The 144,179-nt window shown below is 38.9% G+C and overlaps 2 protein-coding genes and 1 long non-coding RNA gene across 6 annotated transcripts in view; all 3 read right to left on the minus strand.

The window, feature by feature from the left end:
• Positions 1 to 17,789: 17,789 nt before the first annotated feature.
• On the minus strand, positions 17,790 to 19,831 carry LOC129779160 (uncharacterized). Its single transcript, XR_008743580.1, has 4 exons — positions 19,468 to 19,831; positions 19,194 to 19,361; positions 18,763 to 18,999; positions 17,790 to 18,664 (listed from the first exon to the last, which is right to left on the minus strand). It is a non-coding gene; the product is annotated as an uncharacterized LOC129779160 (long non-coding RNA).
• A 49,285-nt stretch (positions 19,832 to 69,116) lies between these two features.
• On the minus strand, positions 69,117 to 114,801 carry LOC129775269 (odorant receptor coreceptor-like). Of its 3 annotated transcripts, none has more exons than XM_055779782.1 (4): positions 113,735 to 114,801; positions 69,761 to 69,860; positions 69,594 to 69,692; positions 69,117 to 69,526 (listed from the first exon to the last, which is right to left on the minus strand). In XM_055779782.1, the coding sequence occupies exons 2-4, from the start codon at positions 69,821 to 69,823 to the stop codon at positions 69,317 to 69,319; spliced, it is 372 nt and encodes a 123-aa protein (XP_055635757.1). In that variant the 5' UTR covers positions 69,824 to 69,860; positions 113,735 to 114,801; the 3' UTR covers positions 69,117 to 69,316. The 3 variants fall into 3 exon arrangements, with proteins under 3 accessions (XP_055635757.1, XP_055635756.1, XP_055635755.1); XM_055779781.1 differs by lacking the exon at positions 113,735 to 114,801 and adding an exon at positions 70,223 to 70,291; XM_055779780.1 differs by lacking the exon at positions 113,735 to 114,801 and adding an exon at positions 69,920 to 70,045.
• An 11,027-nt stretch (positions 114,802 to 125,828) lies between these two features.
• The window catches only part of LOC129778798 (neuroguidin), a 105,920-nt gene continuing 87,569 nt past the window's right edge, over positions 125,829 to 144,179 (minus strand). For both annotated transcript variants that reach the window (XM_055785907.1, XM_055785908.1), the window contains one exon: positions 125,829 to 127,356. In XM_055785907.1, coding sequence (XP_055641882.1) covers positions 127,217 to 127,356 — 140 coding nt within the window. In that variant the 3' untranslated portion in view covers positions 125,829 to 127,216. The remainder of the gene's footprint in view (positions 127,357 to 144,179) is intronic.

A 144,179-nucleotide genomic window follows, 5' to 3' on the forward strand; every position in this document is an offset into this window, starting at 1 on the left:
TTTCTAAATTCCTAGAGGAACTGGCAGATTATTTTCCGGATCTTTCTCGATCCAAACGGAAAGAATTCCGTGCGTGTATGTGTGTGTGTGTAGCGGCTGCTTCGAGATCTTCCCGGGGAACCATTTGTAGCATCACTCTCCTTCTGATGGATTCCCTTCTGGCCTAAGGTGCACAAACAGGCTCTTGGTGACACCGTTCATCCGCGCTTTCATGATAAATGAAGAGCTTCACCACAACAGCGACAACATGCTCCAATCGCTGTTCAATCATAACTGAGTGGATTTCCGAGCGGCGCTCGCTTATATACCGATTGGTGATTTCAATAGCCTATTTTGAAAGCAAATTTAAGACTATTGAAACAAGTTTTAGGATCAGAAAGTAACAAGTATAGAACGCGTAGACATTTTATCTTTGAATGAAGTGTTTATCATACCATTTCGTTCAGTTGTTTAGGAGCTATTAACACTCAAAATCTCGGTCTTCGGCGTAACGCTTTCGTTTTCGAAACTTTGATTTTACACCCCGGTATAGAAATGAAAGACGTAGTCCTACGTCAAAAAACTACAACCTGATGTTGTACAGAACTTTATGGACGGGGTAAAGAGGAAGGTGCGAGCATACGGGCTTGGGCTCGAAGTATGAATAAAAAGGAAATGCCAAAAGTTGTTTAATAGTTTTTATTATACTGTCTAAAATTTTCAAAAGGATCGGTCTACTGGGCGAATTTCTACAGCGTTTTTTCCGTGATGCAATTTGATGTGACACACCCTTTAGTACACCCATACCTCGCTTAACGGCCTAGATACGTTCCACAAAATTCGGTCGCAGAGCGAAAAGCCCTATACGGAATCAATTATTGTAATACAAATTTATACAAATTTAATCATAATCTATTAACAAAAATGAGACAACTTCATGTTACATGGTATATGTGTATGTATACTAGGGTGGCAATGGATGTATGGTAAAAATTTCATCATCGAATTTCAAAAACCGACCATGTACATTTTGTTTATTGGCCCAAAAAAATTACCTGTGCAAAATTTCAGCTCAATCGGACATGATTTAGGGGTGCCTCAAAGCGCTCAAAGTCGATTTTCGGACTAAAATTTTTTTTTTCGATATGACAACAGATCTTGTTTCATGCATTTTTAAGTCATTTGGCATCGAAAAAATATTTTCGATTTTCCAAATTTCCTTCCTTGGAAGATTTTCGAGGATCAAAAAATCAAAACTTTGAGAGCTTTGAGGCACCCCTAAATCATGTCCGATTGAGCTGAAATTTTGCACAGGTAATTTTTTTTTTTGGGCCAATTTACAAAATGGTCGGTTCTTTAAATTCGATTTTTTTTTTCATACCCTCATTGCCTCTCAGGCTAAGTCCCAAAAGGTCGATTTTCGGCCAAAAATTTTTTTTCGAGATGACAACAGATCTCGACGTTTGTATGTCATTTGGCATCGAAAAAAAATTATCGATTTTCAAATTTCCTCTTGGAAGATTTTCGAGGATCAAAAAATCAAAACTTTGACCGCTTTGAGGCACCCCCAAATCATGTCCGATTGAGCTGAAACTTTGCACAGGCCATTTTTTTGGGCCAATAAACAAAATGAACATGGTCGGTTTCTGAAATTTGACATGACCATTTTCGCTGCCACCCTAATGTTTACATACCCGATTTGTATGTTGCTTAAGTAATTGTCTTGCAAATATTTTTTCACTTCTGTACAAAAGTTATTTTTTGAACCCATCCTCAGTTTTTTTTTGCCGTTATAACGAAACATTTTAGGCCGTAAATCGAAAACGTGCCAGAATTAAAGAGGGCCGTTACAGAGAAATGCCGCATAAAAAGCGACCGTATAGCGAGGTATGGGTGTACTGAATCTCAAAATAAAAAAATTATTTAATTTAAAATAAAAATCAAAATTTATTTAAAAAAATTTTTAAGTACTTGGTTTTTTTATGAAAAAATTGATGATACATTTTAGTAAGATGTACTTTCAGTATTTTTTTCATATTTTTGTCTCAAAGCTATTGAGAATGGCATGAAATAAACGAAAAGGTGCATTTTTCACCATAGATCCTATGGTTACCATATAAAGACTCAAATATCTTGTACTACTGCCAAAATGTTTTATTTAGTACCCTATACAATATTTTCCATACGGGTGATTTGGTTTGGGGGACTTTTTACTCCCTTATCCAACCAGACTCTTCGGAAATATAAAAGAAATGTTTTGTATCGCGCAACACTTAAAAAAAAAATCTGAAAAAAATCACACATATCTAGAAAAGCCGTAGGAACACATTTAAATATGAATTAAAGTAGTACTGAATCTCTAAATCCAAAAACATTTTTTTTCAAAATTTCAAAATTTTTAGTACTTAATTTTTTGATGATTTTTTTTTGATAATTTTTCATGATACACTGTAGTAAAATAGACATTCAGTATTTTTTTCAAATTTTTCATTTAATATCCTATACAATATTTGCCATACAGCTAGTGATTTGGTTTGGGGGCACTTTTTACTCCCTTACCCAGGCCCTCTAGTATAATTACTTGTACCATTTTTTGTTGAGAGGCTGCTACAGGTTTGCTTCTAAATCTAAATTCAACTGATCCTTGAATCTTTTGACAACTCTCTATTCTTCCGAATTGTTCAAGAGAGCCTGAATAGGAAAACAATGGCAGATATTTGTGACCGTGGCAACAACCTGGCATTCCCTGTTGACTTGGTATCAATCCGGCCGCAGTCATCCCTATAATTTCCCAAACGAAATCGGTAGAAAATGACACCATTTTTAAAAGAACAGAAGTACAATAAAAATCTATCATGCTCGTTCTACATAATACTTTTTTTCAGTTAGATCCCACAATTCCAAATACAACCCTGACGGGCAAAGAAAAAGCATCCAATTCGCCCTTCTGCAAGATGCGATCGCGAAGATTAAGCAATGAAACTTGTTGGTGTCAAGCGTGTGGAAATGAAGCTGACAAAATTGCCACGTACATCACATGCTGCATATACATGCATGTATGCATGAATAACCCCACCGTTTGGATGAGCTTCAAGCGAACATCCCAGCAGACCCAGATGGAGCTGATGGAGGAGTTGCATCGCCTTAACACCGTATCCTTGGCAGAAGACCGTAATCCAGAAGCGCCGCCCAGCACAGCTGCCACTATGGCGGTGCCACTATTTAGATTTAGATTAAGATTACGCTCTCTTCATTAGAGTGTATCCTGTCTTTGGTGGTGGTGTGTTGGAGCGTGTTCGAACCATGATGCTTCGCTGATACTATTTTCTTTCTGTATATTTCATATATGCACCCATTGTCAATGTTTAATGCATGCATGGAAAGAGGAAAATTCTGCAAACTATCCCCCGACACTTGGGTTCGCCTCAAAATACGCAAAGCTTCTGCAATTATCCTCTTGATCACACAAGTAGCGAACAATTACACACACCCACCACACCTTCTTTTTTCCCCAGCCTCTCATCTGGAACTCAGCGAAGATCTGTTGAAGCTGTGCACTATGTATATGTAGCTATAGATCGCATGAAGATGAAGAAACGACTCCGTCGTCGGTTCCGTCGGTGTGCGGTATTAGACAAAAGTAATAATATTGATAAATGAAGCGATATTATCTGCTTAATGGGATACAATTCGAGGAAGGAAAATGTGAGCTTGGAGTCTTCTTATGCTCGCATCTTTGCTGGTTGCTAAAGTTGGCTTACCGCAGAGAGCCAGGAGCAAGGGACACGTAGAACGCTTTAAAACGTTGCTCATTGCAACTTTGCGGCAGAGCAGAGGAATAGTTTTTCATTCGGAAGATTACAATCCTTATGGCTTAGTGGGACATAAAATGCTTAACGACAGCTTCGTGATAGTTGATATCTGATATTCATCTGCGGTCGATTATTCTGTACGATTCTAGAGCGGGTAATTGTTTGTCTATGTGGCCATCTTCCTGCAGAAAGATCATTGGACCGACCATTTTGTTTATCAAGACGGGGTTAAAGTTTCAATCAAAAAGGCGAACTCATCAATAAACACTGTTTTCAAGCAGCATATAAAGTTCATTTTTTCATGACATTCATGCAACCAACCAATAACTACGAATTACCCAGTAATTCCCCATTTCACATTTAAAAAATAAAACGATCCAACTGATACGAACGAAACAAATTCCTTTCCACTATGGTGGAATATTAGCAATCTAAAATCAACAACTTGTTCTGGTAGACGAGCATATTAAAAAAAAAGCTGTTTGTGAGTCACAGAAAACTTTAACATTCTATTGTCATTCAGAACTTTTTGAGCGCTACACAATTAGGGGTGATCAACAGTAATTCTCTAAAATGTGCTCACCAAACATGATTGATGCCTTTTATTAATATTTTCCCATGATATCAGCTGGTTTAAATTTGATATAAGGGGTAAATAGATTGATAAAAAAATAAGATTTTCCGTGACGAATTATTTAACCATTTAAAATACAGTGAGTCTCCGTAAAAGTCGTCCACCAATATATTTTTCTTTTATAAGTTCTAGGCTATTAAATATGTACAGGACAATATTAGTAACATGGTATTATTCATTTGCCCATTTCTCAAGGCTCGTTTGTACATTGTTGCTTTTCCTCTTATAATTTCTTTAAATTGCAAAAGTAGCAAATCAATAACAAGCTCTGAAACACATTAGGGGCTATTCATATACCACGACAACAGAGCACGATTTTAGACTACGAGACATATGTCAAAAATGAAACTGGAACGCTGTCAGAGCCTCAGTTTCACACTAAATCAACTGGAAAGAGTGTACCGACTACGGATACGACTGTTCTGGGCAAAAGGTGCTAATTTGATAAGCCATTTGCACATGTGGCTTGCGATCTTCTATTTTTCTCACAAAAGAGACCATAAATTCTGAAGTTTATTTGGACGAATGCTTATAGAATTGATCACCATTACTTGCCTTGTCTTTTCTGGCCAGATTTGACAATGGCTCTGTCTCCGCCCAGAGAGGTATCTGAGCAGAGTTCCCGAGTGATGAGATGAGAGTAGATATCCTGTCTGCAGCGCCAAAAGTGTCTCCGCCCAGAGAGGTATCTGAACGGAGTTCCGAAGAGTTGATTATAGATGAGATCGAATATAGACAAAGCAGGTTTGATCTATACTGATCGATGGTTTTATTACGACTGACTCGGTTCTTAACATTTCGTGTCCTATTTATATGATTGGTCCCATAGTCATCTGAATAGCCTATAATTGCGATTCATTCTTTGGTCGGGTTCCTTCTCGAATGTTCGCTATAAACAATACGCTTTGTATAGCGGTTTCGTTTCCATGCGTTCCCTCTTGACAATTCTCTTGTTGTTATTTGTGATTGTTGTGATTGTTCAGATGTTGTTTTGTTGTGCTGTTGTGTTGTGTTTTGTAAGAGGTAAGTATTATGTGTGTTATGTTTTCGTTCTAATAAGTAAAGATGGGGGGTCTCCGTAGCCACATTGGTTGCGCGTTCGCTTAGTAAGCGATCGATCGTGAGTTCAAAACTCAGGGCCCTCATTGACCATCTTTGTGTTGTTACAGAATAACTACTTCCACGCAACAATCATCAGCGATAGAGATCGATCCACGGTCGAAATAAGATCGATACATCCATACAACTGCTCTGCTCTGCAAGAAACATCGGGCTGCTGTTCTATAAATAACTCAACAATGATCAATCAACTGTCTCCGCTGTCCGGTCTAACTGGATAATGGAAGAACAGAACGAAAACTCTTACGCCTATATGGCAACTGTGTAAATCTGTACCATATGCAATGGTATAGAAGGGAATACTCTAACGCCGAAAACATGGCAACTGTGTAATGTGCTAATTATAGATATGATAAACATGTGACATGTACACGATTGAAATTCGGCTCTGTTACAGCTAAAATGCAAATAAGCCTAAAATAAACAAAAGGGATAAAAAAAAGTAAAGTTAGTCCTTTCAGGTTTTTTCTAGGTATTCCATCGAAGAAGTTCGTCACATCGCTAATATCAGGCAACCCTTCGCGGTAATCGGGCTTCTCGTCGCTGATGTGGTCGTAGAACGCCTTTTCGTAATCTCTGAACATCCCATTTTTTTGTTGGCGCTTTGCAGAGTCAGAGTAACGTTTCAGCCGTTTAGTTAGGACGCTCAATTGCTGTACCAGTGTGTCGAGTTTTTCCGTCAGCTGGTGAGCTCCCAGCTGGCGAAGTTCAGTAGGCCGCACGATCACAGCAACTTGGCGACAGATTTTGGCCAATCTGCTGCCTCTTTTGTACGCCATCAGTCTTCCAATTGCGGCGCGCTTGTTTAGGATCCGTTGCTCCAATCTCCTTCGCCATGGAGGCTCACGCCTTTCACGGAGATGTTGGAGCAGTCCGCCTCTTGGCCTAATACGGTATCCTAAACTTTTGGAGGTCGCCACAGCAGCACAGTAAACTTTCAGTTGCAGCTCCTCCATGTTCTCAGCATCAACCAAGTGCAGCGGAGAACGTGCTCGTTCATGAGCTTCACTGCACTTGTCAGCCTGCGGGAATGCTGCAACTTCGGGATCCTGGGGCACGACAATGGGTCTGTGTCGCGGAACTGTGAGATCGTCTCGTCGTAGTGGAAGACCAGATCGCGTAGTAGTTGTTCATCTGGCTGTGGGTCTTCCGGCTCAGGGGGTTGTTGTACTGTGGCCTCCACTGGTGCTGATTCGCGTGCTCCACTCGCGAATGAATTGCTCAGCCGTACTGAACTTCGCCTCGACACATCGCTTGCTCTGTTGTTCCTGGAGCTTATTTCTCTCTGCATCTGCTGCTTGATCTCGTCGATTTGCGTTTGGGAGAGCATGATGTTTCGTACTATCGCTCTACGCCTCGCGTTTATCGCGTTCTGATCAAGCCTCCCGACGAACTCTGGATATGCTTCCTCGAACATTGTTAGTATTCGAGGGCGACCGCTAATGAGTCTCCAAAGCAGTACAGATGTAATAGGCGCGGATCACGAATTCGTTCATTTCGTGTGTCCACATGATCCGTCGCCTAGTGGTACCCACGAGTGTGGACGACTGTCGTCTGGCAGTCACAACACGCCTCGTAGGCGCAGCGTTTCTTGGGTGATGTCGATGGCTGCTGTTTCCGTGTGGCGGTAGCTCTTCGGGTTGAACCCGGCTGGTGGCCCGCTCTTGCACCTCGCCCTCCAGCCGCTGGCCGCTCGCTCTTACGCCCGTTCCAGGACCAGCTCCAGTTCGGGGACCCTCCTCGGGCGATCGCATTCTAAGTGTTTTTCGTGAACGTAGCTCCATTTTCTGGATGTATCTCCTTTGCCCGGGAGACAGCGGGTTTGGCAAGGTATATTAGAGTCCCACCTTGCCAGAGGAACCTTTTCGGGGCGCCGCCCCTAACATAGGGAACAGACGCACCCCTAAACCTCCAGTGACCCGAGAGGTCTTCCCCGGGAGAGAGATATAGCGCTCTGACTCGCTCGCACCCCCTCACTTAGCCACTTTCGACACCCGTTCTCGGAGCCAAGACCAGGTGTGTGTTTCCAGTTCACGCCCGATCTAAAAATGTGGTCATATGATCTTCGTGGAGGCGTGAGATAGGAACATTTGAGACCAACAGGTAGGCTCCTACCCTAGTGTTGACCCCCATTTGAGAACCAAAAAATTCTTTTTGACGTAGGGCTACGTCTTACATTAAGGGTGTCAAATCAGAAAACGTTTTCATGAAAAAAAGTTAACGTTAGTTAAGTTACTATTGTTCCTGCGAACGGATTTTAACGATTTGCGTACCAATCGAATCGGAAATTTTCTAAAATTTGTTTGATATGTCATACATTACAATGGTTTGTATTGGTGAAAATTGGAAGCATTCCCTTTTCCCCATACATTTGTTCTGTCCATTTGTGTGCTTTCCCGAACAGAGCTGTCAATAGCGGGCAACTTATGCAGCCGCCAGAATAGAAACAATGGAGCGGGATAACGAAAAGAGAATATTTGCGAGGAAAAATCCACCCTTGCATAGTAAGTAAACTGACACTAGTATAAGTATAGCATCTCATCTGAGGAAAATTCTCAGAATCTATTTGTGACCGAAACAACAAAGATCGCTTATTCTGCTGTTTTGTGTTCTATGTTTCCCCTCGAGCTGTGAAGGCTAGCGAATATTTCACATGAAGTGCATCTGGCATTGCAATTAACACGATCATCAGAGCCATGGCAAAGCAGGCGGAAAAAGAGAAGAGTGAGAATGATTATAGGTCGCTTCTAGCCATCAGGGTTTGGCTTTGTGTGAGTTGTTTGTTTTCGTTGCGCGATACTTAGAACTTGTTCATTTCCTGTGCCAGTGAATAGGACACCTTCGATACTTTTAGTTGCCATTCGTATTTGCTCTCGTGCGCAGCGGCTCTGTTCTGATGGAACAAGTTCCTAGGTTTGTTGAAGGTTTTGACCGAAAGTCGAGAAACGATTTTTTCATAAACGGTCATTCTCGTGATGTAAAATATCCTGTGTCTTCCTCCACAACGTATTTTTTGTATTCCTTATGCATCAAGAACAATGCAGATAAAAGTTATAAAAAAAACCTTACTTGGTATGAACATTATGAACATTAGAAGTACCTAAAATTGAATTGAATCACTTCAAAACCGCTAAATACACCACTGATTTCTCGTTTGTTTGAGAAACACCCTAAGTCCATCAACTTTAAAGCGTGATACTTTGAGCTTAACCTGTTATATTGAGGAAGTAGAGGCCCCAAACAATATATTTTGGGTATAATGAATCGAACCCACGAACCTACCAACAAAATGGAGGACCAGGTCAAAATTTTTAGAAAAACAGTTTTCTGTCGTTTTCACTCAAGTGCGATGTAATGACGATCAAGGCACCTAGAAGTATATTCTGAACAAAACACAATACGCGTGTGCAAAAGCCCGCTCGTGATCAGGGTGGGCTTTTGCATCGTTGCTTTGATGAAATCTTGCATGAAGTTTGAGTGATGCATGAAATCTTGTATCTGATTACTTTAACAGCTTGCTAATTTGTTAAGCGGCCCATACATCTACAATATTGCAAACATAGGTGGTTGTGAAATGAGGGGCTTAGAATGAAAGGGGTGTAAGTGATTTGATCGATTTCTCTACATCGAGTCTCTCTTTTGATCATAACTCAGCTGCAAACTCATTCCCAGCTGTATTTTACAATGTGAAAGGTAGGTCAGAACCTCTTCTATCGGATTCTATAGCAAACTCAAATTGGATCGCGTTTGCAGTTGAGTCATTAATTAAAGAAAAAGTTGACGAAGAAAATCGATCATATTGAAATGTTGTACAATATATTGTATGATATAAAAAATAGACATTTATTGTGTGACGTTGTGCAATATGGTGTCAGTTAATGTCAAAGCACATGTTTACATTTACATCGTCTCGGGTGTAAAGTGAGCGTTATCCTAAAAAATTTCACAGACTGTTTTTAGAGGACGCGTGTGTCGCGATGGCAATCAAAAACGCCGACAAGGGTTTTATTATCCAGTTTATTGAGACTAATCCAACGAACACTTACGATGAAATATTGATCGTCAGTATCCAGCCTTGCACAATATTCAGGACCGACTTCAATATTATCCACAAATGATTTAATTTCATTGCACAAATATGACTGTGACGCCATAATATTGTACGTCTGTGGACAACCTTCAATAATAATGTCAATAAATTCGTACAATAGTATTGTGCGTGTATGGGAGGCTTTAGATAGAGTGAATTATTGCACGCAATTTTGTGTCACATACAACATTCATGGGAACGAAGTTGGAAGAAAGAATGCATAATACATTATTTACCTTCGCATCCGCTCGCAAAACTCTTTTATTTGTTAAGTTGCTCACTTGTTTTATTATTTCCACTGTTGATGTCTCAGGCAAAAAAAAAGCTGGATAAATGCCGTCTAATGGTATATATTATAACATATATCGTATAAACGATTCTGCGTAATATGCATTTGAAAACTCCAAATAAACGTTACATTTTACGTAGAGTGACCCTCCTATATAGAAATCAAAGACGTAGTCCTACGTCAAAAATTTTTGAATTTTTTTCTGAGATTGTCTACATGCCCTATGAACAGTTTGAACAGACGCCACTGTCATCAACTTCTGGTTATTTTTGTCGAAGAAAAATGTATGAAATTGGTGCGCTAAATCGTACTGTATACCAATCAATCGCATCTCGCCAAAGCTCTTTGAGGCACCCCTAGTTGCACGTATCGTTCCCTACCATCATCCGACCGGATGGAGGCACTTGTTCGGTGTCGACCGGCAGGCAGGCAGGCAGGCTGGCATTCGCTCGAAACAGCAGCGAGAACAATCGGAAAAACTTTTCGACTGAGTGCCAACAGTGATCTGCAAATCTTCTGATTGCCGTTTGCGGGCCCTCACAATCGGGAAAAACATAACAAATATGCTCGTGAGAGTTTCGGGAAGATTTATCAAATGGACTCAATGCCACCACCGTGGGTGGCAGAATGATTTGTTGTTGGCGCGGGCGGAATGAATTTAAAGCTGTGTTTTCGTGCGGTTGGCCGAGAGGAAGTTGGTTTGGGGTGTTTTGATTGATGCAAATTGGTTTCTGGTGTGTTTTAAAAGGAGGTTACTGTATGGAAATTTATGATAAAGCATGGCGGGCGGGAAAAAAGCAAACCAACGTAGATTGAGTTATTGTTTTCTTTACAATTTTGTGACAAATAATGCTAACGACATTGTGTCGTTTAGCTTCGCACTGTGTTGTTTCGTATTTAGGCTAATCGATGAATAAATTGCGTATCTTCAAATACTGCTGTTTGCATTCTATGAAATACGCTTTACTTGAACAGAGGAACAAACTACATTCCGCAATAAATCCGTACATCAATGCGAAGGATTCGTCGAAAAGTAATTTAGTAAACTGCTGCTGCTGCTGTTCCAATCCACCGTACAAACTGAATAACCCCAACATTCATATCTTCCGATCAGAATGCGACGAAATTGAATTGCGGTTTTTTTCAGGTTAGAGGCTTTTTCAGCGAATCAGTTCGCCTTTCCATAACTCTCCAGCATACGACAGTGAGACGTACACGATAGAGGAAAAAAAATCTGCTCCCCTCGTCAACAGAAACGGAGCGAATTGGATGGCGACCACATCAAAAGATACATATATACATACATTAATGATCAAATGCGATCTCTCCGTCCAAACAAGTACGTGTATGCAAACATGCTAAAAATAAACCAGCACAGAATCCTTTTCATGAAAGCATTGAGATTACTTTGGTGTTATTACGTTCCATTACTAAATTAATATGAAACATTTGGTAAATCGTAGAAAAAGAATATCTTCTTAATTCTAGAATAGGATCCAATACTTAGAAACGCTCGCAAATATCTTCATTTGGAAGGAATTACCAGGAATATCCAGTCCGGCCTCTCTGTGTGATGGAACTAATTATGGGCTGGATAATTTCGTCTTTCTCGGATAATACATCCAAAATCCCGGATCTCACTCTGTTGTCAACATCGATTATGGTTTCATTGAGGAGAGCAGTGTCAACACAAATTTTGTCCAACTTATTGCGTCCACTAATCAGCCATCCACGACGGCAAAATTGTCTCGAAATGGAGCTCCTGGAGGGGATAGGACGATGGGATTACGCCTGGCAGAACCATCAAAAGAAATTATGTCGGTAATCATCTCCTGACGCAGTTTCGATACGGCTTAGCAAAACAGCTGAGAAAATATTTCTCCTTCTCAAAATCACTGAACCAAGACGGGACAACATCTTGCTAGTTATGATTTTGACTTACCGCATATGCAAAAGGGAGCGGACTCAGCACATTCTGGCCGCGGGAGATGTCACATTTCATTCGCTACCTAATTTCGCTTCTGCGTTTCAATTTTTTCAGACGCCTTCGCAAAACTTGTTACACTTTCGCTTCTCTCGAAATTATTTTTTTCGTTGCATTTATCCGCTTCCTCACACATAAGGAACAAAAGCCAATGTTGATGATGGAAAATCCAAAAGTTTTCCACAATAATCCTGGCCTTGCCGGGTATTTCTTGGTTCTGCTTTTCTCGTGACAGAATAATTCAATTCACCACACTGCTGCAATTAAGATAATTCGCGGGAACGGCTTGCGGAGAGCGCAGACACGGATAAAAAAAACCAATTGAAAAAAGTACTTTGACGACACATAGGATTATCTCACGGTCGGAAGTTTTTTCTCGATGATTGCCATTCAGCAGTAACGGTGGGTTTGCGTGGACCATGTCCGAGCTTTATCCTAATAAAAAATTGGTTTGACTTTAATAAATCACTAGCTGACCTGGCAAACTTCGTCTCGCCCAAAATTTATTTTTCGTTATCACATCCACGTTTTCTCACTAAGCGCACGTTCATGGGTCCAATCGCAGAATTGTTCATTGATTGATCTTCTAATCTACCCTTTAAAATTATTTTTTACTTTAAAATTCCAGTACTTCTACCAAAACTCGACATTATAATATCAAATTATTTTCAGACACAATTCTCGTGGAAGATTTTTCATCCACTTGCAAATAACATGTTTCTCCGTTACATGGAATAAATATTTGATACAGAAAATAGGATAGAATAAAGACAGTCCTAAATAGGGCAATTCCTTTCTTGAGTGTTGCTATTATCAACACATTCGGTGATCCATTTTTTTATACAGATAGAGGAAGATATAGTAGTGCGTTTAATCAAATTAAAATCCATTTCCACTTTCGAACGAAGATCTACAGGGTTTTCCATTTCGGGCTTCCGAAAGTATACACCCCTGCGCTGACAACCGTTTGACATAGCTGTCAACCAAAGCGTCATATCGTTAGTTGAATGTCTGCCACTTTACAATATGGATCGTTTTAGCATCGCACAACGTGTTAATTTTGTTAAATTATACTATAAACTCCACCCCTCTCTTTAAGGGGGGGCTGCCATACAAATGAAACACAAATTTCTGCATTACTCGAGAATTATACAAGCAAATGGAACCAAATTAGGCATATGGAGGTTTAAGGGTGCAATAAAAGTTTCTATGGTGGTTAGACTCTCCACCTCCCTCTCTAAGGGATGGCTGCCGTACAAATGAAACACAAATTCCTGCATTACTCGAGAATTAATCAATTAAATGAAACCAAATTTGGCATATTGAGGTTTTAGGGTGCCATAAATATTTCTATGATGGTGCGACTCTCCATCCACCTCTCTAAGGGGGGGGGGGTTGTTGCTGCCATACAAATGAAACACAAATTTCTGAATTACTCGAGAACTATTCAAGCAAATGGAACCAAATTTTGCATATGGAGGTTTCAGGGAGCAATAAATGTTTTTATGGTGGTTTGACACTCCTTTCCACTCTCTAAAGAGGGGGGGGGGGAGGTTTGGCCGTTTGCTGAACAACTCGAGAATCAATCGAACAAATAGAATCAAACTTAGAGTATAGAGGTTTTAGGGGTCGATAGACGTTTCTATGGTAGTTCGACACTCCACCTTCCTCTTTATGGAGGACTACCATACAAATGAAGCATAAATGTCTGCATAACTCGGGAACTAATCAAGCAAACAGAACTAAATTTGGCATGTGGAGGTTTTAGGAGACAAGAAACGTTTCTTAAGTGGTTTGACATTTCTCCCCTTCTTCATGGGTTGCGTTGAATAACTCGAGAACTGATCAAGCAAATGGAGCCAAATTTGGGATGTGAGGGTTTTTGGGTACGAGAAATGTTTCTATGATGGTATGATACCCCTCTCTTCTCTGGAATAAAGAGGGGGTTCCATAAAAATAATACACATATTCCAACGAAACATGACAATTGAAAATTTTCGGAAAACTCTGAAGGAAAATGGAAAAATTCGAAAAATTCAATTCGCATGTGTTCTACAATTACATATTGACGAGCGTTGTTAGTCCATTTCATGTTTGCGGTAATGAAATACAGGGTTTTCCAACTTTAAATTTCGAAAGTAAATTGAAATAAAACACACTTAGAATTCGAATTTCGATGAAACTTTTATTTCAAATTAAAGTTTGGTTTATGCCATTATGTGTGAAATACAACATCATTCAAGTGTCCACCTACGGCTTCTTCGCACACCTTGATCCGGAACAGGTAATTTTCGATGACTTTTCGGCACATATGGGGCGGTATCTCGGTCTTAACTTCACGAATGTGGTTCAAGAGTTTGCGGAGAGTTGGCATAGACACGGTCTTTCGCATAACCCTACAAAAAAAAAAGTCCAGCGGGTTCAAATCGCATGATCTGGACGGCCAATTGGCATCACCAAAACGCGAAATTATGCGTCCCTCAAATTTCGTTCGCAATATGGCCATGTTCGGTCGTGTTGTGTTTCACGTGGGGCCGTCCTGCTGAAACCACATGTCATCCGTATCCATATCTTCAATTTGTGGCCAAAAAAAAAATTGGTTAACATGCGGCCATAGCGCTCACCATTCACAGTTACCGTCTCGCCGTCCTCATTTTCAAAGAAATACGGCCCGATGACACCACCAGACCATAATGCGCACCAAACAGTGACTTTTGGCGGATGCAATGGCCTCTCAACAATCACGTGTGGATTTTCTGAGCCCCATATACGGAAATTTTGGGTGTTCACATAGCCACCGAGCTCGAAATGTGCCTCATCGCTGAAGAAAATTTGATGCGAGAATTCAGCATTTTGCTGCTGTTGTTCGTTCACCCAATCGACGTATGCCCGACGCATTCCATGGTCACCACGCTCTAATTTTTGTACCAGTTGGACTTTATATGGATGTAGGTGCAAGTCCAAATGCAAAATTCGCCACAATGATGTGTTTGACAAGCCCAATTGCTGAGCACGCCGTGGAATCGAAACATTCGGGTCATCCTCCACACTGGCAGCAACAGCAGCAATATTTTCGGCCGAACGCACATTACGATGATGCACAGGTTTCACAATATCCGCTACGGATCCAGTTTGTTCGAATTTACGCACTACATTAGCGATTGTGTGCTCTGTAGGCCGTCCATGACGACCAAAATCCGTCCGTAATGCTCGAAAAACATTTGCCGGTTTCATCATTTTTATAGTATAATTTAACAAAATTAACACGTTGTGCGATGCTAAAACGATCCATATTGTAAAATGGCAGACATTCAACTAACGATATGACGCTTTGGTTGACAGCTATGTCAAACGGTTGTCAGCGCAGGGGTGTATACTTTCGGAAGCCCGAAATGGAAAACCCTGTAGATCTTCGTTCGAAAGTGGAAATGGATTTTAATTTGATTAAACGCACTACTATATCTTCCTCTATCTGTATAAAAAAATGGATCACCGAATGTGTTGATAATAGCAACACTCAAGAAAGGAATTGCAGCCATCCCTTAGAAAGGGAGGTGGAGAGTCTAACCACCATAGAAACTTTTATTGCACCCTTAAACCTCCATATGCCTAATTTGGTTCCATTTGCTTGTATAATTCTCGAGTAATGCAGAAATTTGTGTTTCATTTGTATGGCAGCCCCCCCTTAAAGAGAGGGGTGGAGAGTCTAACCACCATAGAAACATTTATTGCTCCCTGAAACCTCAATATGCCTAATTTGGTTTCATTTGCTTGAATAATTCTCGAGTAATGCAGAAGTTTGTGTTTCATTTGTATGGTAGCCACCCCCCCCCCCTTAGAGAGGGGGGTGGAGAGTCTAACCACCATACAAACTTTTATTGCACCCTTAAACCTCAATATGCCTAATTTGGTTCCATTTGCTTGTATAATTCTCGAGTAATGCAGAAATTTGTGTTTCATTAGTATGGCAGCCCCCCTTAGAGAGGGGGGTTGAGTGTCTAACCACCATAGAATCAATTATTGTACCCTAAAACCTCCACATGCCGAATTTGGTTTCATTTGCTTGAATAATTCTCGAGTAATGCAAAAATTTGTGTTTCATTTCTATGGTATTTCTATTTATTTATGTAGATAGAAGACGATATGGTCGGTGTTAAGTCAGACCGGACCATGTGACATTTTTATGATTTCGAGAAAAACGAACATAAAGTTTAATGTTCTGCATTTTTTAAGGCATTTAATTTTTTCGTTCAATATTGTTCTCAGAAATGTTAGCTACTCTCTGGCAATACTTTGACATATGATAGTTGTAAAAAACATCAAGTATCATGCCAAAAAATGTAGTTATTTGGCTGCCTATACGTACATGGTCCATTCTGACTGAACCAAATGAAGCATTTTTTAAGAGTTGGTTCACTATGACTGAACAATTTCGAAATATTTCTCAATCAATTAACAGTTGTGAGTCAAAGTGTGCCATTCTGCTATGAAAATTAGAGCGAGAAGGATTGTGAGTTTTGAACTGCATAAACATTTGTTTGCGTTCAGCTTAATAGTCTCTGCCATCTACTGCTGGCATGAATATGATTGCACGGCAAACAGATTAAGCATAAACTTTCCATTCTCAATCATCAGTATTCGTCAATAGAATCGTCAAATTTGAATTCGTTGTCATCGCCACAGCCTAAGTCGCACTCTGAAATAGTACATTTTGCGATCATTCACACTGAAGACCAGCATTTTTCACTTAAGGCCGTTTTATATTATCAGGCACGTAGCGTAAACGGCACGTACCGACACCGGCAGACAAATACATGATGTATTCATATCATCAGGCACAGCAACTTCTCTGTACGGACCGGCAGCGCAGACGGAGCGAAGAAATGCTACTGGTGATTGAACCGATGTCGTACCGAAGAGCGACGAACGCACCCACACCACGAACTTCGACGTTGGGTTTGTATGTATGGTGCTACTCGCCCATGTAGTTCGTGCCCGGCACCGGCAAAATATTCTTTTCGAGAATTCCTTCATGCATTTGTCTGAAGCGTGCTCATACACATTTGAAACACACGCAATAATATTTGTCTTGCATGAAACGTGCCGTGCCGGTTACGCTACGTGCCTGATAATATAATATTACCTTTATCCGTTCAGTCAGGGGGACCAAGTTTATTTTTTAATATACTCAGAATGTGTACATTTTACACTAACGGGTTCAAGCACAAATGTTTTGTTGGTTTGAATTCGGCGCTTGGATATTGTTTAAATTCAATATATGTACAAATGATTGATACATGGTCCACTCTGTCTGCACATGATATAGAGCCATTTCGCCATGGTAAATGGTACATGGTCCGCTCTGACTGCATACTATGAGGGATTTTCGTTGATCAATCAAAACAATTTCGATCCGTTATTACTGCTGTATGAGTGATTTTCCAAATCTGATAAATGTGGTATGTAGCTTACATAATGCTTAACCAAATGTAATCAATAACTCGAAATTTTCAATTTTGCGACCTGACCAAATTTGGCTCTATTTGCTTGATTAGTTTTGGAGTTATGCAGAAATCCACATGCCTAATTTGGTTTATCGATCCCTAAAATCTCTATATGCTAAGTTTGATTCCATTTGTTTGATTAGTTCTCTTTATTTTCTTTATTAATTTTCTTTATCTCCATTCATCTCCAATATCCCGATTATCCACCTGTTTTGATCTTGCGTCAAACGGAATCAATTTAGCCGAAGTCAGCATTTCATAGCTCCTCTTCGAAGTCGATGAAGTCTGGGTGGGATTTGGATAAACACATAGAAGTGATATTCCAGACAAGCTTCTCCAGTCCACTTAAGCAACGCTTCGAAACAAAACAATGGCTGTAAAAGATGATTGGACTCTCATAATATTGAAAGAAAGTTGTGCTTCCGTGATGAACGAAAAACAGTATGTTCTTCGATGGAAACCTCTCGCGTACAGATGACAGCTTCGAATGGAGACGTGCGAAAATATTGGCAAGAAACCAAATGTGGGTTGGAATGTGTCATACGAAACCCATAACTCAATATGTTCGGTTATTTTTCTACTAGATGATACTCCAAATGAATGAGTATGTCGTTGTTCACTGAAAGCAATAAATTCTGCACTCTAATGGAATATAGTAGATTTTTTATTGTGTGTGGGAATCAACCGGTTTTGTGTTCCTGAATTGCATTTCTGCTAATAGTAAAATTTTCAATTCCATTCAATTGTCCATTCACCATTGAAAATTATTCCACCAGCGCCTTTCGGGCGGTTTCAATTTCGTTCATCCCTGCTAATCTCGCGAAAGACAAGAAAAACTCATTAATTCACCGCCGAGATCAGTATATTCAATTTGGTATTATTTAGAAATTTAGGAACCTGACACGGAGCGTTTAGGTCGTAAAGTCCAGCAATAAATTCTTCGCCACAGTCTCCGCCGGGAGCGGTGTTGCGTTAGCCACCAGTTTGGTCCTGCCATCGTAAATAATCATCATCTCTAGATTTAGTCGCGATGCTCACTGGTTTCGGGTGACCACAAGCTTACAATCACAAATTGCCCGGCGTTCCGTTTTTGGCGCTGCTCTCGCTCGAGCTCCTCTATAGCCGACACCCGACACAGTGGACGACCAGCAAGTAGGCTTTTGAGCTGATTATGATCTCCGGAGCTACTACGTACGTACCGCTCACATAATTTGCCGACGCTTGGAGCCGGCAGGCTCATTAATCACAATAATCTGGCGGGAATTAGAAATGGGAAGCAACTTTTTCACTTAATCGGTAGAAATTAAATCGAAGTCAGAGCGGAGTCACGCTATGGCAACACGGGATTTACCTTTAATTTCGAAGGTGGCGGCATTCTCGTTTCACCAGATTAACATACCAGATCCAAAGGGTTTGTGAAATCGGTTTGATAAGTGGACCGGTAAGCCACGAACTCGAGGGGATCTCCTCGGCGGATCATCCGAGCGTTGGGACAAAGTTCGCTCCAAACGTTGTCGTACATCGATTGGGTAGTCGTTCTCGGGATGAAGTGCTTCGTCGTGTAACCGAACGTACGATAGGTTGCCCTCTAGAATAGGTTTCGATAAATCACGTGTAAGCGTACACTACATTTTAGTAGTGAAAAAACTGAAAAGTAATACACTTCCCAAATAATCCCCAAAATCAAATAATTCATGAGAGAACTGACAGTGTGGACAAGTCCACTATATTCGTTTCCGCATTGCATTCACGCACATCCGCGTTAAATACTGATTCACTCACCCCAACCGAACAGCAGGGACAATCTTTTGGGAATTGTTGGACACGCTCATCCCAGCCGGAGATTTTCACTCGCACATCGGTGTACTTGGAGATTATCCTATGGTCCATCATGTTTTTCCGTCTGCGTTTTATGGAGTGCCAACAACGGAATTATCTTAATTTCCCTATCTGCAGTTGAATGTGAGAATATAAATAAATCAAAAAACGAAAGATTAATGTACGCCCCATCGTCCGCTCCACTGTATGCACCCACTCCCACCCCCAATTTACTTACTTATTGTTTTCGCTTTCGCGTTTTGGTGGAAAAATCGAAACCGCAAAAAACGGCAGCTCCGATTGTTTTTTCTTCTTTTTTTTTTTTTTGGCTGGTTTGGCTTAATTTACGCTCCTCCGGATCGGTCACAATGGTTTGACATCAGACCAGAGTGTCACGGAATTTACTCACGCAAATTTACAATCCAATAAAAAGGATATCCGCCGCGGAAAATAAAATATTGAATTACGACCAAATTGCAGCACTGAACCGATGGAATTGCACCAAACGGACCGATTGCGAGCAGCGTGGAAAATCCAATATATTGATATGTCAATATGACATTTAATGCAAAAGTTTTTTTCTCTCTTCCTGCTGCGCTTCCAGGGCGACGGCACCAAACAAAGAATGTATGTGCTGCCCAAATGACGCCAATTCAGACATACATTGCGTTCAATCATATCGGTAACTAGGATGAGTTGAGGTTGGGGATGGAAAAAATAAGTTCATACCGTCGTGTGGAGATATTTTTGACTCGCGTAGATATTTATGGCATTATAATTTTTCAATAGTTTCTAATAGGAATACTATTCGAATTCTTCTCATATTTTTTATATTTTCATTCTGCAAAATTATGTCGATTCTAACAAGTTTTTCTTAGGGCAAATTTTTGAACAACGAAATCATTTGCCTCATACAGGTGCCAGGTTCCAGGTCCGGACTATAAGGTTAATTCGTAAGAACCACCCAACCAAACTCCGGAAGCTTATGACGAGCTACTATCGATGTGCTCGACCTAGCATTGTCCTGACGAACAACTGTTTCTCTTTTATTGGTCGATGCTAGGCGCTAGGAACAGATCAAAGATTGATGATTTCCTACCAATCCTACCAAACCCAAACCCTCCTAACCATCTATCCTGGCATTGTCACCTGGCACCTGCTCACCACGTTTAGATGTTGCCGTAAGTGACCAGCTACTCATCACCAATCAATATATCAGCTTCAGAAAGGGTTCTAGTAAGATTGTTTGTCATAAAACAAAATTGAATGTATGTCATAAATGAAAATTATTGATTCACACGAAAAAGTATCCTATGCGAAATTTCAACTCAATCGGACTTCATTTGCTAGTGTTGCACAGCCGTCAAAGTTTGAGCTTTTTAAAAACTCAAAAATTACCCAAGGGGGTGGGGGCGGAGTAAATGAAATTGGGGTTTTCAATTATTTTTACGCTAAATGCAAATGACATATTGATTTTTTTTCAAAAATCGACACTCTGGGACTTAATTGTGTCGTTTTTTTCATTCGGAACTTGCTGTGTAATGATGATTTGGACGATAATATACCCTATGCAAAGTATTAGCTCACTCGGACTTCATTTACAATCAATGTCCTGGAAAAAAGGTAATGAAAATGGTGGAGTTTCGAGCGACATAGCATGCGCTTCCATAACTATTTCTCAAATAGTGACGTTGTGTTTATCTTTGATTGCCCACCGCATCCATGTGAAAATGCTATTTTCAGGAAGTAATTTATCAATTAAAAACGTACATTTTTCAAGAGTTCCCGCTGAATATTAGGCTAAAGTGATAGCGTGCAGTAAATAATTCTAAAATCACGTCGAAAAACATTGATAAAAGCTACTTCCATGCGCCACTTTCACTCCCCCACGTTCATAGAAACAAACGAAGTTTCATCGTTTTAACGTTATGAAGTTTATGTTTCGAAGGCTCTCAGTGTCGGTGTGTATGTTGTGAGAGAATAATCGCTAGTTCATCAAAATTTCACCGAAAATGTTACTGCTATCAAGAACTAAGTATACGACTGCTCTCTGGACCTTTCAACCACAAAAACAATCGAAATAAGCCACGATACAATTGTCATCTGAGTGAGTACCGTGAAAACTCTCAACATTATTTTGTTTCTTCCATATACATTCCATATTGAATGGAAATAATTACGACACGATATTTTGCTTGCCAATACAGATACACTTTGCCTACTGCTCCACCTCTATATGTACCTCATTGATATGTACCTCATTGATTTACAAGTGTCGCAAATGTCAAAATTGAAGTTTTTTGAAAACCGAAAAATCATACATGACATCGGGGTTTTAAAAAAAAGGTTACTTAAAACTGGATGGAACGTCGAGATTACCTGTTATATCAAATAAATTTTTGTTTGTCAGAAATCGACTTTTCAAACGGAAAAAAATCAGATGCCTAAAAGTCAATTTTTAACCAAAAATATTTTTTCGAGATAACAATAAATCTCGACGTTTAATGCATTTCTAACACCTTTGGCATCAAAAATTTGTTTTTGAAAATCCCTACTTCCTGTACTCCCCACTTGGGTGATTTTTCGGGTTTCAAAACACTTAAATTTTGGCATCTGCGACACTAGCAAATGAAGTCCGAATGAGCTAATATTTTGCATAAGGTATATTATCGTGCATATTGTGCCGAATGGAAAAACGACAATTATTTGCATTGGTACCCCAAACCATACGTTTTGCATCGTTTCTGAAGAAAGTTCCATTTTCGCGGAAAAAATTAGACCCTTTTTTTATTTCAGGCTTAGGGGATGGTCTGAAAAATCAGCACTTCTACGCCTATTTTTGAACATTTATAACTTTCGAACCGCTCGGACCGTATTACGATTGAATGCAAAAAAAAGTATTTTCATAAACTTCTCAGAGAAAAAAAAATTATAGGAGATTGTGTTCAAAACACGACCGTATTGTTGACGTAGAACAACGCTGTAGTTTAATTCAAGTGGCTTGTTTATAACTGCGGATATTATTTTATAATGCTACGAAAATTTTGAAACAGCCATTCTACCAGTTTGGTCACCCTTAAATGATTTTTTTTTATTGTAGAATCATTTGACGATAATTGTTTGATGATTCATTCTTGTGCTCGCAGAACAATACATGCTCGAGACATGCGCAGCTGTCATCCTTAGTGGAGGGAGTTTTGCTACTGTCAAGCGAAACCAAGTCACATACAGAATTCCAGAACGACATTTACTTTCTTGGTGACTAAATAAGCGAAATAAACTCTATTTGCACGCGAACCCAAATAAATTAATGACTTATTATAAGTTATTGAATAAATTGGTATTCCCGAAATAATTTTTTGGTGTACAACCCTAATACCTGCTTCACCATAGCGTCAGTTCAATGCATTGATGCAATGTTAAAGGCACCAACGAAGCCTTTATGACAGCAAACAAACAATGTTAAATGCTTGGAACAAGGCTGAATATTTGCCTCAGCAGAGATTCATTACTAAAAGCCTAGCGTAAATAATTCCCACCCGCTATCTCCCGTCCTTGTTTATATTTATCATTACAAATGGGGTTTCAGCGTAGCGAAGATGCGCTATTTTTACGTACGGGTTATGAAGTACGCACGTACGCACACAAATATCCATATATTGATGGCTTAAAGCAACTAAATATACATACACTCATCTCTGTTTTGCGCTCTTTTCAACAGAAGCCCTTTCTATTAATATTGCCAGTCTAGATTAGCTTAGCTGTCATCCTTTGTGGAGAAGGTTTCCTACCGTCATGCGAAACCAAATCATTGACAAAATTCCAGAACATTTATTTTCTTGGTGAGTTGACGATAGCCTAGCTTGATTATTCCTCACACAATTGTGTAGCTCAAAGCATTAATGCAATGGTATCAGTTTGATGCAATGATTGCAATGCCAGAGACATCAGCGAGTGAGTAATTTGGTCGCATCCACAGCTCAGTCGCGAAGATATGTGATGGCGCAATACAAGGAAGAACAAGCGATGTTCATTGTTTCGTATCTAGAACGATACTGAAAGTTTGTCTTTCCTTCCTTTCCTTGTTGAATTAAAGAGGCTTTAAACTTCTTCGGGTCATTCGTCTGTAGCCTTCAAAAAGGCCCTTGGCAAACTCTACTCTTTCTTCATGTTACTCCTCCACCCCCATTGCCTTGAGAAAACCAATCGATCCCTCGCTGTCCAGCTCGTCCAGCAACGATGTTGTTCAGTCGGTGTCCTCACGAAAAATGAAGTTTGCCCCAGCAAGATCCACTGTTTATACTCTAGGCAAATATTCCCCTTCGTTCTTCTTCTTTTCCTTTGTTCACGGAGATTTTACAACTTACGATTTTTTCGTTGCTCGTCGATAAGTTGCTCGTTATAGACAGATCTGTTCGGGAAAGCACACAAATGGACAGCACAAATGTATGAGGCTATGGGACTATGGGATTGTAATGTATAGCATATCAAATAAATTTAGGGAATTTCCGATTCGTTTGGTATGTAAATCGTCAGAATCCGTTCACGGCAAAAATAGTTAATAACGTTAGCTTTATTTCATAAAAACGTGACCTGCTTTCTGATTTGGCACCCTTAATGAAAGACATAGTTCTACGTCAAAATTGTACACCTTCAAGATACATTTAGGCGATAGCTCTAAACATGTTTGTTTTTCGGTGTTTTGTAGGAGTCCTGCCCAAAAAGTCCCTAGATTTTCACGTTTTTTTGAAAGCACATGAAATATCAAAATTTCAGGACACAGAAATATATACCGTAAACCGGGGTGACTTTGATCACTTTTCTGAATATTTCTTGAATATTTTAAGTATGTTCTGGAGACTAAAACTTCTGATAATTTTAAAATGAGTACTGGCATGCATTGAGCAGGATCCAATCAATACCTCAAGTATTTAGTAACAATTTTGCTGTTAATTTTTAAATATTCCAAATTTTTTACATCAATTTTAGATCCGGGGTGACTTTGATCACTTTATTGTTTTGATGAATTTAGGGTGAAACTTTATCGTTTTGACCAATTTAAACAGCCTAAAGCGCCTTTAATGAGATTATAAGTATGATAAGCAACATAGGGGCCATACACATTCCACGTGGACAGTTTAGGGACCATCCAAAAACTACAATGACTCCACGTTCCATACAAATTTTTGGATTTTTTTATATGGACAAAAGTTTACTAGGGAGTCTGAAATAGTCAAAATTGAGTCTTCGTAGTTTATGGATAGCCCATTAGGGGCCATCCACATTCCACGTGTACAGGTTTTTGACTATTTTTGACCGCCAGCGATCATACCTCAATCGTCGCGCGATCATAACTGAGTGAATTTCCGAGTGACACTCGCTTATATACTGATTGGTGTGATTTCAATAGCCTGTTTTTAAAACTAATTTTAAGGCTATTGAAACAAGTTTTTGGATCAAAAAGTAACATGCATATAACGCGTTGACATTTTATCTTTCAAATGAAGTGTTTATCATACCATTTTGTTCAGTTGTTTATAAGGTATTAACGCTCAAAATCTCGATGCTCCGGCTGTCCCCTTCTAACTACAACCTTTTTCGATGCTGGGTCGTCGGTAAAGTTGGTCTCATCGTAGTTGACGGTATTTTCCGCCGGCACATCGCGGAGCGTCTCCTCCAGGTTGTCAAAATAAGATGTGAAGATTTCATGGCTCACTTTCGCTCTGGAACGCTTGATATTTTGGGACCAGCCATGATTCGTTCCGCTTGAGAAACAAAGACAACCAGTCTTCCCCCGGAATGTTGTCAACGAATCTGGTCGTGATTTTGTTGCGATCAAGGTAGCCCTTGACCAGCTTCTGGATTGATGCTGGAGTTAAGGGATAACCCCATTCTCCGGCAATCATGATGGTTTCACACAACTCTGCTTCCTGGGAACTGGTCAAGACAGTTGGTCCTCCTGGTGGGTTCGAGTGCAAGCTGTGGAGTTTGCTGTACAACGTTCCGTACGGGATGTTGAAGAGCTGGGATGCATCGCGGAGCGAAAACTTGTGTTCTCTCACTGCAGCGACAGCTTCCGCCACAGTTTCGGATGTGTACTGCGAATACGTCCTTCCGCCTACCTTTTTATGGTAATTTCGAGGCATCTTGACTACAAAACGAACGATAAAAGTTATTTTTTAATCCACTCACGAAAATCTTCCCAAAACGTAAACAATGAAAATGGCTCGCTGACAGTTGGGAAGATAGTTCATTGGCTTGCTCAACAGTCCAAAGTTGCATAGTAGGTTACGTCGTAGGTTGTCTTGAAAATGAAACCAAATAATTCGTTGGTAAGCTTATTCGGACTAAAAATTTCTATTGAGGAAAAAATGTTGAAAATAGTAATGAAAATCATTTGAGTGATATTTATTCATTATCAGAACTAATATGAGAACCATTTTCAAAAACTTTACATACCACAGCTTGTTTTTTTGTATCTGTTCGAGTCGATTGTTTGGACGCAATAAAAATCGCTGAAAATCTACTTTATTTTAAATTAATCTTTTAGCATGAAAAACACTCAGTATTTAACGGGAAATGCATCTATGGTAGTAAAGCTGCCATATTAGAACACGTCCAGTACAAATTATGACAAATTCCAAGTACTACGAGTGCTCTTTCTTACGTATTCAAAAAAGGGATGAAGTGATCAAAGTCACCCCGGTGATCAAAGTCACCCGGGTTTACGGTAGGTATTTGTTGAGATGTTAAATGTTGTTGCTTAAAAAAACCATGCGTCTCCATAATAGCAGTCAATGTTTTCATTCTGTTGATGGCAATATGAGAAGACGCTTGTAATGACCATACAGACTTACCATGCTTGGCTTTACGACGCGTTAATTTTAATACCTTTCTCAACAATGACTACTGGCAGGGTTACCATCTGTCTTGACTGCGCAGGACATGTCCTGATTTTGAGATGCATTCGGGGCGTCCTGATTTATTTTTCATATTTTAGCATTTGTTCTGATTTTCATGAGAAATTCAATTTGAATGAAGTTGATGAATTATAATGAGGGCCTTACAATTTCGGTTCAATTGAAACATCCTCAATAATGAGCCTACCGCCTTTCAATTTGTTGCAATCTCACGCAGGCTAAAAATAAAAATGAAAACGAAAGTGTCTTACATCTGAATGAAAATTTCGTTTGAGTTCGAACCGTATTCACTAAAAGTAACGCAAGACCTATTGATGATGAGACCAAGTACTGCACATGTGATTTATAAGTGTTGGTGGTCAATAACGGTATGTTTATTTTGTCATTTTGTTGAACCAGAAAATTTGAATCCACAATGAACCATAACAGGTAAGTCTGATTTGGTAAAGCATCCAAACACCAAATCGCTCAGAAGAGCTGGGCTGTAGAAGGAACTTTTGCGTTCCATACATCATAAAAGCTTCAAATCCATGGATTGTCTCGGGCACCATTGCGCATGATTTTTGATGACTTGGGAACCGCCCAAAAATCGCCTGTCCTTGCACAGAACAGAAGTAATCGCCTCCGGATTATTTTCACCGCATGGATCGTCCGGGAAATACGATAAATAAATAGATTCTAGAGTGAAGGCGATCTGGCGTAGTGTTAGCATCCATACCTCTCACGCTAAAAGTCACGAGTTCAATTATCACGTTCAACATTCTTCCAAAAAAGGAAGTAAAGTAACTAACCAGCCAAAAGAGTCACTATAATAAGGAGTGTATCGAAAAGTAGTCATAAACATATTACACGTTATTACACACAAATGGGTGAACCTTTTTTTGTTGTGTAATCAGAGCACGTTTTGTTCACATGTCGAAAACCGAAATACAAGTCATTTAGTCGCGGTCATAAAGTTGTTTTCGAAATCTCGTGGATTGATTTAGAAACTAAAAAGAAAATTCTGCACAACTGGTGCACCGAAAAGGGCGTTACATACCACTAAATAGCAAAAAAATTCAAAGTTTGTCCAGAATGTGTTAAACGAATCGTCACAAAGTTCGGTAATGAGTGTTCTTTCGAGGATCTCAGCAGAAGTGGATGAAACCCCGGACTAAGTATTTCCGAATTGAACCGAAAAGTTGTAAATAATATTCAGAAGAACAGGTCTGCATCTATTCGTGAAGTTGAAAACCAGTGTTGGGATGATTCAGCGGATTGAACAGAGACATGGTCTAAAGACCTAAAAAAAAGAAAAAAGTGGCCAAACGAACACCGGAGTGACTATACATGCTCAAAATGTAGAAGAATGCTTGAGGAAGAGATTGCTTCCACTTTCTAGAATTCACGAGGTTCCTCCCCTATTCTGGCCGGGTTTGGCAGCGGCATATTATGTCAAATCCAGTCAACAATGGTTTTCGGAAAACAACATAATATTCGTCGAAAAATACCTCAACCCACCTAACTGTCCCCAGCTGCGGCCAATTGAACGTTACTTGCCAATTGTCAGGGCCAAGTTCAGGAAGAATGGTACAGTGTTTAAAAATATGTCAGAGTTCAAGAAGAATTGGTCTGCAGCGTTCAGAAAGTGCACAAAAACTACTGTGCAGCATTTGATGAGTCTTTAAATCTAGGGTTCGATCAATTTTTTAGAAATCAACAATAAGCTTAATTTTTTTTTTCCTTTCATTGCTATGTAAACTTAATATTCTTTAATAAACTTTAACCTTTGTAAACACTTTCTGAACGTTTTCAGTTTTATTTTAATGTTTTGCCTCTCACGCTAAAGGTCACGAGTTCAATTCTCACTCCCGACATTCTTCCAAAAATGGAAGTAAAAGTGACGAACCAGCCAAATGAGTTGAAAATCACTATAATACAGATAAAGAAAAAAAAAATATTTTGATGTTTAAAAGTTCAAGACTGCTTTTCGATACACTCCTTAAAACTGTTTTTTTATCGGCAAATAACACCATACTTTTGGGTAATTTTCTCGATGGCATTGTCAATATGAGTGTTCAACTTCATTCCTCGTCGATTATTTGCAAGAGACGGACACACATTGTCCGTCCTCCGCTACAATATCGAAGCTGGAAAGTTTTTTTTCCCCTCCGTCAAAGTGATTTTTGGTTGTTGTTTTTTTTCTTTCGCCCATTGGTGACAAGTTAAGTGCCAACGCATCCGGAACAGCGAGGAAGCAGCACCTCTCCAGCGACGCTGGACCGGTGTTCTGTGAATTGGTTCCATTGAGCGTCAAATTTGTATCTTCACCAAACATCAAACAGAGAAGTACAATAGAATAGTTTTTGCCGTCTCGCTATTGTGCTTATACCGTAGCGTGCAGCGTTGTATAGCTCCCTGAATAGGGTTGTTCAAGTTGTTCGAACTCATCAGACTAAATTTTTTTATTGAGTTTTTATTTATTAAATTTTTTTTTTTACGAAATTATTGTTTTTTTTTCAAGAAGATTTTTGATTTGAGCTAGTTTTTAGTTTAAGTTAGTTTTTAGTCTAAGTTAGTTTTAAGTTGAGTTTTTGCGCGAGTGTGTGCGTGTGAGTTGTGTGTGTGCGTGCGAGTTTTTCTTTCGTTTTCATAGGCGGTTGCGCACCGTCTGCGCAACCGTTATGACATCTGCTGATGCCAATGTTGCGCGGACGCGTTATTATCAACAGTCCTCGAAGGCACCATGGGTTGTTTTCTTTCGGCCCAAGGAAAAAGCTTTGAGAACTCTTGATATTTCAAGAGATTTGCTGCGTAATTATAAGGGCGTCTCGATACATAAAGAGAGACCGGACAAACTGCGTGTAGAAGCACCGACTTTTGATGTGGCCAACAAGATTGTTGACCACGAAGTTTTTAACAGGGAGTATCACATCTACATCCCTTCTCGAGAAGTGGAGATAGAAGGCGTAGTAACCGACGCGAGTCTGAGTGTCGATGAACTAAAACAAGCGTCGGGTTCCTTCAAAAACTCGATGATTGGAGATCTTGTAAAGATGGATGTTAGAAATCTGCATTCAGCATCTTTGGAAGAAAATAAAAAAGTTTATAAGCCCTCGCACTCTTTTCGAGTTACTTTCGCAGGTTCTGTTCTCCCAAATTATGTGAAAGTAGAAAATGTTTTTTTTTCCCAGTGCGCCTGTTTGTACCGCGGGTTTATAATTGTACCAAATGTAAAAAGTTGGGACACTCGGTTAGCCACTGCGGCAACAAATTTCGTTGCGGCAAATGTGGCGATAAACATAGTGAGGATTCTTGCACTCAAACAGTGGAAAAATGTATTCACTGTGGCGAGAATCCTCACCCTCTACAAGAGTGCCCAAGGTACAAACAGCACTCCGATAAAGTGAAGCGTTCTATCGCTGGACGCTCCAAGCGGACTTATGCCGAAATGCTAAAGACCGCATCAGCCGCTCAAAATGAAAACCAATTTTCGGTTTTGTCATCTCAAGAATCGGATTCTGATTCTGATGAGGGTCATACTTCGGCTGCACCAGAATCTTCAATAAAGGATGAATCATCAAAAAGAAAGCTCTCTTCACCAATGGTGCACCGTAAGAAAGCTAAAATGACCCTCGGAAGATTGTCTAATTCCAAGGGTAATAGTAGCAAAAAAACGAATCCGAAGGCTCCTTCTCAGCCAGTTCCTGGTTGCAGCAAGGATTTTACGTCATTACCCAGAGAAGAGAGAAATAAAAACGCTGCTCCTCGATCTTCTCGTAGAAAATTCGCGTCTAATCGAGGATTGATAGCTTTTTCGGACGTTGTGGACTTCATACTAAACACGTTCAAAATTCAAGACAACCTCAGAAGCCTTATTTCTGCCTTGCTTCCATCTTTAAAGTCTTACCTTAAGCAATTGACTGCTTCATGGCCCCTCCTTGCATCAATCATATCTTTCGATGGATAATTCATCTAACGTAGTAGAAGATATGATCAATGTGCTACAATGGAACTGCCGTAGTCTAGTGCCTAAACTAGACTCGTTCAAATTTTTACTTCAAAATTATGATTGTGATATATTCGCTCTTTCCGAAACATGGCTTTCTTCTGACACAGAACTCAACTTCCACGATTTTAATATTATTCGCCTGGATAGAGATGATTCCTATGGAGGAGTATTTTTAGGGATCAAAAAGTGCTACTCTTTCTATAAAATTCCTCTCCCAGCTCTATCAGACGTCGAAATCGTCGCTTGTCAAATAACTGCAAAGAATAAAGAACTCTGCATAGCTTCAGTATACGTTCCCCCGAATACTTCCATTAGCCGTAGTCAACTTTGGAATCTAATTTCGATTCTCTCAACCCCAGTTCTAATTTTGGGTGACATGAACTCCCATGGTACTGGGTGGGGCGATCTTTATGATGACGCTAGGGCGGCTATTTTTTACGATTTGTGTGACGATTTCAACTTGACTATCTTGAACACTGGTGAAGTGACACGAATTGCAAAACCTCCGGCTCGAGAAAGCCGACTCGATCTATCTTTGTGCTCAAACTCGCTATCATTAGATTGTCAGTGGAAGGTCATCAATGATCCCCATGGTAGCGATCACTTGCCAATCAACATATCAATCAAGTGTAGCCCGCAATCCACTGAACCATCTCGAGTTTCATTTGATCTAACAAGGAACATCGACTGGCAAAAATTTGCAACGGCGGTAACAATCGGTGTCGAATCAATAGATATACTTCCACCATTGGAAGAATATCGATTCTTCGTCGATTTATTGTATAAAAGCTCACTGGAAGCACAAAAAAGAAAAGTGCTTCATTTAAAAGAAAACCAGCCACTCCTGGCTGGGACGATGAATGCACAAAATTGTATTTGAAAAAATCTGATGCCTTCAAAGCTTTTCGCAGACATGGAACATCCACACACTTCGAGGAATATTCAAAGCTTGAAATACAGCTGAAACAATTAGTTAAAGCAAAAAAACGCGGTTACTGGCGCAATTTCATCGAAGGTCTTTCTCGTGAAACATCAATACGCACCTTGTGGAGGGTAGCTCGCAACATGCGTAACCGCTCATCTACCAACGAGAGTGAAGAATACTCCAACCGATGGATATTCGATTTCGCTAAAAAGGTCTGTCCAGACTCAGTTCCAGCCCAACATATTCTTCGAGAAACGTCTCCAAGCGGTGGACCTCTGGACAGACCATTCTCAATGCTGGAATTTTCTATGGCTCTTCTTTCATCGAACAACTCTTCACCCGGAAGCGATATGATTAAATTCGTTCTTCTAAAAAATCTTCCCCATATCGCGAAAAGACGCTTGCTAGACTTATTCAATACTCTACTAGAAAACAATATTGTGCCACCCGAATGGAGACAGGTCAAAGTGATAGCAATTCAAAAGCCTGGCAAACCAGCGTCTGACCATAACTCATACCGTCCGATTGCTATGCTCTCGTGCATTAGAAAATTGCTGGAGAAAATGATCCTTCGAAGACTCGATCAATGGATCGAGACAAATAATTTGCTATCAAGTACACAATTTGAGTTTCGCAAGAGCAAAGGAACAAACGATTGTCTAGCGTTGCTTTCTACAGATATTCAACTGGCCTTTGCGCACAAGGAGCAACTGGCTTCAGTATTTTTGGATATTAAGGGAGCTTTTGATTCAGTTTCCATAGAAATTCTGTCAGACAATCTGAACAGATGTGGACTTCCTGGAATTTTGAATAACTTCTTGTACAATTTGTTGTCAGAAAAGCAAATGAACTTCACCCTTGGACAGCTGACAACTTCCAGAAATAGTTATATGGGTCTACCCCAAGGCTCATGTCTCAGCCCCCTTCTTTATAATTTTTATGTGAAAGATATTGACAGTTGTTTGGCAGAACAATGCACGCTAAGGCAACTTGCAGATGATGGTGTGGTTTCCGTCAGAGGTCCCCATGCCGAAAACTTGCAAAGACCATTGCAAAATTCCCTAGATAACTTGTCTTCTTGGACAAGGAACTTAGGGATAGAATTCTCGCCGCAGAAAACAGAACTGGTAGTGTTTACTCGAAAGCGGTCCCCAGCCCAATTGCAACTTAAGCCTTTGGGGAGAAACATTACCCAATCATTGACCTTCAAGTACCTTGGTGTCTGGTTTGATTCAAAATGCACTTGGAATACCCACATTACGTATTTGAAGCAAAAATGTCAAAAGAGGGTCAACTTTCTCCGCTCGATTTGCGGCACGTGGTGGGGAGCTCATCCGGGAGATCTCATAACGCTTTATAAAACAACTATTCTATCTATTCTGGAGTATGGCTCTTTCTGCTTTCTCTCAGCAGCTAAAAGTCACCTTCTAAAATTGGAACGAATGCAATATCATTGTCTGCGTATAGCTCTCGGCTGTATGCACTCAACGCATAACATGAGTCTCGAGGTTCTGGCAGGAGTAACTCCTCTACAGAACCGATTCTGGGAACTTTCTCTCAGAATACTGGTGAAATGCGGTATCACGAACACACTTGTGATTGAAAACTTTGATAAAATGCTTCATCTAAATATACAATCTCGGTTTATGAGAATTTATCATCACTATATTTCATCAGATATTTGTCTTCCATCGTTTACTCCAGACCGTGCTCACTTCACCATCAGCAGTTCCTCAATTGAATACGATCTGTCGATGAAACAAGCAATACTTGGGATTTCAGATCAGCTTCGACCAACTTTCATTCCCCGTATTTTTAACCGAAAGTACCAAAAAGTCAATTGCATGAAAAGATACTTCACTGATGGGTCTCGCCTCAATGGATCCACTGGCTTCGGTGTTTTCAATGAAAATTCAAGCGCCTTCCGTAAACTGCAGGAACCTTGTTCCGTTTATGTTGCTGAGCTGGCAGCAATCGACTTCGCATTGGGGATGATCTCCAACAAGCCTGCAGACCATTACTTCATTTTCTCGGATAGTCTCAGTTCGCTTGAGGCTCTCCAGTCGATGCAAACTAGTAGGCACCCATCTTATTTCCTCACAAAAGTGAGACAGCAGATGAGTGCACTGATCGAAAGATCTTATAAGTTAACCTTTGTTTGGGTCCCCTCTCATTGCTCAATTCCTGGCAATGAGAAGGCGGACACTCTCGCAAAGGTGGGTGCCCAGGAAGGCGAATTGTTTGATAGACAGATTTCATACGATGATTTTTTCCAATTACTGCGTCAGAGTTCCCTCTTGAGTTGGCAAACCGATTGGGACACTGGAAGTCTTGGGCGGTGGTTATATTCAATTATTCCAAAGGTTTCTTCGAGAGTGTGGTTCCAAGGTTTGGACTTAAGTCGTGACTTCATTCGTGTAATGAGTAGACTTATGTCCAACCACTACTCGCTAGATGTGCATCTCCACAAAATAAATCTTGTTCAAAGCAACGTCTGTCGGTGTGGAAACGGTTACGATGACATCGATCACGCAGTTTGGCAATGTACGGATAATTACGCAGCCAGAGAGTACCTTTTGAATGCCCCTCAACAAGGAAGACAACCCTATGTTCCTGTTAGAGACGTGTTGGGAACTCGCGACATCTGCTATATGCAGTTGATCTATATGTTTGTGAAACGGTCTAGTATAAGTATTTAATGCTTTTGTGTTTTTCTTTTTCGTTATTAGTTCGTTTGTCTTGTCCCCCCATCTCACCGTCGCCCACCCTCGACAGCTAGTCGAACACCAGATGCTATCCCTGGTCATTATGCACTATGCTACAGTGCGTGCGGCAACCCTCGGTTGAGACAACGATACCTCATATCCATATCCCCAACCTGACCCGTCCCACAAAAATGTTGCCCTTTTAACCTCGAGTAAACCGCGAGTATTCGGTCGAATCCTACTAAACATAGAAATTAGTTGAAACTTTGTATAAACAAACCTTGAATTAGCGGCTCCGCAAAGCTTATGCGATTGAGCCTTACAAATAAATGAACTGGATAAAAAAAAAAAATGAGTGTTCAACTTGAGTTTGTTATCAATAATCACATCAAGATATTTGATCTCCCGAACGCGATCAATGATCTCATTATGTTCATTTTCAATCGCTTTTACTTCAACCATCTACTTAAAGAATGTGAATGTTTTATTTATCATTAATATTTATATTATCGCCATCATAATAGGCACCTTCTGGAGCAATTCGCTTTTTCCTAGAAACAACCCAGTCATCGAAACCCTTTTTGATAACAGTATTCAGGAACCGCCTTCGGTTCACGCAGTTGTCAAAACTCGTCCCACGTAACGGTAATTCGTGTTTTGGAAATAGGAAAAACCCATGTCTCCTCGCCAGTAATTATGCGTTGGTTGAACTTGGGATCAGATCCTTCAAGCAAGTCTCCAGCAATTTGATTTTTGCCACTTTTAGCGCTAATCGTGCTGCGACTTTTCTCATGCCCAAAACATCTACAAAAAAATGACGAATGGTCTCGTGAGAGATACTTAATCAACGGGCTAGCTCTCTCAAACTAAAATGAAGACTTCCGTACATCATTCCTTTAATATGTCGATGTTTCCATCAGTTGAAGCGATGGAAGGTCGCCTTTGGTGTGGCAAATTGTTGATCTCTTTTCGGCCATCCTTGAATGTATGGTATAACACATTCAATAACCGTGTTTACGCCATAGTTGAGTCATCAAATGTATTCTGCAATATTCTCAACGTTTCGGCCCACGAAATTTTGTTTGCATCACAAAATTCCTCAATATTTCTACGCAATATATTGGCGAATTTTCCATATCAAAAGCAAAAAAGCAAAAAGCAAAAAAGGAAAAAAAAAGTTAAGATGTTCTTTATGACGTTGTAAACAAACTAAATGACAGATTGCGCTCAAAATTGACATTGAGACCACTGATAATAGTACCGACTAAAAAAATGAAAAAATTTCAGCGGGAAGATTCAAATTACAAATTCCCGGTATATATTTGACAGAATGTAGTGAATTTCGGAAAACATGGTCATGATCCCGTCTCTTTCCACATACAGACGTGTGAGAAAAATGAGTTATTTTTAAAATAATCAATTTTTAAATAAAACTGATTTAATCCACACATATAAACACCACAATTTTCATTCAGAGTGTATAGAATAATCACAACATGAACGAAAAAAAAACTCAATGGAATCAGCTCATTTTTTTTTTCAATGTCGCACACACACTCGATAAAAATTCTAATATCTTCCAATAGTTCCCTATGGTGTTAGCATTGAAAAAATTTAAAAATATTGTCAAAAGTATCCCCTTTCGACGGTATGTTCGTGTACTATCCGTCTTTTATATCATAGCTTAAGTTGTTTTATTGCATATGAGCTGTTTTCCAGCTGAAATGTTTGGCACTTTAAATAGTTCCTTATGCAACAAAGGTACAATTTAAAGTATATTTTCAACATCCGAAAACGCGAGACACCTTCGCTTCCAGCCATATCGGAAAGGTAAACATGTGCGTAACAGCGATAATTTATTTATTTATCCGGTTTAAATTGAAAGCAGCCGCAGTGCATACCCATTGGCCATGGTGGGCAGAACCAAAAAAAAAGCATCGCTGCAATAATAATTGGCTGTCGGTAATTGAAAAGGGGATAATTTGATGGATTCAATTCGGGCAGCCGTGATAACGAGTGAGAGAGAGAGAAAACCATCGAATTCTTATCAGTTACGGGACAGGGCGGTTCAGTGCGTGAAACTCACGTTCCACTAAAGTAATATGTCGCGTCGCGTCGCTCCGAGGCCCAATTTATGCCAACATGAGAAATGGCACAGTCATCGTCAATTTGTTATTTTTGCACGTTTCAATCCGACCCGACATCTCGATGACTACTCACATTTTACCGTTCCCTCTATGGGAACTAACAGCTCCAGCTCCTTCTACTTCCCCGACGGAGGTGGAAAGGGAAAGCCGAATAAAATAGGATGACATTTTCATTTCATAAGCGCCAAGCCAATTTTATGATGTTGGCGTTTCATAAATTGGTACGTTTTGTTGTCGTTGTTTTCGTCGGTGTTCCAAAATTGATTATTGGCTGAGATGACGTATCGGAAACGACTTTGGACTTGTTTGGCAAAGAAAATGTTTATGAAGATGAAAGAGATAAAATATATTTGTTTGCGCACTATATTTTTCAAAAGCTAAACAAAACAAACACCTGATTACAGAATAAAAAAAAATCATTTCCATATTGTGGTGGAAGCTTGGGATTTAATTTCCGTTAGAAAAATTTTAGAAAAATAGTTTTTACTTGTGTTTATTTTCTAGAATTATCTGTAGTTTACTCTAAGAAATTAACAGACAAGAAACAACGTGTATGATTTACTTATTTTAGAGTACTTACATGTTATTCAAAATAGAGACAATTGAAAGCGAATGAAACATTTCTTCACTATCCAGCAACGGATAAATCTAGAATACTTAGAAGAAAATCTCATCTCACAGAAAGAAATAATACAAATTCATCTACATATATGCACAAAATAAAATAAGAATTTTCAAAAAGAATTTTCCTCGACAATGTACATTTTTTTTATTTTTGTAATGAACTTGTCTCTCTTTTTACTTGCCAAATAACACACCACAATTAAATTGTGAGTGGCAAATTGGTGGATACTCTAGGCTAGAACGATTCCAGCTAATCAATCGGACACGGGAGCCACAATTTGATTCCTTCTGTCATCTGAATAACGAAAGCCATTTATAACGACAACAAGTTTTCCTTAAAAAGGCCCTATTTCCTGCCAAAGATTTAACGTAATGTAGCGCCAACGAAAATAAATTTATCACATCTCGATACTGTCGGCAATACTGCAGCATTCCCAACCATAGTTCTAATAATGTTTAAGCTGAAATATCGATCAGTCATCGAAATTGATATATGAAGATGCCTTCACCATTCCCATTCATAAAAAAAACAAATCTCCCGTACTTCTTTCCGGGATGGTGCCAAAGAAAGTCCCACGTCACCCATCGCCCCACCCCCTCTTTTGCGAAAACCGATTATTTTTCAATATTCATCTCGCGTTATCTTTTTATGCGCCCATGTTGTCATTTTGCCAGATTTTTCTTCGATCACCGCCCCATATATGTACGTACACATCTGCAGTGTCCCGTGTCCGAGAATTCGATTGATGATGTGTTTGGTTGAAGCAAAAGCCAGAAAAAAAAGGAACCTTTCCCAAAAGTGAGCGAAGCAATGCTGCCACTGTCTCGAGAGTATCGGCGACCCCCGTTCGGGATTTCGGCACCGGCGATGACTACGCAGGAAGACGTGGGCGGAAGGAAAATATAAAGCACACAAGTGTCAGCGTTTTTTTAACCTATTTACTCTCTGTCGGGGGTCGGGGTGATGCTTTTCCCCGTCCCCTCTTCGCCCAGTCAACCGGACAACGCTCGTCTAGTGATACGTCGATGACTAGGGCCAACCCCCGAAGGGGGGGGGGAGGGCGAAGGTGAAACAACAATTTTCCCTTCTTACGACTCGGCAGAATGTTGATTCCATACATCATCCGGCAGCAATTTAAGTTCTATGCGAGAAATTGCTTTTTCCCTTCCTGGTCCTAGACTGTCTTCTTTCTGCCACGAATGAATGAAAGCAGTACCATACAGAACGTCTCGAAGATCAGAGAGATGTTTTTCCGCTCATCAAGCGTGATGCGTTCCAAATGAGCTGGTTGCGGTCAAATTTCGAGCTCATTTATCACCAGTCACTTTTTTTTCTTTGCGCACGCGAGAGAAGCACATGTGAACTTGCAAGTGACTTTTTGTGATAATTTCCATTTATCCCAGCTTTTCCATGATGTTGACCGCAAGCTTATAATGGGATATCTTTTAAAGCTAGTGGATGCCTGGAATCAGAATGTGGCAGCGCGTTTTATCGATGTAAGACGAGCGCTAAATCCCCAGGATTTTCCAAAATATCTTTAGCAGTAAACATGAATGGTATGGAGCAATTCCAAATTGAATCGAACTAAAAATGCCGATTTTAAAAATTTGTATTTTTGAGTCGAACGAAAGTTTATATTCCGTTGGGTTGGAGGAAATTTGAGTTGTCCACAGCATTCGAGAACATTTTGACTCAAGTGTAACTTTTGAAAAGAACGTATCGATTTTAGTAAGAGAAATCTTTGATAATTTATATCTCAAAAACTATGAGTCGTACCGAAATAGTGTCTTATAAAGAGTTATAGAATATTGATGTCCAAACGTGAAAAAATATACACTGGGAAAAAAATTAGTGATTTTTTTAATTTACAAAAAAAAACTTCAATTTGCAATATCTATCTATAGATATATATATATATATATATATATATATATATATATATATATATATATATATATATATATATATATATATATATATATAAATATATATAAATGGATTTCTGTCTGTCTGTCTGTCTGTCTGTCTGATTCTTATGGACTCGAGAATTATACAAGCAAATGGAACCAAATTAGGCATATGGAGGTTTAAGGGTGCAATAAAAGTTTCTATGGTGGTTAGACTCTCCACCCCCCTCTCTAAGGGATGGCTGCCATACAAATGAAACACAAATTCCTGCATTACTCGAGAATTAATCAAGTAAATGAAACCAAATTGAACATGTGGAGATTTTAGGGTGCAGTAAATGTTTTTACGGTGGTTAGATACTCCTCCCTTCTCTGTAAGGGGGAGGGGGGGGCTGCCATACAAATGAAACACAAATTTCTGCATTACTCGAGAATTAATCAATTAAATGAAACCAAATTAGGCATATTGAGGTTTTAGGGTGCCATAAATATTTCTATGATGGTGCGACCTTCCATCCACCTCTCTAAGGGGGGGGGGCTGCCATACAAATGAAACACAAATTTCTGAATTACTCGAGAACTAATCAAGCAAATAAAACCAAATTTGTCATGTGGAGGTTTTAGGATGGAATAAATACTTCTATCGTGGTTAGACACTCCTTCCGCTCTCTAAGGGTGGGCTGTCATACAAATGAAACAAAAATTTGTGCATAACTCGAAAACTAATCAAGCAAATGGAGCCAAATTTGGCATGCGAAGGGGGGCTGCCAGACAAACGAAACACAAACTTCTGCATAACTCGAGGTTTTGGGTATGATAAATGTTTCTATAATGGTATGACAGCCCTCCCTCCTCTGGAATGAAGAGGGGGTCCCATAAAAATATTACACAAATTTCAACCAAAAATAATCCAACCAAACATGACAATTTTCGGAAAACTTTGAAGGAAAAAGGGAAAATTCGGAAAATTAAATTCCCATATGTTCTACAATTACATAGTGACAAGTGCTGTTAGTCCATTTGATGTTTGCGCTAGCGAAATTGATCTTTGTTCGAAACTGGAAATGGAATTTAATGTGATGAAACGCACTCCTATACCTTCTTCTATCTATACCAAAAAAAGGATCGCCGGATGTATTGATAAGAGCAGATCTCGAGGAAGGAATTGTCCGATTTAGGGACATTTATTTCATGTAACGGAGTAATTTGCAAGTGGTTGAAAAATCTTGAACGAAAATTATGTCTGAAAATATTCTGATATTATAAAGATGAGTTTTGTTAGAAATAATAGTAATTTTATGGTAAAAGGTAAATTCAACGGGGTCGATTAGAAGATCAATCAATGAATAGTTCTGCGATTGGACCTATGAACTTGCTCATAATAAGAAAACGTGAATGTTTGAAGGTATTGATAACAAAAAACATATTTTGGGCGGGACGAAGTTTGCCGGGTCAGCTAGTCTAATATATATATTTTAAATTTTTTCATATAAAATATAAGTCTTGCAAAAAATTAAAAAAAAATGGTACAAGATGCTAGAACTATTTTTGACGAACTTTGTAGAACATCGATTTTTTATAAATTTTAGAAACATCGAATTTTTGTTTATTAACAATCATTTTTAACCACAATTTATGAATCCTGATACGATTCAAAATAAAAAAGCTATTGATCAATCTCCTTCTAAAAGCAGCCATTCTCGAGATATTTGAAAAAACATTTCTAATTTATTGCCTTTTTCAATTTGAATTTTGTTTTAAATTTATATATGTTTCTTTTTTCTTTTTTTCAATTTTTTCGCATAAAATAGAAATTATGTAGACAATTTGAAAAATGAGTACAAGTTGGTAAAACTATTTTTGACAAACTTTGTAGAACATCGAATTTTTATGAATTTTAGAAACTTCGAATTTTCGTGTGTTCACAATCATTTTAAGCCACCAATTATGAATTCTGATGTGTTATGATTTTTGTTATCAATACCGTCGAACGTGCCGTTTCCTATCACAGCAAGCTTCTCATTTGTTTCATTGTCACCCAAATGAACTCCGAAAAGTATCTTCAATTAATGGAGGACGTTTTAATTGGCCATACTGAGAATAACACTACCGAGGATCTCGTTTTTTCAGCAGGATTATACATAGATACACGTTTCCGAGCAATCGAAGGCATGGTTCGCCGAGAAGGACATTCCGCTTCTTGAATGACCTGCTTGCAGTCGATTACAATCCCATAGAGAACCTATGGAGAATCTTGGCCGAGATGGTCTATGCAAACGGATGACAATTTGACAACATTTCCAGTCTCAAGGCAGTAATTCAGGAGTGTTGGGCTATAATCAGTATGACAACCCTTTAAAAGCTGTCTCACTCAATGCCAAATCGAGTTTTCAAAGTGATCCGAAATTTTTTTACTCTCTGACACTTGGTTCACTCAAAGTTCACAACAAAATATAGTAACAGATTCGATTAACTGTTCAATAACTATTAATTGTCTGAAAAGCATATATTGAAGGGAGAACCAACGATAATAAGAATGTTAGAACCACCACGTTGTGGATCACGTTAGTGATCTATTGTTGTCTCACTCAGACACAAAGCTTTAGGCAGTCCGTTTCGATCCAGGCATTCGGAATAGATCGAGTCAGTTTTATGTTAGCCGGTCAGCTGTATTGTTTGTCTGTATAGTGTGTCTGAATAACTGTTTGTCGAGACAGATTGATTGGAGCTATCCACATACCGGAATTGGTTGTAATTAACGTTAATAAATTGAGTTTGTAAAAAGTGTCCGAAGAAATCAGTTTTTTGTTGGTTGTGCATAAACAGCATATACATTGTGTTTCAACACGGGTTACTTTTCTATGTTCATTGAAGGAAAAAGGGATGAATCTTCTGATGCCGAATAACGTGGCTTCTCTTTAGTTGCTATTTTCGTATGCACTTGATCCACTCTGACTGCATACTATTATCACTTTTTGCTGATCAGTCAAAAATTTATGCTAAAGGATGTGTCACATCAAATTGCATCACGGAAAAAACGCTGTAGAAATTCACCCAGTAGACCGATCCTTTTGAAAATTTTAGACAGTAAAATAAAAACTATTAAACAACTTTTGACATTTTCTTTTTATTCATACTTCGAGCCCAAGCCCGTATGCTCGCACCTTCCTCTTTACCCCGTCCATAAGGTTCTGTACAACGTTAGGTTGTAGTTTTTTTTTGAACATAAATCCATTTTCTCTTGAAGTCCGCCTCCGATTTGACAACTTTTGGGTTCTTTCGGAGGGCCTGGTTCATAATCGCCCAATATTTCTCTATTGGGCGAAGCTCCGGCGCGTTGGGCGGGTTCATTTCCTTTGGCACGAAGGTGACCCCGTTGGCTTCGTACCACTCCAACACGTCCTTTGAATAGTGGCACGAAGCGAGATCCGGCCAGAAGATGGTCGGGCCCTCGTGCTGCTTCAATAGTGGTAGTAAGGGCTTCTGTAGGCACTCCTTAAGGTAATCCTGCCCGTTTACCGTGCCGGTCATCACGAAGGGGGCGCTCCGCTTTCCGCAAGAGCAGATCGCTTGCCACACCATGTACTTTTTGGCAAACTTGGATAGTTTCTGCTTGCGAATCTCCTCCGGAACGCTCAATTTGTCCTCTGCGGAGAAGAACAACAGGCCCTGCAGCTGACGAAAGTCCGCTTTGACGTAGGTTCGGTGTCCATTACCAGGCAATGCGGCTTCGTCAGCATTTCGGTGTACAGCTTCCGGGCTCGCGTCTTCCCCACCATGTTTTGCCTTTCGTCGCGGTTAGGAGCCTTCTGAACCTTGTATGTACGCAGGCCCTCCCGTTGCTTGGTCCGCTGGACGAATGAACTCGACAAATTCAGCTTATTGGCGACATCCCGGACCGAACTTCTCGGATCACGTCTAAACTGCTTAACTACGCGCTTGTGATCTTTTTCACTGACGGAGCATCCATTTTTGCCGTTCTTCACCTTCCGGTCGATGGTTAGGTTCTCGAAGTATCGTTTTAGTACTCTGCTGACCGTGGATTGGACGATTCCCAGCATCTTACCGATGTCCCGATGTGACAACTCCGGATTCTCGAAATGAGTGCACAGGATTAATTCACGACGCTCTTTTTCGTTCGACGACATTTTTCCAAATTTACGAAAAATTGACAGTGAAGCATGGCCAACGTAATCTATACACTCTTATCTGATTATAAGCGAAAGCTGAAGATATAATTCCTAAAAATTAAATTTCTACAGCGTTTTTTTCCGTGATGCAATTTGATGTGACACACCCTTTATAAACCTGACTGTTTGCAACATAAGTGAGATATGATAAATATAGACAGTAGGCTAAGAAATTTTGGATTGTTTACTACTGTTAACACATTTTTGAAATAGGACTATGTCTTTGATTCCTATATAGGGGGGTCACTCTACGAAAAATGTAACGATTTGTTAAGAGTTTTCAAACGCATATTACTCAAAATGGTTATTGCGACATATGTTGTGTTATATATCATTAGACAGAAAACAGGAAATTTATCCAGATTTTTTTGACGTAGAACTACGTCTCTCAGGAAGGGTGCCAAATCAGAAAACAGGTTACGTTTTTATGAAATAAAGTTTACGTTAATAATTATTTTCACTGTGAACGAATTCTCATGATTTGCATACCAATCGAATCGGTAATTCTCTAAGATTTATTTGATATGCTATACATTACAATTCGCTAATCTCTAAACGGTTTAAATTCATAATAACTGGAAGAATTTCCCTTTTCCCATACATTTGTTCTGCCGATTTGTGTGCTAATTCTACCCGTATTCCGAATGCTTATAAATCGAACATTTCTAAATAGATCGGAAAGATGTTTGCATCAATTGATAGGAAATATTTATACGCGTCTATCACAATTATTAAAATGGTATTTTTCATTTCATTCAATAACTGTAAAATGTCAAGTGTTATCTTAACGCCCTAACTGCCAAGTTTGGATTGGCCCGATTTACGGTTTCCCCAACACAGACTTCAAAATCGATGTACCTGTGGAAATCCATGTGGAATATACATGCAAGTTGGGGGTATTTCAGTTTCCAGCGAGCTGTGTTTCCCTAACACGGACTTCAAAATTAATGTGCCTGGGGGGATCCGCTTTGCAAATACATGCAAGTTGGAGGTATTTTTTGATATTGAGTACTTTTGTACTCGCTTGTCGTTGTGCAGACCGGAATATGTTCCCCTAAAACGTACTTTTAAACTGAGAAGCCTCGTCATTTCAGGTGAATGAACTTCCGCGGTTCGAGAACTACGTAAACATAACATGTGCAATATTTTCAGAGGGAAATGTAAAATACAATGATCGTTTGACAATTCTTCCGTTCACATATTTTGGTAGTCCTAGGCATCATATCAAACGTAAAGGACGATCATCAAATTTATTTGTAAATGCAGTTTGCATTTATTTGCAAAGCCGATTTCCCCAGAAAAATTGATTTTGAAGTCTGTATTAGGCAAACACATTTCAGTTGGAACGGAAAATGGCCCCAACTTGCATGAAATTCTAATGCCGATCTCCCCCAGACTCCTCGGTCCAGAAGTCTGTGTTAGAGAAACACATTTCAGTCGGAACAAAAATACTACCCTTACATTCGTTTGTTTGCAATACCGATTTCACCAACGCTGCTTGGTTTTGAAGTCTGTGTTAGGGAACACATTTTGGTGAGAACAAAAATCCCCCTTCTTTCATGTATTTGCAATGCCGATTTCTCCAAAGCTGCTTGGTTTTGATGGCTGTGTTGGAGAAACAATAAATCGGGCCAATCGAAAGGAGATAGTTAGGGCGTTTAGATAACGCTTAACATTTTCTTCTTGAATGGCGTTAACGTTCCCTGTGGAACTTTTGCCGTCTCAACGTATGCATTTTTTTTGTCCCTTTTGTTTATTTTAGGCTCATTAGCATTTTAGCTGTAACAGAGCCGAATTTTAATCGTGTACATGTCACATATTTATCATATCTATAATTAGCACATTACACAGTTGCCATTTTTCGGCGTTAGAGTATTCCCTTCTATACCATTGCAAATGGTACATATTTACACAGTAGCCATTTAGGCGAAAGAGTTTTCTATCTGTTCTTCCATTATCCACAGTTAAGACTGGACAGCGGAGACAGTCGTTGATCCATTGTTGAGTTATTTATAGAACAGCAGCCCGATATTTCTGCAGAGCAGAGCAGTTGTATGGATGAATCGATCTTATTTCGACCGTGGATCGATCTCCATCGCTGATGATTGTTGCGTGGACGTAGTTATTCTGTAAAAACACAAAGATGGTCAATGGGGGCCCTGAGTTTTGAACTCACGATCGATCGCTTACTAAGCGAACGCGCAACCAATGTGGGTACGGAGACCCCCAACGTATGCATTAACTAGAATCATTTATTAATACTTAAGGCTGATTTAGACGATGCCAGTCAGCGCTCTAGTTGAAGTATCCAGTGAACAGAGAACAGACACTCTGTTCAAGTTACTTGTACCAGTATCGAACAAGTAATTGGCCTCTAACTTGAACAGAGTGTCTGTTCTCTATTCACTGGATACTTCAACTAGCGCGCTGACTGGCATCGTCTAAATCAGCCTTTAGTTGAGATTTTCTAAGCCAAATAACACGCCTTGAATGTATTCCGAGGGGCAAGCTCTAGAATACGCGTGATCACAGTGCAAGTCGAAGGAAATTTCTTTGACGCAAAAATCCCCCGGCCAGAACGGGAATCGAACCCGAACACCTGGCATGATAATGTGAGACGCTAACCACTCGGCCACGGGCCACGCTTAACATTTTACAGTTATTCAATTGTTTATCTAATGAAAAATAACATTTTATTATTGCGATAGATGCGTAGAAATATGCCCTATCAATTGATGTAAACATCTTTCCGATCCAGTAATAAATGTTCGAGTTATAAGCATTCGAAATCTTTCATTTTTTCCTGCATATTCAGTGTTTAGGTTTTCATTTTACCCCTCATATATTCCGGTTAGACGTAGTCCCACGTCAAAAGTTAACAATTTGACGATTTAATTGGGTATGTTTTATTTCGATTGTACTATCCAATCGCTTCCTCCCCGACGCAACGAGCAATCTTTTTGCCTAAATTCGGGCGTTAGCTCATAATGTGAGTTGATGCGTAAAATGAATTATTCTCCATTTACCGACAATAGGCATTAATTTTATATTATATTGTATGTTGTCCAATCAATTTGTGCTCAATTCATGTTTTTATCGTGTAGGTCTCACTACTAACAATTTGTGTAATTGTGGTCCAGGATGTCATAATATCGAGTATGTTGTTTGGTTATGTGAAAATGCAATAAATGAATTTAAATGACTGCTGATTTAGAAGATCGAAAGGGTATACCCACGTAAATCAGATTATGATAGCTTGAGTAGTCGCGATCTTACAGGGCTATAAAGTTAATACAAAAAATGTTCCGGACAACGTGGTAACGAAGGAGATAATGCTATTTTTTGTCTATAATATATATTTGTAGTCATAGATTGATTTGACTCAGGGTTATATTTATGTAGATCTTAACTATTTAGACTTGTGTTTAAAAGTGATACATGATGACTCTTCGTCTTCTTCTGCATGATTGAATAAACAGATTAAAAGAGTAGTAATGGCGTGTACATTTTTGAACAGAATGCGGTACCGTATTCTACCACGTTATATCATCTAACCCGTTTAAAGGATACAAGTACATACAGGAAACGGTTTTCCCAGGGCATCCATTTGATGTATCAAAAGAGAAAAAAAATACAGATTTTGAACAATGAAAAACTCAATTCAAATGCAATTACTACACACAATCACAGTCCTTGGTTGCGCGTTCGCTTAGTAAGCGATCGATCGTGAGTTCAAAACTCAGGACCCTCATTAACCATCTTTGTGTTGTTACAGAATAGCTACGTCCACGCAACAATCATCAGCGATGGAGATCGATCCACGGTCGAAATAAGATCGATTCATCCATACAACTGCTCTGCTCTGCAAGACACATCGGGCTGCTGTTCTATAAATAACTCAACAATGATCAATCAACTGTCTCCGCTGTCCGGTGGTCCAACTGGAAGAACAGAAAGAATACTCTTACGCCTAAATGGCTATTGTGTGAATGTACCATATGTAATGGTATAGAAGGAATACTGGCGAACGGCAACTGTGTAATGTGCTAATTATAGATATGATAACCATGTGACATGTACACGATTAAAATTCGGCTTTGTTACAGCTAAAATGCTAATGAGCCTTAAATAAATAAATGGGATACAAAAAAAAATCACAGTCCTATGTCAATATTTCGTCCGTGCCCCTAGGCTCAGACCCATAAACTTTTTCTTGTTTTGTTACATTGTCCGGTCTGACTGAACACCAAACATTAAGTCATATAAAATTAAAATAATAATTTTTATGTACAAAGTTTACAAAATCGCGAAGGATAAATTTTTTCGACTTATTTGGAGAGGAATTGCTATATCAGATAGTTATGGTCGCTTCTTAGATGTAGATGTCTGATGACTTTCCAAGTTCAATCGATACAAATTTTTATTCGACGGACCCGCTTACAACGTAAACATCGATGTGTTCCAATTGAGAAACAATTGTGAACTGCTCTTTTGGTAGGAGAAATTCCAAAATTCCAATTCCAAACTAGAATAATGATAACAACGACCAGCTGCCGTTGAGCATTACAACCGACCAATTATACCCGTGCGTGAATATTCACTCCTAAGATAAGTTTGAAAAGATTCCACCGAAAGCGGAAACAGCTTAATCAGGAGCATTTGTTCAATGGGCCTGGAGGGCAAAATCGTTACCATGCTCCAGCCGAATTAATCGATGCTAGGCACCGAAATAAATCCGGTTATCCAAACAGATATCGAACGGTAGCTAAGCACCACCAGCATGCCCGATTTTTCACGCTGCCACACCACACACGGTGCGTTCGATTAGCAATGATTTTGATTCAGCTCCCACGGGGTCAGATAAATTGCGCTCAATAAAAATAAAAGAGCGCTCCCCGGAGGGTCATGATTTAGTTTTCGCTTTTTCGCATTCGATTTCCATTTCGATACCACTTCCCAGAGCACCTCCCCTCCTCCACAATAGACCGTAAAAAGAGATACAATAAAAGTGTACTAAAGCTGTTTCGGCATGCGTTTCGACTGTTGGCAGGAAAATAAATGGAAGAGTTTTCGAATGGGTCGAAGATTGCAGCAAGTTGATATCAGTTTGGAAATTCCAATATCTTTTTCCGACCGACCGGACGCAATCCATCAGCGCAATAAATCCGATCCGAAATGTACATACACTCGTATATCGCCGAGTTGGACCCCTTTTTGCTGGCGTCTAATTTTACGATCCCAATCAAGGGTCTGCTCCTTGGACCGAGTAAATCATCAGCTGCGCGCGTGAAACTGCCCGCCAGCTAAATGAATGTGAATGGGCACAATTATGGACGCAAAGATAGTTTGGGTAACCCGTGAGTCGCCCATGAGGTAACCCATGAGTCGCATTTTCCGAGCCAAAATCGATAACGGATATTAAAACTTGGCCTATTGTTGATAACAAAGCATTGAACCCTTAGGATCATAAAAGCCAGCGCTGAGCGCTATTCTCAACAGAAATACAGGATGATTTCAATGTTCCCATTGAGATAGACTGTGCTCACATTTAGATACGGAAAATCTGCGAATTGTGTTTTGTTATGCTTATCTCGAACTAGGAGCAAGGCAACATAATGGTTTCGCCCTACTCGGTGTCCCTCGAGGAATGTTTTATTTTAATGTTTTGACTTCTGTCCGCAGTCATCACACAGGAGCCGCATTTTATTGGTTTTCATCTCATTTATCTAATCCAACTACACCCAGGTTTTTTTATGCGGTTTTTTTTGCGCGGTTTTTTACGAGGTTTCTTTTACGCGGATTTTCCAATTAACGCGGTTTTTTTATGCGGATTTTCCAATTAACGCGGTTTTTTTCACGCGGATTTTCCAATTAACGCGGTTTGTTCTACGAGGTACGTATCCCCCGCGTAAAAAAACCTGGGTGTATACTCAACCAGCGGCCCTCCAGGCTCTACTAAGGACTGAGGCAGAAAAAAAAGCATTACTTTGAACAGCTGTAGCTCCCAAACCAATTGCGCTGTTATAAAAGGCTAAACAAAATTGAAAATGATATTTATTTTTTTATTTAACTAATAGTAATACAATTAACACATTTTATTTTTTGTAGAATTCTTCTATTATCAAAAGTATGCCTTCCATTAGGGACTTTACTGTGGTTTCGGATACCTTCCTGACTGCGACGCCGATGTCCCACTTACTACGAAATTTTGCAAGATTTTCGATTTATCTCTTCATTGACTTCAAGTTTCTTTTAATTAAAGCCCAAATAATATTTCAATTGAAAGAATCTCAGGAGAGTTAGGCGGTTTGGCACATGGTTGTCTTCATACCATTCCTAAGCTGCTTTGGCATACTGACATGAAACCAAATCTGGCCAAAAGAACGTGGACACATTCCCCCTTATTCTACGCGGCGAATGACTGCATTCCCGCTAAAGTGACTGCATTCCCGTAGGCGAATGGCGTGACTATAGTTCGTCACCAGGTGAGATTTGAAGTCGTGTCCTCATTTGTTATCGACTCGAGCGTCAAATAGGAACTAAAAAGTAAAATGACTTCGAGAATAAAGTAGTAAACTTTGCAATCTCACGTCACTCACCGCGGAGAATAAAGGGGATTGTGTTTCATTATGAATGGCAATAGACGCTTTTGCAGGCACTCTTCAATATAAATTTCAGAATCACAAATCTCCTGCCGAACCAGAAAATTCTTTGGGAATTTTGAATAATTTTTCGGTTCCAATTTTTCGTTGACATCCCCCCTTTTAATCACTGAATGAAATTCCTGGTCAGAGAGCTGAGAGAAGTCACACAATACATCCATAATATAGCTTTTTTTGACGTAGAACTACGTCTTTCAGGAAGAGTACCAAATCAGAAAACACGTTACGTTTTTATGAAATAAAGTTACCGTTAATAACTATTTTCACTGTGAACGAATTCTCATGATTTGCATACCAATCGAATCGGAAATTCTCTAAGATTTATTTTATATGCTATACATTACAATTCGCTAATCTCTAAAACGTTTAAATTCATGAAAACTGGAAGAACTTCATTTTCACCATACATATGTTCTGCCGATTTGTGCGCTAACCCTACCCGTAGTTCGAATGCTTATAACTCGAACATTTCTCAACAGATTGGAAAGATGCTTGCATCAAGTGATAGGAAATATTTCTGCGTGTCTATCAAAATTAATAAAATGTTATTTTTCATGAGATGAACAATTGAATAACTGTAAAATGTCAAGCGCTATCTAAATGTCCTAACTGCCAAGTTTTGATTGGCCCAATCTACGGTTTCCACAACACAGACTTTTAAATCGATGTACCTGTGGAAATTCGCTTTGCAAATATACATGCAAGTTGGGGGTATTTTTGTTCCCACCGAGCTGTGTTTTCCTAACACGGACTGCAAAATCGATGTGCCTGGGGAAATCCGCTTCGTCAAAACATGCAAGTCGGGGGTATTTTTTTTCCCACTGAACTATGTTTCTCTAACACGGACTTCAAAATTAATGTGCCTGTGGGAATCCACTTTGCAAATACATGCAAGTAGTGATGTCCAAATTTTTCATTTATTCGATTATCGATTAAGCTTTGGGGCATTTTACAATATACGATTCATTTGAATAATTGTCTTTCAATATTCGATTAATCGAAGGAATATTTATTTCTTGAAATAATCACGTATCACGTTGTCATTCTGGTCGCGTGGTCTATCGGGTTGTCGATGTTAGATGGTTGGATAAAAAAAATATATATAGCCTAATTCTTAGCCTAAAAATGCATTAACCTTAAGAAAGATTCCTTGTTTAATTAATCGCTATTACAGAGACAATTATTCGATGTATTCATATTTTGATTTCAAATTAGTCGATACAAAATTAATAGATTATAATTTCAGGTATTCGATCATTTGAATTAATCAAACGACGAACAAGCGTCTTTACATGCAAGTCGGGGGTAATTTTTGGTGTACTTTTGTACTCGCTTTGTACTGAGAAGCCTGAGAAAATCGTCATTTAAGATACTAGAGGTGAATGAACATTCTCGGTTCAAGAACTACGTAAACATGAGATAATGCAATAATTTTAGAGGGAAATGTAAAATACAATGATCGTTTGACAATTTTTCCGTTCAAATATTTTGGCAGTCCTAGGCATCATATCAAACGTAAAAAGACGTTCATGAAACTTATTTGTAACGAAGAACATAATCTATTACAAAGTTTTCGATGCATTCTAAAATAATAATCGAAGTGGTAAACAAGTGGATTCGTAGTTCTACGTCGAAAATATGCGGTCGTGTCCTTGATATAACCCCTTACAATTTTTTATCAAAAAACTAGAAGTGGGTTATATCTTTGATATAACCGCAAGGTGGACGTAGAACTAACGTTGACTTAGCAATCAAAAAGTAACAAGCATATAAATCTTAGACGTTTCATCTTTCGAATAAAGTGATTATCATACCACTTCGTTTAGCTGGAAAAGAATTATTAACGTTCAAAGGGGGAATCGATTCCTCCTCGGAAATACCCAGCGCTAATAGTACCCACTCTCCAAACCCCGACAACTGGAATCATCGTTGATCCGGAGCAGGATTATCAACGCTTGAGAAGGAATGGATTCCTCCTCGGAATTACACAGCGAAAATAAGACCCCCTTCCAACAATTCAAACTTCCCAATAACTACGATCGATTGCAGCATTCGTAAACAAATAATTTTATAATGCTGCTTTGTGATTTCTTCGTAATGTAATATGATATCCACTTCGATCATATCCACTACACCGTATTATACGATATCAAATCCATAGTCAATCCGAGTTCAATAGTACTCGCTGCTTGCATCTAATTTGCTATGCCAATTTCCCCTGGCTCCATGATTTTGAAGTATGTGTTAGGGAAGCATTCCGATTTCCAGGAACGCAAGCGAGTACAAAAGTACCCACTGCTTACATCTATTTTGCAATGCCGATTTCCCCTGGTTCCATGGTTTTGAAGTCTGTGTTAGGGAAACATCCATCCAATCCAGCGATCGTACCTCAATCGTTGCGCAATTATAACTGAGTGGATTTCCAAGCGGCACTCGCTTATACACCGATTGGTGTGATTTCAGTAGCCTGTTTTGAAAGCATTTTTAGAGCTATTGAAACTAATTTTTGGATCAAAAAGTAACAAACATATAACGCGTAGAAAATTTATCTTCGAATGAAGTGTTTATCATACTATTTCGTTCAGTTGTTTAGGAGCTATTAACGCTCAAAATCTCGTTTTCCGGTGTAACGCTTTCGTTTTCAAAAGTTTGAACTTACCCCCCAGTATAGAAATGAAAGACGTAGTGCTACGTCAAAAATCTGACTTTAACTTTCTTGTCCGTTGTTTAGCTTCTATGTTTTGTTTTGCGTTTCGATCAGGAACTGTCTGAACAGTTTCGAACAGAATTTTTTTGGCTGATAAGTATTTACACACTGGTCCTGGAAGAGAATAACAGTGAGAATTGTCTATCGTCTATCTTAGCTGTTTGTAGTAATCATAGTGTATTTTTTCCTAATGTGTAGCCGCGGATCAGACTCAATCGATGCAGGATCAGATGGTAGGCGCTGCAATAGCCATGTCACAAGTTAATATGCAATTTAATGTTGTTAATATCGCATTTTTTATAGTTCAATAAATTACTAAAACTGCATACAATAGTTCAATATTTACTAAATAAATCTTTGAATGTCTTCAGGCCTGCATTGGCTTTCTTTTGCCGAACTATTCTCTCACTACAATTCTGTTTTACCGCTATTTTACGATAAGAGATTTCTCAGGATTTCACTGTAAACAAGTTTCTACTTTTTTCACAGTTTCTGGATATTTAAATCCTTTCCCGAACCAGCTATCCTGTTAACATTTTAGTTGTGTTTGAATGTTTTAATCACTCTTCACACGGTACTTGAATTCATTTTAGCTCTATTAGCGGTTGCTTGTTGGGATCACCGCGGATTTTGTTGAAATAATCAAATTGGAAATTCACGTTATTTCACTTCTAATAATATTTAACTAATAATTGCTCACATATTTTTGAAAGTTATATGAGAGATAATCAGAATTTCTCTAACGAACGAATCTCTTCAATCCACTCTCAATTTGCTCTCATTTCTCATTGCCCGTCTGGCCCGTTTCCATTTTGTACGTGTACGAATACTTATGAAATCATCTAGGAAACATGAGATGAGAATAATGGAGCTTGACACATTACACCTATTGACGTTAGTGAATAAAAATGAAAATATAGATATAAAAAATTGATGTGATATCATCACTTTTTTTTTTTGACTACGTCATTCATGAAATGACTTTTCTCAAGGCCGTGTGTTTATCATAGTTTTCCAATTTGATTATTTGCAAGATTAGAAGCGAATGAACGGATGTATTTTAAAGCTTCTATAATAAAAAAAAACCATCATCATCATCATTTAAGTCGTCTCGCTCCAGCTATTGAACAGCAGTCTTTCTCAATGCTGATGTCACATACAGCGATTTTGCTCGATTCGAAGGAAGAATGAAACAGATATCGCACAGTATGGTGCCCGGTGGGAGCTTCGCGTTCTCGTCGATTCGCATCCCGTCTGGTGAAGAATGCCACTGTATTTTTGCATCACATTATATTTAAATCTGTACTGGGGTGATAGTTTGAAAATTCTAGAACGAGAGCGTTACGTTTGGGGTGCAAAGTTTTGAGCGTTAATGCCTTCATTTGGAAGTTAAAATATAAAAGGCATGTGACTAATGCTGGTTATTTATTGGCCCAAAAACTTGTTTCAATAGCACAAAACTGTTTCGAAAGAAAACTATTGAAATCACAAAAAAGGAACTATAAATATGAGTACTTCGTCAAGATTCGTCGATGTATATCGTTGCTGTCAGTGAAAGTTCCCTAAAAGTTGTGCTCCCCCTGGCCAACCTCAGTTTCTATTTTGCTACTGTGTAGGACAACTTTTACGCCACAGAATGCATCTTCAGAATATGCAAAAAGCAAGCATAGTGTAGAGCAGCAAAAGAAAAATGAGGCGCTCAGAAGGAACAAAGGGGTAAGTGACATGGTCGATTTCCTATTCATCAACTCTCTCTTTTGGTCATAACTTAGCTGAAAACACATTCCTAGCTGTATTCGACAGTTTGGGAGATAGGTCAGAACCCCATCTATCGGTTTCTATAGTAAACTCAAATCGGAACGTTTTTGCAGCGGAGTTATCAACGAAAGAAACAGTTGATGAAGAATTGAATCGTCACTTAAACCCCTTTCCTTCTGAGCCCCTCAAATATTAAATAGGACGTACGTCATCGGTTTTCATGCCGTGAATCAGGGCTCGGCATAGTCATAGTCAACTGAGGATAGTCAGCTGACTATGGGGAAATTCCCCTCCGTGTTCAGTTGGAAATGACTTTTAGCTTCTTCACGCAGTTTCTCCGCCAAAACGACCAAACAGTCAGTCAGGCGTTTAGTAGCTTTCCCCCTGTTCGACTCGACTATCTCATTTCATTCTTCCCCGTCAAAATGTTTTCATTGAATTTTGAAGTGACTTCCCCCAAAACTAATACGTTCCTCTCTCATGTACCACACGTATGCATGTATCGATGTTTGAGTTCAACGTGGTTTGACGTATACTACAGGTGAGCTAGATTGTTTTGTATCGTAGACGAAAATTACTCACACGTATCAAATAGCGTGCAATGTTGTGCCCAAACGCTACTTACTAATACTCACGCGAGGACCTTTATAGTATACCTAATAACTGTCTAAGTTCATTGGTTTGAGTTCACGATGGATAGACAATAAACCGTCCATTATGTAACTACTTGTTTGCATCAGATATCAAGTTTTCGTTTCACTTCATATGGATGTAAAAATAGGATTGTATACACGGGTATGAAATTAGTGTCAGGGGGAAATGAAAGTGTGGATTGAAGTCAGTTGAATGAAGAGGCAGATTTGTATTCATTAGTCGCGTCAGTTGGCCTTGTTGGAGGAGGTGATGTATCTCCCACCATAGTTGCTGGTAGTTTTGATTGTTTAATTGGAATTCTTCCACATACTACATGGACTGCAAAGTCCCGGGATTATTTTTGGACAAAGCTATATTTATTCCTCTACACAGTTACCTTCGAGAGCAACACTTGGTATAGCGAGTTTTCAACATTTCGATTCCCTTTCTGTAGTACGAAACATCTAAGTCTTCGAAATATGCCACTCAGTGCCACTCTGAAGGCTACCTATTGAACTCACGAGTGTGGTAATGGGTCACGTTTCATTCATTGTTACAAAAAGTCGAAAAAAGTCCACTCGACTACACTTCAACAACGCCAAACCGGCTGTTAAATCATCAACGCGCCGCTGTTTCTGGTCGATGGTCAGCAAACGCGGCACCCATCGTGCGGATAGCTTTTTCATGTCCAAAATGTCATTTCATTTTTCAATGTCGAAAAATATATCCCACTCGTTCTTTTGAAATGCCTATGACCTCAGCTTACTCGCGTAATTTCACTTCACGAGTGTTCAATACGTGTAAATGCGCTTGTTTTACAATTTCTGGATTCCTAGCCTCGTTTGGCCTTCCAGAGCTACTACGGTGCTTGTACGGCCCATTTTAAATTTGCTCTCGTTGCTCTCGAAGGAGCAGAAGTGGAATAACATTTCGTCAACAACTGCATTGAATGTTCCGAAGTTTTTCCCATTAAATGCTCGATCAAAATACGATATTTCTCTTTTTTCATTTACTATGCGAAGTGTCATGAAACTTCACTCATAAGCTAGTGACAGATGAACCTCTTGAAATGAATCTTGTTCTTTTTTAGTGGCGCCATCTGCTCAAAAATCCCGGGACTTTCCAGCCCATGTAGTAAAAATGAAGAAATATTTTCTACTAGTGTGTTACAGAATATTTCTAAAAGTCTAATGGAATCAGATGAAATACGGGAGAAAAAATATCGCAAAACTGTGGAATTTTTTTTCGATACTGCGTTGGGATTCCCTGCAAAAATGGAAGACTAGTCTAAAAGAAGCACAACAATACAAATGGATTGTATTAAAGTTAATTCCTGAATGATTCAGAGAATCAGAGATTCAATATAGCAGATTAGTATTAAACTTTCTGTTCAGACAGTTGAGAATAGTTTTTTATGATTGTACAATGGTTAAAATAATTAGAATTGATGAGATTAAAAGATGGTACAAAGAAGCCGAGTCAGTTGCAAAATATTGGGAGTAAATATTTTCAGAAATTGCGAACGAATTTCTAGAGTATAATGAATTCATGGGGTTTTCTGATCATATTTTGTGTCTGCCTGGCAGTACCACACCGATTGGAAGGATTTTTTCTTCGAAGAATAATATGTGGACGTGAAAGTCGGAAGATAATTGCCAAACAGAACTTTGATTTGGTATATTACTATGAAATTTATGATAAAATTGCTAATAATCATAATTTCCTTCGCCAAGTTTGATTGTTTGGTTTTCGGTTTTATTCACTCAATATGTTTTGCCAAAGTACACTCGACAAAAAAATTCGAGGAACAGAGTGCGAATTCGGAAATTTTAAGTGATTTTTGACATGCTGTAACTTCGTAAAAAATCAACGCATATCGATGGGATGTACATCATTTTGAAGCTATAACTGTCAGAATATTTTACGTACACATTTTTATCTTGTTGTGTGTAAAATCGATTTTTCTCTATTTTTCCAAAGATTTTCTGGACTAACACAGTTTTTTGCTAACCAACTCAACTGCAAATCCAATTAACCTTACCAACCAGATTTTATTCGTTTCCTGGAATGTTTCTATAGGACCTTCTCATACAGAGATATTTCAGTTTGAATGAAAAATTACCCCTTCGTCTTTGATGATGAATTATTCAATAAACAACCATTGCGCCGCAAAAAGAGTTAATTTAGAAATTTCGATGCAGTATAAGAATCTATTTTTCTTTATATCTATAAAGGTTTAATGCAACCCTCAGATGTTTAAATAGCTTCCCCCAATACGGAAAAAAGTTCATTCGTGCTAAAATACCTTATTGGGATCATGCCTACAGACAGCAAGTGGAAATCACTCCAACTAATAGCGATACGACACCCTGATAAGGCTTACAACAAACAGGGGCCCGCCACAAAAGATCAAATAACTGGTCGTATTGGAAAATGTACCCAACGGGGGAAAAAAAGAATCCATTTTATTTTCATTTTGTGTTTGTTTGTTTGGATTTATTGGTGTACTGATGTAGTTTGGAATTATAGAGCCTTTAAGCTTTCTCAGTTCATTCGCCTCCAACTTTGAAACAGACAAATTTGAGCTGGAGTTTGAGTTTGGGTAGACTGTACAATTCGTAGTTGCTCTCCGTGATTGACCTGAACCAACGAAATTGCACAAAGAACACATCGAATAACGCTTATCAATAACGCGTAGCAAATCATTCTCAGTGTACAAGTTTTAGTTATTCGAAATTTAAATAATCAATAACGACGCCGGCCACGTTCTTACAGTCACCAGGAGAAGGGAAGGAATGTTAGTATGATATTCGTAGCCCGAAGGCCAGAAGGGTCGCCTTTATAGCGTGGTTCCTTAGCGATTATCATGGAAAGGATAGTTGTTAATGAAGAGAGGTAAGAATCAGTATTCATTGAGGTAAGTGATGTGATTATATAAACACGAACTATCGATCACTCGACGGAAAGGTATTCCGAAACTCCTATGAGTCACAACACTCATCGTAGATGATCCTGAGAAGGGAAACCTTTATTCTGTTATCTATCGCGCGTATCTTCTATTGAGCTCCAATCCCGGAGATCTTTCTTTAGGAAACCTGATAAGATAACCAAAAGAACTTTTCTATAAGCATTCGGACCTGCAAAATATTCCGCTATTTAACGCGCGTCTTCTTTATCGAATTCAAATGGAGACAAAGGAGTGTTTTTTTTAGGAAACCTAAGAAGGCAACCGAGAGGACTTCTCTAAAAGCAATCGGACGCCGGTATTGTAAGGTATCCAACGGACGTACTCTTTATTAAACTTCTATTGTGACGATCATGAGTTATCTTTAGGAAACCTGACAAGACCACTGGGAGAGCTTTCTATAAACGTACCGTCGATATATTCTGTTATTTATCGCATGTATCTTTTAACGAACTCCAATTGCGGCGGCGGGGGGTTCACTTTAGGAAATCCGAGAAGGCAGCTGAAATAACTCCTGAAAAAGTATTCAGACCGGTGATATAGTTGTTTATTCACAGTTATCTTTGGAAAATCGATAACGATAATTACTCACACAAAACTCCTCTAACCTTGAAACAGACAAATTTGAAAAATTAAACTAAACAACTCGGTCTTGAGAAATACCATTTGGAAAGCCTTACTGCCGTTCGGTCGCTAGCCAGATGACTGACAAATCGTGAATGACTTATTTGTAGGTTTATCGATAAATCATTCAATTTTCGTAATTTCAATTATTGTTTCCGGGTTAAAAGTGACTAAAGGTGTTTTTCAGCGTTGAGAGTTGTGTCCTTCAGCGGACACCCAAAAATAATTCTTCACCGTCGCGTTACCTTTAGTTTGCTTCATTTGTTTCGACTCCGCTGTCACCACACCCTAGATTCGGCTCGAATTTTCTGTTGCCGTTCTGCGTCTTCTGAGATGTTTCTTTCTGTGTTGGAGAAGTAATTTTGCTAAAAGATACTAGAAAGCTACTTATATATTAGATCAGTATTTCAGTATCAGTGCTCTAGCTAGCGAGCAATCAGTACATGCTAATGTTTAGAATTAATTTGACAATCTCCTCAAACTGCTTCGCGAATCGCTTCGCTATCAAATATTTGTATCAAGGAGTTTATAGTTAAATTTCTTCAATGTTTGTTCTCGCCAGCAATAATTTCCCAGTTCTATTTGAACAATATGGTCGTGTCTTGGACATCACCCTTCTTTATTTTTTTCGGTCCGTGACACCATGGATTAATACGAGTTTGTTTTTTTTTTAACAGTATTATAGTGATTTTCAACTCATTTGGTTGGTTCGTCACTTTTACTTTCATTTTTGGAAGAATGTCGGGAGTGAGAATTGAACTCGTGACCTTTAGCGTGAGAGGCATGGATGTTACCACTACGCCAGATCGCCTCCCCCACACGAGTTTGTGACCCCTATGAAAAAATTGAGTACCGCTGATCTAATCTCTATCAGGATAATTGTTGTATTTATTGAACTACGGCATAATGTAGATTACTACATTGTTTTCAAAGAATGTTTCTCAGCTTGTCTATAAATCCGGAACCTCAAACATGCACGACAAACGATATCTTATGAAACACAATGAGGCAAGAGCGAAGCACCACCGGAGATCACAACACAGTATGCATCCCATTAGATGATGCGTATCAATCAACAAGATCCAGTGTCCCACGGTCACCACCGGTGATGACCAGGGATGTGCTGAAATGTTCCGAGCGCCAAGCTGTTGATAACGTGGTACAGTGTTCGCCCGTCAAACCACGCAACGACAGTAAAAACAGCAATTCCGTGCCTACCCCCCCCCCCCCCCCCCACTGGGTAGCACGTACCTTTAGCAGAGCGCCTTTCTCGAAGCCCAAAGATTTTCTTGCTACTGCAATATGAACGATCTCTCCATTTGCCGGTGCCATTGTATTCGATAAACCCCTTGAGAGCAGCCTCGCCGCTGCGACCAACCCAAAACTTAAAGATAAATGGTTTCGGTGGCAATCGAGTTCGCAGCCACGTTGTGTCACTTCTTCAAGCGACGTTTATCCACACGGTCCACTAGCGGTAGCGATATCCTTTCCGCATTACAGTACTGATCCGATTTTCGTGGTTTAAAATTGTTTGAAGAAAAATTAAAGCGGAACATAACAAGAATGAATGAGGGAATTAAACTTGGAATGTTTTTTGGTAGTATTACGACTTCCCTGTGAACCGAAAAGGCGGGTCTCACTGTACAAACAACCAAAGCCAAGAGACATAGTGAAGCAGAGACATGTTTTTTTTGTCTTGACGATAGCCGTCTGTGCAACGTGTGCCTCTCGGGGATATGCATGTGCGCGCATACCGAAAGATCCCCAATGTTCCAATGGGGAAAGCCGACTCGTTTGTTTTGCTTCTCGTTGCGTTGTTTTTAGACCAACGGTTTACCAACTGATGACGACGGTCGTGTGTGTATTCCTGCCATGTATATGCATGCAAACCCCATTTTCTAGTCCACGACGTGTCCTCAGTTTTTCCCACTCCCAAACCGCTTCTTCTAATAACACACTCATCATCTCCACCAGACTAACGGTCGCCCCGCCAATGGATGGGTTTCCAGTGTGACCCGTGTGCACATTTAAGTCTTTTCCCACAACCATGCTGCAGCGCCGAAGATCTGCATGTTTGTTATGAAGATTTCCCTTCGCAAATAAATTTCATTAAATTTAAAATATGTATACCGAGAGCACCGAACAAGGAACGGCTTTATTTCCGTCCTCTCACAAACGCTGGATCGTCGGGTGGGACAATGCTGTCACGGTTGGCCCGGGGATGGACGATTCTCTACAGTAATCATGGGGTAGTTTTGATGATGGGCAACAGCTGAACTCTAACGTCTCGAGAGGCAGAAGCTCCCTGCGAAAGATGCTCGGCATTAACAAACAACATAAATTTTACATGATGAAATTTATGCTTCCAAAAAGATATGTGGAACACAAGCAAACATGTGTGTGCATGGATGAAGTATGATTAATGTGATGCTGCGTGTATGATAGGCTTCGCAAAACAGACAGTGAATTATGACGAACGATTCAAATCGATGTTGATACAATGCAGGCGGCAAATCCTCGTTCACAGTAACGCAGAAATATACGCAGAAATAACTTCATTCGATTGAGCTATCGAGAATAAATGGAAATTATCATTATTTATTTGGAACGGGTGACCAGGTTGAATGTGCTTGACGATGGGTGACACCAATCAAGTGCTGTTCCTTTTTGACCATGCAAAAAATTGTCACACTCATTAACCACACCAATTGGTAGAAAACACTGTGAGAGAGTCATTCAATTCAATCGTAAAATGAAACAAAATTGATTGAATAGCACCAATGATTCTAGCAGGAAACTCTCCCACTCTTACAATATCATCGTTTATGATATTTTGGAACTCGCATGCTTTATACGTGAGAATGTTCAAAAATGTGTTTATAGCGAACCAAATCATTGTCACGTCATACTGAAATGAGTGTATTATAGCAAACCATACAGTTGTAATACGCATTTCACTAATAAAACACCCACCAACAATTGAACCGGGTGCACGCGTAAAACAAAACCCTCCGAAGAGAGACTCACTGAAAACCATTTCCATGATTTATAAAACACGTCACATCCTTTTTTACACCGTAATAAACAAATATAAATCAAAACTTTAATAAGCCATAAAACTCCATTCATTCCCGGCTTTGTTCTTGGGAGGCTTCTTTGTACGTATTACATCATTCAAAAGAGGCACACCCTCGCAACAATTTGCACCTTGCTGTTTCGGAGCCTTCGCGTGCCAACTGGCGCGTCGCACGTAAATCGATTATTATCTGCAAGTAACCATCATCATCATCATCATCACCGCCATCGTCATCAACAGCGCTTCTGACTTCTCAGCCACGGCGGTATTCATCAAGTTTCACCCCCGAAAAGAAAGACCTACGCAAGATGAATAACACGAGGCGCCATAAAACGGCAGTATCTTACTGCGGTTTTATTACTTCGTTATTATGATGTTTTCATTTGCATTTGTTGCCATCACGAGAAGGGAGAGAGGAGATTTTTTAGCTCCAATGGTTTACGCCTTTGTCGCAGTGCTTCATTACCCTTTGTTGATTGTGGAGGAGAAGCTGGTCCACTGCACGAGCAGTTTTAACGTCCCAACATTCGGTGCATGATTGGAAATGAGGATGATTAGATGGGGATGAGAAAAGTCGCAGCAAAGCTAGTGCCAGAAGAGCTCAATCCTCTTCAAAAATTCCATCGCAATCAAGTGACTGAAGACATGATTGAACGATCAAATTTTGATCTCACGTTCATAGTAACTGGCGACAAGACATGGGTGTGACTTTTTCCTACTTAAAGGGTGTCCCACATCAAATTGTATCACGGAAAAAACGTTGAAGAAAAGAAGCCATTGAGAATTTTCTCTTGAAAATTTGGGTAGAAGTTGTTCCGAGAGTATTGTATTTTTATCGCTGTAAATTTTTTGATAATTGGAAAAAACTAGAAGAGGGTTATATCTGTTATATAATCGCAAGGTGGACGTAGGACTATCGTTATCTTAGCATTCAATAAGTAACAAACATATAACTCTAAGACATTTTATCTTCCGAAGAAAGTGATTATCATACCACTTCATTGAGCCGTACAATAATTATTAACGCTCAAAAGATGAATCGATTCCTCTTCGGAAATTCCAAGCGCTAATAACATTGCAACACGGCAACGCTCGTCAACACCCTTCGCGTGCAAATGAAGAGGCCCTGAAAAGTCTGAAATTTGAATCAATTCCACCAATATTCTTTCGCCCTTGCGCATTGCGATTTTCTTTTTCCTCTACTCAAGAGAGACCTTAAGGGTAATCATTACAGCTCGGACAATGAGGTGAAGGTGGCTATCGCGTCCTAGATTCGAGAAAAGTCGGAAGATTTTATCAGTGACGGTTTAAAAAAAGATTGTAACACGTTGGGAGAAATGTGTGATGCTTAACTGTGAATAGTAACCGCTCTTGGTTGCGATTGCATCACGCGACACCCAATCGATTTTGCAAATGCGAAAACGAATCTATTTGATCCGACGCATTTCCATGACCTGTGTATGACCTGTACACGCAGTGGCAACATAGGAACTGATGCTCTTGGTTGCGATTGCATCACGGGACACTCAATCGATTTTTCAAATGTATGCGAAAACGAATCCATTCGCTCCGATGGATTTCCATGACCTCTCCACGCAGTGGCAAAATAAAAACTGATGCTCTTGGTCTCAATTGCATCACGGGAACTGAATGCGCAAATTTTCCTTTGCTCGAGCACTTCTGACCCATTCCATGAGGTTATGCACCAGAGAACCAAATTTCAATTCTAGTTTTAGAATAAAATTTAAAACGTTATTTGAATAAGCACTAGTTATATCATGAATTTTTTGTGACAAATTTAATTTTTATGCAAAAACCTTTGAGAGAGGCCAGTACAAAAAACTACATAATTATATTTGAAATATTTTAGGTTTTCTCTATTTATATGTTTCTTGAGATATATCTGCACATGTTTAACCAAACTTCAATGTCTAAAGGGTGTGTCACATCAAATTGCATCACGGAAAAAACGCTGTAGAAATTCGCCCAGTAGACCGATCCTTTTGAAAATTTTAGACAGTAAAATAAAAACTATTGAACAACTTTTGGCATTTTCTTTTTATTCACCTTCCCCTTTACCCCGTCCATAAGGTTCTGTACAACGTCAGGTTGTAGTTTTTTTTTTGAACAGAAATCCATTTTCTCTTGAAGTCCGCCTCCGATTTGACAACTTCTCCTCCGATTTGGCCCAATATTTCTCCATTGGGCGAAGCTCCGGCGCGTTGGGCGGGTTCATTTCCTTTGGCACGAAGGTGACCCCGTTGGCTTTGTACCACTCCAACACGTCCTTTGAATAGTGGCACGAAGCGAGATCCGGCCAGAAGATGGTCGGGCCCTCGTGTTGCGTCAATAGTGGTAGTAAGCGCTTCTGTAGGCACTCCTTAAGGTAAACCTGCCCGTTTACCGTGCCGGTCATCACGAAGGGGGCGCTCCGCTTTCCGCAAGAGCAGATCGCTTGCCACACCATGTACTTTTTGGCAAACTTGGATAGTTTCTGCTTGCGAATATCCTCCTGAACGCTGAATTTGTCCTCTGCGGAGAAGAACAACAGGCCCGGCAGCTGACGAAAGTCCGCTTTGACGTAGGTTTCGTCGTCCATTACCAGGCAATGCGGCTTCGTCAGCATTTCGGTGTACAGCTTCCGGGCTCGCGTCTTCCCCACCATGTTTTGCCTTTCGTCGCGGTTAGGAGCCTTCTGAACCTTGTATGTACGCAGGCCCTCCCGCTGCTTGGTCCGCTGGACGAATGAACTTGACAAATTCAGCTTATTGGCGACATCCCGGACCGAACTTCTCGGATCACGTCTAAACTGCTTAAATACGCGCTTGTGATCTTTTTCACTGACGGAGCATCCATTTTTGCCGTTCTTCACCTTCCGGTCGATGGTTAGGTTCTCGAAGTATCGTTTTAGTACTCTGCTGACCGTGGATTGGACGATTCCCAGCATCTTACCGATGTCCCGATGTGACAACTCCGGATTCTCGAAATGAGTGCGCAGGATTAATTCACGACGCTCTTTTTCGTTCGACGACATTTTTCCAAATTTACGAAAAATTGACAGTGAAGCATGGCCAACGTGATCTATACACTCTTATCTGATTATAAGCGAAAGCTAAAGATATAATTCATAAAAATTAAATTTCTACAGCGTTTTTTCCGTGATGCAATTTGATGTGACACACCCTTTATATACCATTGAATGGGTGATTAAATGGTTGTTTGAAGAGCCGTAGGTAGACCTACGTTTCATTTTGTAATTTATGAGAAACAAGCATTTGAAAACCGGTATTTTGAAGCGTTGTCAGCGTTTGGTTGAGATCGGTTCACAAATAGAGGAGTATCAACTGTCTCCAGAAGTTGTTGTCACGTCACGAAAAGTATACGATCCATTCCAGTGTGACGTAATAACATTTTGACTTACTACAAACACTTTTTTTTTTGCGTTTTCATGAATGAAGCACACAAAATTAAACGATGTTATAGTTTAATTAAGAAAATTTCCCACAAGAATCATCAGTTGGAGAATATTTTATAGTTAGATTGGCTTGTTGTCAGTCGAATACTTTTGTGACGTGGCAACACCTGACTTTTTGCTGTTTCGGACTGTTGAACATTAAATATTAATTTAATTTAATTAGTTACAGTTCCGTTTAAAAAAATACAAATGATCTTCTCCTATGTTTTATCAACAATATATGAACGTAGATTCCATAATATAAGATATGAACTTATTTCAACTTCCGGTTTGCTGATGGTAGTATTAAATGCTAAAAAGACGGGTGGGTAATGTCGGGGACATAACCGGAGTGACGTAGGACTATACAAAGGGGACAGCTTTTGTTAAATATATTTTGAATATATTGTTTTATTTTCTTCTCCTACGTGAATACCTACCTATCTACCTGAAAAATGGATTAGTTTACTGTATACTCTTTATGAACATGTTGATGGTTCTGAAAAGAACCTTTGGTGTTGTGTTTTTGTTATCACTCGATATCCCCATCTTGTTCGGTTGAACCTTCCTGTTTAGCTATTGCGTTTGCCACTCGCCACAGCTTTCACAGTTGGAAAATTTCTTCCCATCCAGTTTGTGACATGTTGTTCAGTAAATTACATTTAATGCGACGTGCCGAAGAAACACTCAGTGTCGCATTGGAGGCGATTTTAACCTGTAATTGAACATTTGCGATGACAGTGGTACAGTGTCGACTTTCAATGTGGGTTCATAATTTGGATCTCTATGTTTACAAAAATGTCCAACTAAATATGTCGCATTACATGTCCGTCCAATTAGCTAAATGTCGAAGTAATTGTAAATTACTGTACTTTCAATCTGGAAACAATTTGAGAATTGGTGAAAGTTGAATAATCAGGAAAATCCCCAACTATCAATAAGCTCAGAACAACTGCCAAATTCACATACTCATCACATCCTGGCAAACAAATTATGAAAAAATAAATTTGTGTTTTATTATTATTTTGGATATTATTTTAGAATACATTGAACTGTATTTCGTAAACTCTTTTTTAAAGGTTTAATGGCCCTGATAAGCGCCATGTTTTATGGAATGGTATTGGTATTGGTCTGGCAACAAGCGAATTCAGCTGCAAAATTTTCTACAACTGAAGATTCTTGTAGGAAATTTTTTCAATTTCACTTTAAAATCGTTTACCATTTGGAAATCGTGTAATTTATACATGAAAACGAGAAAAAAACCTGTTTTTAGTGAGTCAAACTGTTGTCACGTGACGCTGGAATGGGTCATTTGCAAGCGAGTAAAGCCTGCATGTATTTGCGATGACGATTTCTCCAGTTACTCTGATTTTGCGTCCGTGTTCGGGAACATGTTCCGATCTCCACAAAAGCAATCATCATCAATGAGCTAGATTATTATTATTTCAATACCTTGCTTTCAAAGCAAGTTTTAAGCTATTGAAACGATTTTTCGGAACAATAAGTGACAATCATATAACTCGTTGACATTTTATCTTTCGGATGAAGTGATTATTATACCACTCCATTCAGCCTGTAAAAAGGTATTAACGTCCAGAACCTTGCAGTCCAGCGTCACGCTCTCGTTTTCGAAACTTTGAACTTACACCCGGTACAGAAATGAGAGACGTAGTCCTACGTCAAAATGACATCACTCGAAATGCAACGTCGCGAATTGATTTTGCGCAAGCACCTGAAAATATGAATACATGTTGGATTAATTATGATATGCTATTATTCAAGATTATTTAATCATTTGCAAAACAAAAAATCTTCATTATATGGAATACATATTTGATACAGAAAAATGAATCACCATTCATTTTTTTTCTTTATTTCACTTGAGAATCCATCGCCATTCACGCTTCACACAAACGTAACACGAAGATCAATTCCGTCGACACACAAATTTTGAGTGAACTAACAACACTATGACGTTACTGCAGAACAAATGAGAATGAAATTTGTCCATTTTCCTTCAAAATTTTCAGAATTTTTTTCGATTTTTCTCTCCGTAACATTGATCTACAGGCAGGGACGAATACAATAAAATAAAGCCGGCCTAAATCGGACGATTCCTCCCTTGGGTTTTGCGCTTACCAACTCATCTGACTCATTTAACCTGACGATTTGATGATTTTTATTTATTTAGATATCAAAAATTACAAAAGTGTTTAGAATATGGTAACGTTTTTAATAAATTATAAAAATATCTTTTCGGTGTACCTTTTTTTTAAATTCATTTTGATTTCTTTGCATGAATGAGATATTTCAAATATTATAAATGATTAAATTTTTGTTATCAGTCTACATTTTGTTTAGATCTTGAGTGTTCAAAATTCCAAAAATGTCTTCAAATCCGCAAAGTTTCACTGCAATCGTCACTGCAATGCTGTTGCCATTCAGGTATGAGCAAAATCGCATCGAAATACGTTTAACAACACTCATTCACAGATAAAACTCACCCTTCTATTCTCCGTTTATGCCTCACTTCAATTGAGACAGTAAACATTCACCTATAATCTTCGCAAGTTTCATTCTCGAGTTGATCATAAAAATACTGTCTCGATTCCGCTCATATATTCGCAGAGAATTTTGCATTCTCTCATTTGCCTCTCGGAATGACGATAGATGGTAAGAGAATCAAATTGGAAACATTTGCTTGAGCCAGCGAGTGTCTCTGTAAAATCATTCGTTTTCCACTCAAATAGCAATCATTGAAGCCTCGAACGCGGCAAAAAAATACAGGTAGATAGTTGAAATCGAGTTGTTTACTGTGCACTATTGCAATTACATTTTTGACGTAGGACTACGTCTTTCATTTCTATACCGGGGTGTAAAATCAAAGTTTCGAAAACGAAAGCGTTACGCCGGAGACCGAGATTTTGAGCGTTAATAGCTCCTAAACAACTGAACGAAATGGTATGATAAACACTTCATTCGAAAGATAAAATGTCTACGCGTTATATACTTGTTACTTTCTGATCCAAAAACTTGTTTCAATAGTCTTAAAATTGCTTGAAAGGCTATTGAAATCACCAATCGGTATATAAGCGAGCGCCGCTCGAAAATCCACTCAGTTCAAATTGAACAGCGATTGGATCATGTTGTCGCTGTTGTGGTGAAGCCAACTTCGTTTATCATACAAGCGCGGATGAACGGTGTCACCAAGAGCCTGTTTGTGCACCTCAGGCCAGAAGGGAATCCATCAGGAGGAGAGTGATGCCACAAACGGTTCCCCGGGAAGATCTCGAAGCAGCCGCTGCACACACACACACACACATACACGCGCGGAATTCTTTCCGTTTGGATGCCATTCAGCATCGAGAAAGATCCGGAAAATAATCTGCCAGTTCCTCTAGGAATCTAAAAATACATTCATGTGAAAGAGTTTATTTTGATGTTTTCTATCCATGTAACACTGTGACCAAATATGTTTCAATCAAGTGCTATTAACAGATGGTTATCGAGTTAGCATTAACCACTGGTGGGCTTCCTGTATCGAGGAAAATGTGGAAATATCTAATCGTTACTGAAAATAATCTGCCAGTTCCTCTGGGAATTTAAAATTACATTCATGTGAAAGAGTTTATTTTAATGTTTTCTATCCATGTAACACTGTGACCAAATACATTTGGTTTTATGATTTTTCAATCAATCGCAATTAACAGGATAGCTTCTGAAGATTATTCTTCCCCATCAGTAGAATATTTCCGTATCCAATATTGGATGCATAAAACCTTGTGCCTTCAACGTAACGCTCTTGCTTTCGAAGTTCTCCAAATATTAATTCATTCAGAATGATTTCAGATTCAACTTCAAACAAATGATCTCTAAATCAACGATAGTCCTACGTCACCCTTGCGGTTATACCATAGATATAACCCACTTCCTGTTTTTATTTTCGTTCCAATAAGAATCTTTTGATGGATTAATTGAAGAATGATATTTCAATGAACTTGAATAGAACTTATGTTTGATAAAATTTAAATTTGGAACTTCTATGTTGGTTGCTTCGTGAAATTTCATATCAATGTCCAATTGAAATTCGCATTGAGGCATGTAGCATCGTGTTCCGTTGGGCTCAAAGCGAAAATGGAAATGGGTTGAGTAAACACTCAGAAAGTAAACATTATAAATGAAATTACCTTTTCCATTTCAAATATATTTTCTTTATAATAAAGGGCCTGATTCTCGAATACACTTCACGATGGAAACGAAATGAAATGTATCCGCGATGACAATAGTACGGTGTCGACATCTGGATACGATACTATTTTCCCACTAAAACTTATCATTATAAGAACAAATTATTTTCAGAAATGTTTGTTTGTTTGTTTGAGATTATTTTACCACATGAAGAAAACAAAGTTTTCCATTCACATTGAACACTAATTTGAAACTGAGAAGTTAATTTTCATTGATAATTTTTATTTGAAAAATGCTCATTCTGCCTGAAAACCATAATAATGGCTATGATGATTCACTAACTCGTGGAAAGTAGTTCAATGGCGTGGCAACGTGACACACGAACGTAACACAAATCACTAGATTGTTTGATATTTGTAAACTATTGTATTTTCCACTTTTCACTACTAGAATGGAAATAAATCCCACACTAAATTGAAAGGTGCAATGAAAACTATTTTAAAATAAGTGCTTCTTTACTCATAACAATATCATTCAGCAACATCTGTGTTTGCTCAAACGGTCAGAAGTCGATATTCATATATTAAATAAACCATCCCAAGCGAATAGCTCACAACCGTTCCTTCAACACCAAGTACATCGAATAGGACGTTTGTGCCACCCTGGCGAACTGCTCGCGATCCACGTAGAAGAACTTTGCACCGGTAATACCGTCCTTCTTTTGTGACCTGTGCAGCAATAATGAAAGTGACTTCTGGACGTCCACTGGCAAATTATACCACTGACATTGGTTGTACATTGCCGTTGATACGGCGAAACTCTATTGAGAATGATGAAAATAATTACGGAAGAACAAATAATTTAAAAATAAAACACTACAAACAAACCTCATCCTTAAGTTGGGTTCCGAAATCGCAAAATATGAATGTATCAATAGTGATGACTGTAATCATAATAATCCTATTCCACGCCATCATATCGAATCCCTACAAAACACATTACTCACATTTCAATGATAACGAAAATAAGTTAATTGTAATAAAGGATGTCTTACATCATCTAAGCATATCACCAATGACACCCAGGCAAGTGCCCAGGTCATCATTTGTACCATCATTGCCAGATTTGCGCAATTCTCCAAAAGTTCGATGCACCTGAAAGAGAACATTGATATTTAGCGCTTCCTCGACAATCTCGCTGTTGACGTTTAAACCTTAAACCATTCACGTGTATGTCAATGATTTCAGTTAGTTCTTTTGTCAAATCTTGACCAGAGAATTCAGCCAAGTTTTTCAATCTCGTAGACACCAATCTAAAAATCAACATTGTAGACATGATCGGAGAAATGAGGACTAGGCAGTTGACACCGAACATCAAACCCCCAATGTAGTATGCAATGCCAGCAATTATTGCGTAAATAGTGTAATGACCAAAATTTCCAGTAATATTCAAACCATAAAATCTATTAAATACAATTCATGACTACTAATTTTATTGAATTGATACGATGTCTTACCCTTGTTGCATAAATGGTACATAGTCCGTCTTCTCGGTGCGATTACCCATGTTCAGAAAAAAGTTGACACTGCTATGTGTTACCGGAATTAGAATGAAAAAGTTTAGCATTACCAGTATATATATAAAATACGCTTTAGATCGCTTGTCGATTTGATGATTCGTTTCCTCGATCATTCTTTCCAAGGGTGAATTACGATCCGTTGTCCGCACTTCAAAGTAACAGAACTGTAAGAATGTCATGACAATACTTAAATAAAAAGGTACATACTTCTTGCGTAAATCCCACGAACGATTTCCACCAACTGCTCAATCTTTTCAATATTTCGAGCGAAAATCATCATTTTAATTATGATATTACAATGGAACATAAGTTCCGCCATGTTGCAAATCACGAAATCGACCTGCGTGAATTCGTGATACAATTTGGGAACCGCGACCGCCAAACAGGCCCACGTCCAGGCTAGATAAAATACGCATCGAGGCACACGACCTCCGCGCAATCCCATCGTTTCCAGCAGTTTCAATGTGAAACGCATTACTGCCACAGTGGATATTGGGTGATTCACTTACAATGCTCAGCGGTTCGATGAACATACAGTTGGTACTGTTCACAGTGGAAAAAGGATTCGAATTGCCAGTATTTCTCGAGTGCTCGCTTTTTTGTGGCACTTCCAATGTGTCAATTGCTGGTGAGCCACGGAGGACTAGGCTAGCCTCTAATTGGACCAAATTAGCACCCCTAACCATTGGAAGTTGTCCATAAATATATAATATGTGTAATTTGGAAAATCGCTGATATTGTAACACATTGAAAATTCAATGGTGTTGTGACGATATTGTTTACAAGTTCGAATGATACGCTATTCAATTTGTACAAAACGAGTATATGAATAATGAAGTTTTGTGACGTCTTTCATTCAAAACATACAACAACAGATTGAAAACAATGACATTTTACCACATTACCCAAAAACTTACAAGCTTGAACGTTGCATCGCTGTCAATTCGTCTTTGGAAATATGTAGTAATGAAAAGAATGCAATAAAACGAGGAAATTTAACCTGTTTTGTCAACCTAACATTTTATTCCTAACTTTTGGGTGACTAGCTAACACCAGAAATGTTTCAGAGATGTGTTTACGAACTCAATACTACACCCACAATTAATTTTTAGAACATTTTTTGACATACTAAAATCATTTTAAATGGGCACAAAAGTTTCATAAAAAGTAATATCCACCCATACTTACACAGCATTTACTCAAGTGAGAGGCTAGTTTGTGTATAATATCACAGTAATATAAGAACAATATAGGAGAGCCAAAAATTGTAAGGGGTTGTATCTAGGACACGACCGCATATTTTCGACGTAGAACTACGCAATTATATGATGCAATCCACTTGTTTACCACTTCGAATATTATTTGAGAATGAATTATGTTGGTAATAGATTATGTTCTTCGTTACAAATAAATTTGATAAACGTCCTTTTACGTTTGATATGATGCCTAGGACTAGCAAAATACAATACATTTGGCATCAAAAACAAAATTTCGAAAACCCCGATTTCCTGTACTCCCCCCTTGGGTGATTTTTCGATTTTCAAAAAACTCATACTTTGACCGCTTTGCGCCACTCTTCCTTAAGTCCGATTGAGCTGATATTTTGCATAGGCTGTTTTTTCGAGGTGCTGAACATTTTTTATGGAGTAACTTTTTGAAATTCGAGATGACCATTTTCATTGGCACCCTAATATACACTGAAGTCGCTTTTTAAGCGGTTTTTCTACGTGGCTCGTTTTACGTGGTTTTAGGAATTTATACGGTTTATCTATACACTGATTACGGAATTTACGTGGTTTTGTTACGCGAATTTCGGAATTTACACGGTTTTTTTACGCGTCAAGTATCGACTGTGTAAAAAGTGTCTTCAGTGTCAAAAAATTCAATTCAAACTTTTCATGAAATAAGTTTGTATTGTTTCACTGATTAGTAGCTGAGAAAAAAAGAGAAACAGATATCATGGTTGTAGCATGCAAAAAAAATCATTTTATTAATTGTTAGAATATGGGTTGCATTTCAAAATAACAATTCACTGTTTGTTTCAAAATAACAATTCACTGTTTGTTAGATTTTTACACGGATTTTGAAATTTACGCGGATTTTGGAATTTACGCGTTTTTTTACGCGGTATTGGAATTTACGCGATTTTCCTTTACGCGGCACGTATCCCCCGCGTAAAAAGCGACTTCAGCGTTCCCTGGAATTTGTCATTTTAAATCTTCCCGCTGAACATTTTTCAAATTTAATTTTTTGTATTGTGTGATATTTTCGTAAATTTTTGATGTATAAAATTTTATTAATTAGTGTCCACAAAGAGTCTTAGTGCTTTATGTTCGTTACCATCATACAGGAAGTATGGTAACGGAGATTTCATCCCAAAAATATTTCTGCTTATTTTAAATCTTCAGTTTGAAATTCAAAACTTTACTTAAGATGTTTCGGATTGTACGATTTGGGTCAAATATATATATCGTTTTTTTTTTTGTATGATTTACAATCCATTAAACCTTCCCAACTAAGCTCCGGGAGTTTCTGCCGAGTCACTGCAGACTTATGTGGCCTTGCGTTGTCTTGATGGAACACAGCGCCTCTTCTGTTGGCCAATTCTGGCCATTTCTGGTCAATCGCTAGCTTGAAACGGTCCAGTTGTAGAGACAGTAGAGATCTGAATCTAGTGTTTGGCCATACAAAAACAACTCATAACAAATAATTCATTTCAAGTTTCACCAAATACACAGAACCACAGAACACAGAACGTAGAACTTTCGAGACCGGTTTTAGCCACCGTTTGAGCTCCTTCACCACGCCTCAACCATGATCATTTTCGCACAATATTGTCGTATGTGACCAATTTTTCATCCTCAGTCTCCTTCGTTACATCCGTTTAAAAGATGGGTCGATTTTATCCTGTTCGGCTTAGCCTTCGCAGATGGAAATTCGATCCATCATGCTTTTTTGAGTTAATTGGTTTGTCACCAAAACACTGAGCTTCTGGTTGAATCCAGCGCAAATGGTTTAAAACTGTTTTATGGACGATCTTTAGCTCCTGGGCAATGTTAGACTACTTACATGCCGTTCAACTTCAATTATCTCTGTGATTTTATCCGCATTCAAAATAATGAATTTCTTTTTCCCCCAACGTAATATCTCTCGAATTATGGATCTGTTAATTGTTCGTTATGTTTTTCCTCTGTTTCTTTGGTGTATTTGCCTGTTAGTTGTTGTTGTTCTTTTGTTTTTCGAGAATTTTGAGAGTTATTTGTAGAAATATCGGTCTGTTGTGATTTGAAAGTTGTGGTCTGTTTCCATAGTTTCCATACTGCCTCGAATGGATTGATCTACATTCATTGGTGAAGGTTGTCGGAAGAAATTTGTGGGAGTTGATTGTGGTTTTTGGAAGCAATTTTGCGGAAATTGTTCGTTAAATCGTTGATTATTAAAGGGTGTGTCACATCAAATTGCATCACGGAAAAAACGCTGTAGAAATTTAATGTTTAGGAATTATATCTTCAGCTTTCGCTTATAATCAGATAAGAGTGTATAGATCACGTTGGCCATGCTTCACTGTCAATTTTTCGTAAATTTGGAAAAATGTCGACGAACGAAAAAGAGCGTTGTGAATTAATCCTGTGCACTCATTTCGAGAATCCGGAGTTGTCACATCGGGACATCGCTAAGATGCTGGGAATCGTCCAATCCACGGTCAGCAGAGTACTAAAACGATACTTCGAGAACCTAACCATCGACCGGAAGGTGAAGAACGGTAAAAATGGATGCTCCGTCAGTGAAAAAGATCACAAGCGCGTAGTTAAGCAGTTTAGACGTGATCCGAGAAGTTCGGTCCGGGATGTCGCCAATAAGCTGAATTTGTCAAGTTCATTCGTCCAGCGGACCAAGCAGCGGGAGGGCCTGCGTACATACAAGGTTCAGAAGGCTCCTAACCGCGACGAAAGGCAAAACATGGTGGGGAAGACGCGAGCCCGGAAGCTGTACACCGAAATGCTGACGAAGCCGCATTGCCTGGTAATGGACGACGAAACCTACGTCAAAGCGGACTTTCGTCTGCTGCCGGGCCTGTTGTTCTTCTCCGCAGAGGACAAATTCAGCGTTCCGGAGGAGATTCGCAAGCAGAAACTATCCAAGTTTGCCAAAAAGTACATGGTGTGGCAAGCGATCTGCTCTTGCGGAAAGCGGAGCGCCCCCTTCGTGATGACCGGCACGGTAAACGGGCAGGTTTACCTTAAGGAGTGCCTACAGAAGCGCTTACTACCACTATTGAAGCAGCACGGGGGCCCGACCATCTTCTAGCCGGATCTCGCTTCGTGCCACTATTCAAAGGACGTGTTGGAGTGGTACGAAGCCTACGGGGTCACCTTTGTGCCAAAGGAAATGAACCCGCCCAACGCGCCGGAGCTTCGCCCAATAGAGAAATATTGGGCGATTATGAAGCAGGCCCTCCGGAAGAACCCAAAAGTTGTCAAATCGGAGGCGGACTTCAAGAGAAAATGGATTTCTGTTCAAAAAAAACTACAACCTGACGTTGTACAGAACCTTATGGACGGGGTAAAGAGGAAGGTGCGAGCATACGGGCTTGGGCTCGAAGTATGAATTTTCAAAAGGATCGGTCTACTGGGCGAATTTCTACAGCGTTTTTTCCGTGATGCAATTTGATGTGACACACCCTTTAGAAAGAAAACGTGAATGTTTGAAGGTATTGATAACAAAAAAACAAATTTTTGGCGGGACGAAGTTTGCCGGGTCAGCAAGTGTAGAATAAATCTAAGCAAAAAGTGTATGTGATATAAACTTTAATAGAACCATCAACACTCATTGGTTTGAAATGTTTATTTCTCATTTTTTGTGCTTTTTTTCTTATAAAGTAAATACATTAAAGACCGTTGAAAAAGAACCAAGACCAAAAAACACTTCTCCATCATCACGTCCCATGCGCACATCTTCTATGGCACTGAAAACAGTGTCCGCAACGTCAGTTTAGTAGGTAAATATTTTCTAAAAATTTTGATTCCAATTTAGTCAGTCGCCAATCGCATAAGCCAATTTGATTGATTTTTGTTCGGGCCCTAGAAGATGTCGTTTCCTAGCACTTCTAATATTACTTTGTATGTTTGTTTTTTTTTTTCTTGTAATCACTTTCTCCTTCGCACACCGGAAATTTCACCTAAAATTGACCGAATTGATTCGTGATCTCGTGCTCAGTACGAGAGCTAGTTTTTTTTTTTTTTTTTTTGTTCAAATGTGGCTGCCAAAAACATTTCCACATATGGGATGGGGGTGTATTTTCCAGTAAACCGCTAATAATGCTACATAGATGTTTTGTTATGTGATTTTTTTAATTGTAATTTTTACCTTTAGCCAAACATTTTCGAGTAAATCTATCTTCATTTTAGTTATATCAATCGCCGAAAGAGGGGGTGGGGAAAACGGGATGTTATTTATACTTTTTTTTATACAATTTCGATTTTTGGGATGGGAGATTTCTTCGTGGTTAGTTAATATTTTCATTTACATTTTTTTGTCTCAGCAAGCTCGAAGGTTTTTAAGAAGGTTCTCTATACACATTTTCGTTCTGCAACCGCTCTTCTCTGGTCACTTTCTGGGCTGGCTTTCTGGGTTGTCTGGTTCAATTGTAAATAAAATCGACCAGTCTATTGTTTTCGATGGAATTAAGTATTGTATTTGTTAACTCCCCCTTACTGGCGGAGCTCTTAGTTCATCTGTTTCTCGTTGCTGTTTATGTACGAATAAAAATATCTGTTCTCTGTTCTTTGTGTATAAAAGTTAAACAATTCTTCTGGTTGTGTTTGCGTTGCCGCCAAACTGTGAGTATAAAACTTAAAACGTTCAACTATTTGCTTCAGTTTCAGCGTGTGCACCAGTAAATACCACCATTTTTTTGTGTTTATAGTCGTAAAAATTCAATAGTTAAGTATATATATTATATTGATTTATGTTTTGTCTGTGGTTTTCTTCTTGATGCAATAATAATTAATTTAATTACTTCTTTAATAATATTGTATAATCGAAGGCAATATTTAGGTAATACTCATCTCTTATTTAGTATCATCAATTTGTTCTTTTATGTTATCATTCTGTTTTTGCTCTTAAGTGAACGAAGGAATTGTATTGATTAAACATGAAGCCACGACTTATCGTGTGGTGTCATATAGTTAAACGAATGCGAGTTCAAACGAGAAACCATACATTGCTGGGATATGGTTTGCACTTAAGAGATTATGTTGACCCTCAAACAGTTTTTTTCTGTCCAACTTATGGCAATAATTTAAGCTCTGTTCCGTTCAATGTACAATTTGTCAAGGATAAATAGTTTACCATCCGCTGCTTAGCTTCTAATTTCATTTCATCGAATTACGTCAAAGTACATTGATAGAAAATTCACGAATTTCATTATTTACACGCGGCAATTTTGAATTTGGAAAACACTACTACAGCAACAATGTTTATGCCAAACGAAAACGCCAAACCCGGTAAGTAAATGGTGTGTGTTTATTTACTAAACGCTACAATTTTTGTTTGATTTCGATTATTTTTTTACTTTGGTTACATCTAAACACTAGATCCAGAATTTTTACAAGAATGTTGTGCCAAACATTTTCACTTTTTGTTGCTTGAAATTAGTCCAAAGGTTTTTCCGCTGATTTATTTTAGTTTTTTATGTGTTTTATCTTCAAACCTTTTTCTTACCAAAAATATAACTTTAATGTGACATTTCCAAATATTAATTTCATCATGTTTTACAATGCGCTAGATTATTGATAACGATTAAACCAATGCTTCGGGGAACATTATCGCAAACACTCTTCCTTCTCATTCATACTCAACGAAAACTGCAGACATACGGTTTGGAATTCCAACTTGGACTTCGTCGTCAACTTCCGCCATTCGTCAAAAAAGGGACAAAAAGGACACAAACACAAAGCATGGCATCAATCCCTGCGTAACCGCTTTTAATTAAATTTTAAATAATCGAGTGAGCTGCTGCCATGAATGCCAACAATACTGATTCGCCTAAATTTTGATACAGACACCACCAAACTCCCAGCTACCGATGCAATCCGTGGTCCGTGTTAATGTTCACTTCTCGCGGTCGAATGGCGCGCATTCGTGGTTACGCCAAGCATATCATCTGACCACGAGGACAAATCAACCCAAACTAATGATAATGGAGCACACTGTGAGCTGCGAGCTGCGGTAACCTAATTTTCGCCGTCAACCGATCCGAAAGTCCCGTCTGTCGAATTTAATTAGTTAGAAATGCGCCGATGAGCCGCATAAACAAGTTTAGATCACCGCATTGGCACTTGAGCTGGGGTCACGTACAAACACACACAAATATTTTCGCATTTTCTCACACGCTCTCATCGTCCTCATCACTGTCATCAGCTGATTTAATTTTAATCATTAAATATACTCTACATAAATGTATTTCATATTTTATCATTTTAATTAGATAATAATGTATACCGCGAGCCTAGGCAAGGGCGTGGCCACGAGGAGCGGAAGGAGGAGAGCGAGAAAAAAAAGGACTCGCGTATGAGCCTATTTTTGAACACGAATCCGGGGGTCCGGCTTTTGGTCTGCCTCTGACAGTTCCACGCGGCTGGCAATAATGATAATGATAAAACTTGCAGGCCAGGTAATTATAATTATGTTAATAATAAATTTCCGATAGAGCGTTATACCATTGGTACTGTGCTTTTTTTCCTGCTCTCTTTCCGCTGGCCTCACCTTCCGATATATTTTTGCATTGGTTGCGCTGGAGAATCGAGAGTGAGCTTTCGAACCGGGCGAATACGTTTGCAGCATTTGAATGCTGTAATAATGGTGCACCGATGGAGAGTTATAGTTGCCCCACAGATAGCTAAATATAAACACAAGAAGCAAATTATTGGCTTTCCCGCAAATGATTTCATTCTAGTAATTCTAGTTATTCTAGTAATACTCCGGATGAGTAATAATGAACCTTGGAAAGGCATCAGTAAATCCAATAATCACAATAGAACGAACTATGTGAAATGGAATCTAGACTTTTACTTGGCATGGTATAGTTCCCAGTGTTACGGACCCAGCTTAGACAGCGAAAATTGACGCGATTAGGGAATTACAGAGTAACAAGCGCATTTCGTTTAAATCAGGGGTTCTCAAAGTGGGGTCGATATTGGTTTCTTAGGGGTTGACATGAACGAAAATTGATTTTGGGGGTCGACGAGGTCTAAAAACTAACCCCATTAATTAACACAAATTCTTGTTTGAAACTTTCAAGATAAAGTATAAGTTGTGTTACGTGATCCAACTTGATTTCTAGTAGAAAGTATTATTGTTGTACTTTTCAAAAACTCAACAAACAGATGAGTGCGCATAAGTTGAAAATTTTGGCAAGTACATTTGACAATTGTATTCTAAAATTTGTTGGAACTTGAATACAGTCCTATAAGGGTGCCAATGAAAATGGTCATCTCTAATTTCAAAAAGTTACCTCATAAAAAATGTTCACCACCTCGAAAAAACACCCTATGCCAAATTTCAGCTCAAACGGACTTAAGTGAGAGTGGCGCAAAACGGTCAAAGTTTGAGTTTTTTGAAAATCGAAAAATCATCCAAGGGGGGAGTAAAGGAAATCTGGGTTTTCGAAATTTTTTTTGATGCTAAATGTCTTAAAATTGCATGAAACGTCAAGATCTAGTGTCACCTCGAAAAAAAAATTTTTTTGTGAAAAATCGACACTCTGGGACTCTCTGGGTTTTTTTTCCCGGAATACGAAACGAAAAGTATGGTTTTGGGTGCCAATAAAAATAGATATCTCAATTTTTCATTCGGAACTTGCTACGAAATGTTGATTTGCACGATAATATACCCTATGCAAAATATTAGCTCGTTCGGACTTCATTTACTGGTATCACAAACGTTAAAATTTGAGTTTTTTTGAAAAACGAAAAATCACCGAAAATCGAGGTTTGAAAAAATTGTTTTTGATACCAATTGTCTTAAAATTGCATTATTCGTCGAGATTTACAGTTATCTCGATTTTTTTTTATCAAAAAAATTGTTTTTTTTGGCACTTGGTCGATTTTCCGTCTGAAAAATCGATTTTTGAAAAATATAGGAGGTTGTGTCCTAGATACGACCGCATTGTTGACGTAGAACTACACTGTTATTTTATATAAGTCGCTTGTTTATACGTTCGGGTATTATTCTATGATGCCGTGAAGTTTTAGAATAATCTCTGGAATAGTTTTTTCATTGTAGAATCAGTTGACGATAATTGATTGAAGATTCATCCTTCCCTCTCATAACAATACACTAGCTGATCATATGTCGCAATTTTATTCCATGTCAATGCATTGAAAATTTACCGCGAACGCTATTCCGGTGGCCTTTTTCGCAATAGACATAGACTCGGCTACAGTCGATTATATACATGTTGCACCAGCACCATTATTCCACGTCTCATAACTACATCAATATATCTTTGGCACCGCATGGAAACAACAACAATGACAACACTTGCAAGTATCAAAGATCATGCTACATGTTATATAGAATTGCCTCTGTGGAATCGCACCTCTGGGCATCGTTCGTACAACGTAAACCAAGCGCCAAACAAGCGTTCGCCAGAGCATGCATTCAAAGCCATTACATTGGCTTGAAACTACTAGGAATATAAACACTTCTCAACATTTTGCGCTATTCTCAAAAGAAACGCTTCTGTTTATATTACTGACCTCGAGAAAAGATGCTTGGTTTTCCCCAGGAGCTTGATTTTGGTTGCTGCCTCGCGTTGACGAAATTGAGCCAAGCGTAGCTACTGGTGATTGAACCGATGTCGTACCGAAAAGCGACGAAGCACCCATGCCACGAACTTCGACGTTTGATTTGTATGTATGGTGCTACTCGCCCGTATAGTTCGTGCCCGGCACCGGAAAAATATTCTTTTCGAGAATTCCTTCATGCATTTGTCCGAAACGTGCTGTGTATGCCCGGAGTCGTTCCGCTATATATACGTATACACATTTGAAACACACGCAATAATATTTGTCTTGCATGAAAAGTGCCGTGCCGGTTACGCTACGTGCATCATAATATAATATTACCTTAACGCGAAAAACGAACAAAAAAACTAAACGACGATATCCAAGTTGGATTACCACTGGTGGGGTCCAATCTTAAATCGAAGCGCAGCGAAAGCAAAGTGAACTAGATTGCTCAACAGTGCGATGCCGAATGAAAGTTTGCCTCAGCGAGATCCACTGTTTATACTCTAGGCAAGTATGCCCCTTCATTCTTCTACTTTTCCTTTGTTCACGGAGACTGTAAACCCTATGATTTCCCCTTCGTTGGTCGTCGATAAGTTGCTCGTTATTGACAGCTGTGTTCGGGAAAGCACACAAATTGACAGAACAAATGTATGAGAAAATGGAAACGCTTAAAGTTTTCATGAATTTTAACCATTTACAAACCAGGGGATTGTAATGAATAGCATATTAAACAAATCTTAGGGAATTTCCGATTCGTTTAGTTTATAAATCGCCAAAATCCGTTCGCGGCAAAAATAATTATTAACGTTAACTTTATTTCATAAAAACGTGACCTGTTTTCTGATTTGGCACCATTAATGAAAGACGTAGTCCTACGTCAAAAAAAAATTTGAGATAACTGTAAATCTCAACGTGTCATGCAATTTTAAGACATTTGGCATCTACATTTTTTTTATAAACCCCGATTTCCGGTGATTTTGCGGTTTTAAAAAAAACTCAAGTTTTAACGTCTGCGACACCAGTAAATGAAGTCCGAATGAGCTAAACTTTGCACAGGGTCGTGCAAATCCACATTTCGTAGCAAGTTCCGAATGAAAAATCGAGATAACTATTTTTATTGGCACCCAAAACCATACTTTTCGTTTCGTATTCCGAAAGTCCCAGAGTGTCGATTTTTGACAAAATTTTTTTTTTTTCGAGATGACACTAGATCTCGACGTTTCATGCAATTTCAAGACATTTAGCATCAAAATTTTTTTTCGAAACCCCCGATTTCCTTTTTCGATTTTCAAAAAACTCAAACTTTGACCGCTTTGCGCCACTCTCCCTTAAGTCCGTTTGAGCTGAAATTTGGCATAGGATGTTTTTTCGAGGTGGTGAACATTTTGTATAGGGTAACTTTTTGAAATTTTAGGATCGATTTTTTCTCATACATTCATTGGCACCCTAAGTCCTATACTAATTTAATTCAAGAGATTAGGGGAAAAGGAGGGAATTTGGACCACCTATCGTCGTTGGTCGAGCATTTTCAAACACTTTTGATGCTTGGTAAAAGAAAATCCGTTCTCTATGGCCTGCGTTGCTCTTTCAAGCTCCTCCTTCTTCCAACGTTGTCTGCCCATCCTCTATTTGTAATTCAGTGGCATCTGAAATCAATTAGACCAAAGAAAAGTCTCAGACCTGTAGGACCAATTCACCCCACAGAAACGTGTCCATGTCACCCCACACAACATGCAAAAAGTAAAATGCAATTAATTTCATTTATTGTTATCAAACTTACAGTTTCGCTACATCAAATTGTCTCTCTTCTGTAGGCGAACAGAACTTTACTGCACAATACACGAAAAGTTTGATTAATTAGCGGGAAAAACCTTAAAACCACTATCGGAAAACTCACATTTTTTGACGATCAAAGTGCTCGCTGTGTTTATGCTACAGTTTCCCTCTACTTGTGAAGTTTTACCAAGGTTTTCTTACTTTAGATACATACGGTTCAACAATAGAAGGAAATGACATTATAAAAAATCCAAGTTGAGCTGTAATTTTTTAGATAAAGGGGTGAATCAAATCAACCCATATGACCAAATCACCCCGTGTTACCCTACATTAGTAGAAAGAGAAAGAAAGTCTCCAGGTTCATCTCAGAGCACTGTTTTTTTTATCATTAACGCGCGATTTATTTTTTAAAAAGTAATTGCTTACTCCAGTATTTGTGAGTAATTTGTATTAACACATTTACAATGAAATTAATATTTATGTAATTTTACATTTATTCATTTTGTTGAATTTTGATGAGAAAATTATGTCATGTTTACCCGCTTAACCCATGGTTGTCAGACTTACAGATTTGTCTGGAATCTTCCAGACTTTGGTGAAGCATACATATGTCCAGACTTTCCGCATTTTAGCCCAGAATTTTTTCATATTTAAAAAAAAAATCTGCAATCACATTTGATTTTTTTAAGTTGGTTGGAAAGCCAATTTGTGCTAGTTTTATTGTAACAGTTATTAAACATGGTATACAGGATGACGTATGACGAGATGGTTTCGTTGTTCAAGAGAGACAAAATTGATTTGATTTGCTATAGGGCTGATGGAGCAAGGACCATGACTTCGCCAGGCAACTGACTTGGCGCTTGGATAAAAAGGGATTGTCCATCGCTTTTCATTATGAAGTGTATTTGCTGTTGTTCTGCATTATGCGTGTAAGCATATTCCAAATGGAATTAAGCATACCAATACTGCCGTTCAGTTTGCACCCATGGCCGAATGGTTAGCGTCTCACATTATCATTCCGGGTGTTCGGGTTCGATTCCCGTTCTGGCCGGGGGATTTTTCGTCAAAGATATTTCCTTCGACTTGCACTGTGGTCACGCTTAGTCAAGAGCTTGCCCCTCGGAATACATCCAAGGCGTGCTATTGGCTTAACACGTTAAGCCCCGCGTCGGTCCCTGGGGACTGACACTGAATTTTACGTCTTTGTTGCTCCAATCTCACAGGACCGACAGTAGAATTTTCGTTCGAAAAGTGTCGGCATTGGAAACGACAACAACAAGCTACAAATAGATATTTAGAAAAGTTCGCTATCGATTCGTTGGGACCGACGTGGGCCAGACGAAAAGCTCACTGTCCACTGTCGGGCCCCTATTTTGGCCGGGGCTCAACGTGTTAAGAAATCTCAACTAAGTATTAATAAATGACGCTAGTTAATGCATACGTTGTAACGGCAAAAGTACCACAGAAAACGTTAACGCCATTCAAGAAGAAGATACCGCCGTTCTACGCACAGTTGTCCCATGTTACTTTTTGACGATTTTCACTTTTCTTCATAAAACTATATGTTTTTTTTGTGTTTTTCAGTAAGATTATGGAAAAACACAAAAGAAAAATATAGTTTATTCCCAACTTTTAAAAAAACAACATCAAGTTCAATTGTCCCATGTTGATATTCTATTCATAACTGTCCCACCATGTATTTTTTGTAGATCCATATCGAATAAGTCGGTTCAAGTACAATAATTTCATGTCACACTTTCATCAGGCCTAATGCACTCTTTTCTGGTTTGGAAGAACGAACCAATTCTCAAACAAATAAGAAAAAGTTTAACAGAACACGTGTACACCTTGTTAGCGAATGCCTAATAACAATGAGATTTATATTCTGCGAAGGTGTTGCAGATCACTCATTTCTTCATAAATCGATGTTTCTATGCATAATCTTTCGAAAAAACACAAAAAAAATTGTTTGTTCTCAGTATATCAAAAAACAACATCAAGTTCAATTGTCCCATGTTGATATTCTAGGCATAACAATCCCAATATGGATTATTAAACCCGTAATCAAGCTTAACTGATTCAGCGTGGGGATCTCATCACATTTCATTAAACAATAGTATAGTGCTTATAAAAAAATCCGGTGTATTGCTAAATTGAAATGCTTAAAGCTTTTGGTAGACAAATATGCGAGAAAACTTTGATTGCGTTTTTCTCAGTTGCTGATTTTGGAACATGGAACAAGTATGCGTAGAACGGCAGAACAGCTGTTTTAGCTGTAGTCCCTTGCGGACTAGTAAGTGTGATGAGATTCAGGAAATTCTTGAACTGAAACCCTTGAAATTGCTGCATCCATGCGCGACAAGATGACTTTCACTGGTAGCAGTGGTGCAAAAAGTGCTTGACAGATATGAACCACTCCGGATCGACTTTAAATCTGTGAAACATATTAATCATGTTGAGAACGCCAACATTTTTTTGATATTTCTGTCATACATACTCAAAGTGATTAACAACATGAACAAGCTATTCCAAAGTGAGAGTTCTACCGATTCTTCATTCGGGCATTTCACGACTTTTCCTCACGGTATTGGATATTTTTTTACAAATGATTTCTTGCAAACGCTAAAAGATCTGAGTAGACTGTTATGCGTTTTGGACACATCTTTTCTATATTTAGGTTTGTCCCTTATGAAGCGTATGGAAGGAGCGCGATGTGCAGAGCCATATTAGGGCCGCGAACTTGTGGGAAAATTTTCCACGCGGCGAAATAGGAAGGCGGATAACCACGTGGTTTGATTATCTGTCCAAGAAGGAGAGTTATTTTTCTCTCTCTAAGTTCTCTCACAGTAAGTCAGTTCAATTCGTTCAGTGAACAAGTAAATTCACTTAGTGCACAGAAGTTGCGTTTTATAAACAAAATTACGAGAGCTTGGGAAATGTCTAGGTTAGGACAACAACTGAACATCTCATTAGGAAGTACGTAAACGATGGCAATTTTGCTGTTAGTTGGCTCAATGATTTTTTTTTTTACTTCAACTTCAACGACTCGGTTATGATAAATCTGACCATGTTGAACCGTTCAATTTCTACAGAAGAAAACATAAAACCATTCTACCGCTTATTGCAGATTTTCCTAATCTGGTACCCAAAGAAATTATTCAACCAATTGATGAGGAATTCAGAGAGCTGCGCAATGTTTATTTTTCAGACAATTCTCCGGATTAACGAACCAAGGTAATCATGTTTTTGGGCAAACTTCGAGCCACAACTAACCGTGGTGGTGAAATGGCATTTTCGTAATAAAAAATATTCATTCCAAAAATTTACTGAACACCGAAGAAAGTGGTTTGGTGCACATGTCAGCAACAATCAAGTTTAAGCATAATGCGTAGATATGTGATAAGAAGAACTATCTGTTAAACCATGTTTTACACCTCAGACGTAAAAATGTTGATTGATTGACTGTGTTGAGCTATAGAGAGTTGAAACATTGCAGTTCTAGTCCGGAGAAGGGCCCTTGTGAACAAGCTCAATCTAAACTCCTTCTTCACCTGCCTTGAGAAAGACACTTCATTGTCATTTATCGTCGGAAAAAGTCCAGACAAATCCAGACTTTTGCTTTTCCAACATCCTGATTTTTGTTCAATACATCTGGCAACCCTAGCTTAACCATTTATAAGGCTGTGGAAACTAGGCAATAGAACGACTCAAACTCATAACTCAAGGAACATAATCCTTACATGAGGAAGAACACATTATCTTTGACAAAAAATAAACTTTTGAAACATGTAAAAAATGGTGACAATGTAGTTGCCATTGCCCATTAACCCCAAGAACACTGCTTGCCGCTGCCTTGTTAGCTCATTTGATTGTGCCTTTGGTTATACAAAAATCAAAACAATATCTCTAGTGCAGTGAAAAAAAAATTGAATTTTTCATCAAATACACAATTTTTTATGGAAGAAACTGCATGGACTTACACAGTAGATCCTAAATAGAACGCTTACAGATAAAAACTTATCATGTTGTTGCATGTTCAACGGATCTAAACAGTTTTTTTCTGAAGGCGCTCTGACGCGGGTTTTTTTAACGTGAAAATGAATCCCAAATTCATATTTTTTCAGCAGCTTTACAAAATTGAAGTATTTCCAGAGACTTTTAAAAATCTTTGGTTAAATAAAATATTGAAATAATATCCCAAGTGTGACAAAAAAAATATTTTCTGTAGGTGACAATACAGTTGTTACGGCCTTATAACAGGTTAACCAACCGCAAAACTTTTAAATTAGTATGAATTTTGAAAAAGAAATAGATTTTTGTTTAAAAAAATTGGCTATAGGGGTCTGAGGTATCACTTAATTCTGGAAAAGGGGTCTATTGCCCAAAAAAGTTTGAGAACCCCTGGTTTGAATCAAGATTATTATACTATAAAAACTACCACATGTTTTTTCCTTCGCCGAGATATGCTCGCTAGAATCCAGGAAGGGAAACAAACAAGACCCAAACGAGAAATGAGCCACTAGATAGGACCATAAACGCATGTGTTAAGTGATAAGAGCGCGCATGATTTATGGCGCCAGAACTATGTGCAAAGAGACCCATAGCAATTATCAATAAACAACCCCAAGCGAGCTGTTTTTGACTCAGCTTGGACGAACGGTAAATACGCTCGAAAGGTCTAGGTCCTCTTTCTACGGTAAATACAGATGCCAATAAAAAAGATGGAAACAAAAATTAAATGTTTGCGCTTGTTTGTTTAGGTTTCCGTGCGGGAGGCTAATGAATAGATTAGAATTTCATTGCTGGCAATTAGACGCTTCCCACTTGAACCTTGAACCTTGAACCTTGAAAACAAATTGTTTGTGTGATTTATCGGACATGATTTAGAAATACCGTGATGATTTGCTCATTTTTATTCATTATTATTACATTTGAAGACATTTATTCGTGCCATGCAGAGATATTTGAAAAAATCATCTGGCATCCCTCACATACAAGCTATTTCTCTCGTGAGAATGTTATCCGGCCGAAAGCGAGCAAATTGCCCCGATCGAGGGTATACCATACTGCCCGATGTTGAGCTGATGCGGAAAATATCAAATTGAGAAGGAAATGAATCCTTTCTTACCATTTTGTTCTTCATCTGAGATATTCACTGGGAACTCGACTCAATAAATATGACCCACAGTTATCGCCTCTGAATCGGTTTCAAGCAACAACAACCTTATAGAAATGATGTAGAAAATTACATCGAAAATCGCTTCCAAAGAAAATTATTTTTCTTATTTTTTTAAAACCTGTTAAAAATGTAAAACTTGCATGGTAGGATTCTATCATCAATTAGCACGATTGCCTATATCCATTGCATTTCTATTCTTGCTGGTTTACGAGGAAATCAGGAGGGTCAAATTGCCCGGCAGGCGCGTTTTAGACACATCTTCTCTATATTTAGGTTTGTCCCTTATGAAGCGCATGGAAGGAGCGCGAAGTGCAGAGCCAGATTAGGGCCGCGAACATGTGGGAAAATTTTCCACGTGGCGAAATAGGAAGGCGGATAACCACGTGGATTGATTATCTGTCCAAGAAGGAGAGATATTTTTCTCTCTCTAAGTTCTCTCACAGTAAGTCAGTTCAATTCGTTCAGTGAACAAGTAAGTTCACTTAGTTCAATCCGTTCAAGAATACAATACAGTTCAACAAAACTGTTCAAAGATTGAATATAAAGTTCAATTTTGAAGTACAAGTTAGTTATTCTGAAATTCTTAATCTGAAATTTACAAGCGTTGGCAATCAGGCGCCACGCAATCAAAGGTAAACAACACAAAAATCCCAAAACCAGAAGTTAATTGTAAGCTTCACCCGGACGGAACAATCTGGAGCCGTCTGATTCTAAAGCGTTTTTACTATTACGGGATTTTTGTGACAGGGCTTAGCCCATAAGAGAGTCATTGAGGCAAGACACTTCTAAAAACCCAAACATAATCTCGGGGACAATTTCCCTGGTTTACAACCAGCAAACTTTAAATATAATAACTTGGCATACTCTAAGTCGTATATGAAGTAGGATCGAATCATAATCGTATATAATGTCGATCGAAGTATACATCGTGCATATCTACAATCGCATAAAAAAAAAGATCTGTGCAAAGTTTCAGCCCGATCGGACATGATTTAGGGGTGCCTCAAAGCGCTCAAAGTTTTGATTTTTTGATCCACGAAAATCTTCTAAGGGGGGAGTAAAGGAAATTTGGGAAATCGAATTTTTTTTTCGATGCCAAATGACTTAAAAATGCATGAAACGTCGAGATCTGGTTTTTGAAATTCGATGATGATTTATTCTCCATACATCCATTGCCACCCTAATGTATATCATGCAGATACATTCATGAGTCGCACAAGCGTATATTTCAAATCAATGTCTCAAACTGCGAAAAACCATCTAACATGCCGTAGAAAATAACTTAACAGTAAATCATATTAGATCATAATGGAGGACATATCACATCATATTGTGAATTCGACACATCGAGATTCTTCTCATTCTTCTTATTTTTGATGGCACTGACATTTCCAGGGGAGCTGCGCCGTTTCAATGCCTTTGTGTATTCTGAGTTGGCAGAAAACATATCCTCTTCGGCAGAAAAAAATGCTTTTTCGTGTGCTGAAGGATAAAATGAGTGAATAATAGCACATTTTTCAAAAGCTTCAAAATGTTTGAATGTATGGGAGCAGATATTTCTTTCTCTCAGACAGACTCTCTGATCTCAGCTTGGGATTGTACCCAAAAAAAAAGTCCAAACGATGTCAAACGGGTATCGAACCAGAGCCGGCTGGAATGTAAGGTTGTTTTACACGACCACGTTAGGGGCTGTCCACATACCACATAGACAACTTTAGGGGGGGTAGGGGGTGATAAAATGTCCACGCTTGTCCACGGAGAGGGGGGAGGGGGTATACACTGAGTCCACGTGGACAGGAAGATTATTTTGTTTAAACACAATCATCTATACATTCAAAATTAAATTAAATAGTACATGTTCAAGAATTTCAAAAATCGCCATATTTATCAGTTAATGAATTGAGCTGCCCAGTCAAAAGTTCATGTATTTTATCTCACGTAAACTGTGAATGACCAAGCTATTTCCTATGATCGAACTTTTTTATAGTAACGGAGTATGCTACAAAAATAAACGATTTCATAATTGTTGATGTTTTATGAAATGCGTAAATGGTTTTTTTATCTAATATAATTTCCTATACATTTTATTATAAGAACAGTTAGTCATAGGATACTAATGTCTGTATAGTTTTTCATACAGAATAGCGCGTAAAATCATTCTTCCAAAGTGTTTTAATTTCGTCAATTTCTAGGAAAAAATATTTACATTCACGTGAGATTGCCCATGCACCACTAGTCGCCAAACTTAAAACAATTGAGCCAGTATTCTGATTAGAATATACATGGAATTAGGTAGCTGATTCGGAATATTTCAGGAGGTGATAGAGGATCATATTTGATGAAAAAGATTCTTCTACGGATATGGTCAATTCTCAAGTAGGAGACCGTTGTAGAACTTTTCTAGAGCCTAATTTCATGTCTTGAACTAACTCTAATTTAGAAAACATTCAATTTAATGTAATTAAGAAATCTTAACAAGTAAAGAAGAACTTTAAAATGTAGTGTCTTTTATGGGTTTTTATTAATTTTCCAAAAATGCATGATAAACTGGATTGTTTTTATCAACCAAATCGAAGCTCTCCAACCACTCTGCAATTCTTTCCTTGATGGCACACTGTTTTCCTTCTTGTTATATTCCCCTAATTTAAATGTTTCGCAACAGAATTTTATGCAAAATTTCCTCAAATGGAAGCAATTGAATCGTGCTAAGCAGCGTACTTTTTGAATCAAAATCGGTTTAAGGCAAAAAAATAAATGTTCAATAATTCTTCCGTTGTTGAGATTTGACCATAAGTGTAGTTTTGTGACTAAACGAAGGCAATAGCAACTCAATTATAGTTTAATTGTACATTTATTGTATAACGGTAATACATGGATGTTTCCTCGTTACGATCTGATACTTGAATGGCTGGAAGCCTTTTTTCACCTTTATTCTGTGCTTAGAGGTTGGTAGCTTGTCGGTAACAGTGTTGCTAAGCTGCTGGTCATACATATCTTACAATAAGTGTGGAAGATTTTTATCATCAAACATGATCCTCTATCACCTAAAATATTCCGGCTCGACTACCTAACAACCTGTATAAGAAAATTTCTTTGAATTTTAATAGAAAGTTAATTGATCTCTCAAAAACTTATTTCAATCGGGAAGAGTTATATTTAAAAAAAAAAAAAATTAACCAATTTAAAATAATGGGTAAGGAGGGGCAGTGGCTGATTTATTTGGCGTCGAATTACTCTCTAGTAAACTGTTGAAATTTCATAAGCGATTTTTTGATAAGGATTCAATTGGAGGAAAATCAAAACAACATAAATGGGAAAAACTAAAGAGCGATACAAATAACTTTTGGGGCAAGGTTAGTAAAAAATCAATGAGTCGTGAGTTTTTTTTATGTAAGTTATCCCCACGAGCTCTTTGGAAGCCATCTAGACATTTAATGAAGAATGGTCAATAAGCAGATGAAAAATAAGAAAATATAAATTGAAAATATTTTTAATACGCTATTAGTGCCCTCTGAAAATTCCCCGAACTATTGCGGTAAAGGTTTCGTATTGTGTTGACGACTCAAAGTAAATAAAGTGTGTAAATGAACCGACATTTCCTGTGACCAATCGTATTCCGGAGGGGGCAAAGAACTACACTCAACAAAAAAAGAGGAGCAATATGCCACATCGAAAATTTTGAGTGATTTTTGAAACGCTTTAACTCTGTTATAAAATAATGCTTTCTTCAAAGTAAAAACTGGACCTTGTATAGAATATTGTCAAGTTTTCAGTGGGCAGTTTTGACCATCGATTTACTGTGCGTTCATTATTTCATGAAATATTCTTAATTCAAAATTAAACCATAATTTTTCATAGAGAATACCTTTGTAGTAAATAGTCCCACTGAAACTATGTATGAATCAAATGGAAGCGATATAATCAGGTTGATGAGATTGTTATTGGGAATATATTTTAGAAATCAATAGAAACTTCAAAAGCAAACCAAAAACAATTTATTTGTGTGGAGGCGATCTGGCGTAGTGGTAACATCCATGCCTCTCACGCTCAAGGTCACGAGTTCAATTCTCACTCCCGACATTCTTCCAAAAATGGAAGTAGAAGTGACGAACCAGCCAAATGAGTTGAAAGTCACTATAATACAGATAAAAAAAAAAAAAAAAAATTTATTTGTGTTGCAATGTCTTGTTTACAACGCATATACATATCAAACTAAAAATATATACGTACGATATCCCTAAACTAGAAATTTGTAGCTAGAAAATGCTGTATTTTTTTATTTTCATATAATCAATTATATCGAAGCTACAGGTGTTCCGAAATAGCTTTAAAGTTTCGACCCGTTACTCCTCAATCCTTTGTCAAGTGAAGATCTATAAATATCAGTACATGCTTCCTACTTCATCTTTTCTTTTCCTGAAATTCTTTTTAATTGATAAAAAAAATCTATGCATATAAAATGTTCTGTTCGTTTTGGTGCGCTTCAAAAACTCGAAAAATTTGGCACTGATGAGGCTCATATACAATATACAATCCACTTCAAGGATTGTTGTTGCTACTGCCAATACCTCAGGAAGCTTTAAGATTTCCAGATAGAAGAAACACACTTCTGAGGTAAAGCTGTGAACGTAAATTAACTTTCTAATATTGAATATGTATCTTTGGAATTATGTGTTTCATATTCGGATGCGGATTGTTCAACTATATATTACGCGTTTCCGTGTTGTTTTTTTTCTTCTCTATTATCTCTATTACAATAACACATGCTAAAGTCATATTCTAGGGGTCTTGCAAAAAACTGCAGTACAAACCATCCGTACTATAAATTAATAAAAAGTATAGTATAAACAGTATAATATTATGGTTATGATTTTATTATTTTACATTCAACACATTTCGGCTGGTTCGTTTAGTTCCATTGGTGGTTTTAGTTCCATTTTTGGAAGAATGTCGGGAGTGAGAATTGAACTCGTGATCTCTGCGTGAGAGATATGGATGTTACCACTACGCCAGATCGCCTCCCGTTTCCGTGTTGGGAAACCAGATAAAGGGTGTGTCACATCAAATTGCATCACGGGAAAAACGCTGTAGAAATTTAATTTTCAGGAATTATATCTTCAGCTTTCGCTTATAATCAGATAAGAGTGTATAGATCACGTTGGCCATGCTAAATTTGGAAAAATGTCGTCGAACGAAAAAGAGCGTCGTGAATTAATCCTGTGCACTCATTTCGAGAATCCGGAGTTGTCACATCGGGACATCGGTAAGATGCTGAGAATCGTCCAATCCACGGTCAGCAGAGTACTAAAACGATACTTCGAGAACCTAACCATCGACCGGAAGGTGAAGAACGGCAAAAATGGATGCTCCGTCAGTGAAAAAGATCACAAGCGCGTAGTTAAGCAGTTTAGACGTGATCCGAGAAGTTCGGTCCGGGATGTCGCCAATAAGCTGAATTTGTCAATTTCATTCGTCCAGCGGACCAAGCAGCGGGAGGGCCTGCGTACATACAATGTTCATAAGGCTCCTAACCGCGACGAAAGGCAAAACATGGTGGGGAAGACGCGAGCCCGGAAGCTGTACACCGAAATACTGACGAAGCCGCATTGCCTGGTAATGGACGACGAAACCTACGTCAAAGCGGACTTTCGTCAGCTGCCGGGCCTGTTGTTCTTCTCCGCAGAGGACAAATTCAGCGTTCCGGAGGAGATTCGCAAGCAGAAACTATCCAAGTTGTCAAATCGGAGGCGGACTTCAAGAGAAAATGGATTTCTGTTCAAAAAAAACTACAACCTGACGTTGTACAGAACCTTATGGACGGGGTAAAGAGGAAGGTGCGAGCATACGGGTTTGGGCTCGAAGTATGAATAAAAAGAAAATGCCAAAAGTTGTTCAATAGTTTTTATTTTACTGTCTAAAATTTTCAAAAGGATCGGTCTACTGGGCGAATTTCTACAGCGTTTTTTCCGTGATGCAATTTGATGTTACACACCCTTTAGTCTTTATATCTTCGCAGATAATAGAAAAACAAAGTATTACAAGTATTTCAAAATTAAACTCATATGAAACATATGTTTTGTTTTGCAATAAAGCCTCAATGTGTCACAGCAAAGTATGGCATGGTACAGCTAGTGAAATTTGAAACAGCATAAACTCATTATTAAAATTTAACTTCTGCGCAATTCAGCTATTTCCTCAAATAAAAAAGGAAAAATGTCTACGTGGACAACTGGGGGAGGGGTATGAAAATGTCCACGCTTGTTCACGGAGGGGGAGGGGGGAGTCCAAAATCGTGCTTTTTCTGTCCACGTGGTATGTGGACAGCCCCTTATCCACATAACAACTGGTGCTGTTGTATAAATGCGTGATAATGTTACACCTAATTATAAAAGTCTTTACTAAGAGTAAAATGGAGAGCATAAACGTGAATCTATTTCCTTTTCGGTTCTTTCAGTTTCGGTTTCGTGTATGTGGAAAAGTATGCGAAAAGGTTTAATGCGTGATTTTTTGCAATCCGTCTCTTTTTTCGCTCGCTCATATTTCTCTTATATTGCTATGACATATCTATATCTATAAAAATGGCTGTCTGTCTGTCTGTCTGTCTGTCTGTCTGTCAGTCTATCTGATTCTTATGGACTCGGAAACTACTGAACCGATCAACATGAAAATTGGTATCTAGGGGTTTTTGGGACCGGGGAAGGTTTTCGTGATAGTTTGAGACCCACCTGCCATACAAATGAAACCCAAATTTCTACATTACTCGAAAATTACTCAAGCAAATGAAACCAAATTAGGCATATTGAAACACATATTTCTGCATCACTCGAGAAATAATCAAGCAACGAAACCAAATTTGCCATGGAGGTTTTAGGATGCGATAAATATTTCTATGGTGGTTAGACACTCATCCCGCTCTTTTAGGGTGGACTGTCATACAAATGAAACATAAATTTCTGCATAACTCGAGAACTAATTAAAGAAATGGAGCCACATTTGGCATATGAAGGTTTAACGGGGCATGAAACGTTTCTATGTTGAAAACACTCCTCCCCAACACAAACGAAACACAAACTTCTGCATAACTCGAGAACTAATCAAGCACAATTTGTGATGTGAGGGTTTTTGGGTATGAGAAATGTTTCTATAATGGTATGACATCCCTCCCTCCGCTGGAATGGAGAGGGGGTCCCATAAAAATATTACACACTAGCTAACCCAGCAAACTTCGTCCCGCCCAAAATTTGAAAAAAAAGAACAAAGACAGACCCCTCCCCTCTTCTTACCTTAGAGCGGGAGGAGGAGTGTCCATTCACCATAGAAACGTTTCGTGCCCCCTTAAATCTTCACATGCCAAATTTGGCTCCCTTTGCTTGATTAGTTTTCGAGTTATGCAGAAATTTATTTTTCATTTGTATAACAGCCCACCCTAAGAGAGGGGGCAGGAGTGTCGAACCACCTTAGAAATCTTCTTCCCCATGAAACCTCCACATGCTGAATTTAGTTCCGTTTGCTTGATTAGTTCTTGAATAATTTGTATGGCAGCCCCCCTCCCCACTCAGAGAGACGGGATGAGTGTTTATTCGCCATAGAAACGTTTTGTGGCCCCTAAAACCTTCGCATGTATTTTCTTGATTAGTTTTCGAGTCGTGCAGAAAATTGTCTTTCATTTGTATGGTAAACAACCCACCCCTCCCCCTTTAGAGAGAGGGATGGAGTATCTATTCACCATAGAAACATTTATTGCACCCTAAAACCTTCACATGCCAAATTTGGTTTCGTTTGCTTTATTAATTCTCGAGTAATGCAGAAATTTGTGTTTCATTTGTATGGCAGCCCCCCCTTTGAGTGGGGGAAGGACTGTCTAACCACCATAGAATCATTTATTGCACCCTAAAATTCCCAGTTACCTAATTTGGTTGCATTTGCTTGATTAATTCTCGAGTAATGTAGAAATTTGTGTTGCATTTGTATGGCAACCCCCCTTAGAGAGGGGGAGGGGTCGCAAACTATCATGAAAACCTTCCCCGGCCCCAAAAACCCCTACATGCCAAGTTTCATGTCGATCGGTTCAGTAGTTTCCGAGTCCATAAGAATCAGACAGACAGACAGACAGAAATCCATATATATATATATATATATATATATATATATATATATATATATATATATATAGAGAGAGAGAGAGAGAGAGAGAGAGAGAGAGAGAGATATTGCCACTATCGTCTTGTATCTATATAAATAAAAATGGATCACCTAATGTTCTGATAAGAGCAAAACTCGAGAAAGGAATTGTCCGATCATTCATATTTTATATCATACTAGCTAACCCGGCAAACTTCGTCCCGCCCATTTACTTGATTAATTCTCGAGTAATGCAGAAATTTGTGTTTTATTTGTATGGCAGCCACCCCTAAGAGAGGGGGGAGGGGTATCTAACCACCATAGAAACATTCATTGCACCCTAAAGTTTCCATATGCCTAATTTGGTTTAATTTGCTTGATTAATTCTCGAGTAATGCAGAAATTTGTGTTTTATTTGTATGGCAGCCCCCCCTTTGAGTGGGGGAAGGACTGTCTAACCATCATAGAAACATTTATTGCACCCTAAAACTTTCACATGCCAACTTTGGTTTCGTTTGCTTGGTTAATTTCCGAGTAATGCAGAAATTTGTGTTTCATTTGTATGGCAGCCCCCCCTTAGAGAGGGGGGAGGGGTCTCAAAATATCAAGAAAACCTTCCCCGGCCCCAAAAACCCCTACATACCAATTTTCATGCCGATCGGTTCAGTAGTTTCCGAGTCTATAAGAATCAGACAGACAGACAGACATCACTCCATTTATATATATATATATATAGATTTTCTGTATCAAACATTTATTCCATGAAACGGAGAAACATGTTATTTGCAAGTGGATGAAAAATCTTGCACGAGAATTGTGTCTGAAAATAATCTGATATTATAATGACGAGTTTTGGTAGAAGTAATAGGAAATCTATAGTAAAAGGAAATTGTAGAGGGCCAATCAATGGAAAGTTCTGCAATTGAACCCACCAACGTTCGCTTAGTAAGTAAACGTGAATGCGCGAAAGAGTTCATATAAAAAAATAACTGTCGGTGGGACGAGGTTAGTCGGATCAGCTAGTTTTTACAAAAAATAAATGATGATGACATTTTCCGTTTAGAATCAATATCCTTTTAATGATGTTTTCTTCTAGGAATCTTGAACTCTTTTTTCCATTCCAATGAAAAGATTTTTGGGGATATATTACAATAATTTTATTACTGGTCGAGTAAGAGCAAGTACTTTTACAATTTAAAAAAAAAAACAAAAACCATAAATGAATTATTTTCATTCAGATGATTAGAATTGTTTTCAGGGATTATAATTTGAGAGAGGGTACACTTACTTCATTGCAAACTAAACTCTCATATGCTATCAATCAAAACTGCCATATCATATGCGAATTTAATAATAACACAACAGTAGGGGCTTTATGAAGTAGTGCGTTTGGTTTTTGAAATCGTTTAAAGAAATAGCAAAACTTACAATTTCAGTAATTTCTGCGATTCTCTCGAAATTACGCTACTTTTGTTACGTGATTTTGTTGAAATTTGGCGATTTGGCACAGCCTACCGTCGCTTCATTGGGAAGAGAAAGAGAAAGAAAGAAATTCTGCAAGAGCGTGTGCGAGTGTGGTTGTGACGAGCGCGCGCCTGTGATGGGGCAATCTTTTTTTTTCTTGAATACACGCGATTTGCTCGAAATTACGCGGTTTTTTAACGCGATTTTTTTTGCGCGCGCATCAGTCGCCTGAAAAAAGGAATTCACATTGCAGCCCGGATAGTAAAAAGTTATTTTCCAGTACCGGAAGCTATGTTCTTCGGTTGAAAATTGAAGGTGAACATTATTTCCACTGCGGTTGCTCGAGCCGTCGCTACTACAACCCATTTGATTTGGGGGATATCGGCGAAAGGCAGATTATAATTTGTGTCTTATTCCTTTTGGAACGATGCTTTTGGGATCGTTAGAGATGAAATTTTGCCAATAGATATTATAAACTAGTAGATATTCAAAAAGATCAGTGTTTAAGTGTTACTTTAGACAGCGAACAATCAGAAGTATGTATTATAGCTGAGGCTAAGAGTTAATTTGAAAATTTTATTGCTTCGCTGCTTTGAGAATGGTTTACCGTTGCGCAGTGCAAGCATATATTTTTTTTACATTACATTCACACTGAATTACGAACAAGAAACAACTTAATGAACTATTTAATCCTGCATTTCTTCGGTAATGATTATAAAGACAAGTTCTGCGAAAATCCTGACAACTGGTTTACACAAAAATGCCAAAAAGGGTAAAAACGAGCAGACACTTCGAAGAGGACAGACTCGTAGTATGGATAGGATTTTTGCGAAGAGGAAAAGCTCCAACTGCCACAATTTTCGACAAGAATTAACTCGGATTATTACATGGAGCTGCAAGACGAGTGTCTTGATTTCATTCACAGAGAACAAAATGGATGAAATGATCATCTTGCAGCAAGATAACGCCGCAATTCATGTAAGCTGGAAGGCTATGACATGATTTCTCGAGAAAAAATCAAAAATTACAGAAAAAATCAAATTTTTTGCAAGTGTGATATTTTATCAGAGAACACTAGCTGATTGGTTTAGTTTTGATATGTCAATCAACTTAACCGTGCAGTAGTTCAAAACATATGAATTTAAAAAAAATCATTTTTGGGAAAAAAGTAGAAAAATTGAAATGGAAATGGGCATCCTAATAAAAAAAAAACAATCTATATATATAAAAATGGAGTGATGTCTGTCTGTCTGTCTGATTCTTATAGACTCGGAAACTACTGAACCGATCGACATAAAAATTGGTATGTAGGGGTTTTTGGGGCCGGGGAAGGTTTTCGTGATATTTTGAGACCCCTCCCCCCTCTCTAAGGGGGGCTACCATACAAATGAAACACAAATTTCTGCATTACTCGGAAATTAACCAAGCAAACGAAACCAAAGTTGGCATGTGAAAGTTTTAGGGTGCAATAAATGTTTCTATGATGGTTAGACAGTCCTTCCCCCACTCAAAGGGGGGGCTGCCATACAAATGAAACACAAATTTCTGCATTACTCGAGAATTAATCAAGCAAATGAAACCAAATTTGGCATGTAGAGGTTTTAGGATGCAATAAATGTTTCTATGGTGATAAGATACTCCTTCCCCCTCTCTTAGAGGGGGCTGCCATACAAATGAAACACAATTTTTTGCATTACTCGGAAATTAATTAATCAAACTAAACCAAATTAGGCATATGAAAACTTTAGGGTGCAATGAATGTTTCTATGGTGGTTAGATACCCCTCCCCCCTCTCTTAGGGGTGGCTGCCATACAAATAAAACACAAATTTCTGCATTACTCGAGAATTAATCAAGTAAATGGGCGGGACGAAGTTTGCCGGGTTAGCTAGTAGAATATATTTTAATAATATTTCGTTCTGGTAAATTCTGATACAAAACATATTCCTGTCAAGCTCTGGGAAATATATTTCAAAAGAAAGCGAAAACTGGGAAAAATAATAATAGACTCGTGAACATACTATTCACTTCTGCGAACCGCCAACACATGGCCAGTGGATATTTTCGTTTTCAGAATCAATCAAACTTTTCCCCCAAGTCGAAACACTTCATTCCAAAGACTGATTCGAGCGACCACACCATGCGACCCCACCAAAATCGATTTCCCGGAAACCACCCCTAGAACACATTTCCTGAATTTACAAACTGAACCTCTGTTTCGCCCGGGGATATGCTATGATCAATGCTTTAATGGAAGCGATGGATCGTTCAACTTGAATTTCGCACTAATGGTCTGCTTACTTTAGCCTAACTGCCAATGCTGGTTATATGTGGTGTGGCCGCGTTTGAGCGCGTTTTTCCAGGTATTTTGAGCCCTGCTTCGGTGTGATCTATGACGTTCGTGAAAATATCCTATTTCGCTACGTTCCCCGAATCGTTGTTGTGGTAAATAAACGGCCAACAGCAAGGCAGTAACTTTTCTGCGGCCCACGTTATCCGCGGAACCATCAAGGCCGAGCGTTCGTTGCCACGCCATGCCTGCTGGAGGTGTTTCTACGACGGAGATCAAACATCTTTGGGAACGCACTTTGAGTGAGAGGACAAGTGCGCCTCCCTAATTAGCTCGAATCATGCTATGAATGAATCTGAATAAGGGCAAACCGTTTGACTTCAAATATTCGTAACATTATAAAAAATCACTATTGAACACATCGTAACCTGCAGGGAAATGTTTCACTGATAACTTGGCACATCGCTCATAAAATCTGTGCACAAATGGCATAAAATGAAACTGGAACACATTTTCCTGAAATCGTCGAAACATAGTCGTTATTCGAAGTTAAGATTTGAAAAATGTAATCGATACTTTTTATGGAGATTTATAGCGTAATATATTCCGGTTATGCTGACAGATAAAATATTCCTGGCAAAGACGCTCGCTTCCACATTTCATTCAATATATTATGCTTCTATTGAAAGAGGGGACCATCGATTCGCTAACACCTTTCACAGGTGCCCAGCAGTGTTAGATATGACTCTTTTTCAAATTTATAAACAATAGAGAACACAGGCTACAATCAACGAGAGAACACGTTGAAAATGACGAGAGGTTATGAAAATTTATATCATTCATGTTTTCAACCGAGTTAGTTTTTAATTCTGCTGATTCCCTGACAACTGTGTCCCGATGGTGACCACCAAGCGCGTTCTCTGAAACGAATTGCTTCAACACCAGATTGGATTGCTTTACACCCAACGCATCATAATCATCATCATCAAGCTTGCTCTGGACATTCCCATCCCAATCCAAAACACCGCCGCCGATAAATTAATATTAATATCTTTTTTTTCCGTTTCAATACCCTTTTTTCGATCCCCTCGTACACATCCCCCTGTTCCACCCGTTGTCGTGTCGCGATCATTGTTTAATTTGATTTCAACGGAAAATCATCACAGTTTTCTTTTCACTCGAGTCCCCCACCCACTCCGACACCGCACCACTCCCGAATACTCCCTCGTCAACGCCGTTCATCGACAAATTAAAATTTAATATTAATGTTCCTGCCAGCTGCAGCTACGGTTGGTTGCCGATCTCTGCTGCTACCCTTTCACCCGCTGTGTGCTTTACGGCCCCGCGAATTTGCCCTATTGTGTTACAACAAAGTTCGCGCTTTTTTCCGCACTCCCTATCGGATTCGGGTTCCGTTCCGGTTCATTTACTCATTTGTCTGTTTTTCCCATCCTTTTTTCTTTCTCTTCTTGGTCGTTTATGAACCAGTGCTTGCAGGGTTGTGCATTCGCGAATGAGGGCAACACATTTGAACAACTAGACATCGTTGTAATCAAAATTGATGACTCCCGTGGTCAAGAGGTTACTGGCATAATCGCTTATTCGTTATGACTACTTTGAGATTAATTTCATTCAGATCGTCACATCGGCGGGGTACCTTAGAGCGACCTTAGAGCCTCCGATGCCGCAATGTTTGTCAGATAAAATTCAAACCACTGCCACTGATTATTTCATATAATAACATTATATTCATTATCCTCATTAAGAAACATTTTGACGTAGAACTACGTCTTTCAGGAAGGGTGCCAAATCAGAAAACAGGTCACGATTTATGAAATAAAATTAACGTTAATAGCTATTTTCACTGTGAACGAATTTTCATGATTTGCATGCCAAACGAATCGGAAATTCTCTAAGATTTATTTGATATGCTATACATTACAATTCGCTAATCTCCAAACGGTTTAAATTAATGAAAACTGGAAGAACTTTCTTTTCCCCATACATTTGTTCTGCCGATATGTGTGCTAACCCTATCCGTATTTCGAATACTTATAACTCGAACATTTATCAACAGATCGGAAAGATGTTTGCATCAACCGATAGGAAATATTTCTACGCGTCTATCACAATTAATAAAATGATGTTTTTCATGAGATGAACAATTGAATAACTGTAAAATGTCAAGCGTTATCTAAACGCCCTAACTGCCAAGTTTTGATTCGTTTCCCCTGCCTGTGGAAATCCGCTTTGCAAATATACACGCAAGTCAGGGGTATTTTTGTTCCCACCGAGCTGTGTTTCCCTAACACGGACTTCAAAATTAATGTGCCTGGGGGAATCTGCTTTGCAAATACTTGCAAGTCGGGGGTATTTTTTGGTGTTGAGTACTTTTGTACTCGCTTGTCGATGTACAGACCGGAATACTTTTAAACTGAGAAGCCTGGGAAAATCGTCATTTCACATACTAGAGGTGAATGAACTTTGGCGGTTCGAGAACTACGTAAACATGAGATGTGTAATAATTTCAGGGGAAAATGTAAAATACAATGATCGTTTGACAATTCTTCCGTTCACATATTTTGGTAGTCCTAGGCATCATATCAAACGTAACAGAACATTCATCAAATTTATTTGTATCGAAGAATATAATCTATTACAAAAATTTCGATGCATTCTAAAATAATATTCGAAGTGATAAACAAGTGGTTTCCATAATATAATTGCGTAGTTCTACGTCGAAAATATGCGGTCGTGTGCTAGATACAACCCCTTACAATTTCTTCAGAAGGCATTCAATTGGCCTTTTCATTCGGTATTATATGATAATTGGTTATGGAAAAATTCAATTGGAATTGAAAGAAAAACGTAACTTTCTAGCAGCGTTCATTTCCCTCGATGCCTAATTCAGCACAAGACGTGATGGATTTGACCACTGTCATACAGTGGAATTGCAGAAGCATCATCCCTAAACTAAACCAATTAAAATTTTTAGATCACAGTTCCAATTGTGATGTATTCTCTCTCTCTGTGAAACATGGCTTTCTTCAGACGACGAGCTGAATTTTCACGATTTCAACATTATTCGCCTGGATCGAAACGACTCGTTTGGTGGCGTACTATTGGGGATAAAGAAATGTCACTTCTTCTATAGAGTCCAGGTGTATGGCACGATTATCGCTATCTCACTCTACCTACCGTCACCGCCTATTTCACTATCTCTCTGCTGTAAAAGTTCATCATCGACATCATGATATGTCAGATGGTGGTAAATTGGTAATTTGCGATGACAGAAAAATAGTGTCGAGGTCTGGTGGCGACTTTAAATTAGGGCCATAATTTGGGTCCCAAACTCGTTAGTGTAATTTCTATCAGATTAGAAGACACGACTCCGGTTTTTAAATTTTAAAATTTGAATGAAAATTTTCACATCACGTTATTAATTACTTGAAACACGTATTTCTGACTTTTTTTCAACCATATGGCTATACAATTCCAACATTGTTACTGATTTTTTTCATTATAATATAAATTTGTCTTCATAACAATTTTCATATGAGACTTTTCCCCACCTGCAAACAAAAATGTTTTCAATTCGAATAGAATACTAATTTGATATGGAAAACCTAATTTTCATTCATAATTTTAATTTTGAAAACGTTCATTCCGACTGAAAATCAGCTATTCTTTGACGCTCCCCTAAACTACGTGAACGAAGCTCAATGCCGTCAACGCGAATCGCTGTTTTGAAGAAAACAGATACTTTTGACGTTTGAGATGTCAGCTGTATGGTACGCACCAAAAACATGGTGGGTGCCATACAGCTGATAGAGTCACTCTCCCATCGATGACAGGCATTGAAGCTGTCGCTTGTCAGGCACAAATCAATGGCAAAGATCCCTAGATTGCCTCGATATATATTCCTCCCAAAACTATGGTAAACCATCATCAGTTTTTTGATATCGTCGAGAAATTGACAGAGCCGCGGATAATCTTAGGTGATGTCAACTCCCATGGAATAGCATGGGGGTCACTCTACGATGACAACCGTGCCACGTTGATTTATGATCTGTGCGACCACTACAACATGACAGTTTTAAATACTGGGGAAGCAACTAGGGTAGCCAACCTACTGCACGGATAAGCATGCTAGACATATCTCTCTGCCCTTCTTCATTATCCCTGGATTGCACATGGAAGGTGGTCCAAGATCCCCACGGTAGTGATCACCTACCGATAATTTTATCGATCGCCAATGAATCAGTGAGTTAGTCGAAATTGCGTATGACCTTACGAAAAATACTGACTGGAGAAAATTTGCGGAATTAATATCTGAAGCAATCGTTTCGATGCATGAACCTCCTCCCCTCGACGAATATATCATAATGAAGAAGTTTTAGTGTCATCGCGGATTATTCCACATTTCTAATAAATGAAACATTAAAACCTCTCCAACGACGTAGTGAGGGTAGACAGCGTCCCGGCAAACTATGAAAATGGCGCCCCAAAAAATACCACTTCATTCGATTTTTTCGCTAACTTTAAGTTTTTGATATTTTGAGAAAGCTGCTCACTTATATCAAAGTTCACTTTCAGCAGTTTATCCGTATTTAGAAGGTTAGAAAAAATCATTACCAGCTTCGCTTATTCTCTAGTCAAATCTCTGCCTCGCGTGCTTTAACTGAAGCAAAATGATCCCCAATTGCATTTGAATCAAGATCTGCTAGCGATTCATTTTCGATCGAAAAAATTGCCAAGCTATTGAGTCGGTCTTGGTTCATTTTCGAACGCAGATAATTTTCAATCAATTTCTTCTTCTTCTTCTTCTTCTAACGTTCCTAGAGGAACTTCGCCGTCTCAACGTAGTATTACTTGCGTCATTTTTATTAGTTCTTAGTTGAGATTTCTATGCCAAATAACACGCCTTGAATGCTTTCTGAGTGGCAAGCTCTAGAATACGCGTGATCACAGTGCAAGTCGGAGGAAATTTCTTTGACGAAAAATTCCCCCGACCAGAACGGGAATCGAACCCGAACACCCGGCGTGTTAGTTATGACGCTAACCACTCGGTCAATTTACGATTGCTGAAACTGTGTTCGCACGAAGCGCGGTCTGTGCCACTTTTACTTTAGTGTAAACCAGACTAGCAAGCTCTTTCATTCCAGCACAAAATTGCTCAAAAAATGCCTTCAATAACACAGACATTATTTAGAAGTATGCGTTCTTATAATGCAGCTTAAGAAATAAAGTGTGTTTCAGTTAGAATTTGGTCGCTTATTTTTATTCACTTCAGCGCCCCTAGTTGTCACATCGAGAAACTATTGACAGCGTTTTGATCCGGGTGGATTGTTTATTCAGTAGTACAGAAGGTTGAAGGATACACCCAAAAGTTATCGACGATGGAACACGAATGGCGACAAAAAATTCGCGCAATCACATTGAGAACCCGCCGTGGTCGGGAGGAAAGAATGCAAAATTCCTCAAATTTCTAAAAATGACTGTAACCGGGCTAGACAGTCAACAAAGAATATTATTTATACGTTTTGAAGCGTTTGGGAGATACTGTACGTTGCAAACGACCAGAAGTGTGGGCCGACAATTCTTGGATTTTGCATGATGATAACGCGCTATCGCACCGAGCCAGAAATGTACTGAATTATTTGACCAAACATCAAGTATAAACCACCGAGTAAGCCTGATGGCTCTTTTTTCTTGTTTTCCTGGTTGAAGTTGCCACTTCGTGAAAAAAGATTTCAGTCGATCGATGAGATCAAAGAGAATGTTACGAGGGAACTAACCATCCTTTCGTTGGTCTACCAGGGATGCTTGGAGGAATGAGTCAAGCGTTGACACATGTGTGTTGCTTCAGAAGAATCGTATTTTGAAAGAGATAAAATAAATTTGCTCGAAATTTAATTCTATTTTGTTTTATTTTAAAAATCCCCGTACTTTCTGATCATATGGTACGTAAAAATGGATTTTTAGACAAAAAGTCGGTAACAAATTTTACATTGTCAAGCGTAGGGTAGGTTCAAATTTGTTTACGCAGATAAATTTGCCCGTAAGTTGATGATTTGACAAGGGATCTGTAGTTGTGGAACGAAGACAATGGTTGTCATCACTGGGGCAACAATTACAAGGAGGAGTGTCTTCGTAACAGAATTTTGCCATTCTATCACACAATGGGCCAGTGAAGTTTTGGCCAGACTTGACAAGCTACCATTACAGCCGGGATTGCATCAAGTGGTATATGGAGAACAAAATCGACTTCATTGAAAAAACTATCAATCCACCAAATTGTTCGGATTTTCGAGAGATATTGGACAATATTAAAAGCAAATTGAAGAAATGTGGCAGAACCATCAAAATAAACAATTCAAATGCACCACCTCATTCAGCTCGCGCAGTCCGAAGACATCGGTCGCAAATTTGTTCGCGTCTATCATATAGTGGAGATTATACCGTTATCAGTTCGTGGCTGGTGAAGTTATTTCGCCCTAACGGGGTTCTCTTTATTGCGCGAGTGAGAAGAGCAATCACAACCAGCGTGAGGAAGAAGTCCTCCACAGCGAGCGCGGTGCGTGTGCCGTATCATCGCTGTGTGTGCTTTATCATCGTCATCGATTCCATCATCGTGTCGTGGTGCGATTTACCGTTGCAGCTGTACCGAGCGATTGCCACGCGGTTCGATTGGGACACCGTTTCATTTCATTCGCATTGGTGTGCGATTTAGGTATAATATATATATATATATATATATATATATATATATATATATATATATATATATATATATATATATATATATATATATATATATATATATATATATATATATTAGGTTTAGGAAGACAGAAGAATTCAAAATTGTATTATTTTATATCTGCCGTAATGGCAGAAGGTCATGTTGAAATGGAGATTGAAACTACTGTTTCCTCCTCACTAGCTACAACGGGGGCTGGGAAGTCGCTCAAACGCGTTCCCCCCTCAGAAGATGTTTCTTCAGAGAAAGAGTTGATTAACCTCAACAAGCCCCCCTCAAGAAAATTGGCAAACTTTTCCTCTTCGCCCCCTCAATCTCCCGCTCCCGCTTCCGCTCAACTCCCGAACTTGCCTCCCAGTCCTACTGATCCCGCTCCCAGTCAGGTTCAGAGTATCGTGTCTACGTGCCCTCCCATGACGTAGAAATCTCAGGGGTGGTAACTGAAACGGGTCTGACGTGCCAATTGATAAAATAAGGAGTTGGTAAATTCAAAAGACTCCCTTTGGTGGGCGTTAAAATTTTGGACAGTCGCCAACTAGGTAAAGTATCCCAAGAAGAGGGAAAAACGAAATTCACGCCGTCAGACTCGTTTCGTGTAACTTTTGCTGGTTCGGCCCTCCCTGACTACGTCATGGTGGACAAATTGAGACTGCCTGTGCGACTCTTCGTGCCAAAGCCCATGACTTGCAACAAATGCAAAGTTCAAGGACAAGCCCCACCGGTTATACCCCCTGTTAGCATGTCTAAAAAATTGAGTGCAGCGGACAAGCAAAATCAGGTTCCTCCTGGTTTCCGTGGGAATGGTTCACCTTTGAACGGCCCAGCACTCGAGGGGACATCAAAAACCCCAACTGACCCTGTTTTTCCGTCCAGTTCAACTTCCCAATCGGGATTTATAAAGTTGACTGACCTTGTGGATCAAATCTTCACGTGTTTTAACGTTTCCGACTCCATCAGAACCATTGTCATCTCAATGCTTCCAGTGTTAAAGACAATTTTGCAGCAATTGATGCAAACATGGCCCCTCCTTGCAATGATTATCTCTCTTGATGTCTAATTTAAATAGAGAGGTCGGAGATATCACTGTTTTACAGTGGAATTGTCGTAGTCTTATCCCTAAATTGGATACTTTCAAATTTCTAATTCATAAATTCAATTGTGATGTTTTTGCTCTGTCCGAAACCTGGCTCTCTTCTCAAAATGATCTCTCTTTCCACGATTCTAATATAATACGCTTGGACCGCGATGACAGATACGGAGGGGTACTATTGGGGATTAATAAGTGCCACCCATTTTTTAGAATTGAACTTCCACCTATTGGAGGGATCGAAGCTGTTGCTTGTCATGCAACCATCAGAGGCAAAGACCTCTGTATTGTCAGCTTGTATTGGCCTCCGAGAGCTGCGGTTAGCCGCAAACAACTTGTTGACATGTGCTCACTCCTTCCTGAGCCACGATTGATCTTGGGAGACTTCAACTCTCACGGAACTGCCTGGGGGGAACAGTACGACGACAATCGTTCATCGTTGATATATGACCTTTGTAACAGCTTCAATATGACCGTTTTGAATACTGGGGAAACAACACGTGTACCTAAACCTCCTGCTAACCCAAGTGCTCTTGACCTCTCGCTTTGCTCGAATTCACTATCGTTAGATTGCAAGTGGAATGTAATCCAGGACCCCAACGGTAGTGATCACTTGCCAATCAAAATTTCCATCACCATTGGGTCGAATTCTTCTGAATCTATAAACATGGCATATGACCTCACAAGACACATTGACTGGAAAAAATATGCGGACGCGATTGCTCTAGCCATCAATTCCAGAGATGGTTTGCCTCCATTGGAGGAGTATAACTTAATTTCTCGTTTGATATATGACAGCGCGGTTCGCGCTCAAACGAAACCCATCCCAGGTTCCACTATTCGTCGAAGGCCTCCCAATCCATGGTGGGATAGCCAATGTTCCAAGCTTTATCAGGATAAATCGAACGCATTTAAAGCTTTTCGAAAACGTGGAACCATTGAGAATTTTCAAACGTATTTGGACCTTGAAAATAAATTTAAAAACTTGATCAAAGGGAAAAAACGTGCATATTGGCGAAATTTCGTGGGAGGTTTGTCACGAGAAACGTCAATGAAAAAATTATGGAAAGTGGCTCGAAACATGAGAAATCGCTCTTCATCGAATGAAAGCGAAGAATATTCACATCGATGGATTTTTAATTTTGCACGGAAGGTTTGTCCCGATTCCGTTCCTGTGCAAAAAATTGTTCGAGATATACCACAAGATAGGTGCGATCTTGATTCCGAGTTTTCGATGGTAGAATTCTCTCTTGCTCTTCTTTCTTGTAACAATTCGGCTCCAGGAACGGATAGAATTAAGTTCAACTTGTTGAAATACCTCCCTGATGTGGCGAAACATCGCTTGTTGAATTTATTCAATCGGTTTCTGGAGCATAATATTGTTCCAGATGATTGGAGACAAGTGAGAATTATAGCTATTCAAAAACCCGGAAAACCCGCGTCCGACTTCAATTCGTACCGCCCAATAGCAATGCTGTCTTGTATACGGAAACTGTTGGAGAAAATGATCTTGTTTCGCCTTGATCGATGGGTTGAAACGAATGGCCTACTCTCAGATACACAATATGGGTTCCGCAGGGGCAAGGGGACGAATGATTGTCTTGCGTTGCTTTCTTCAGAAATTCAAATGGCTTACGCCGAAAAAAAACAAATGGCTTCAGTATTCTTGGACATAAAGGGGGCCTTTGATTCTGTTTCAATAGAGGTTTTGTCAGACAAATTACACTATCGGGGTCTACCGCCTCTATTGAATAATATGTTATATAACTTGCTTTGTGAGAAACATTTGAATTTTTCTCACGGAGATTCGGCAGTGAGTCGGGTCTCTTACATGGGCCTCCCTCAGGGCTCCTGTTTAAGCCCCCTTTTGTACAACTTCTATGTAAGCGACATTGACAATTGCCTTACACAAAATTGCAGCTTAAGACAACTTGCAGATGATGGAGTAGTGTCTGTCGTAGGATCAAACGAATCCGACCTGCAAGAACCCTTACAAGATACTTTGAACAATTTTTCAACCTGGGCCATTGGGCTAGGGATCGAATTCTCCACGGAGAAAACAGAGATGGTGGTTTTTTCTAGGAAGCATAGACCAGCAAAACCAAAGCTTCAACTTTTGGGTAAACCGATCACTCATGCTATGTCATTCAAGTATCTTGGGGTATGGTTCGACTCCAAATGTACTTGGGGGGCCCATATTAGGTATCTGAGTAAAAAATGCCAATAAAGAATAAACTTTCTCCGTACAATTACCGGCACCTGGTGGGGAGCCCATCCCGAAGATCTTATAATGTTGTATCGAACAACTATTCTCTCAGTGATGGAGTATGGCAGTTTCTGTTTTCAATCAGCTGCCAAAACACATCTCATTAAACTCGAGCGAATTCAGTATCTTTGTCTCCGTATTGCGTTGGGATGTATGCCCTCAACGCATACCATGAGCCTCGAGGTTTTGGCAGGCGTATTCCCACTAAAAGATCGCTTCAATTTATTATCTCTTCGGTTCTTCATTCGGTGTAAGGTTATGAACCCATTGGTGATCGGAAATTTTGAGCAGCTGATCGGGCTAAATTTTCATTCTGGATTCATGAGCTCATATCATGAATTCATCTCCATGCAGGTTGATCCTTCTTCGTATATTCCCAACCGTGTTTGTTTTCCTGACTACATCAATTCCTCTGTACATTTTGATCTGTTCATGAAGGAGAAAATCCATGGAATTCCAGATTATCATCGATCGGAGATCGTTCCTACGATCTTCAATGCAAAGTATGGGCGTATCAATTGTGATAATATGTACTTTACTGATGGGTCCTCTATGAATGAGTCCACAGGATTTGGAGTGTTCAACGAATTTTTTAGCACCTCCCACAGTCTTCAGAATCCTTGCTCAGTGTATATTGCTGAATTGGCAGCAATACACTGGGCGCTGGACAGCGTCGCCTCACGACCTGTTGAACACTATTACATTGTAACGGATAGTCTTAGCTCTGTCGAAGCTATCCGTTCAGTGAGGCCGGAAAAGCACTCGCCGTACTTCCTTGAGAGAATACGTGAAATTTTGAGTGCTTTAACCAGACGCTGTTATGTCATTACCTTTGTCTGGGTCCCTTCACATTGCTCAATTCCGGGTAATGAGAGGGCTGACTCATTGGCAAAGGTAGGTGCAATTGAAGGCGATATTTATAAGCGTCAAATCGCCTTCAATGAATTTTATTCTTTAGTCCGTAAAAATACCATCGCTAACTGGCAACGTAAGTGGAACGAAAATGAATTGGGTCGGTGGCTTCACTCGATTATCCCTAAGGTTAGCCTCAAACCATGGTTCAAAAGTCTGGACTTGAGTCGGGACTTTATTCGCACCTTCTCTCGACTCATGTCCAATCACTGTTCGTTAGACGCGTTACTCTTTCGTTTTAATCTTGCCGATGGCAATATCTGTGCTTGTGGCCAAGGTTACCACGACATCGAACACGTTGTTTGGTCGTGCGAGGTGTATCTTGTTGCCAGATCGAATTTAGAAAACTCTCTTCGGGTCAGAGGAAGACAGCCCAATGTGCCGGTGAGAGATGTGTTGGCTCGGTTAGACCTTGATTACATGTCCCAAATATATGTCTTCCTAAAAGTTATCGATCTTCGTGTGTGATTGTCCTTATATCCTTATATTCTCCTTTTCCTTTTCCTTCGCGAGAAAGCAAATCCCTTCTTACTAACAATAGAATAAGGTGAAATGTAAATACGTATTAGATATAAGATAGGCTTAAGAATTGAGTATGATGAATGTGAGTGCGAATGTGAGTGTGAACATTGTCAACATATCCTTATATCCCTTCCTTTTCCTGAAAAAAATGTCACCCTTCTAAACTCGAGCAAACCGCGAGTAATCGGTTCTCTACTTCATTAACACTAGAATTAATGAAAAATGTTTATATATACTTGTAACAATACAGATAGGAGTTTGGCTCCTTTAAACTTATGTAACTGAGCCTGTAAAAATAAACGATTTAATAAAAAAAAAAAAAAATGCACCACTTTTCCAAGAAGACAGCAAAAACAGTTACCAGCAGTACTGTGAAGAATATGATGGGTGGTATCACATGAAAAGTTCGAAAATTCATCCGAACAGATGACGAATAATTTTCTTGTTTTTTAACATAAAGTTAATAAACCTACAAAATAACATCCTTCCCTTTTTTGTACGTTATTTCTATGCTGAGAAATGTCCTACTTTATGCGACCAAATTGTAACTGAAAGAGGCTTTAACTGTAAAACATCGCACGGCTATTCGCTGCCTATTTCGGCGCCCCTCTGTATTGGCTCCATGCATCTGTTTTGCATTGCATGGAGAGGCGCCCAGGTATGCGTAGCGAATAATCAAAAGGATATTGATGTAATGTGGTGTTGGGTGTTTCAATTTTGCGAAAATCTGAGAGAGGTTATTGGTTTTATTAATGTACGAACAGAAGCAATTACTCATGATGGGTGTTTTTTCCTCAATTGAAAGATGAAATATAGTAATTGGGAAACATAATTGTAGGAAAAAATGCTATTCAAAATTCGTAGATTTTGGCGCTCCCGGCAAATGCCGGGCCAGTGGAACTTTGGCCTTCTCAACGTAGGTAATACTTGCGCCATTTTTATTAGTAGTACAGGGCGGACTCGATTATATACAGTCTCTGATTTATTTTCACTGTATATAATCGAATCCTGTATTTAATCAAGTCCAGAAAATAATTTTTTCCAATCGTTTTTTATGCATATATTTTTTTTGTTTTTTGAATATAAAAGAAGAATTTAATTTTTGATTCATCCCCTTTAAGTCATAAAATACTTTTCTCATATAAAAAATCTGAATTCATTCGGGAGGCGATAGAGGATCATATTTGATGAAAAAAATCCTTCTACGCATAAGTTCGAATTTCAACAATGACAGAGCTATAGAACTTTTAATTTGTTTCGGACTCTGTTTCCTAAAACTGGCTCTACATCAAAAAGACGATTCTGTTGCTTCCATTAGAAAGATAAGAATATTTAGTACAGGATATAGTTGTGAAACATCTAAATTAGTGGATTAAAATAGCATTTTGGAAGTGAAAAACTTCAAAGTAAGTGATTTTTAATGTGTTATTATTAATTTTATCCTAAAAAAAACATATTGAACTTGATTGTTTCTATCAATTAAATTAAAGCTTTTTAACCGCTCTACAATTTGTTCTTTGACACCCAACTTCTATATATCTTAGTTTCGTTGCAATATCGATATAAACGATTCCTGGTGAAAATTTAAGCAAAATCTTCATAGATCGCGATTTTGACACCACTGCACATATAAAAGCCACTTAAATTTCACCTTAACGTTGAAAGGTAATATTTTTTCGTGAAATAAGTCATAAGTTCGAATCACATATAATCGACTCTGTATAAAATCGAGTCCAACCTGTACTTAGTTGAGATTTCTACGCAGGATAAAACGCCTTGAATGTATTCTGGAATGGCAAGTTCTAGAATATGCGTGACCACAGCACAAGCCGGAAGAAAATTCTTTGACGAAAAATCCCTCGGCCCGTTCGGGCCGAACCCGAACCCCAGGCATGATATCGTGGGACGCTAACAACTCGACCACGGGAGCACTCGTATGCTGCAAGCATCTTATATAGGAAAAACAAGATCGATTTCATTGAAAAAATTATCATTCCACCAAATTGTCCAGATTTTCGACCCATCAAGAGATATTGTGATTGTGGCGATGGCTATCATCGGGCATGTTGTCTGGTCGTGTATCCGGTTCCATGCTGCCCGCTCTCAGCTCTCCAGAGCATTGAGGGCACAAGACAGACATTCGGATATCTCCGGCCAGGATATCTTAGGTAGCCGTGATCCTGATCTGCTGCTTCATCTATACCTGTTCCTCAGAAACGCCGATGTCAACGTTTAATTATGCTTCCTTCGTGGTATCCCTGTTTCATATCCCTCCTACCCGATCTATAAACTTAGTCGCGGCAATACATACACACACTCTTTACAGATACACGGCTCGAAGGTTGTGCAGTCCACTGATCATTCTACAAAAGTTGAGGATTGTACCGCTCATGACAACTCTACACAAGCTGGTGATTGTGCCGGTTAGTGCATCCCAATAGGAAGTATCCTGTGTCGGGCACACGTACATAGCACTGGAAACATCCCAATTATGAGAACACTTGTAATACTAACCTCGAGCCAACCGCGAGTAATCGGTTACCTATCACTAACATAGTTGTAAGGCAAACATTGTCGAAATATAAAAAAACATAAAAAAAAATCTGCACCAATCTGTTCTTCACACGCGGAAAAAAATCCGTACCAATCTGTACTTTTTGACGAAAATCTGTATTTTGTACCGTACAGAATCTGTACCAAAAATAACGGAAAAAAACCGGTACCTTTCCAGATAAATTTCTACGTGTGGCAACACTGGTTGCAACTTATGATTTTGTTCTTTCTATATTTGCTCGGGAATCTCATCCGCCCACTGCTCGATTCTCCATGCAAATCAGGCAGCACACGCAAATAACGCCAGCTCGAGATAAATAGATATTTCACAAAACAACAAAAATCACTACGATATTTAAATATTAGATATACATACACAATATTAATAAATCTCAGAATAAGAGAGAATGAAAAAGCATAATAAAACTTATCGATATTTCTGCTACACCACGATCTAAACATTAATTTATTATAGGAATTTTGTTCGAGATATACTCAACAAGTCTAAACGTGTTTTTGAATGTTGTTTTTTTGTGTACTTAGAGCTGAGAGATGGTTCAAAGTACCAATCATTCGAGGTGAACTGGATTATTCGGGTCAGGAACAAACTATTGCGAACGATGGGGAACAAATCTGCAGCGAATGAGGGTTCAAATTTTGGATCTCAAAACATACAGGCAAATTTTGGCTCACTTAAATACTATCCAAGACAATAAAACATACCTTAAAACCTAGTGTACACTTTCAATGGTATAAAATGTCCGATTAGATTCAAAAATACAATTTCGCTTAATTTATCAATATATTCGCAACTCAATTTAAATATCGACTGATTTCAATTCACGGGGGCGCTACGCAGTGATTAAACGATACGATTGCAAATGAGCTGACTTTAAATAACTAGATCGTAATTCGCGATTAAATTTAATCAGTGAGACATAATCTCGCGCGCTCCCGCATGTTTCTGGGGCGCTTGGGATTCCACGGGAATGATACGGGGGAATGTGCTGACCACAATATGAGCAACGAAAATAATAAATTCGCTACGAATCCGGGGTGTGATAGTAATTGCCGTCGGGTTAAACGTGTAATCCACTACTCGGGTGAGGGGTGCTTTATACGAACGACAACCCGATATGTCCGATGCGCGATGTTATATGGCCATCGAACTGGTGTGACGAATGATAATATCTTTTAATTTGGTTTTAATTCAACAGTTTCCCGGTGGCGATTACCGCGGAATTTTAAATCGTGCAATAAAACGGACTCATTAATTAGCTTCGGGAAATATACAGCGCACGGTGGTTAGATGAACGGGAAAGCATTGGTGAGCCGCAAACGCGAATATCGAATCTGAATTCGTAGCTGGAAAGGGGACGATTTTAATCTGAACTCGATGGAGTGATGACAAATTAACATTTTTCGTCTAAACCTGGTGTTCATTGCCAGACAACTAACCCTTCGTGTGAACCATAAACAACACTACTGTTGGAGAGTTATCATCCACCCAACACTACGTCCCTGGAATCACGACACGCGCAGAAAATAGCAGTAAACAGAATAGCTACAACAATAGGGAAACAACAGCAATACAACATCGACAGAGCGCTCGATCGAGATGTCTTCACGGAGAACCGAAAGCCTGATAGACCCGCTGACAATTACTAAGGCCAATTATCAGATCGCCTGGGAAATATTGTTGAAACGTTTCGACAATAGCCTACAGTAGAAGAAGCGTCAAGTTCAATCGTTGTTTCATCTTCCAACATTGACCAAGGAATCAGTCACCGAACCCCATACACTACTAGAGGGATTCAGAGAGGGTCGTGAAATTATTGGATCAAGGTGTAGATTCAGAGTACTACAAAGATTTACTGCTGGTCCATATTCTCACAGCACGACACGACCCGGTAACACGCAGAGTCTGGGAAGAATTCTCGACGACTGAGGAACAAGACGGCGGTGTGTTCAAGTACTACCATCTCTTCCCAGTAAATCGGTGGATTCTAAAGAACCAAACCCACAACAGTTTTCGATGTCAAGACCGGCATCTACAACGGCAAGTTACATCAGTGTGCATGGTTCTGAAGCGCAATGCGCGTGGCCTGTAAAGGGGATCATCCGTTGTATCAGTGCCCAGTGTTTCAACGACAAAGGATAGCGGAAAAAGACGCATTATTGAGGACCCGTTGGCTCTGCCGCAATTGATTCAGGGTAGGACATCAGGTGAAGAATTACAAATCCAATTTCAGCGGCTAAAGACAAACACCGAATCCGAGCGATTGTGCGGTCACGAGTGTCCGAATACTCCCGAGACACGAATTTCTTAATTTTGTCGAAAGTTACGGTGAATCTTCCGACATTGACGATGAATACGAAAGGGTGGTCGACTCCAAAAGGCATTGAACTGGCCGATCCTGAATTCTTCCAATTCAAGGACGTGGATATAAAAGTTTTTTTCGATTTTTTTTGGAACTAGCGGAAAGATTTCGTTGGGTGAGAGACTACCATCATTCAACGAGTCAGTCTTTTTCTGGGTAGTATGTAGAGGTTTGTCGGTATCGAATCAATCCATACAGGTCAACTGTAACATATCCGCATCGGGAAACTTGAAGTCTTGAATTGCTAGATTCTGGGAATGGGAAGAGATTGGAACAACTTGCCCCACATTTCCCCGAATTTTTTTTAATGAAAGTGTTCCTCAAAGTGTCTTTTATCACTCAGCACTTGAGTTTTTCACCCGAAATCCCCCCTTTTAGAATTTTCTCAATATTAACCCGAAATCAGGCATTCCATGCTAAACCGATATAGTGGTTCTCAGATTTTCGTGAAAAGTGGTAGTTTTGTTCTTTCTCGCAAAACATTAGACCCGTATTTTTTATTTTTTTAGTAGGGTGACCATTTCCATTTTAGGGTTGTCCGAAAAATCAACTTTTTCCTCTTTTTTCCAAAAATGACTTTTTTTTTAAATTCATAACTTTTGAAATACCAAACCGATTCAGATGATCAACATATCAAGTTGAAGCCAACCACCTGGTCTTTTTCTGAAAAAATACTACGCCTGCAGAACAACTGTTTTTTCCGGTGATGCAATGCTACAATCAGCTTTCAACAGACTGAAATCCTCAACCTCCGATGGACCGGATGGAATCCCAGCAATAATTCTCAAAAATGTGCTGTTGGATTGCTGTCTCCAATACGAAATTTATTCAGTCTTCCCTTGTCAGCGGGTATCTTCCCTTCGCTTTGGAAGAGAGCATACATTTTTCCGATTCTCAAAAGAGGGGACAAAAGGAACGTTGATAATTATCGAGGAATCTCTGCTCTGAACGCTATGTCGAAACGTTTTGAACTTTTGGTTATGGGGCCGATATTTTTCCACTGTAAGCATTACATTTCCATCGATCAACATGGATTCATGCCGAAGAGATTTTCCACAACGAATCTTCTTTCTTTAACGACATACGTTTTTGATGGAATGTCCAATGGATTGACCCAAACGGACGCGGTCTACACAGACCTGTCAGCTGTCTTCGACAAAATCAACCACGATATTGCAGTGCAAAGGTTAGATAAGCTTGGTTTCAGCGGAAATATTTTGCATTGGCTGAAATCTCATCTGATCGAACGCTCTCTCACGGTGAAAATTGGCGATTGTCTTTCTGATGAATTCTCAACAACATCAGGAATACCTCAAGGAAGTCATCTAGGCCCTTTGATATTCTTGATATACTTCAACGATGTAAATCTTGTACTGGAAGGACCCCGGCTTTCCTTCGCCGACGATTTGAAGTTGTGTTTCCATGTGAGGTCTGAGAGCGACGCATTATTTCTCCAGCGTCAATTGGAAATTTTCCAGAAATGGTGCGTGGACAATCGTATGACACTGAATCCAAACAAGTGCTCCACGATCACTTCCTCAAGAAGGAAAGACTCAATTAATTTTGGCTATCATCTTGATGGTGTTCAGCTAGCCAAAGTCGACTGTATAAAGGATCTAGGCGTTTATTTGGACTGAAAGCTTAATTTCAAAGCTCATGTCAACTACATCGTTGGGAAAGCCTCCCGTAACCTCGGTTTCATTATGCGAATTGCGAGAGATTTCACCGATGTCCATTGCTTGAAATCGTTATTATGTGCTTTGGTTCGCTCTACACTGGAATACTGTTCAGCGATTTGGAATCCGTTTTATCAGAATGGAGTCAACAGAATCGAAGCCGTGCAGAAGCGGTTCATCCGAATCGCTTCACGGCGTTTGCCATGGCACAACCTTCATCAGCTACCAAGTTATGAGAGCCGATACCAACTAATCAGCATCGAAACATTACACGTACGGAGAGATCTCATCCGTGCCTTACTGATATACGACGTCTTGACGGCTAGAACGGAATGCCCAGTGATACTAGAAAACATCAATCTCCGAGTTCAACCTGAAAATCTACGGAACCATGCCTTCCTTCGAGTACCTTTCTACCGTACTAACTATGGATGCAACTCAGCCATTCAAGGGCTACAACGTCTGTTCAACAAAGTAGCTTCGGGATTCGACTATCATAATTCACGAAGTGCAGTTCGGCAAAATTCTATTGTACTTATTAACAGTTTCCACTAATATCATTAGGGCAGTAATGTGCCTGTTGATATCTGAAACAAATAAACAAATAAACAAACAAACTGCAAATCATTAAACACCAGAGGAAGCTCGATGTGAGGATTATTTCAAGCGAACGGTACAGCGTGAAATGGACGGTCGATAAAGGTTTCCGATGTGGTGCAACGGTGTTATTTGTCTCACCACCCAGTTATCAAGGAAGACAGCACTACCACAAAACTACGAGTAATCTTCGATGCTCCGTGTAAAACCTCAACAGGAGTATCATGGTATAATGGATTACTGGTGGGCCGGTGATCCAGAAAGATTTGCGATCGATCATTATTCGATGCCATTCTCTGGTATTTTTCTCCCGACAATGATACAATAACCTATTAGCTGGACACGGTAACGTATGCCTGAGGATTCAGTTCGACAATATGATGAATTGGAATTGGGAATTGGGATCATCCAATTCCTCCGATGGTGGGTGAGACCTGGCGCTGTTATCAACGAGAGCTTTCTTTATTGAACGAAATCCGGATTGAGAGCTGCGTTATCATACCCGATGCAATTTTGGTCGAGGAACATTGTTTCTTAGATGCCTCCGAGAAGAAATATGAAGCGTGTGCCTATATAAACAGCATAGATTCGAGCGGAATTATTAAGGCCAGATTACTGTCGTCTAAGTCAAGAGTAGCTCCAATGAAAACCCAGTCTATTCACGAGATTAAAGCTTTGTGGGGCACATCTCTCGAGGTTATCGTATGGGAAGATCCGTGACTCGATGTGAATAGCAGCGTAAACCGTTTTGACGTGGGACTACGTCTAACCGGAATATATGGAGGGTAAAATGAAAACCTAAACACAGAACATGCAGGAAAAAATGAAAGATTTCGAATGCTTATAGCTCGAACATTTCGTACTGGATAGGAGAGATGTTTGCATCACTTGATAGGGAATATTTCTACGCATCTATCGCAACTAACAAAATGTTGTTTTTCATTAGATAAACAATTGAATAACTGTAAAACATTAGGCGTTATCTAAACGCCCTAACTGCATCGTTTTGATTGGCCCGATTTACGGTTTCCCTAACACAGCCATCAAAACCAAGCAGCCTTGGGGAAATCGGCATTGCAAATACATGAAAGTAGGGGGACTTTTGTTCTCATCGAAAAATGTTCCCTAACACAGACTTTAAAACCAAGCAGCGAAATCGGCATTGCAAACACACGAAAGAGCCTAGAGGCGAGTGAACCCTCTTAAAACTAAGAAGAAGAAGAAGAACACACGAAAGTAGGGGGAGCTTTTGTTCCCACCGAAATGTGTTCCCTAGTAGAGATTTCTAAACCAAGGTGCCTGGAGAAATCGGTATTTCAAATTCATGCAAGTCGGGGGTATTTTTGTTCCGACTGGAATGTGTTTCCCTAACACAGACTTCAAATCCATGAAGCGTGGGGAAATCGGCATTGCGAATTCATACAAATCGGGGGTATTTTTGTTCCGATTGAAATGTGTTTCCCTAACACAGACTTCAAAACCGAGGTTTCTGGGGAAATCGGCTTTGCAAATAAATGCAAACTGCGAGTACTTTTGTCCTCGCTTGCCTTTGTGCAGAGTGGAATATGTCTGTCCTAACATGATCTTCTAAACTTAGGAACCTGGGAAAATCGTGCAGACACTAGAAGCGAATGAACTTCCCAGTTTCAAACAAATTCGAGATTCGAGAAGTATGTACACTTTTGGGATGTAAACTTCAGAGGGAAATGTAAAATAGAATAATCGTTTGATAATTTTTTTTGTCTTTATTGGAAAGATTTTCAGCCTTAGGCTGGTTCATCAAACGTTTGATAATTCTTCCGTACATATATTTTGTTCTAGTCATCATACCAAACGTAAAAGGTCCGTCATTAAATTTACTTGTAACGAAGAACAATCAATCACAATAAATGAATTGACTTTACACGGCATTTGTTCATTTTTTTCACTCACAGAGCAAATATATTGAACTCAATTGAATTTGGAAACTGTTTCATTCAATCAAGAATTTAATCAATACAAACGAATGATTGCTAAGCTAAGGTAGTTCCACGTCAACCTTGCGGTTATATCATAGATATAACCCACTCATTTTTTTTTCTCACGTGTGTCCTTCATTGTATAGCAGTTTGGCATGTTTTTATGGCTAATAGGATCTCGAAAATGCCAACGATATCCGTTGGCTGTCAGTGGAGACACGTGACATGAGCTGAGAATTCTGTGGACCTCATTTCTAGGGGTATATCTCCAGAGGACATCATTATTAATAAAATTTGGTGTCATGGACCAGAAGGGTCCCGATTATTGGCCAGCATTTCCAGAAAATTCTATGGTTGAAGAAGGTGAGGAAGAGAAACGTCGTACAGTAGTAACCAACATTGCTTCAGGAAAGGTGGAATTCAATGATTGTTATTTTCGGAAGTTTGGAATGTTCGTGAATTAATCCGGTGTACAACTAATTGGCTGAGGTTGATGAAACTGCTTCGTGAACCTAGGAATACTCGTAAGGACACGAGATTTCTTTCTACTATCGAGCTGAAAGATGCAGAAAACCGGTAAATCAAAAGTGCAACAGGAATATTTTCATCTAGGTTGGATGGCTGATTCTAAAGGGCAAATGGTTCCCCCAAAATCTCCGCTTCGATGGTACAACCCATATATATATCGGAGGAAGGGTTGATAAGAGTTGGCGAAAGACTGAGGCATTCAGCGGAATCCGAAGCAACGAAGTACCCAGTTGTTTTGTCAGCTAGGCATCATTTTACGCGAATAATCATGAGGTTTCAGGTTCATTACTTCGGACTACTTTACCTAATGCTAGTCCCACGACGACCAGCAGTGAAGACTTATGTAGCAATATTCGTTTGCATGAATACGAAGGCGGTCCACTTAGAACTTGTGAGTGACCTATGTACCAACCGATTTCTACAAGCACTACGGGGATTCGTCTCAAGAAGAGGAATGTGCACGGATATTTACTCCGACAATGGCACTTATTCGAGAATTTTTAATTTTTTTAGAAAAATAGCAACCATAATAGTCTAGTTTCGAAGGAGTGTACCAATCAAGGGATAGCATTTCAATCCACCCAGAGCAACTCACTTCGGAGATTTGTGGGAAGTTACCGTATGATCGACTAAAGCCCACTTACTCAAGGTTCTTGGCGAAAATGTTGCGACTTCCGAGGATATGAGCGCTCTACCCGTCCAAATAGAGGGGTGTCTCAATTGAAGGCCATTGACACAGATGTCTGAGGATCCAAACGACTTGGAGCCATTGACGCCTGCCCATTTCCTTATCGGATCTTATCCGCAGGCAATCCCTTAGGAGCACTTCCATGTAACCGTCTGAACAAATGGCAATTGATTATGAAACTTCTACAGGATTTCTGGAAAAGATGACGCAGACATTATTTGGCACAAACTACAAGGAAATGTGAATATCGTAGTTGAAAACCTTCAGGATGACAACCAGCCGCCTATGCGTTGGAAAATGGGCAGAATTGTTGATGTTCACCCGGGGGACGATGAAGTTGCGCGAGTTGTGATGCTAAAAACCTCATCAGGGATGTCCGGTCAAAGAAAAAAAAACCATGGGGTTAGGAACTTAACCATTAAAATGATTGATTAGAATTCCATTGTAGCCCACTCCCTTACCTGTCGAAGAGGTTTTTGTCATCGAAGTCTACAAGGTCCTGGAAGAAACTACGCGATGAATCAGTGGTGAGAAATTCGAGATCCGATTACTTTGGAAGTATGACTGTATCGAGTTTCCTGGCAGCCCAACCAAGGCGGAACGACGCCTGAAGTGTTTCCGGATGAAGCAGCTTTCTTAAGACAGAATTTGGAACGGAGTGATACTGATCAGAGACAATCAGAGGTTTCTAGCAATCTAGCGAAGCAGTCACCTTTCGCTGACGAGCACGGTTTGTTGCGGGAGGGCAGTAGTGCTGCAGATGGGACGGTGTTGGCCTGTGATACGAAGATTCCGATCATCTTCCCCACAAAGCATTGAATTCCGGACCTGCTGCTAGACTTCTATCATCCGAAGTACGGCCATACCAACGTTTATCGTCAACGAGGTGCGTCAGAAATTCCACGTGCGTACAAAGACAACGCCCGCTACTTCTAAAATGGGACCGCTTCCTGCGATACGGTTGGAGCCATGTGATAAAATGAGCACGACTCCAAGTATTGTGTTGCAGTGAACAATAACCTTTCTTTATTCTTTATTATTATTTGATTCATCTGACAGAAATAGTCTTAATGAATAATCTATCACGTTTAAAAACACATGCAGTCTTCTTATACTATCAACAAATTGTGACGTGGACATTCCAAATTCGAACACTGATTCAACAGACGGAAACATGCGGACAATTGCACAAACAGATTGGTTGTATCCATACAAAGTACGATGAAATCCCGGCTGCATTAGGGATCGATATCTAAGCATCCTACCCGAGACTCGAAAGTCCAAAAGCGATAGGAGTTAAAGGCAGTCCACATCGCCATTGAGTAGTTTAACTAAAACGTCGCTTGTCGAATCTATCGTCTCCGATCAAGGGTTTCAAGTCTAAGCAAGCGACATCTGTCAGGATATGCAGGTAGGTTCAATGGGTCACGCCACGGCACTCTTCCAATCCTTAGGTTCCACGGAAAAAGTGAGCAATACATTGCTTTTAGGCAATGAGGGTCTTTGAAATCTTTGGCAATCTTGAATAGGAAGCCAAGTTATCGGTTTGTCCTAGAGATGGTCGAAGTATAATGAGAATGGAAGGAAAGTTTGGGATCCAGCATTACGCCAAGATCTATCACTTCTTCTACTCTCTCAAGAACATTCTCAACGATGTGATAGTCAAAAATGATTGAGTCCTTGGATCGATGGAAGGTCATTACATGGTACAAGTAACAGATATGATTCTTTCCAGCACATGGGAAACACTCCTCTTTCGAACGAGTGTCTGAAAATGAAGGCAAGCGGCTTCGCAACTGCACTTACGGAAGACAGATGCAGGAATACCATCCGGTCCAGGAGAAAATGAATTCTTCAATTTCTTGGAGACGTCGATGATCATTGCAGGTAATATTTCGAACGTATCCAAATCTGCTGCATCCGCAACGATGTTAGACGCAGCCAGTTCAGCATCGGAATCGCTAGATGGCTCGGTTTGAAATGCAAAATACCTCGCAAAGAAGTCGCACGCTTCGGCTTCATCACTGAATTACTTGTACACTAAATTGGACGGAACTATTGGGTTTTTGTTTTTGCTATTGACAAAGCTCCAGAAGGATTTTGGATCACGACGTAGACCAAACTGCACCCTTAATACATGTGATTTGTGAAGTGCAGCATTTAGATGCCTGTAGTCATCGCTTGCATGTTTAAAATTGGCTTTTGTAAAGTTGGATCGATGAGTTAGCATACGACGCTGCCATTGATTGCGTACATGCTTTGCCCTCCGGAGGAGAGGCGTACTCCAAGGAGGTGAGATTGGGCAACGTTTCAAAGGACAAAGGCAAAATTCGAATGCCATGTCATGGACGTTCGTACAACCGTAGATACATCTCCAATCAGAACCGGACAGATGAGCAGAAAGGCTGTCAAAATCAATTTTGCGGTAATTTATTTTATATTCTTCTACATTTCCCACGGAAAGCGAAGTCACCGATTTAGCTGGTGTGTTGAAACGAATACTCAGATAAAGGTGATGCGGATCTACGGCCACTAGTGAATCATTGGCGGTCAATACCTCAGCATGGCTTCCTTCGGATACAAAAACCAAATCCAAAGTACGGCGAAAGTGATTCAGTTGTGCATTAATTTGATTCATGTTCAAGAAATCCAAAAGTATCGGGTTGTCAAGACGTAAGCTGTTGTCGTCGTTAGACCATGCTAAACGCGGCTGGTTATAGTCGCCACAATCGAGAATTATAGCTTCGAAGTTGGCGGACGCACTTAGTTCACGTACTGTGACGATATGATCTTCCATCAAAACGACATCACGGCTTTTATCGGGTGGAAAGCAAATGTTACACATCAGGAAACGATGGTCCCGAATATTCGCAGAAACACACACATGCTCCAGCCGGTTTCCGTCGGGCTAGATCAAGCCCGACTTTGAATGAAATGAAGGTCATGTTGCCGATGTCCTTTGGGGACCAGTTTGACTACCTCGGGATTCTGGGTTAATTGCAAATTTTCACGCACCATTGCTGATATTTCCACATTGGTCACATCGGGTCGTATGCGAGACAGGTAGAGTCAAAATTTGGATGCTGGTTTTGCACTGATGGCAACAGTTACAACATTGTCCCCAATCTGCTTAGGGCCAGACTGACATTCAGACGATTTTTGTGTAACATCAGGTCCACGAAGACGTTTGGCAGCTCGAACAGGTTCTAATAAGGGCCAACGCTTCACTGTGGGTGACATGGTTTACGAAGTGGGCTTAAATGACAATTACTTTATTTTCGTTTTCGAATTGGTGATTGCGTCCGTGAGTCTGCTAACTTAGTAATGGAGCGGAAATGGGAATTGCTGAACAGCTCAGCGCAGTCATCGCAAATCTAAAAAAGATTTTTCCGATGTGGCGAGAAGTAGCCCAGAAGAGCACGTGTCACTACCGGCTGACCAGCACATTACAAGTGGAATATGCCACCACAATATCCTCGGCATGTGACGAATTCAATGCCATTTATAATTCTTCTCCATGATAACCGCCGAACTTATTCGCCTATCGATAGGCTTACAGCACAGCCCAAACGCAGGAACAGCAAAACGGTGACGGCAATGTTTATTGTTTTTGTGTACAAGATAAATCCGATGAACAAATCGAAAACTTTTAGGCAGCTACAGTTGCAACCCAAACGTAAGAACGAAAATATCGGCAACTTTTTCACATTTACACAACAAACAGTCAATGGACTGTCACTAAATAGAAAATATTTGAGTGCGAGATCACAATAAGAACGGTAAGGAATAACGATCAAAACAAACACACATTTGAATCGCTACTATACTCGCGCGTTCCCATATGGCGACCGTGACAGGACGAGACAGTAGTACGAAAGTTAGACGACGAATCGCTTGTCACAGTGCTGGCTGGAGCTGAAGCATGATGAATTCCCGGCCGTTGACATTCATTCCGCTAGAATCGGCTGACCATGAGTCGTTAAGACCCGATCCCCAATTCCAAAGGAGTACAAGAATAAAAAAAAACTCCCAACGGATGAGGAAATGGCGTTGAGGAACAGTTGGAACATGGTTCAACACACCATTGGTAACTTTTGGCGCCGTTGGGTGCTGGAATATCGACCATTATAAGACGCACAAAGTGATTCCGAGATGTAAGACCGATCAAGGTAGGAGACATTGTGCGGAGACCGAAATGTAAGCGAAGGGATGCATTTGGTGTTTAAATCTATCCTCAATAAATAAACGTTTATAGTTTTAAGCGGATCAAATCAAAACCGTTAATTGATTTTGGCTGGAAGAATTTTTTTTTTTTTTTTCTGTATTTAAGTGACTTTCAACGCTTCTGGCTGGTTCGTCACTTTTCCTTCCATTTTGGAAGAGTGTCGGGAGTGAGAATTGAACTCGTGATCTTGAGCGTGAGAAGTATGGATGTTACCTCCACGCCAGATCGGCTCCACGTGGCTGGAAGAACTCCCATCTAATTCTATCACAACAACCTGGATAAGATATATTCGACGGTAGGGATTTACACCGAACAAACTTCAAAGCACCTCCGACGATAACTGATTCACTTCTACAAAAAATCACATATCAAAACAATATTTCACTACAATGCTTTCAACAAACGACTGGCTATTAACATTTATTCAAAACACGTTACTACAATTGAGGGCAATGAAATCAATGTACCCAGTGGTCATCCGTATGCACAATAAATTGATAATGAATAATACATCACATCCTGTACCGGCGCTGTGTCTTTCCATACGAAGCGAAATATTGCACCGAGAAAATCACTTGAGTGTTCTCGTGATTGAATTAGACATAAATCACGCAACCTTGTACGATTCAAACTATCACACCTTAGACCGCAGCACAAAACTACCGCTGATTATTCCCATCAAATATTCATCTGGCTTATTGGGTCTAGTAATAACAGATGAATTAAATGGGGCGAGAAAATTTTGAAAAGAAGAAAAACAAGACTGATAAAAACAAAGTGCACACTTAACTAAAGATATTTATTGAAAACAGAAACTTAAATGTAATTAGCAAAAGAAAACCGAAATAAACATTAATAACTAACAAATATCAACCATTGAAAACATCAAAATATATGTATATAGCCATTTTTCGCTACTTATTGTAAGAGTTCAGTTGACGCATCCCAATTTGATATAATTGCATTCCATTCAACTGTTTTTTCGTATATTTCCATACTTCCATTTAGTTGACTATATCTTTTTCTTAGTTATCTGATTTTACTCGACGCAAACTGGACGTTGTGTTTGCGTTTGTAGTGCTTTTAGTAACTCTGATAGGAATTATATTTAAATGTTTACGTTTGCTTCTCGTTAAAAAATGTATCTGATTCTGTCTATAAATTGCGTTTCATCATTCGATACAACTATTGTTCAATGGTTGTAGAAAATAATTCTGTTTCCTATTTGTGTTTTGTCTGTATTGTTGTTTCCTGCCGGCCGGATCACACTCGTTGACCCTTTTGCGCGTTGAGGCAACAGAATGGAAGCGGTCCCTTCCAGCTGCCGATATGGGAACGACACTCCCAGTTTGATTGAGGTTATCTGTTTATATTTAGTATTTTCGTTATCGTAACACAAAACTGGTCAACTGAACGTATTATTGTGTTATTTAGAAAACAAACATAATTGTATTCACTATTATTTGAAAAGGCAACAACTGTCTCTCTGTGGTTTTTAGTGAACAGCACCCTCCCTGCACGCGTTCAGCTATTTCTTTGCATCAGTTAATGATTTATATATTTGTAACTATGGTTGCACTTAATCGCTATTTGTTATTTCAGTTTATATATCTCTGTATACATTTGTGGTTGAGAGTGTCGCTCGACCGCTGCAAGGAAGCTTCGCTTCGTGATTCCAGCTTCTGTTGTTACTTCGGAAGAAACTCGAAAACATTCTCGTATAAATATATTATGAAGGCTCTTGGTGAGTTTTTGTTGTTAAAAATCAATATTTCATATGTCAGCAACAGTAACTTGTTGTTAGATTTAATTTGTTTATCGCTCTATTCTGTGATGTACATTAAAGGCATGTACAAATTCTAGTTAGTATTGTGGCTCAGACAATGCTACAAAGTATACAACATAACGTAAACTGCTAACGGTAAAATGAAAAATAAACGATAATGTTTATCCTAAGTTTGAAACTAATTAAACTCAAATATCGATATCGACCAATCCATAGCATTTCGAAAACTTAAACCATAATTTGAAAATATCCCACAGAAAAAATGCTTTATATATATTTTTTACCGAACAAAACATTGCATAGAACTGCTAAAAATATGCGCCCTCTTTCTGTTTCCCGGTGAAATGAGCGAATGTTCGGTTGTGCTTAACGGAAACGTCGCTTCTTACCGTGCTTTTTGCCACCCTTCGGAGCTTTTCGCTTCTTACCACCCGCCGAGGACGGCGGAAGCTCGCCGTCGAGTGCGCTGATGTCGCCAAAGCTCGTCAATTCGTCGCCCAGTGTGCCTGTGGAAAGGAGAGAGATAAGAAACGTAGTTTAATTATCCTCCAGAAAGCGATATTTGAAGCTTGCATGCGAGACCATAAATGTTGGTTGTCTGCAATATTTATCCTAGTTCCTTTCTTGCATTTTATGAAAACTCTGAATTTCTTTCTACACTCGACAAAAAATTAAAGTAACAGAGCGCGAAATCGGAAATTTTAAGTGATTTTTGACATGCTGTAACTTCGTGAAAAATCAACACATATAGATTGAATGTAAATCATTTAAAATCTTCAGGTATTAGAATATTTTACGTACATATTTTTTATCGTTGTGTGTGTAGGTGTAGTAGACAGCAATATTGGGAAGAAATGAAAAATCGTTTTTTTCTGATTTTCAAAGATTATGTTAATTATCACAATTTTTTGTCAACTAACTCAATAGAAAATCCAATAAACTTTATCAACCAGCTTTCATTTGGTTCCTACAATGTCCATGTTGGACCTTCCTATACAGAGATATTTCTGTTTGAATGAAAAATTACCCCTTCGTCTTTGATGATGAATAATTCAATAAATAATGATCGCACCGCAAATCGAAAGGCGGTTTTGAAAACCCCAATAAATTTTGTTCGAGGTTACTTGCTATTCTTCTTCTTGAATGGCGTTAACGTTCCCTGTGGAACTTTTGCCGTCTCAACGTATGCATTAACTAGCGTCATTTCTATTAATACTTAGTTGAGATTTCTTAAGCCAAATAACACGCCTTGAATGTATTCCGAGGGGCAAGCTCTAGAATACGCGTGACCACAGTGCAAAGTCGGAGGAAATTTCATTGACGAAAAATCCCCCGGCCAGAGCGGGAATCGAACCCGAACACCCGGCATGATAATGTGAGACGCTAACCACTCGGCCACGGGTGCACATGTACTTGCTATTGCTTTGACGAATAAAAAAAATTATTCAAGTTTTCGTATCGATTTTAAAAAAAGTGCCAAAGACAGATTTTTCATAGTGTCTTAGAAAATCGTCTGTAATTTTGAAAATTGCACCAGAAATACAGAATGCTATGTGTAATATCAGAATGAATTACATAAAATCATTGAAAAAACAAAAAAAGGGTAGGTTATATCTATGATATAACGCAAGGTTGACGTGGGACTACCTTAGCTTGGCAATCGTTTGGTCGGTGTTAAGTCAGACCGGACCATGTGACATTTTTATGATTTCGAGGAAAACGAGTTTGAAGTTTGGTGCTATAAAGGGTTTTCATTGAGCGTTCAAAACAATTTCGATAAGTTATTCCTGCTGTACGCGTGATTTTCCAAATCTGAAAAATGTGGAATGCAGTTTACAAAATGTTTAACCCAATGCAAATACCCCCGATCTGCATGAGTTTGCAATGCCAATTTCCTTAGACACTTTGGTTCTGAAGTCTGTGTTGGGGAAACACATTTCAGTCGGAATAAAAATGCCCCCGACTTGCATGTATTTGCAATGCCAATTTCCCCACGTTCCATGGATTTGAAGTCTGTGTTAGGGAAACACATTTCAGTCGGAACAAAAGTACCCCCGACTTTCATGTATTTGCAATGCCGATTTCTCTAATGCTGCTTGGTTTTGAAGTCTGTGTCAAGGAACACATTTTGGTGCGATCAAAAGTCCACATACTTTCATGTGTTTGAAATGCCGATTTCCCTAAGTTTGCTGGGTTTTTATGGCTGTGTTGGGGAAACCGTAAATCGGGCCAATCAAAACGAGGTAGTTAGAGCGTTTAGATAACGCTTAACATTTTACAGTTATTCATTTGTTTATCTAATGAAAAATAACATTTTATTAATTGCGATAGAAGCGTAAAAATATTCCGTATCAATTGATGCAAACATCTTTCCGATCCAGTAAGAAATGTTCGAGTTCTAAGCATTCGGAATCTTTCATTTTTTCCTGCATGTTCTATGTTTAGGTTTTCATTTTACTCCGGTTAGAAGTAGTCCCGCGTCAAAATCGATATTTTATTTCTTCCCGAAATTGTTGTTCACTACACCTAAACACACCAAGATACAAATTTTTAGGTAAAATATCACCAGCTAGTTACATTTAATGCGACATTTAGCTAATTGGACAGACCTGTAATGCGACACGTTTACTTGGACATTTTTACCTCTAATGGCACATTTTTGTAAACATCGAGGTCGGGGCCCAAATGATGACCCCACATTGAATGTCGCCACCAGATGTCGACACTGTATCACTCTCATTGCCATTGTCCAATTACAGGTCAAAATCACCTCTAATGCGGCATTTAGTGGTGCCTCGGCATGTCGTAATCAATGTAAATTACTGTACCTGAAAGTTCGAGCTTTAAAATGATGTAAATCCCATTTGTATGCGTCGAAAATCAGTTAAAATTTTCGACTTCGCACTCTGTTCCTCTATTTTTTTCGTCGAGTGTATAAAGTGATGAGATGACTGATATTTTCCATTTGGCTTCCTCAAGGCTAGAAGCGAATTGTCTCCAAAATTGAAAACCACTATAGAAGAAAAAAATCAAGTCAACTCGTAAAACTGGAATTGTGTCCCAAATACATAATGCGTTTCCATATTACGCTTGCGAACACATGGAGCCACACGATGTATTGTTAAAATACAGCTGAAATTAGACGCAGGGTTACCATAATAAAATCTGTTTTGACGTAGGATTACGTCTTTCGGGAAGATATTGGGGTACAAATTGAAAAACGAATATCGATCGCATCGTGAAGAATGTCCAATTTCAAACGCGTATTGCTCAGTCATTTCATGACGGATTGATGAGATTTTTACATCAAAACATTGCGGCACTCTATAACAATTTTTCACCTTGAATAAAATAATATATATCATGTAATTAACTATCGAACAATTGAAAAATCTCAACCCCTATCCAAACGGTACTGATTGGTCGAAATTGACGTCATTTCTTTTTTGCCTGCTTCGCTTCTTTCGTTCCCCGATAAGTCAAATATTTGCATGTCGAGCGAGTGGGGGGCGCCTATTTCTCACATACCAACTGATATAAAAGGACGGTAGCATTTTTGGATTTCTCATTCTCGTTCAACGCTCAGATCGGCAAACATCTGGGCTTCTAGTGTGCAGTTCTCTACAAATCATCCAAAACCATACGGTGCGGCAAAGGAGAGGAAGCCATCGGCAATCAACGATGGATGCGGTGCGGCAAAGGGAGCAAAGAAGAGGAGCAGCGGAGAGCATCGAATTAAATCTAGTGTGCATTGCTGGTGCGCTCCTCTTCACATCAACAATTGGATGCGGCAAAGGAGGCAGAGGAGCGAAGTACATTGCATCGCATCGTATCACACCCGCTATCCGTCGTTTAGCTCGTCGTGGTTGTGCCAATCAAACCCTCGCAAATCGACGCACAGAAGCCGATAGCACCAAAGTCAAGGAAAGCAGCAGCGAATCCGTAAAAGCTACCGCTCCCAAAACTAAACTGCTACATCCGACTGAAACGCAGCAGATTCCGTACAACCCATTAAACCATTCCAGTCCTTCTCAGGATTATCAATTTGTTTTGAAACAAAAGAGTTTATTTTACTGTTTTCCACTTACCACAAAAACTATATAAAACCGATCAAAAATACTGTTTATTTTTACATTTTCTACTAACAACTAACATGGAACGTATCATGTCAAAAACATACGTTTCATCAACCACCTTTTATTGGATTTGGCAAAAGAAGCGAAGGACATATGCATGCATGTATATAACGGAACGCTCCAGTCATACACAGCCCGTTAGGGACGAATGACCTTTGAGTTAAAGTCCCTTCAAAAACAAGAACGAACGATACACAGCCCGTATCAGACAAATGCATGAAGGAATTCTATAAAATAAAAATAATATTTTTGTGGTGCCTTTGCGCCAACTACACGGGCGTGTAGCACCATAGTAGCAAAAAATGTCGAAGTTCGTGACATCTGATAGCAATATTTTTCTTCTTTTGAATTATAGAGACTTTAAACTTTACGTTCATTCGTCTCTAGCCCGGCTCATGTACTTACAATTATTGGTCAGTTATTTCCTGATGGATTTACGAGATAATTGCATCAATCGATCTGAGCACTCCATAACAATCTATCACAATTGATAAAATAATATATCATATGAAACTAACTAGCAAACAATCAAAAAATTTTCAAACGGAAATACCTCGTTCTGATTGGTCGAAATTGAATATACGGACAAATCGGCTCATCAAAGTAGAGCGAACTTTTGCTCCCACCGAAGTGTATTCCCTAACAGAGACATCAAAACCAAGCTGCCTGGGGGAAATCGGAATACATGAAAGCAGAGGGGCTTTTGTTTCCACCGACATGTATTCCCTAACAGAGATTTCAAATCCAAGGTGTCTGGGGGAAATCAGCATGTAAATACCTTCGTGGTCGATAGTTTAACTAACGACGCGCACAAATGGATAGTGCTTATTGTAACTAGCGTGGGCATTGCTGATTGCATACTTGCTGGCGAATTAGTAGGGAGCGATGAATGAGTGTTTTTTTTATGTTCGTTCCAATAAGAATCTTTCGATGGATTAATTGAAGAATGATATTACAATGAACTGAATAGAACCTATGTGTGATAGAATATAAATAAACTTTAAATTTGGAACTTTTATGTTGGTTGCTTCGTGAAATTTCATATCAATGACCGATATTATTGTCCAATTGAAATTCGCATTGAGGCATGTAGCATCGTGTTCCGTTGGGTTTAAAGCGAAAATGCCATTTCCATTTCAAATATATTTTCTCTATAATAAAACACTTTTTTTTCTGGTGAGAAAACTTGATAATTGTGTTCGATAATGATAATTATCTTATATTACATTGATGAGTTTTTTTCTTTATTTCATCCATACATAACACAGGAGCCATCTCGTCCAGGGCCACAGAGCGCGGCTTTCATCATATCTCATTCCACTTAGGCATCTCCTATCTTGATACGCACCATCAAATGACTAATCACCATCTTTCTATCATTATCACTCGGTTATGGACATTGGTGGAGTGAACCAAGAATACCTAACAACCAGACAAAACGTCCACCAAGAGATTAACAATGTAATTCTTCAAACATATCCAAAGTCAGCATGTAACAGATAACCCAACGGAATCCTACGTCAACTATGCGGTCGTGTCTCGGACACAACCCTCCTGTGACTTTTTTTTTATCTAAAAAAACCCTTTTTATCTCTGTTCTTTTTCAGAAAACTGTATTAATATCTGTATTGAATTAGCACATGCAAGCGCTAGCAAACAACGTAGATATCTTGTGGCTGCTTCAGATGCTATTCAAAATCTCCAAAGTCAAATCCTGCTACCTTAAATATAATATGGGCTGCCACATTTAATTCTGTAGAATTTTTCAATAATGTTCGTGAAGGGATCGAATACTACTACAGTGATAGACATTCGTTTAGCAGCACTTGAAAAAAAAACTTGAAATAATTACAAAACAACTAGGAATGATCTTTTTATCGGGATACTTATTTGCTGTAGTGGTAGTATATTTAAGTCAATTTTATTGAAAGGACGTGCGTCACAATCATACACATAAGGCGGCATCGGTGGATATAAACATTCAAACGTCGTTTTTTCCCGAGACATACGTTTAGCCGCACGGCACAAAAATCGGGTTTTCGCATAATCGCCAAGCCTTTATCTGTGTTTTTTGAAAAAATACTTGGGAATGTTTAATTTACAAGATAAATATTAGATGTGCAACGTGAGAAGTTGGTCAGATTACTGATTTACGTAGAATTTAAAGGAATGGCGAAAGGTATTCTATTGACGGAAGAGGGGCGGAAAATAATAAAGATATTCAGTGAACAAAAGTTTTCTAATCGCTCGATCCTAACAAAAATTGGTCTATCTAGGAAAGTGGTACGGAATTTCTTTAAATAATGCCAGAAATATGGGATATAACGACCAACAAATGGGAACACCAAAGTTACTTTGCATCTTAAAGGTCGAATAAGACACGAAGCAACCAGGAAACGATGTCCTGCTCATACATTAAGGCAGAATCGGTTGTTCCAGTAACGAAGAGGCATATTGCGCGCATCTTGATTGAGTCACCAAACATCATGTGGAAGAAACCTCAAGGGAAGCCAAAACTGACCGCCACCCATAAGCAGAACCATCTCATTTTCGCCCGGCAATAAGTGGAATGGAAACTAGAATGGAAAAATGCTGTATTTTCCGGCGAAAAACGTTCAATTTGGATGGTCCGGACTGTTACAGTTGCTATTGGTACAATTCAAGTCAACGGCATGTCGTAAGATCGAAGCAAAACTTTGGGGGCGGAAGTTTGACAATGTGGGGAGTCGTTTCCTATCACAGCAATCTTCTCATTTGTTTCATTTTTACCCGAATGGACTCCGAAAAGCATCTTCAATTACTGAAGAACGTTTTGATTGGTAATATTGAGAATAACGCTACCGAGGATGTGGTTTTTTCAGCAGGATTATGCATAGATCCACGTTTCCAAGCAATCGAAGGCATGGTTTGCAGAGAAGGACATTCTGCTTCTTGAATGACCTGCTTGCAGTCGATTGCAATCCCACAGAAAACCTATGGAGAATCTTAGCCGAGATGGTCTATGCAAACGGATGACAATTTGACAACATTTCCAGTCTCAAGGCAGGAGTTCAGGAGTGTTGGGCTATAATCAATATGGCAACAGTTTAAAAACTGTCTGACTCGATGCCAAATCGAGTTTTCAAAGTGATCCGAAATGGAGGTGGACATACTAAATGTTAGCTACCGATTGGACTCGAAATTTGCCGCACAAATTTCCTTTTATTGAAATTTTAGGATGCGGCTAAACGAATGTCCACCCTGATTCCACATATTTGAATTACTTAGAAAACAAAAAGTGAATTTATACTTTTTTTTAGCATGAATTCGATGAAAATAAACAGTCTTTTAAGAACAAAATTGTTCAAAGAATTGACTTATTTTTAAAAATATTGAGAAAAAATTGGGTGCGGCTAAACGAATGTCTACCACTGTAATACTACGTCAAGCCGTAACGATGGTTCCTGCAGATATTCTCAATCTTTAGAACAAGAACATTCGCAGAAACATGTAATTTAACGACAGTATAAGCGCACATTCCATTTTTACATTCACTGCGCTTTTGTAATTTTTAATATTATTTCTATTTATTCATGCGCTAACCGATTTATATACGACGCAGACTTTTGAATCTTTTCACCTTAGATCGAACATGAGAGTGCAGAATATCACGCCACATCAATTGTCAAAAAGAGATGGCTCTCGTTTAATCCATGGAACAGGTGAGATGGGAAAAAATATTGACACCAACCCATGCATAATACAGTAAACATTCACTAACTAGGCGAAAAGGTAAGACCAGTTATCGACATTCGTGTTTTAACTGGTCCGGCATGTTAAACGTCAAATAAAATCGAGGGGAACTTCAATGAATTGTTTGATTCGCGTTGATCATGAAATTGGATAAACAAAAGGATTCCAATTGAAGTTTCGGATTGAGTGCGACAACAGGTATGAATTATAATTCGAGGAAATTATTTTTCTGTAATTTAATCAATGTTTTTGTCATGCGAAAATAATAACATTTCAAATTACATTCGAATGCCCCTCACAGCAAATCTTCCATTTGAGTATGGCGTCGATTGTTTACGAAATTCTATTTTTGAACTGATCCAAGAACCAGTAAGCTTTCGCCCAGTTAAAAAGTAGACCAGTTAAACCAGGACTGTCATGCAAATGAAACACAAATTTCTGCATAACTCAAGAACTAATCAAGCAAATGGAGCCAAATTTGGCACGGGAAGGTTTTGAGGCGTAAGAAACGTTTCTATAATGAATAGATACTCCTCATCCTCTCTAAGGGATGGCTGTCATACAAATGAAACACAAATTTTTGCATAACTCGAAAACCAATCAAGCAAATGGAGCCAAATTTGGCATCTGAAGGTTTTAGGGGACAAGAAACGTTTCTGTGATGAGCAGACACTCTTCCCCCCTCTCGAAGGGGGGACTGCCACACAAATGAAACACAAATTTCTGCATAACTCAAGAACTAATCATGCAAATAGAATCAATGTCGGTATATGGAGGTTGTATGGGGCAATACACGTTTCTACGGTGGTTTGACACTCCTACACTCTCCCTAAGGGGGGCGGCATAATGACACAAGTTTCGGTAGAAGTACTAGGAATTTTAATAGTAAAAGGATATTTTACAGGGTAGATTAGAAGATCAATCAATCAATCAAGAACTGTTCTGCGATTGGACCCATGAACGTGAGCTTAATAAGAAAACGTGAATGTGATAACGAAAAATAAATTTTGGGCGGGACGAAGTTTGCCGGGTCAGCTAGTTATAGAATAAATCGAGTGCGTGAATGAAACGAAACATATTGGAACAATTCATTTTCTCCTCATCTGATATCGTAATGCATCGAAATCCGGAAACTTATGGGCTTACGATGATAACTACAACTACAAACAAAATTTGACATATGACATATATATATATATATATATATATATATATATATATATATATATATATATATATATATATATATATATATATATATTTCATTTTTACCCGAATGGACTCCGAAAAGCATCTTCAATTACTGAAGAACGTTTTGATTGATAATATTGAGAATAACGCTACCGAGGATGTGGTTTTCTCAGCAGGATTATGCATAGATCCACGTTTCCAAGCAATCGAAGGCATGGTTTGCAGAGAAGGACATTCTGCTTCTTGAATGACCTGCTTGCAGTCGATTGCAATCCCACAGAAAACCTATGGAGAATCTTAGCCGAGATGGTCTATGCAAACAGATGACAATTTGACAACATTTCCAGTCTCAAGGCAGGAGTTCAGGAGTGTTGGGCTATAATCAATATGGCAACAGTTTAAAAGCTGTCTGACTCGATGCCAAATCGAGTTTTCAAAGTGATCCTAAATGGAGGTGGACATACTAAATGTTAGCTACCGATTGGACTCGAAATTTGCCGCACAAATTTTCTTTTATTGAAATTTTAGGATGCGGCTAAACGAATGTCCACCCTGATTCCACATGTTTGAATTACTTAGAAAACAAAAAGTGAATTTATACTTTTTTTTAGCATGAATTCGATGAAAATAAACAATCTTTTAAGAACAAAATTGTTCAAAGAATTGACTTATTTTTAAAAATATTGAGAAAAAATAGGGTGCGGCTAAACGAATGTCTACCACTGTAATACTACGTCAAGCCGTAACGATGGTTCCTGCAGATATTCTCAATCTTTAGAACAAGAACATTCGCAGAAACATGTAATTTAACGACAGTATAAGCGCACATTCCATTTTTACATTCACTGCGCTTTTGTAATTTTTAATATTATTTCTATTTATTCATGCGCTAACCGATTTATATACGACGCAGACTTTTGAATCTTTTCACCTTAGATCGAACATGAGAATGCAGAATATCACGCCACATCAATTGTCAAATAGAGATGGCTCTCGTTTAATCCATGGAACAGGTGAGATGGAAAAAATATTGACACCAACCCATGCATAATACAGTAAACATTCACTAACTAGGCGAAAAGGGAAGACCAGTTATCGACATTCGTGTTTTAACTGGTCCGACATGTTAAACGTCAAATAAAATCGAGGGGAACTTCAATGAATTGTTTGATTCGCGTTGATCATGAAATTGGATAAACAAAAGGATTCCAATTGAAGTTTCGGATTGAGTGCGACAACAGGTATGAATTATAATTTGAGGAAATTATTTTTCTGTAATTTAATCAATTTTTTTGTCATGCGAAAATAATAACATTTCAAATTACATTCGAATGCCCCTCACAGCAAATCTTCCATTTGAGTATGGCGTCGATTGTTTACGAAATTCTATTTTTGAACTGATCCAAGAACCAGTAAGCTTTCGCCCAGTTAAAAAGTAGACCAGTTAAACCAGGACTGTCATGCAAATGAAACACAAATTTCTGCATAACTCAAGAACTAATCAAGCAAATGGAGCCAAATTTGGCACGGGAAGGTTTTGTGGCGTAAGAAGCGTTTCTATAATGAATAGATACTCCTCCTCCTCTCTAAGGGATGGCTGTCATACAAATGAAACACAAATTTTTGCATAACTCGAAAACCAATCAAGCAAATGGAGCCAAATTTGGCATCTGAAGGTTTTAGGGGACAAGAAACGTTTCTGTGATGAGCAGACACTCTTCCCCCCTCTCGAAGGGGGGACTGCCACACAAATGAAACACAAATTTCTGCATAACTCAAGAACTAATCATGCAAATAGAATCAATTTCGGTATATGGAGGTTGTATGGGGCAATACACGTTTCTACGGTGGTTTGACACTCCTCCCCTCTCCCTAAGGGGGGCGGCATAATGACAAGTTTCGGTAGAAGTACTAGGAATTTTAATAGTAAAAGGATATTTTACAGGGTAGACTAGAAGATCAATCATTAAATCAAGAACTGTTCTGCGATTGGACCCATGAACGTGCGCTTAATAAGAAAACGTGAATGTGATAACGAAAAATAAATTTTGGGCGGGACGAAGTTTGCTGGGTCAGCTAGTTATAGAATAAATCGAGTGCGTGAATGAAACGAAACATATTGGAACAATTAATTTTCTCCTCATCTGTTATCGTAATGCATCGAAATCCGGAAACTTATGGGCTTACGATGATAACTACAACTACAAACAAAATTTGACATATGACATATATATATATATATATATATATATATATATATATATATATATATATATATATATATATATATATATACGTTACACCACAACCGACCGACCAAGGCGTCCCAGAAGTCAAGACGTCAGCAAAAGCCCAGCCGAGACCCATAGCAACAGACAGAGGCGTCAAAGTTACACCGCGCGTGTAAACCAACATTTGCCGACGCCGCGGAAATCAATCGAACGACGCGAACAAAGGTTCGATCAGGTTCGAACCACCGACGGAAATAATGAGATCAGCAGATGTAGTCTATTTAAGCCTTGTAATACGACTATAGAATTCAGTCTTGAGCGTAGCCGAGTTGAATACGGGCATAAAGGTTTATGAACCGAATGTAAAGTGTTATAAACGAATAAAAAGGGTAATTAGAAATTAAATAAAAGTTTTTTTTTAAACCGCGAGTTAAGTCACGGCATAATTGGCGCAGTCATTGGCCAAGTGGTACAACGAAGTGAGTAGTGTTTATAGAGCGGATATCTGGAAGCACCGCCACCGAGTTAAAGAGGAGAAGTTTACATCTACTGAAGAAACCAAACGAACAAGCGAGAGGACCCCCTGAGCGAAAATCAAGGACTCGCTGCCGTTAGGAAAACTAATCCCGCCACCTGGAACGAACGATCTACGAGGAAACCGATTCAACCTACCCAGACTCCAGGAGATGAAAGCAGTAATCTTCCTGTAAGTAAACACGAACAATTATCTAAACCTAACACAACAAAATACTAATTCATTAACAAGTGAAGTGTAGAACAACACATTTTCTCGCGCGTATAAAGTACGTAAGATTTTTTTTAAAAAAAAAAAAAAAAAAGAACAAACTCTTTTGAAAAAACAAATTTATTAAAATGGCCGAGCGGGAGCAAATGATTTCTCCGGAACTTCTGGCCCCGGAATTGGATGATCATGCACCAATTCCGCAACAAGAAATAACAATTCAAGGGTTACTCCAACACATAAGGAGCCTAACTCACAATCAGAACGAACTGATTGGGCAATTGAGAACACTTAAAGCAAAAGCGGAGGATCCGTTTATGCAGTTTAGAACTCCGGATCCTATTAAGAATTTACCAACATTCTCCGGAAACAAACGGGAAACAAACGCATGGCTTGAAGACGCCGAAAACACCCTGCATCTTTTTGAAAGATACAGAGATGATCCGGTCTACAGCCAATTGGTCAGAGCGGTAAAGAATAAAATCGTGGGAGAGGCCAAAGAAATTTTGATTGCTGCCGGCAACCCGAACAGTTGGGCAGAAATCAAAGAAATTATTCTAAATTCATACGGCGATAGGAGAGATTTGACATCTCATATCCAATCGTTGTTTTATATAAACCAAGGAAAAAAATCCATCACTGAATACTACAACCGAATCAAAACCATAGACACTGCTATTAAATCCACAGCAGCGACAATGGATGATTATAACAACTCTACAAGAGCAATAAATAATCTAGTGAGCCTTATGACTCTCACTAGATTCATAGATGGGCTCACAGAGGAATTGTCTATGCACGTGCGAAGCTACAGACCTAAAAGTCTGGAGGAAGCGTATGCAATCACCATACAATATGCCAACGCTGCATATAGGCAGAAGTTAAACCAAAAACCATCTGACACAAATAAAAATATCAGATCCAACAATAGTAACGGTTCACATAATTCGAAACCGTCTCCCAACCCCAATAGTAATGGCAATCACTTTAACGCGAAGCCATCCACCTCAAATTCTAACAATAACTTGCATAATCAAAAACCATACGGGTCTGCGAAATTCAAAGCTAGAGCTCCACCGCCAGATGACGATGTCTCGATGAGGACAGCGAAATCGCGGGCAGAGGTTAACAGCCACGAAACAGCAGAACACAGCAAAAATCATCAAACAGAACCTGACACTTCGGAACAGCTGGACGAATCCGTCCTCGATTCGGAAGATGACGATTATTTCGTCAACGATGAACTAAATTTTCACGTGGCCGAGGCGCTACAAAAAGAAAAATAATGAACGATAATAACTTTATTCCCTACATCACCATTGCAACATCCAAAGGCGAGATGAAATTTTTGATCGACACAGGAGCGAACAAAAATTACATATCACCCGAGCATGTAAACATAGAAAACTGCAAAACAGAACCGATTTCAAAAGTAACCAACATTAAGGGAACCTTTACAATCGATAAATCCGCTTCCTTCGACCCATTTCTTATAAATAAAAAACTGAAATTTTTCATTTTCAAATTTCATAAATTTTTCGATGGACTCATCGGATACGAGTCATTGAGAAATTTAAATGCTAAAATCGACGTCAGTAAAAATACATTGAAGATCGGGAGAAAAACTTTCGCAATGAAAAAGAGATTTCCCGAGAAACATAAAATCAATTTAAATGAACAAGAATATCAGTTCATAAAATTGAAAACCAAGAAAAATGGAGATTTTCTTATAGAGGAAGAAAAGCCTCACGGAAAATTTTCTATCTTGCCAGGCCTCTACAGAAGTGCTAATAACACAGCCTTTGTAGCAGTGCAAAATTATACAAAAAAATCGATGGAAATCAATTCGAACGAGATCAAGCTTTGCAATGACTTGGATACAGAGGTTGACCCATTCGAGCTGACAGAGCTACCGAAAAAGGTTGACTCTGAAAATTACACCATAAGAGACGATCATATGAATGAGGAGGAGAAATATACCCTCAGGAAATTGATCAGGAAATACAACGACGTTTTATATGTGGAAAGTGATAAGTTATCATTCACCCATAAAATTAAACATAAAATACGCACCGTGGACAGTATTCCGATACACTCCAAATCGTATAAGTACCCCTACGTGTACGAAAGCGAGGTGCAGGAGCAAGTTAAAAAGATGCTGAAAGACGGAATCATAAAAGAGTCAATCTCGCCTTACACGTCACCTGTGTGGGTGGTTCCTAAAAAGTCCGATGCATCTGGACGAAAAAAATTCCGTTTAGTGATCGATTACCGAAAACTAAACGAGAAAACAATTAATGACAAATACCCTATACCAGAAATTACGGATATTCTGGATAAATTAGGAAAGGCGAAATATTTTTCAACAATCGATTTAGTTTCTGGCTTCCACCAAATTCAATTAGCGGAGGAAGATACAGAAAAAACTGCTTTTTCCGTAAACGGTGGCAAATATGAGTTTACTCGTATGCCATTTGGCTTGAAGAATGCCCCAGCGACTTTTCAAAGAGTCATGGATTGCATTCTGAGAGATTTAGTAGGAGTATGTTGTTTCGTCTATATGGACGATATCATCATCTTCTCCAGCTCGCTTCAAGAGCACTTGAAAAATTTGTCGCAAGTCTTCGCAAAATTGAAAGAAGCAAGACTAAAAATTCAGCTGGACAAATGCGAGTTCTTTAGGAAAGAAACGCAATTTTTAGGTCATACAGTCTCTGAAGAGGGAGTACGACCAAACAGCGACAAAATTGATGCAATAAGGCAATGGCCAATACCTAAAAGCGAAAAAGAAGTGAGACAATTCCTAGGAATGCTTGGCTACTACAGGCGATTTATTAAGGATTTCGCAAAAATTGTAAAGCCGTTAACAGCACTTCTCCGAAAGGATATTGAATTCGAAATTACACCAGAAGTAGTAACATGCTTCGAAAAGTGTAAGCAACTCCTGACGATCGACCCGGTATTAATTTACCCTGATTTTAGCAAAGAATTTTCACTAACAACGGATGCGAGTGACCACGCTATTGGTGCAGTGTTGTCACAAGGGCCAGCAGGTAACGACCGACCCATCGCATACGCCTCACGTACTTTGAATAAAACGGAAGAACGATATTCCACTACCGAAAAGGAGTTTCTCGCGATAGTATGGGCAGTGAAACATTTCAGACCATACCTCTATGGTAGAAAGTTTAAAATGTTCACCGACCACCAACCACTAACATTTTCTTTCACGAACGCTAACCACAGAATAATTAGAGGAAAGCTGGCTTTAGAGGAATTCGATTACGAACTAATCTACAAACCGGGAAAACAAAACGTTGTCGCCGACGCGCTGTCGCGCGTAAACATAGAAAAACACCTGAACGCACACTCGCAATCATCGCTTTCCCTAAATGTTGAACCTTCTGAGCGAGGAAACGAACCTTCAGACGATGAAAGTGACGGAACGACAGTACACTCAGCGGATACGAGTGATGACTACTTTATTCGGTATACTGAGAAACCTATCAACGTTTTTCGGACACAAGTCATATTCAAAATAGGAAATGTAGAACTTGCAGCCTACGAACAAATTTTTCCAAAATATCACAGACACACAATAGTAAAAAGAACATACACCGAAGAAGACATAGTTGAAACGTTGAAACGGACCCTGAATCCGAAGGGTTTGAGTTGTATAAAAGTACCTATCTCATTAGCACAACTAGTGCAGGAGACGTATAAAAAACATTTTTCCTCAAATATTATTTACAAAGTATTTATTTCAGAGACCATGTTGGAGGACATCAGAATGGAAGTCGAGCAAGACGAGATCATAAGAAGAATTCACCAATACGGACACAGAGGAATCAAAGAAAACCGGAACCAGATTCTACAAACACACTTTTTCCCGCAACTCGATCGAAAGGTCAAAATTTATGTCGATTCCTGTGATATTTGCAAAAAAGCCAAATATGACAGAAATCCACCCAAACTAATTAGAAAAAGCACATTTGGACAGAAACCTTTCGACAGAGTCCACATTGACATTTTCTTCCTAAAAGGTCAAAAGTGGCTCACCATAGTTGATTCATTTTCAAAATTTGCAAACGCGATTCCATTAAGCACAAGAACAATAGTTGATATCAAAACCGCAATAACCGAACACATTCGAAATTTTGGAAGACCTCAAACTATAGTGAGTGACCAAGAGCCATCTTTCAGGTCCATAGACTTTATGGGATTCCTAAATGATCTCAATATAGAGATACACCTCGCAAGTGGATCCAATTCAAATGGTATCGTGGAACGTTTCCACTCCACTTTAATTGAAACCTTCCGCACAAACAAAGCAAAATTTAAAGATTTAACATTAAACGAGCAAGTAAATATCGCCATCGACATTTACAATAATAGTTTCCACTCAGTAATAAAAACCCAACCGCGAAATTTGATTTTTAATAACTCTGGATCTACGAATATGGAAGAAATATCTGAAAAATCTAAAAACCTGCAATCTGCAGTTAAAATCGAACTAAATAGACGAAAAGATAAATACGAACAACAAAATATGAATAACGAAAAACCTGAAGATCTTCAACCAGGCGAAATTAAATACATAAAAAACTCTCAACGTTTAACAAAGGACAAAGATCCGTTTAAAATAACAACGATTAAACACAACAACGAACTAACATTTGAAGACGTCAATAATATTAAAATCCACAAAAATAGAATAAAGAAATAACCGATAAATCAATTATTTAACTCTCGTTGCAGATTTTCATGCATCGTCATAATAAATTGCACAAAACTTAAAGATCTATCTCACAACAATGGTATAATTGCCATAAAATTAAAACAAGTCAGGATTAGGATAGGATTCGAGAGAATTATCCAAAAGATTAATATCCACTCTATCGAACATAATATCAATTACATTGAAAAAATCGCAGGAAATATTAAAGTTATAGACCACTTAAGAAGTACTTTAGATTTCAAAATACAAAACTCAAAAGGTAAATTGATGAGCTTGTATTCCCACAGAAGTAAAAGAGCATTAGTAAACGCATTAGGAACAGCAATAAAATTAATAGCAGGAAACCCTGATAATGACGATTTAGAAATTATAAACCATAGTTTGGGAACTTTAGAGAAACAGGAAAATTTACTATCGAAATCTATATCAAGACAAATAATCATTAACGAAAAAATACAAAACAAAATTAATAACATAACAGACGTACTCAAAAAGATCAATAAACAGATTGTGGAACAGAGGAACAATTCTTTGGTAACCAGAGCAGATTTGGAATATA

Source organism: Toxorhynchites rutilus, chromosome 3, assembly GCF_029784135.1.
Source record: "Toxorhynchites rutilus septentrionalis strain SRP chromosome 3, ASM2978413v1, whole genome shotgun sequence".
Taxonomy (NCBI): domain Eukaryota; kingdom Metazoa; phylum Arthropoda; class Insecta; order Diptera; family Culicidae; genus Toxorhynchites; species Toxorhynchites rutilus.

Coding starts and splice junctions, on each gene's coding strand:
- LOC129775269 (XM_055779780.1), bottom strand. CDS start 70,041: ATGTCTACAATGTTGATTTTTAGATTGGTGTCTACGAGATTGAAAAAC. Junction 69,861..69,919: donor ATACACGTGAATGGTTTAAG/GTTTAAACGTCA, acceptor GTTCTCTTTCAG/GTGCATCGAACTTTTGGAGA. Junction 69,693..69,760: donor TGGTGATATGCTTAGATGAT/GTAAGACATCCT, acceptor TGTGTTTTGTAG/GGATTCGATATGATGGCGTG.